Source organism: Cajanus cajan, chromosome 3, assembly GCF_000230855.2.
Source record: "Cajanus cajan strain Asha chromosome 3, NIPB_CcT2T_4, whole genome shotgun sequence".
Lineage (NCBI taxonomy): Eukaryota > Viridiplantae > Streptophyta > Magnoliopsida > Fabales > Fabaceae > Cajanus > Cajanus cajan.
In genome coordinates, this window is record NC_138519.1 from 25,087,611 (window position 1) to 25,231,789 (window position 144,179).

Here is a 144,179-nt window from a genome sequence, read left to right on the forward strand (position 1 = left end):
CTATAACGAACCTCCTGGTTTTTTATGTTCTACCTTAGCTTTTTGACACACAATGCAAGTTGCAACATACTCGGCCAACTCCTTTTTCATACCATTCCACCAAAACATTCTCTTCAAATCTTAATACATTTTTGTCATACCCGGATGTACACTCAACTTGCTTTTATGACCTTCTTCAAGTATCAACTTCTTCAACTCTTCATCCTGTGGAATACAAAGTCTGCCCTTGTACCTCAAAACTCCATCCACATCTTGTTCAAATCCTTCAGCTTTCTCAGAACCCAACAACTTTTTAACCTTATTCAAACCCGCATCCTAAACTTGTTTTTGTTTCACCATTTCCAAGAAATCACTAGTAATGGTAGTCATACCACAACTAATAAGGTCTGGAGCAACCAAAATGTTAAGATTCATATCCCTGAATTTCTCTACTAACTCCATCTCTTTAACCATCATGTAAGACATATGAAGAGATTTTTTGCTCAAAGCATCTGCTACCACATTCGCTTTACCTGGATGGTACATTAATTAAAAGTCATAATCTTTCAAAAACTCAATCCACCTCCTTTGCCTCATATTTAACTCTTTCTGATCAAACAAATATTTTAGACTCTTATGATCACTGAACACATCAAACTTTGCTCCATGGAGATAATTCCTCCAAATCTTCAAAGCAAAAAACACCGTAGCCAACTCTAGATCATGCGTAGGATAATTACGTTCATAGGTCTTTAATTGTCTAGATGCATAGGCCACAACTCGCCTATCTTGCATAAGAACACATCCTAAGCCTTGATGAGATGCATCACAATAAACTTCAAAAGATTTATTGGGATCAGGCAGAATCAACATAGGAGATGACGTCAACTTTTCCTTTAACTCTTGAAAACTCTTCTCACACTCCTCCGTCCATACAAAAGGATGATCCTTCCTGGTTAGTTGTGTCAAAGGTATAACTATTTTAGAAAACCCTTCTATGAATCTCCTATAATAGCTAGCTAATCCCACAAAACCTTTAACTTCAGTAACTGATTTCAAACGCTCCCACCTCAAAACTGCTTCCACCTTAGTAGGATCAACTGCAATTCCTTGTGTAGAAATCACATGACCTAAGGACTTAACTTCAAATAGCTAAAACTCACATTTTGGCAACTTTGCAAATAATTGTTTCTCCTTCAATACTTGCAAAACTATCCTCAAATGTTCTTCCATAGATTCAGAATAAACTAAAATGTCATCAACGAACACCACAACAAACTTATCCAAAAAGGGTCTGAAAATCCTGTTCATATAATCCATGAAAATAACTGGAGCATTCGTCACTCCAAAAGGCATAACGACATACTAATAATGGCCATACCGAGTCTTGAAAGCAGTCTTTGGTATGTCTTCCTCCTTTACCCAAATCTGGTGATATCCAGACCTCAAATCAATCTTAGAGAACACAGAAGCTCCCCTCAACTGATCCATCAAATCATCTATCCTTGGCAATGGATACTTATTCTTGATTGTCAACTTATTTAATTGCCTGTAATCCACACATAACCTCACGCCACCATCCTTCTTCTTTACCAATAACACGGGTGCTCCCCACAGAGACACACTAGGTCTGATCATCTACTTCTCCAAAAGTTCCTAAACCTGCTTCTTCAATTTAGATAACTCTGCTGGTGCCATTCTATAAGGAGAAATAGACACTGGTCTCGCCCCTGATATAAGATCAATACTAAACTCCAACTCTCGCTTTGGTGGTAACCCCGAAACATCATCCGGAAAAACCTTTGGGAAATCTCTAACAACATCAATACTATTCAACAACTTTTCATTCTCTAAACTGATAAAAGATAGGATCATAAACCCAAGAGCTCCACCCTTCAACAACCCATCTACCTGTCCGCTAGAAATAAATCTCTCTTGTTCAACAGTAGGAAGATTAATCTCTTCTATGAACAATCTATCAAAATCCTATTGGCAGAAAGCCAATCCATCCCTAAAATCACATCCAAACCAGATAAAGGTAAACAAAACAAATTCATTTAATAACAACGACCTTCCACCTCCACTAGACATCTCAAACAAACCTCAGAAGTCAAAAAAGACCCCGAAGCTGGGGTAGAAACGACTAGATCCACACGCAAGGAACTCACAACCAAACTTAACCTTGCCACACATTCATAAGAAATAAAAGAATGTGAAGCACCATAATCAAATAGAATAGAAATATCATTACCATCAGCTTTGCCTTTTCCATTTACCAATTCAGATGATGTTTTAGGTTCAGCACCTGTTAAAGCAAAAACACGACCTGCTGCAGTAGGCCGATCCACTTTCTGGTTTCCTCTAGCTTGATTATTTCTTACATTGCAATCCTTATCCATGTGACCCACCTTCCCACATTTAAAACACACGTAGTCCTTTGTAGGACAATATCTCATCATGTGTGGGCCTCCACATCTGTAACATCTGAAACTTTGAACAGTTCCTGTGGCAGTAGTCCCCATTGTTTTCTTATTAGCATTCCCCTTCTGAAACTAAGATGGTCTCTTTTGGGGATGTTTCCCCTTACCAAATCTAGATGACCCCTCTGGACCCTTTGTCACTTTATTTCCTCCTTCAAACCTCTCAACTGTTTTTGCCTTTTCAACTAGAACTGGGAACTCCACAATCCCCATAGGAACAATAGTCTTCTTCAGCTCATACCTTAAACCCTCACTAAACTTCTTACACCTCCAGGCTTCAGTGATAGCTTGAGAATAATATCTAGCCAAGTGTTCAAACTTGACAACATATTCTTGCACTGACATATTCCCTTGCTGCAGTCTCAAAAACTCAGCTTCCTTATCATACCTGGCTCTATATGGAAAATATTTCTCCAGGACACCCTTCTGAAGTTCTCCCAATTCACCACTTCCCCTCTAACTTCCATCATAGCTTGAGCACCTTTCCACTAGAAACTAGCCTCACCCACCAGTAAATAAACAGTATAAACTAGTTTTCTCTCCTCTGAACAATGCATCACCATGAAGATTTTCTCCATCTCCTCAATCCACTAGTCAACAACTACAGGCCTATCCACACCAGTAAATTGAAGAGGATTCCCTTTTCTAAACTTTGACAAACCCTTGTACTCGTCAGGTACATCAGCCCTAGCTACTTCAGCTGCAGCCCGGTTGGTCTCCATCTGAGCCAACAAAGAATTTAGTTGTCCAATAGCAACAGCAATCAGCTCCATAGCTTAAGCAATATGCCGCTCATCCACGTCTGAAGAAGGATTAGAATGGTTTCTCCTACCAACCATCCTAATCAAGATAAAAGATCAAGGAACCCGTGTGTTTACACTAAAACACATAAGAAATTCCTTTCCAAAAATCCATTTCCTCACAACAGAACATAACAAGACCATTTCCCACAAACCCCAATGAGACTTGACCAGCTCTGATACCAACAAGTGTAACGACCCGCCTTAGGCCGTCACATCAACAACCAATAAGACAACTAAAATAAAATAATATATATTAAAGAAAATATAGCAAAGGCCAACTACACTAGAGTGTAAATATACAATAATGTAGAAATTGTTTTCATCATATAAAACATAATTTTATAAAAGAGTCATCCTCAGCAAGGTTATACAGTAATCCAAAAAGATAATATAATTACAACATCATGAAAGTATCAAAATAAAACACCCTAGGTGCTGGTCAAGCTCTAAGTCTAGCCACTTCTCAAAGAAGTTACCCAAAAAGACTCCTAGCCATCCCAAAGCCTCACACCTGATCTGCTCCTCCACATAGTGAGATCATCACAGTTCACATCATGGAAATATAAGGGTTAGCACGTATAAAACCAATCATAGTACAATAAAATGAAATATCATTAAACTAGATATTCATCAACAATATGTATCCATACCAAGGGAATGACAACATTATAACAAGTCATTTTCATGCCAAATATAAACCAATCCAAAATCCAATGTATACACATCCATCCCAATGCATACATATTCTATGATAATAAAGAATTCATAACCAATGTATACAATCCATACCAAATGCATACATATTCCACATCCAAACCAAAGTCACACCACTGTATAATCCCATGAAGTAGCCAACACATCCAAACCAAATGTTGGCCTCAACACATCCAAACCAAGTGTTGAATTTGTGAACATGTCACATGCCCATGTCACACACCTCAACTCTCATGGAAAATATACAATTGGGTTACATCGTTACGTAACCCTGGTGATCATGGCCACTTCATCCATCGGTATGACTCGGCCTTACCCCCATTACCGGTAGCAAATAGAATACTTAGAGGAGTACTTCAGAATCCACCTAACATCTGAAGTGGTTTATTATATAATCTTCAAAATGGTTTATTATATAATCTTCGAAAAAGGTTCCATATTGGAATCCTCACCATGGAACTCCCAAAATCCATATTTTCCCAAAGATTATATCCTGATCTCACCAAGAGATCTCCCAATCCATACCATAACCTTACTCCTCTAAGTCCTATTAGCTTTCCAAACCAAACACACATAGCATATTCCATAATTACATACAAACTTTTCCATAACCATGCCAAATTACTCAATATAACAACATACATAATTAAACACCCAAAACAACTATCAACTTAACCAAATCACTATTTGTGAAATGACAATCTTCACATAAAACAATGTATCAAGAGTTATATTACTCCTATCATGCTCATCTTTATCTCATATGAAATATAAGAAGATTTCCTACAACTCTTATGAAGACATCAAGTCCTAATTCCATCATATACTTTGTTAAACATTCTAAAAACCGCAACAGCTATAACCAATGCTGGCAGCTTGACCCCTGTTCACTAAAACAGTCATATCTGGAGTTCTAGACCTCCTTTTTGGGTGATTCCAACGTCATTGGAAAGCTAACATCCAAGGCTACAACTTTTATGAATACTTCAAGACCAACATACTCATGCCCGGCGCACTAATATCCCTCTGGCGCAAAACTCAAACAGAGACCTGCAGAGGTCATTGCGCCCGGTGCAATATCAGTAACCAAAACACAAGGACCACGTCTGATAGTGCGCCTGGCATGGTTCTCCCCACGCCCGATGTGATTCACCCATAGATTCTCATTTCAAATTGGCAATGATGGGCTCTGATGAATTCACGCCCGGCGCCAAGAACTGCGCCCGGCGCATTTACAACGAGAAACCTTCGAAAACTTCGAAAATTCCTTCCAATCATGAATCCAATCCAAATTACATGAGTTCGAACCATTATAAAGCATAAACAATATCCAAAAACAACATTTTAAGCAATAAAATCAAGTGTTAACGATTAATCCATGGAAATCATGAAAAAACCCCAACCAAAACCCTTTCCCCTCAATTCATCCTTAATCAGGCATAAATCATGGAATTAATATGATATTTCAAACCCATACATACTAGATTAAGTCTTATAAGTACTACCCTTACCTTAGAAACCCTAGAAATGCAAGATTTGGACAAAACCCTCAAATCCTAACTTAAACTTTAATCTCACTTTTCAAGCTTCTAGAGGCTAAATCTCTTAATACTCTAGTTGTGAAGATCGATCCTGGCTTGATAAGCTTCCCAAATGTGTCCTCAGCTTCCCTTCGGACCAGAGCCCCTCTCTTTACTTCCACTCTCTAGAAACTGTCTCTGTTTGATAAATGAGATCCTCCGGTCCTAAGTCCTTATATATAGCCATTTTCCAAAATTTCAAAATTTCACCTTTAGCACTTATTCACCTCAAATATTCTATTCCTTGAAGTATTTCAACTCCCTAAGCTCTAAAACAACCTCAAATTCACTCAGAAAGACCAGATTTATCTTATGTTCCTATCCTTCAATCTCTTACCCATCCTATTCCTTTCCTTGCAATACTCACAACTCACCACCATATGAAATGAAACATGTATTAACACACAAACAAACATCACTTTCAGATACATATGCTTGGAATAATGAGTTGCATGCCATAATACTTCACTTAACCAAGATGAGAAAAAAGGTGATCAGTCTTCTTCCCTCTTAGTACCAATTCAGTATAATGGTGTACAATGCATCATTCACCAAATTCATGCACATATGCCTATATCACTACTACAAAATGAATGTTTAACATCGTCAATTTTACATCGGTTCATCTAGAAACGATGTAAAAAATGAATCCGGTGGCATAATTGTAAATAATAGTAGAATGTCAAGCATATCTACATCGGTTATAAATAAGACCGATGTAAATGATGAGCATTTTACATCATTTTTGGTGGGACCGATGTTGTTTTGAATGCGCGGTGGCATTTTTGTAAATAATAACAAACATATCTACATCGGTCACTCAGGAACTGATGTAGTATTCAGCCACATTTTCATCTCCCGTATTGGCGGCCCCAGCTTCTCCATCAAGAACATTGAGCTCATTTTCACCGAAACTGCGCATCTTCTTCAACACAGGAACTGCGCATGCCCTAGAATCGCCATTGTCGTGTAAGCTTAAGCACCATCAAGTTCCGTTTCTTTGGTGTAGTATTCAGCCCCATTTTCACCCTCTCGCGCGTTGGCGCCCCTTCTCTATCAAGAACATTAACCCCATCTTCTTCAACACAGAAACTGCACATGCCCCAGAAAGCCATTGTCGTATAAACTTAAGCACCTTCAAGTTCTGTTTGTTTGGTGACCAGCGCGAGCCATTTCCCCCCGAAGAAGTGTCTCTCGAAGCATCTCCTGCAAAAGCTTAAGCACCATTGTTTAAATTGTGCGCGCAAGGAACCCTAAATTGTTTAAGGTTTGGGTGGCTCTCATCTGCTCTATCCCCTTATTTTCAATTAGTTTAGGGTCTAATGATGTAAACCCTAAAACGATTATTCTTCCTTTTAGACTGAACCGATATTTATTTATGCATTCGTTAATGCTATTTATTTTGTTTGTAGTGTTAGCTTTGTGTTTTCGCATTTTGTTGAACTAGAATTGTAGAACTTTCTCTGTTGAACCTTAAGAAGAAAAAGTTAATTTTGTTATATCTTTTTGAATTGTCGGGGGAGAATGTCCTTGCTACTATTGGACTTAGATAGGAATAGGATAGGATTGTTGCTGAATTTCGCTCCATCAGTGGAGGGTTTTGCTGAAAATAATCATTAGTGGAAATTCAGACAATTGATTGTGTTATTTGGAAAAGTAAGCTTAATGAAGAAGGAAATTGTTAGCATTTTGTTTGCACTTTGGCGCAACAAGATTGATGCTAAAATCTTCATTTTTAACAGCCATGTAAGTTGAAACCTTACCCTAGTCAATTTTATTTGATCAATTACACCAATTGTATATGTCATTGACATTTGGACAGAAGAAAGGGAAACTAAGTGGACACTGTTGAATATTATTTGATCATTGGATCTTTCCTAAAAGATTCTTTAAGAAGATAAATTGATATCATGGTCTTCATACAAATATATGAAGGATGTGCAAGATAAGCTACTTGGTTTTTTGTTATTTACAATAACAATAATTATGGAATTACCAGTTGAAAATTATCAATAGCCAGCTAGCAGGTGAAATATAGGTAATTACCAATGTTGTGTTGTACTAGAAAAAGATTTGTGAGGCATTAGTTATAAGGTGGGGTTATAAGAGGTAGAACTAAATAGTATTGATTTGGTTTGGGATGCAAGTTCAATAGTTAGTTAAATCTTATTAGCTAACTTAGCAATCAGTTTGAGGAGTTTTGTAGCTGTAATTGGTTTGTGCTAGTACTAAATTTTTGTCTATTTTGTTTCTCTCTATCTCACGCACTCTTTCTTTCAAGTTTCTTAGGGTGCTTAATTGTTGAGTGTGTCATGCTTATGTATTTAGTTGTATTGTTAATAGTATTTTTGTTGATCTGCTGAAACTTGAAGTGCATATATAACCGGTGACTTCTTCACCCTTGTTCTTGCAGATCAAGATTTTGTTCGGCTACTTGCAGTTGAGGGTTGTGCAGCTCTTGGAAAACTGTTGGAACCTCAAGATTGTGTGGCACCAGGTAACTTTTTCTTACCTGCTAAATGATTGGTTGGTTATCATGATTTTCTGACACACTTTTTTTCCATTGGTGCTATTGGAAAATCTGTTTTTGTTGGTATTAATCACTACATTATTCTGTTGGTAAAAAAACTCATGCTTCATGATTGAATGTATAAAAGTTATGACTGCATATTAATTTCTTCAGCCTAAACAAAAAGCCTAAAACAGTCAACACTCAATTGACCACTAATTTTGAAACCTGTACAGCCTAAAAACCAAAAGAGGATAATTTATAGGGTAAACTTAAAAAATATTCAAACTGGAACTTGTGAACTTGCTTGTAATATCATCATGCATCATAAAAATATATAGTGTATGGTAGTTGACGTTGCTCTTATAGCAGTGTCACCTCACCTAAAAGAGCCTGGCTGCTAAGGTATGTCACCATGTAATGATTTTGTGAAGCAGCCCAATAGAAGCTTTCATTAAAATCAAATCAAAGCCACCAACCATCTATGATTGATGGACAGAAATCCCTGTTTTTCCCTGCTTTAGTTTGACTACCACTCTGATTTAAAAAAGCAAATTTTGAAATTCCATCCCTCTCCTTCCATGTATGAAAATAGGATTAAAAATCCCTTTCAAAGAACATCACTCCAGTGTTTGGCTACTGCTTTGTTCCTTTGAACTTCAGCATGACACCAATAAACATACAGACTTTGATCGTGCTCACGGGTCTCCTCTTAAACTTTTTTTAATGAACCATTCAGTTACAAATTAATTGATGTGTGGACATGTAATATTTGAACAGGTTTAATCTGGCCATAGTGATTTACGTTTGAGGTTTAATAGCTGTGGCTACTGTATTTCTCTTTTCTTTGCTGCAACCATTATACTTGCTAACCAGGGTTGACTAAGTTCCTATTATACAAGGAATGACTTTAAGTCTTTTAAATTTCTGTTATATAATTTTATTGATCGATACATTTATGATACAGCTCCAGTACTTGGAATATAGGACTAAAATTACACAGGATTCTATCTTTTCTTCTTTATCCTTAAACCTATGCTACATAGTATACAATTATATATTGTCAAGAGTAGGACTAAGGATGAATGTTGAGGCAAGTTGCATGGATTGAGGACAAGTTACTATTATATAAAAATTTTCATATTTTTGTATCCATATGGCATCACACCTATATTAGATTCATAAGTTCTTTAACTTTCACCATTAAATTGTTATAGAAAACAAGTCGTTATTAAAGCACAAGTTGTGTCCATGATATCAAAAAGTAAGGAAATACAAAGATAGAAAAGAAGAAAACAATGACAGGAAACCCACAGCTTTTATCACCATTTGTGTTACATGGATACTGGAAGGGTACATGATCATTGTGTTTCCATTACTAATCCAGTGTGCTTCTCTCATCAGTCATCAGACAAGATTGAACTACAAAAGATATAAACTCTAAACAAATGTAGGAAGAGTAACTGGTTTTTTTTTTTCTCTGAAGAATGACCTTTCCAAAGAGAAGTATCCTTATGTAATATTTTGTTTCAGGCAAGAGACCTATTAGTAAAAGTGCATTATACTTGAATATTTTCATGTCAAAGAAGTCCACATCTTCAAAAAAATTTAATTAATGGTTAATTGGCCATTTCTTCTACAATGTATTCTTTCAGGTATCATCACACATACCATTTGAAAATGAGATACTAAAATTGCTCTGATGCAGCATTAATACAACCAAAAATAGGTAAATATATCTTCAAAACATTAATATATATACCAAGCCATAGCAAAACAAAGAATTTGTCTTGCCCTTCCCCTATACAGAAATCTAATATGAATACTGCTCATTACCACTTCTAGGTGTAGGAAGATACCATCCACATTGTGGTTAACAAAACAAAAAATATGGAGTTAATATACAGTTGGCCTTTGAAAGTGGTAGGTTGTGTTGCTTTCTTTTTTACTTACTACAAAAGAAAACACGTTGCTATGTATTTCAAACATGTCTAACCATGTGGTTTTTTTGCGTATTCTTTCCTAATAAAAGCTAATTGTTATGTACTGTAACTACAGTTTCATTCTAGTGTATGATATAAATATAAATAAGCAAAGTGACGGCTTATCATACCTTGCCTTCCTTTGTGAGTTTTTCCCTCTCTTCTACAACTATAATATTTTCAGGTGAGCCTTATACCTCCTTGTCCACCTATCCCTCAGCTTTGGCTGTTGTTGTTGTTGGTTGTGGTTCATGTTTTGGTTGTTGCATGAAGTTCCCAATAACAAGTTTTGGCTGTTGTAGTTCTCTTTCCAATCTAAAAAAAATGATTAGAACAAAACAGAAATGAAAGTATCTAGTGTAAATGAGTAATGGTTTTAAAATCTTGTTTGATCATATCTATGCATTTTATATATTTTACAATCGTTATTTTGTTCATAGTATCTAGGAGGCATTTAAAAAAGATTAGTTGAGTGTTTTTTCAACCAGAAAATAAAAATAAAGACAGAGAAGACAGCTACTGAATTACAAATAGTAGTCCCGTATTGTCAAAGTGTAATTCACAAAATGAATATGATTCCTATTTTCCTAGAACCTTGAAAGTTTAATCTGCTTCTAATATGAGGGTGTAATTGATTTACAGTTGATGCAAGTTGAAGAATCTTAGTGCAGATCAGAATATATACAATCATAGTTACTAAAACTTTGAAAGGTAAACTTCATTCAATCAGTGCAGATGGATTACTTCTTTTGCTTTAATATGGTTTTGGAAAATCAAGTCATGGCTTATTTTTTTTCCTCTTATCATACAGGTTTTAATTTGATCAAGAACTCTAGAGATGAAAAAATGGGTTTAGCATAGGTTCTGCATTCAAGTGTTTAAAATACCTATTTTGTTCGCCTTGTCTTTGATTTCCTAAATGGTTTGATTTGTTTTTGATAAAGATGGAATGAATTTTAAGATGGTAGAAGAAAATATAGACTTCAATTCTTGTAAGGATTTAACCATTTTCAGTATGATATTGTGAGAAGGATAACTGTGAAATTTCTCTATCTTTGGAAATCTAACTAGGCTGCAATGAATTTAGAAAGTATTAAATCTGACATGAAGCATTTGCCATCGAGAATTCAAAATTCAGATTGATAATGAATGTTGTGCTTGTTGGCTGCTACAAAATTTAGGCAACACAAGTCTTATCTTACCAGGGAATGGGTACATGGGAAACATAAGGGTAAAAGCCCGTGTGATGAGTATAATATTGACCCTGAAGAATGGGAGAAATTCAAAGAAATTCGGAATGACCCTTCTTGGAAGGTAAATTGTGTATATTTTTTTTTGTAAAATGTATATTAAATTTTTAATTTTATTTCACTTTTAATTATTGTTTTATTAAATTATTGCAGCTTGTAAGAAAAAAAGCACAGGATATCCAGAAACTCAATAATGCACCCCACCTATTGTCTCGTGGGGGTTATGAGCTACTTGTGAGAAATTATATGAAAAGAGAACTTAAACGACTTAAGGAGGTAGCAATACAATCTGGTGCTAGTGAGGATGTAGCCATTGATCCTCCACCTCCTCCTCCACGCCATAGGTTGTGGAACATGGCTCGCACAAAAAGCTCTGGAGAGATGACTTCTGAGTCTGCTAATCAAATTGCACAAAAAATTGTAAGTATTTTCTTATAAAATTAATCTCTTTATGTATTTGAAGATTTATTGTAGAACTTTTTTATTTACGGATATATTATAAACAAAATTTGTTTATTGTAGAATGTGTTGGAGGAGAAAGAATCACAAGGTTCATTTATTCCTGAAGGCCGTCAGGATATATTAAATACTGCCCTTGGACGACCAGAGCATCCTGGTCGTGTTCGTACAGCTGGGGTTGGTGTTACTATTGGTAATTACTTTGGACGGTTATCACAGGGGTCATCCTTATCTAGATTGAGCCCACAGGATCTTGAAGCCCTCACACAACAAATATATGCACAGGTCACAAAAACTTTAATGGAAAAGTTCCCAAATTTGAGTACTGCACAGTCACAGGATGTTCCTCCAGTTGAGGTAGATCATGCTATCGTGGCCCGTGTTAGCACTAAAGGTAGTTGTCAAACTCCTTCAAGTGCTACTGTTCCTGGTAATCCCTTTGGAGATGAGGTTGATGCAAATATCTCCAATAAGTGTGAGTTATGCATTGAGGGGATTCCTCCGCTTGTAGTGGCCATTGGTAGAGTTTGTGAGGGGAGTTCAACTATACACAACGTGCCTTTGACAAATGATTTGGTCAAGGTGGTCATTGAGGAAGTTCGAGATTCTAATGCTCGAGTTCCCATACCTACTTCAGAGGTTCAACTGGTTGGGCAGGCCTTAAAAACTTTCATTGCGTGGCCGAGACATCTTGTCAGACCTATTTCAACCACGGTATATATTTTTTACTATTTTTTCATTATTACTAACTTTAATTACAAATACAAATTGTTTATTCATATTAATGTTTAATGTTTGATTTATTGTATAGGATATTCATCGAGCAAATAAACGAGTTCCATCTATTGATAGGTCAGAACCTAATGGTGATTCTATCACTGGGTTACGTGAGGCAACAAAGTCCTTACTTTTTGGACAACCATTTCAGGTGACTTGACTAACTAATATAAAGACTATTTAACATATTTATATTTTAAGTTTGCTACTTACCCAAGTTTCCAATTTCAGGTGATATGTCCTGCAAGTCTATTTGGGATCAGCGATAATGATTTTACGTTGTATATTTCATTTCAAGATATATATGAATTATTACAACTTCAAGCAATGCTTAACATCTCAATTATACAATTATGGATGTTGTAAGTACACAATTGTTAGTGTCATTATCTATTTAATTATGATTTCCTTCACTATTAACTTTTTATTTTGTATGTATTTTAGATATTTGAATCGTAAAATTGAAGAACTCAATCATGGTGACTTGTATGGATTTCTTGAGCCCCAATCAATTCAAAAATCTGGGAATAAAAAAGCGGAGTCTCAAAATTATATCATTGAAAGGTTACAAAATTCACCCAAGCAAATTTACTTTGCTCCTTACATTGATCAGTAAGTGCATCTTTGTCAACTTCATTTAATTTGTCTATTTATGTATCTATTGTATAACTAATTGTGCCTAAATGTAGAAATCATTGGCAGTTATTGGTTCTCTATCCGACAAAGAATGTTGCTGTTTGGTTTTGTTCTTTCCATCGTAAGCCAAATGTTCAAATAAAAAATTTAATTAAAAGGTAAAATTTAGTTTCTAACAGGTATTTATTTTATGTTCTCTGTTATAAATTTTAACCATCTAACGTACATTCATTTATTTTCTTAGTGTTATGGTTGTCTATAATGTCATGGGAGGTAGATCTACAGCACAACCAAAGAACTTAGATTGGATTTATCCCATGGTAATTGATTTGTAACCTCAATATGCCTAAAATATATTTTTATTAACTTAAATTAAAAATTACTTATACAACTCAATCTAATTTTCATTTTAGAGTAATCAACAACAAGGAGGTTACGAATGTGGATATTATGTGATGAATTGGATGTTAGACATAATTGAAGGGGAAGTAACAAATGATTGGATTGAGGTAATGTAATTTTTTTACTTTTACCATCATTAATTAATTTATTTACATGATTTTTATGTAACTAGTATATTATACTGTATGTTACAGCTTTTTGATGATGTTGCACCATTGCCGGAAACCAAATTGGAAGACATTCGGAATCAATGGGCAACCTTCTTTTTAGAAAAATTTAGAAATAGAGCATGATTTTTAGTTTAATTAGGATTGTTTACAGTATATCTCCAAAACAATTTTCTGCCTTTATTTTTTAGTTTATTTTCTTATGAAATAGTAGTTTACAGTATATCTTATGTATTTGATCCTTTTCTAGAAATATGAAAGCTGTATTTGTTATAATGTTCATTTATTAAATATTTATAACCATAGAACTAAGCTTTAGTAAGTTCAAAACCAGAAGCACTTGCCAGAACTAGAAAACATGGAGAAACCAGCCTTTTGTCTCTTATGGATACCTTGAAGAATACCCCTCCTACTGTATATGCTCAGTTGTTTCCTTCTGAATTTGTATTTGAAAGACTAACTTGTTTGCAAGTATTTGAAGAAGCTGACAACCTTGTAATTCAGAATTGATTGTTGAACTAGTAACTCAAATCTGATCGTTTTGATAAAAACAATTATAACAAAACAGGTGCTTTCTTGTCAACAGAATTCTTGTTGGTTGTAGCTTCAAGGGTCCTATTCCAGACAGCATAGGAAATCTGCAGGAGCTCCTCTTCTTGTAACGATTTTTTTACTAGATTATCTAGTGATGAAAATATTTTAGTTGGTCTAACTGAAAAGTCATGGTTTCATGTTCATTTTTATTTTCTACAAGAGGCTTCTGACATATAACTAATGTGTCTTTAGTTATCTTTAGCTTTTGTAACATAATGTTATATATGGCTTCCCTTCCCCTCTTCCCATCTTTCTTGTGAGTATTAACCCCTGTTCTGAGTGGTGTTTTTGGCCATATAACCTGATCATCTCCCGATTTTAGTAAAGAGTTTGGTTGATTGGTTGCTTGGCCTATTTGTGTAAATTTGTCCCTTTTTATATTTTGTTTGTCTTTGTCTTTGTATTTAGTAGTGTTTGGCTGATTGGTTAAAAGACAAAGTTAAATGACAGCAATACTAACTAATCATGGGCAATACTAGCTAAAAAAAATAGATCATGAGCTGGGCAAAGGCACCATATACAATTTATTATGGTAGAAAATTTATCATTTTTAATCAAATCTAAGGACCATGTTGTTGGTAAATGTATTGGGCAATGGAAATCGTTATCAGAGATGGGTCTTGCATTTGCATGTGTGATCGTGCTATTGTGAAAATGTCATCTTCGAACTTGGGATTGGAGTTGATATTTTTGGTTTTTTGAAATCTAATGGGTTGCCATTTATTATTGTATACCATGGACTTAGTGCCTTCTTATGAATACCCTGTTTTGTCTTTTTTTAAAATAGAATTCAAAGTTATAGCTTTATTATTAGAGTAGTTATTGTATCTGATAACCTCTAATTCAGGAAACTAACTGGAACTCAATAATTAGATTTTGAAATTATACTATGAATGAAATATGTTTATACAGGTAACCCAGAAAGAATCTAAAAATAATTGGTTATTATTTTTTTTTTTTAAATACAATCTACATCGGTTTAAAGTAAAACCGATGTAGATTTGAGAAAACATCTACATCGGTTTTTGGTATAACAGATGTAAATTTGCGTTCAAATCTACATCGGTTTTAATTACAACCGATGTAGATTTGGGTTCAAATCTACATCGGTTTTAATTACAACCGATGTAGATTTGAACCCAAATCTACATCGGTTTTCTGACAACCGATGTAGATTTGAACGCAAATTTACATCGGCTTGTTCTACATCGGTTTTATAACCGATGTAAATTACCTTCCAGAACCGATGTAGAACAGTGTTTTTGTAGTAGTGTATAAACCTCTCAAAACATCCACCTCTCATCTCATACTATAAAATCACTACCATGCTTAAACAACTAATCAAAATCACATCAACATACAACATGCACAGAGGTAAGTACATTTCAAATCCACATCTCCATAATCCAATCCAAATCCATATAAACAACATATAAATACATGCATACATACATATATATATATAGAGTATATCTACCAAATAGCTTGGTATTTCCATGACGTTACATAGTCTGTGATCTTTGACATGTCATTGACTCTTTACCCAATAGACATAGGATATTATCTCTTATCTACCATTTTATTAATTAAAAAAATACAAAAATCTCAAATTTAAATTCTATATTTCATTTATAATAATGCATAAAAAGGATGCACTTTTTTAGTATCCACTTTTTGAATGATATTTATACTTTTATTTCATATTCTAATTTTTCTCCACTAATATATTTCTTAAGAATGAAATAAGAAAAAAATTGTGTATATGAAAGATAATTCTTTGCTCCACTAATATACTTGATTTGCTTATTCAAATATGATTGCTTTTTATAAAAAAAAATATTTGTAATATTATATATATATATATATATATATATATATATATATATATATATATACTTTATCGTATTGTGCGAATATAGTTTAACATAATTGATATATTAATCAGTTCTTTATAAATATATTTGTAAGATAAACAAAATATATTTTGATAATTTCTACCTCTTTAAAGGAATTAATCATCAATTATTAATTAAGAATATTTATATATGATATTCTGCATTAAAAAATTAACGCATTATTTCTTAATGAAAGAAAACATTTTATAAAAAACAAAATAAAAATAAATGATATAATTTGATCATACCTAATATAATTCCTACTTATGATTTTTGAGTGGCACACGAAGGTTATAATTATTTGACCTTTTATAATGATCAATGTGATAGGACTGAGAAAAAGAAAGATTATAAAAGGAGTGACCAACTCCGCAGAGTGAATCATGAGAAGAGACAAAATGTGAGGAAGGTGCCTCAGATATTTCCTTTCATTTCATTTCATTGTCCTACTCATACCTTTCTGTACCTCTGTGATTGAGTGTGCATGCCCTACTAAATTAAAGCACATTAATTTGATTGCATAATTGCATTGATATGTTGTTCATCAAACCCTACGAAACAACTCTGTATGATCACATTTTTAGAACAAAGTGATATGCAAAAGATTTATTTCTGAGGTAGAAGTAGCAGCTTAACATTATATAGATAAGTTTCTTCAAAAAAAAATATATATAAAATATGAAAATTATAAAATAAACTCTTTTATAAACAAAAATTAACCTATACTAGGAATGTAAGTGAGTTGGGTCCGGCCAGGTTTGGATAGACCCGTTACCCGATCCAATCAAAATTTAACGGATTAAGTTGGGTTAGATTTGTGTAAATCTTTTTTAAAAATTCAATTTTATCCAACCCAATCACAACTGGGTTGAGTTGAGTTAAGTTAATCGGGCCAATATAATTGTATTTATTTATTTTTAAAAAAATTTAAATATATTAAAATAAATATAAATCATTTAGTTCATTGTTGTAAATTCAATGTTATCAATCTATAAAGTAAACAATAATACAAATTAAATTCTAAAATAAATTTATTAATTTATTACATTATTATCAACTCAAAACATTAATATTAATTAATACAAAATAAAATTTAAAATAAATAAATATGTTATATTGTTACAAGTTTATATTTTGTGATATTTTTTACTATTTTAATTGGTGTAAAGTATAATAGCCATGTAAAATAACTAATTATATGTCAAGTGTCTACTTACCCAAATTAATAGTTTTTAAATTCTTGAAAAATCTTATACGTGATGATGTAAAGAATAATGATCATTACTAACCAGTTTACACGTTCTACAACCAACCATTTTTTATTAATATTTTCGAAGCATAAATACCAAGTTTAATGATGGGTTACTTATTTGCGTTTGAAAGTAATTATAATATAATTATACAACATAGTATATCTTATTTCACATTTTGCATTAATTCTAACTACATAATAATAGGTTAAATTAAAATTAGCATTTACACATGGCAAACATTTTCAATATAATCATAGGAAAAAAATTTCAATCCCCAGAACAATACAAAAAATTAATCTGTTTTCAGAGTAAATTTTTAATTCGATATTTGACAATAATATTGAAAAATCTGCTTAACATTGTAAAAAAAAAAAGCTTTTAAAAAAACATACAAAACATTATTTTAATGAATAAGCTGTACCAAAAGTTGAAGACTTGCAAGAATTTTATGTCATTCATATAAGTTCATATATACTTCACATAAGCCCTCCCAAATACCTTATTTATATGTATATAATTGACAATACAACAGAAGCAAAAATGTTTTAGAACTTGATTTTTTTTTTTAATAAAGCTGCGTTTTGAAGGGCACATAGTTATAATTTATCAGGGCGGCATGATTGACTTTTTTTTTATATTAAAAAGTGTATTATATTATTATTTAACTGCATTGCATCTGGATCCTCATGAATGGCTCATAAGCAAAAAACATTAACACAATGAGCTAAAGCAAAACTAGTTTGGGATTTTAATTTATGAGGCTGTGAACATGTTTCAACAGAAATGACATAAATAGACTTTTAAAATACAAACCAAGGTACCAAACTATAACAAAAAGTCCAACAATGGCCATAGCAGAACATGTAGAGACTCGGTTCAACCTAAAGCCACTTCAACATCAACTGTGACATGATTTACTCATAGATCCAAGAGTGTTGGGAGCTTTGCCAGTTAGCAGCGCCCTCAGGGAACCACAATGCAATTTCCTTGCGAGCACTTTCAACAGCATCACTTCCATGGATAACATTCCTACACAATAAAATGTTAATTAAACAAGGTTCAAGGTTCCCTCCTCTAATTAAACTATGAAAGTAACAAAAGATTTGTTTATCTTTTCAGTCTATAATTTCATAAATTTTATCTTTTAATCTATGTAGTTAAAAATGTTTTCTTTTAGTCCTAGTATTATATTATTAAAAGGACTACAAGGTAAAATTACAAAATTATAAGGACTAGGAAACAAATACAATATGCATGAAGACATAGTAAAGTTCACGAAACTATGAGGACCAGAAAGCTAATTAAACCTTAATAGAATACAGACCTAGATCCACACGGTGATTAACATTGACTAAAATACCAACAATTTTAACACTTATGACTATAAATAGATGCAGAACATGGATTTGTGAAAATCAACTCCCTTAATTTAACATGTAATAAGCAAAGTACAATAATAACATCATAATGAAAAAAATAGGTTGATGATACACTTGTTTATAAAAATACAAGGCTTTGGAAACCAATGTTGTATTTGTAATAAGAAAAGCACACAAAATGTACAAATTGAAATCAAACAACAACAAAGCCAACCGAAGATCTATATAGCCAAAATTAGAAATAAGGGCAATGGAAACACATCCATATTCGTGCAGTCAAAACAAAAGATTTGGATACAATTTTCTTGAAGAACAAGATTATGATGAAAAATGAGTCTATACCTTCCAATGTCAATAGCAAAGTCACCACGGATTGTTCCGGGCTCTGACTGAGCTGGGTTGGTGGCTCCGATGATCTTACGGCCAGTTGTGACAACATTCTTACCCTCCCAAATCATGGCAACAACAGGGCCAGAGATAATGTAGTCCACCAATCCACTAAAGAAAGGCTTTGCAGACAAGTCAGCATAGTGCTTCTCGGCAAAAGGGCGATCCACAGTAACGAGTTTCAAACCTGAAACCAACCATAACAAACAATCATTAAAAACCATCCATACCTTGTCAAACAAAAGTTTGGGGGTTGAGAATCGTGTATTTTCAATAGAAGGCTTAAACTTCCAAGCATCAAATTAAGAACTCTTTATGCACCCAATGTATAGGCAAAAGTACCAATTCTAACATAGGAAATAAATAGTAATCAAGGTATTTTTACTTGGTCAAACGAAAAGACATGTTTTAAATTTGACTAGGATGCTGTTACAGACAAAATTTAGTATACTGTCATGTAATTAAAAAGATTACCTTTCAAGTAGAAACCCTTCTTCTCAAATCTGCTAATAATCTCACCAATCTGAAACAGAACCAATTTTTCAGAAAATTATTAGTAAACCTCAAATCACAAAAATGAACTTGTTCAAAGCATCTACACATACATCCAAAGCTAACATCAAATCATCAAAACAGCCATCGACCCATTTTCTGAAAAGCCATAAACAGCAAACCCATCCTCTCATAACTAGTAATTTTCCACAAACCCAAAAACTGATCACCAAAACAATCATCGACCCATTTTTAGCAAAGCCATAAATAGCAAACCCATCTTCTCAAAACACAAAATTTCCCAAAACCCAGTTCATAGATCAAACATTTACAAAAAAAGAAAAACTTCACTAAACCCAAAAGCACCCCATAAAGAATTGCTAGGAAATTTCCACACAGAAGCACCAGATGCCAAAATTCTTTACAAAATCCATGCACAAGTCCCAATTTTGCACAGACCCAGTTGAAATTTAACAAATAAAAGAGAACAAAAAATAGAGTTGTGAAGAAGAAAACGCACAAGGCCTCTTTGGACGCCATCAGGCTTGATCATGATGAAGGTTTGCTCGGCCATCTCTCTCTTTTGATGTTTGAATTGGGTGTGTGTGAGTGAGAGAGAGCGTAAGGTATACGGTAGAACGAGAGTGAGAGAAGAGGGTATTTATATACGGGCGCGGATGAAGAACGCTCTCAACCCTAACCCTAATTTTACAAACGAATATTCTGCCTTTGCCGTTGGAATCATTTCTTTTCGCACTTTTTTCATTTCTTTTCTTGTCTTTTCTTTTCTTTTCTTTTCTTTTCTTTTCCACTGACGGGGATGTATTTCTTACATTTGTATAATTTATTTATTTTAAAAAGTATACTAGTATATTTTCTTCTAATACCTATAAATTCGGATTCTATCTTTTATGTTGAAAGATTTTGTATATTTTATTTTAATACCTACATATTCGGATTCTCTCTTTACAATGAAAGATTAGTTGTAACAAAAGTTTAAAAAAAAAAAAAAAAAGAAGGATTTTTTTAAGACGGTTATATAATTAAAAAATTTATAATATAATATATTTAAATTTATATATAATTTTTGATCATATAACATATAATTTAATCATTTTTTATTTTTTTTTATTTTTTTATCATTTCTATAAAATTCAAACATTTCATTTTTTGGTTTTTTATAAAATTCATTATAAAAAATTAATCTAATGATGTCATCACATGTCATGATGACATTATTATAATGCTATCATGTGTTAAATCAGCATAATATCATATCATTTGTATTAAGTGAGCATAGTATCATGTTAACATGTCATGTTAATAACATAGTAAAATATTAAAATGAAACAATTACAAAATTAAAATAAAAGAAAGATTATATAGATAAAAAATGAAAAAAATTATTATACATGGACTTAAAGAAAATAAATAGTGTCATATAAGTTAAATATAATGTATAATTTTAATTTAAAATAACATACTTTAAAGATTAAATAAATAATAATAATTTTAAAAATTACTTATTTTTTTCATATTTTCCTTATTTAACATTACAAGGTATGACACTTATGAGAGAGAGATATATGAAAGAGAGTTTTAGAGAATTCAGTAAATTGTATTATTGATGAATGAAAAGATGTCTGCAAGGATTACAATAAGCGTATATATAGACATAACCAACTTCTAACTAACTATAACAGTTAACTAACTTCAATACACTTAATAAAGGTGTTTATTATTCTATTCTCTAATATACCCCCCACAAGCTCAAGGGGGATGAAAGATAGTGGACGAGTCAGTCACATTGAGCTTGGACCTAAGAAACAGGAATCTCTTGGGCGACAGAGCTTTAGTTAAAACATCTGCATATTGATGCTGAGCAGGTATGTGTGAGACAATAAGAGCTTTGCTTAACACCTTCTCTCGAACAAAAAAGATGTCTAGTTCCATATGTTTAGACCTTGAGTGTAGCACAGGATTGTGAGATAAAGAAACAGTGCTTTGATTGTCACAAAGTACTTTGGGAGTATTAAATTTGACTTACAATTCCTTTAGAAGGGATTGAAGCCATAATACTTCAGTAACAGCTTGAGCCAAGGCTCTGTATTCAGCTTCAGTGCTTGACCGTGCAACAAGTAGTTGCTTCTTTGACCACCAAGATACCAGATTAGGACCAAGATAAATGCACGCAGCAGAGGTAGATCTTCTATCATTAGGATCAGCTGCCCAGTCAGCATCAGTGAATGCAGTGAGATTAAAAGGATTAGTAGATGTAGCAGGTGTGAACAGTAGACCATGACCAAGAGTGCCTTTGAGATATCTAAGTATCCGTTTAACCACTTTCCAATGCTCCTCCATTGGTAAGCACATAAACTGACTTACTTTATTAACACTAAAGGCAATTTCTGGCCTTGTAATTGTGGCATGTTGCAGAGCACCAACAATGGATCTGTATAAGGTTGGATCATCAAATAATATGCCATCCTTAGTGAGTTGTTGACCACCAATCATAGGAGTAGATATTCCTTTACAATCTTCCATTTTAACTCGAGTGAGAAGATCAGTAATATACTTGTCTTGAGATAACAACAGTCCACCTTGAGGAGTAGCTTTAACTTCAATACCCAAAAAATAGTCCAAGGAGCCAATATCCTTGAGAGAAAAATTGGCATGAAGCTCATCAACCAATTTTTGCAACAAGACCGATGAAGTACCTGTAAGAATGATATCATCTACATAGACTAGCATGTAGACAGTGGCTGTGGACTGAGAGAGAATAAACAGACTTGGATCACATTTGCTTTTGGTAAAACCAAGTTGAAGTAAAACAGAGGTCAGTCTTTCAAACCAAGCATGAGGGGCTTGCTTTAGACCATAAAGGGCCTTTTTCAACTTACAAACAAGAGTTTTGTTTCCAGATTGAACAAAACCAGGAGGCTGAGACATATAAATGTCCTCCTCAAGCACTCCATTGAGGAATGCATTGTTAATGTCCAGTTGTCGAAGAGGCCATCGAAAGGAAATTGCCAGAGAGAGAATAGTCCTAATGGTGACTGGTTTCACAATTGGAGAAAAAGTTTCTGAAAAATCAATGTCAGGTTGTTGATGAAAACCTTTTGCAACAAGTCTGGCTTTATATTTGTTGATAGAACCATCAGGATTTTCCTTGATTCGAAAAACCCATTTGCAACCAATGGGTTTTCTTCCAGAGGGTAGATCAACTAAAGTCCATGTTTGATTGTCATGAAGAGCTTTAATTTCTTCTTTCATGGCATTTAACCAATTAGGGTCAGTGAGAGCAGCTTTCATTGTCTTTGGTTCTGTGTTAGACAGTAAAAGTGTGGGAGTGATTCGTGGTTGAACAATTCCATTCTTGGAGCGAGTAATCATTGGATGAACATTAAGTTGCCTGGCAGAAGATGAGTTTGAGGGAAGAACAGGAGCAGTAGATGATTGGTGCTGAGAAACTGAAGGTGAAGGAGAAATAACAGTATCAGCAATAGAATCAGAATGCAAAGTGTTGAATCTTGAGGAGTCGGAGTTGGTGTTGAATGTAGACTGAGTTGGTGTTGACAAAGGGGGATTGTGAGCACAGATTAAAGAAGGAATTGTTGACACCGAAGTTGCAGGGTTGGTAATTTTGGGCTTGGGAGAAAACAAATCATGATAGGGAAACCGCATTTCATTAAAAATAACATCCTTGCTGATGTAAATTCGGCCAGATTTACTTAAACACTTATAACCTTTGTGGCTAGGAGAATATCCCAAAAAGACACACTCCTCGGATCTAGGTTGAATTTTGTATTGATTATACGGTCTAAGTAGAGGAAAACAGGAGCAGCCAAAGATCTTGAGAAATTGGTAATCAGGATTCTTATGGTAAATCATTTGGTAGGGTGATTGAAAATCAATTGAGGAAGATGGTAACCTATTGATTACATAGGTAGCAGTCAAGAATGCATGATCCCAAAATTTTAATGGAAGTGAGGCATGATGAATCATAGCTAAACCAAGTTCAACAACATGTCTATGTCTCCTCTCAACCATGCCATTTTGGTGATGAGCATACGGACATGTAAGCCTATGAGCAATGCCTTGTTGTTGAAGATAGGAAACCATAGGACGAAATTCACCACCACCATCAGTTTGGACAGATTTCAAAGGATATTGAAACTGTTTTTCCGCAAGAGCCTTAAAATTCAGAAAAGGAGAGAATACATCTGATTTCTTGTGAAGAAGGTAAATCCACATATAACGTGTACACGCATCCACGCACGTTAAAAAATAAGAATAACCACAACTAGATTCTAATGATGCAGGTCCCCAAACATCAAGAAAAACAAGTTCAAGTGGTTTAGAATAGACAGTTGTTGAAGATTGAGATGGAAGTCTATGAGATTTTGCAACACAACATGAATCACAAAAATCAAAATTTTTATTGATGGGAGGAACATGAATATTACAAGATTTTAAAGCCTTAGTTAGTGCATCATGATGAGGATGCCCTAACCGCAAGTGCCATTGTTTGTAAACAGTAGGAATAACCATTTTACATGTTTCAGATAGAAAAATACAAGGTTTAGAAAAACTGGAAACAAAATTTTCTGGAATATCATCTTTTGGTGATTCACTCTTTGCTAAAGATGGATGAAACCAATAAAGCCCATCTTCACCAAGTTTTCTTTCAAGAAGAGTCTCGTTCAAATCCTGTGATTTGACAACACAATAGTGAGGATAAAATACAAAGTAGACATTATTGTCTTTGGCAAATTTGGAAACACTCATCAGATTTTTGGTTATATTGGGAACAAGGAGAAGATCTTTTAAGGACAAAAGAGTAGAGGAATGAATAGGGGACCGAAACACATTAGAACCAATTGAGGTAATGGATGTACCTTGGCCATTAGCCATAACAATGTGCTCAGCTCCAGTAAATTGAGCACTTTGAAGTAAATGCTGTGGATCGGGAGTAGCATGGTGTGATGCTCCTGAATCGGGAATCCAAGTTGTGGTCGTGTTCAGGACAGGAACAGTTCGCTGTGAAGAGGAGGCAGAGTTTGAATAAGCTTGCTGAGTGGCAGATGGAGTTGCTTGAAATGCAAAACTAGGTGCTGTGAGGCCAAAATTAGGAAAAGTCGACCCAAAAGAACCACTTGATGCATGTGTAGGCCACTGTGATGACCCTGAATGTCCAAAAACATTGGGAGATCCAGAAAAAGGTTGAATTCCAGTATTAGGAAGAAAGCCAAAGTTGTGAGAGCCATAGCCGGTTTGAGGTCCAAGACCAAAGCCAAAATTCTGAGGAGCATAACCATTTTGAGATTCAAATCCAAAGGAAGTGTAAGGAGAAAAATTGGGACCAAATCGTTGATAGCATGTTGAAGCTTCATGTCCTCTTTTATGACATATCTGACACTGAATTGATGATCCACGATTTCTGCCACCGCGCGAACCACCACGACCACGTCCTCCATCACGGTTCTGACCAGACAAACCTGCATTATAGCCAGATTTGCTTGGCATTTGGGACTGCTGAAATGCCAGATTCGCACTTGGAGTTCCATTGACAGCTGAGGTAGTTTGAGCCAGATTTATTGTCAAAGGTTCTTGAATTAAAGATGTTTTGGCTTGTTCCAACCGCGCTTCTTGAGCAAGAATCATAGTTTCAATTTCACCAAGGGAGAGGGCATCATCACGACTGACAAATGCTGTGATTGTGGAGATTAACGAATCATAGTCACTTGGAAGACCTCCAAGAATGCATTCAGCATGCTCTCTGGGAGAGACAACACTTCCAATTGAAGCAAGAATTTCAACTATAGTGCTAATTCGAAGGAGATACTCAGAACATGTCCTGGAACCTTTCTTGATGGTGCGAAGTTCAAGTCGGAGCTGTGTGGCTTTGATTTTGGTGAGAGAGTGAAAATGCTGAAACACCATATCCCAGACCTGATATGAATGACGAAAGAAGACCACTTGTGCTTGAATGGAGTCAGACAGTGTAGTTAAGAGCCAAGAGAACAGAAACGAGTCCTTGTGATCCCACGTGGTGTATTCAGGGTTAACATTGTTTGCATCACGATCTTCACTGGTGATGAATTTCATCGGAATTTTCAGATTAACAACAAACCGCTCAAGGTCATGAGCACGAATTACAGTCGTGACCTGTTGTTGCCAGGTCATGAAGTTTTTCTCATCAAGTTTACAGGTTACACTTTGAGAAAAAGTGTGCGAGACAGTTGAGGAAGCCTGAGTAGAAGCGGAAGCCATTGAACAAACGAAACAGAAGCAAAGACAAACGCGCAAGAATCTTCAAGAACAACAAAAAACAGAGACAACGAAGAGAGTAGAAGAGACGCTACGAACCAGAAAATATCGCAACAGAAGTTTGCGAAACGAAGCAAAACAGCGAACACCAAACCAGCCAAACGTGACACAATCAAGCAAGAACGGCGCAATCAGTGACAAAGAATCAGCCAAACACGACGGACGAGCGTCAGAGAAACGATTCCGAACTCAGAAGAGGAGACAACGCAAACGCCCAAAGGTTTGCAGTCGGAAACAATGAACGAACAAAAAATGCAATCAATCGCAGTTGTAGCGCAATGTAGAAGCAGGTACGAAGAACAACAAATCATCGTACGCTAAAAGACGATACAGAAGAGTCGAAGACGAAGAAGAAGAGAGAAAAAAATTCCCGGACCCTAGCTCACGATGATACCATATGAGAGAGAGAGATATGAAAGAAAGTTTTAGAGAATTCAGTAAATTATATTATTGATGAATGAAAAGATGTCTGCAAGGATTACAATAAGCGTATATATAGACATAACCAACTTCTAACTAACTATAACAATTAACTAACTTCAATACACTTAATAAAGGTGTTTATTATTCTATTCTCTAATATCACTCATTCTAACTCAGCATATAATACAATTAAATAAGGAAGAAATTCATTAACTTAAATAAAATAGGTTCACATGTAATATGTCTCATAACATCCAATAAGATTTAAATAATTATAAAATATAAGGTTTTTAACAGTATTTAAATATGAAAAGAAATGGTAATCAACATGAAAAGATAGAATCATATTCTAATCTCATTGTCTCGATGTCACATTATCATAGCAAACTCGTCACTTCAACTCTCGGCACCTTGAGTGCCACCTCATCACTTTCACCATTACTTAAAATAAACCACAATGTAAGGTGAGAAAAATAGTTATTTATATAAACGACATAAGAAAAGAATCCCACCCCAACTTATAATCAACCCACATACAACTCCAGTAACAACCAATCACAATAGTGTCATCATCGCATATATCCATCAATTAATATCACCACTATCACATCATCATACAATTCATGCATCGTACTTATGCTCACATCAATGCAAATGTTATGCACCTCCTAAGAAGCATCAACTTAGAACGTCACACAATGGATGAACTTCATTAATCTCCTCAGGCACCGCCACGCATGGCCACATTGTTTATATCACTTATGACCGGTATCGCACTGTTAATCACCACTTATGGCCAGTGTATAATAATAAAATTGTCACTCTTGGCATTCCCTATTAATGACCACTTATGGTCAGGGTAAATGTGTATGCAACATGCACAAATACTCATGTCATGTTACCTCATCCATTCATCATTTCTATCTATGCTAATGCACAATTAGATATAGAGCCACATCTTACAACCATTCCACACTCAATCATATTTTGCACATCAACTCATCCAAATACACACCATTCATACTTATTCATACAATAATCATTACTGGACATCATACAATTCACAACCATCATCAAAATTCATCGATATAATAACATATTTCTAGCATGCACTGGGCTTCATTAGGCCACGCCTGACTCTAAGCCAAAATAGAAGGTACATAATATTTTCATGCCCGACTTTATACAACCATGCCCGGCTCTAAGCCAAAACAGTAGGTACATAATATTTTCATGCCCAGCTTCATACAACCACGCCAAGCACTAAGAGCAAATAGAGAGCACCCTATCTCTCCCACGCCTAACGTTAGTGAGTCACGCCTGGTGTTAAGGCAACGTAAAGACTCACCAAATTTGTCATGCCTGGCGTGATACGTCCCACGTGTAACATCCCAAATTTTCTACTAGTATAATGATTAATCATTATTTATTTTTATATTTATGGAGATTATTTTCTTATAGCTATTTTAATGGGCTTTATAGAATGTTTTAAAGGTTTTAATAATTATTAGTATTTTAATAATAAATATTTATGAAAATTATTTTATAATATTTTGATTTTTAGTAGCCTAGAACGGGCCGTTCTCAAACTAGAACGGGTCGTTCCAGACTGCTAAAATGGCCTATAAAGACTAGATTGGAACGGGTCGTTCCAACACATGATTCTCTGAGTAAAATGTGAAGCTAGAACGGGCCATTCCGATTTGGGAATAGGTTGTTCCAATCATGGCTTTTGTAGGTAAAATGTGATTTCACAAGGGGCAGTTCTAGTTTTGGAACCGGCTGTTTTGAATATGAAATTTACGTATTACGCATGAGCTCAGAACGGGCCGTTCTAGCCACTCCTGAAATCTATAAATAGAGCACTCTAGTAGTGTTTCTGGACACACTCTCTGGAGACCAAGGAGAACTAAGAGAAAGAGATTGACCAGATTTTTATCTAGCTTCGTCTTCTACTCATCCAGGTAAGGGGGAGTGAGAAACCTCACTCGGGGGTGTGGGAATAATTGTTGGGTAGTAGGATTGAACCCAATCCCTTGCCTGATGCATGCTTCTAGGAACAGGCAAAATATGAATGTTTTCTATTTTGCTTTCTGATTATTTTGTTATGTTTTTTGTTGGCTGTGATGTATGAATATGTGATTGATTTTGAAAATAGATATGTTTTGATATGAATTAGAGTGCTCTGTGGGTTCTTGAGAGAACCCTATGAGAAACAAGTAAAATATGATTATTTTTTGTTTTGCTTTTTGAATGTTCTGTTGCGTTCCTTGTGTGATGTAGAGTATAAATATGCAATTGATTTCGAAATTAGATAAGTTTTGATATGAATTAAAGTGCTCTGTGGGTTCTTGTGCGAAACCCTATGAGAAATATTTATAAGTATCACTATGTGAAATATGAACAAATGACATGAGACATGATGTTAATGAAATGTGCTATTGTGAAACGTGATGAAATGAGATAAGCTATGACTATGAGAATGTGAAATGTGATGAGTGTGATAAGACCTGAAGTTTCATGACAAGTGAAATGTTGAGTCAATGAAATCGTGAATGTGTGACATGCATCATGTGCATATATGAGCTAACAAGGTGTATCTTAGGGTCACTGGTGATGTAACAAGCTAACAAGGTGTACCTTAGGGTCACTGGTGATGTAACAAGCTAACAAGGTGTACCTTAGGTTACCAATGATGAAATGATGAGATATGTGATGAGACACGTGACTGGCGCCACATGCATTTATGAGTCAAGTCTATGATATCATTGCATGATAAATTAGTGTACATGTAATATTGATTATGTATGTGTATTGTTTATATGTGATTGGTGTTTATGACTTGTAATATGTTTGTTGTGTGTTTGTGCTATCTAACCTTTATTTCTGCACCTGAACTTGAGTGAGATGTTTCTCACTCCCTTGTTATTTGTCTGTGTTTAAATTGTGTTGCAGGTGATCATCAACATGAGGATGTTGGTGATGAGACTTAGGCTTCAGTTGGGCATTCTCTGATAGGATATGTGACATCGGGACATAGCTAGGCTTAGTTTATGATGCTATTTCCATTAAACTATTTGAAAACTCAGTTTTATTTCTTTGTAATTTCTGTGTTTAAGATATTTTATGAGTTTATGAATGTGAATCCTCTACGTAAGATATTTGAGAATTTGGTTTTATTTATGAAAGATTTTAATTAACATTTTTTTTAAATGATTGTATATGTATGTTGGGGTAGAGGGTGTCACACCACGCCCGGTGTAACCTCATCTAGGTTTCATATTCATCAGTATGAATGCAAGCCTAGCGCCAAAAACTCAATCCCTGTGCCCAATGCGTTTTCTAGAAATGCAGCATGAATAGAACATCACCAAAATTCATAAATAATCATATAATCCTCCTTTTACCAATCCAACTGATTAGAAACACTTATTATTTTACCTGAAAACACATTATATAACTTTAATTCGTGAATTTGTATACCAATTAACAATAATCAAATTACTCAAGAACCCTAACCCATAGTTTCATCCCAATGAATTCAATCATCATCCAGATCATCAATTTTACCAAACAATACCATAAACGCTTTCATAAATCAATAAAAAAAACTTAATTGAATTGGTAATTGCAACATCAGAACAAAAAATGGGAAATCTTAGGAATTTAGAGATTTCTCCCACCCTAAACATATGAATGAGCTCATTTCCCTCCCGTACCTTATTATGATGATCTGAAGCAGTTTGATGTAGTTTTGAGACGATCTGAGCACTTTTCCTCAAAGCTTCTTCCTTCTCTTCCTTTTCTCTCTTAGTTCTTATGGAATGCAAAATAAGATAAATTAGGGTAAACTTTGCTTAACCCCTCTCTTAAAGCTCACTAAACTGGGTCAACCCGACCCGTTTCTTTTCTCTCATTAAATTAAAATAAATTAATTTAATTTAATAGAATTTCCTTATTATTTTATTTAATAAAATACTTCTCACATTTAATTCCAAATAATAATTATGAATATGATATAATACTATTTAATTACAAAATTACTCATTATTTAATAATATTTATTTTTAGAAAATTAGGATGTTACAATTCCCCCCACCTTTTAAGAAATTCGTCCCTAAATTACCTGAATGAAAAGGTCCGGATATGACTCCTTCATCTTCTCTTCTAGCTCCCATGTAGCACTCTCAGGTGTAGCTCTTCCACAAATTACCTTAACCAAAGGAATTTTCTTAACTTTGAGTTGTTTCACCATTCAATCCTCAACTCTCATCGGTATAGCTTCCATTATCAAGTTCTCCTTAACCTCGAGATGATCCAACTCAATCTCATGCGAAAGATCATAAATGTATTTATGGAGTTGAGAAACATGGAATACACTATGAAGATTTGAAAGATTTGGGGGTAAGGCAACTGCGTAGGTGTTGTCTATTGACTCTTTTGAGAATTTGGAAAAGACTAATGAATCAAGACGTAAGCTTCTTAAACTTCAATGCCCTACTAACCCCAGTCCATAGAGTGACTTTCAAGAATCATGGTCTTCCTCTTAAAATTATAAGTCCTTCCTCCTCTTATTAACATAACTCTTCTATCTACTCTAGGTTGTTCTCATTCTCTCCTGAATCACTCTAACCTTATATGTGGTCTGTTGTACTACATCGGGCCCTAAGGTAATATTGTCCCCCGACTCACACCAACATAAAGGAGTCCTACACCTCCTACAATACAAGGCTTCATAGGGTGTCATGCCTATACTAGAGTGATAACTATTGTTATAAGTAAACTCTATCAAAGGCAAAAAGCTATCCGAACTACCCCCTTGGTCCAACGCACAAGCTCTGAGCAAACCCTCTAAGTATTGGATAGTTCTATCAGTTTGACCATTGGTTTGTGGGTGATAAGCCAAACTAAGTATAAGCTAAGTTCCCATGGTTCACTATAAACTCTCCCAAAACCTAGAGGTAAATATAGTATCCCAATATGAAATATACTAGATTGAACCCCATGCAACCTCATTATCTCATTAAGATAAATCTTAGCAAGTCTCTCTAAGGAATTTTTAATGTTAATAGGTAGGAAATGAGCACTCTTGATCAATCTATCTACAATAACCCATATAGAGTCATGTCCTATAATAGTCCTAAGCAAAACAACTACAAAGTCTATAGAAATACTATCTCACTTCCACTCGGGTATACTTAAAGGTTGAAGTAACCCTAAAGGTCTCTGATGTTCTACTTTGGCCTTTTGACAAACTAGACAAGCACTAACAAATTCAACTATGTCCTTCTTCATCCTAGGCCTCCAAAACATCTTCTTAAGGTCCTCATAGATCTTAGTTGCTCCTAGATGAAAACTAAGCTTATTTTTATGGCCTTCTTCTAAAATCAAACGCCTAAGCATAGGCTCACTAGGTACACACACCTGATCTCTAAATCTCACTACTCCATCTACACCCAAGGTAAACTCTCCTTCGCTACCCTGCCCTATAGCCTCACTTCTAGCAACCAAGAAAAGGTCTACTAACTAAGGTTTCCTAATCTCTCTCAACAAGTCACTAGTTACTCGAGTCACACCTAGCCTTACACTACTAGGAGTAACCTCACAAGCTAAACTCAAGTCTCTGAACTAAGCTAGGAGATCCATCTACCTAATCATAAGGGAAGACACATGAAGAGATTTCCTACTCAAGGCATTACCACATTGGCTTTACCTAGATGGTAACTCAAGTTGAAGTCATAATCCTTAAGGAATTCTAACCACCTCCTTTGCCTCATGTTCAATTCCTTTTAATCAAATAAATGCTTAAGGCTCTTATGGTCACTAAAACCTCAAACTTTGAACCATATCGTAACCTAGATAATTTCGATCTTACGACCAATGATTTAGACTTCCAATTGAAAAATCTCATTAATTAAGGAGTGCTCGGATGCTAGACTAATCCTCGAATAATGGTTTTGAAAATAGGTTCATGGAGTCACCACCAATGTTTTACTTAAAACATTGGAAAAAGAAAATATTTTTGAAAGTCCAATATTGGCCTTAATAACCAAGATTGGGTTCGAGGGTCAGTAACGTGTAAGGAAGGTATTAAGAACCCTCCACAACGCCCTAAATTGGTACCTTATGATGAAGTTAGCATAATAATAAATAATATTTTAAATATTAATTCCCCTTTATTGATGGTTATTTACATACTTGAAATTTAAATTACTCAATTTATCCTAAAACGTCAACATGATTATTTTTATTCAGAAGCGCATTTATTAAAATAAGGAAATAAGATAAGGAGAAAGATATTGATTGGAATACCTCTTAGTCGAGCTTTATTGAATCTTTGAATGTAGGGATCCTTTAGGCGCATTTTGGCTACCTTACACACTACAACACGTCTCGCTAATCTCAAGAATTACAAGAAAAGGGAGAAAGAGGAATTTTTGAGCTATCTAAGACTTCGTAAGTGAATTTTTTTGGTCCTAGGAGCAGTGCCTGACTTTCCTATTTATAGACATCATATCTGACCAGAACGACTCGTTTCAGTTTCAGAACGGCCCATTTTGGGCTAATTTGTTAAGGCCAAAATTTGAATATGGAATGACTTGTTCTGGAATTACAACAGCCCGTTCCAGATTTGAATTTTGCTCCTAATAAACTATGTTGAAACGGCCTGTTCCAAATTTGGAACGACCCGTTTCCACATAGGATTTCTAAGCCTTTTAAGGGATTTGGAATGACCCGTTCTAGATTGGGAACGACCCATTTTGAACTACAAAATCACCCTTGTTGGGTTTTGGACCTTCTAATGTCATCGTATCATTTCTGGGCTTTTGGGAACTCCTTTTCTTCATGTTCAATGTCCATTTCTTTGTTTGTGTGCCCCAGACAAAATTAGGTATCTACAACTGCCCGTCTTTACTTGTCTTTTTGGATAACTATGTGTTGCTTTTCCAAAGGCAAGTAAAGACGTAGGCATTTCGTCCGGGTCTTCTCTTTATCTCTTCCTTTGGGCACTCCCATGTTGTTTTCTTCAGATAGATGGGTTTTCCTGCATCCTTGTTCTTTGGAGTAGCAGAGTGTTGGGTTGCGTACTCCGTCAGGTGACAAAGATGGCAAATTGTACCACTTGATCTTTTGTCTTCGTGTAGGTGCTCCATGTTTTTTCCTTTTGTTGCTTTTCTTGTGATGGTGAGGTGAAGATGCGGATCTTCACTTTCGCTTTGACAATAGCAGCCTCCACGTTGTTTCCCTAGAATAGATAATGTTTACTTGTATCCTTGCCCTTTGGAGAAACTGAGTGTTGAGTCGTATGCTCTGTTGGGTGTCAAGGATAGTAAACTGTACCATCTAAGCTTCGGGCTTCGTGTGAATGTTCCATGTCGCTTCTTCTATTGTTAGTTTGAATCTTCCCTCTTGCTTCAACAGCAAGATTATCAGTAAGGTTATACGGTGGATGGCGGCAAGGACCTTTAGGTGCCATATTACCATGGCGGTCTATGGCGGACCAATATATATATATATATATATATATAATATGATGCAAAAATAGAAAAATAATAAACACATATTAGAACCAACAATATAACAATCTAAAATTCATGGCATTCATAATCTAGTGAAAGTCATCATAAAAAAACATAAATTCCTAACCAACAAAAGGATTAAATAGCCATCAAAACAAAGCAACAATGTTAAAAAATAGCAAAACACAATGACAATTCCTAAAACTATTTTGTTTAATCCTTTTCATCCTCATCAATGTCTGCATAATTAATTTTCACATGATGATGTTGCTCATTTAAAAATCCTTCAGCTTTTTCTCCATCTGAATGTATGAAATTAGCATTTGGCACTAATTTCTCCTTCTCACTGCTAGAATCTTCTGATGCCTCAACATCTTCAACCTTTTTCCCCTTGTTCTTTGAAACTACTCTTTTGGCTCTTTTAGAAGGATTAGTAGATGTTCCTACTTGCCCCTCTCCTTTTGTGACGCCTAGTGTATTGTCTAGGCTCATCAAGTCCCTAAGCTTAATAAAATTGTCTCCATGTAAGGTCATCATCTCTTTCATGAACCCTCTCATCTTCACCTTTTTCCCCATCCATCTCTCTAATTAGCCACTCATTGCAATCATCAATCCCATTAAAACTAATGGGATTGATTTCATCCTTAAGGTTATACCTTTGATGGAGTGCTTGATTATACTTAACAAATACCAAGTCATGTAGTCTTTTATGCTCGAGTCTATTCCTTCTCTTAGTATGAACCTAAAATAATTAAATAAAAACTTATTACTTAAGGAATAATAAGCAAGACATTGATTGTTGACTTTAAATAGGAATTAAAAAATTAATTACTTGCTCAAAGATACTCCAATTACGTTCATATCTCGAAGCACTACATGTCAAACTAAGGATCCTTATTGCAAGTTGTTGCAAATATGGAGTATCTAAACCATACATCTGCCACCATTGAGCTATAAATGCTAACAAAATATGTTAAACATAGAAATTTGAGCAAATGACTTAAAGAATGAAAGTTCAAAAGTTGCAATGTTTTGTCTCTTACCCGGTGCAACTTTACCCCTCATTGCTATAGTAGTTGTGGACCCAAACATACCACTCGCAGCTTTATAGTGAGCCAACTCCTTATGAACAATCTTTTCCATCTCCAAATCTCCTAGCAATTTATTGATACAATCATACAAACCCCTAATAATCTCACCGTTAAACTCCATCTGTGGGTTGGCATAAAAGAACTCTAGGTTCAAAAAGTGACCAAAAGCATGTAAAGGGTGATGAAGTTGAATATCCCATCTTTTATCAATGATTGCAAACACATCCTTGTATTTGCTTTCATTTTTAAAAGATTTCATAATGGTTTCCTTTGCCTTGTCCATTGCCTCACATATGTAGCCCATGGCTGGTTTTTTCTCACTATCCACAAGCCTAAGCACTTTTACAAGAGGAGCCATCACTTTCATAATGAAAACAACATTCTTCCAGAAACTAGGCATCAAGACAGTTTTAGTGGCTTCTTTTCCCTTGGCCTCCTTTGCTAGCTTGTTTTCATTCCACTCTTCTGACATAAACATCTTTCGAAGATTAGTTTTCTCTTGATGAATCCTCTCTAAGGAAAGATAAGATGTTGCAAATCTAGTGATTGCATGCCTCACTAACTCCCTCACACCAGTAAAGAACCTCAACATGCTCAAAGTGCTTGAATGGCTATAAATGAAGCCAACAAGAGAGATAGCTTGCTGAATGGTCTTCTTTATATTGGGCAGCTTACCAATGTCCTCTAACATCAAATCTATACAATGTGCAGCACAAGGAGTCCAATAAATTTTCTTTTCTTTTCTCTTCTAGCAACCTACTAGCAAGAGCATAATTACTTCCGTTGTCCGTTATAACTTGGACAACCTTTTCCTCTCTAATCTCCTCCACAATAGAATAAATCAACTCAAATATCTTTTCACCGGTATTTACATAGTCAAATGCATCAACTGACCTTAAGAACATTGTCCCAGAAGAGGAGTTCACCAAAAAGTTGATTATGCTTCTTTGTTTACTATTAGTCCAACATCTGACATTAAGGAACACCCAAAACTTGCCCATTGATCCTTTAGTGGCTTCATTAATTCATTAATGTACTCCACCTTTTTTTTGAAGGAGTGGTACTCTAATGTCATGATAGGAAGGAGCTTTCAAATGCTTCCCAAAATGCCCAATTTCACGAAGCATATCCTGAAAACTTTCCAACTTTATCAAGTTGAAAGATATGCCAGCTTGGTACCAAAAATGTGCTATATATTTGTACACCTTTTCTATAGCTTTTTTTATTTTTATTTTTATTTTTATTTTTTTTTCACAAAGCTCTCTTATGTCTGCTTGCACCACCTTGTCTTTCCTATTTTTTGTAGTTGTAGATTGAGATTGATTATAAAGGTCCATAGGTCCTTTCCTAATATCCTTCAATCTAAAATCACCAATTGGAGGTGGCCGAGAATCAGAACCCCCAAATTCCATAAATCTTTCTTCACATTGTGCTTAAATTTCTTGCATTGCCTTCTTGAATGCTTCATTTTGCCTCTGCTTCTTACCATCCATAACTGCCCTTATCTCAACCTTGACAGCTTTAAGAGCCATCAAACAAGTTGTGACATTGCCCGCCTTTCCAATCAAATGTTGTTTCACCCTTGTGATACCTCCTTTCATAACCTTCCAATAATAGTTACAAAGAATCTCATTTGTATCATTCTCTCTCACTGGTGTAGAGTGCTTCCAAGCAACACCACTCCTCTTAGAATTAATGGAACTAGAAGATGACAGTGTTTGTGGTTGGGAGTTTACTTCTGCCTCCCCTGACATTATCGTAGATTATGGTGGTTGCGTTGGGTGTGGTGGCAATGACGATGGCCGAACTCAAAGGAGGAGGCATGCGGAGGGTGAATCTGTCATGCACGGAGGAGGAACTAGGAGGAAGAACTAGTCGCACAGAGGTGGAAGAGAAGACTCGTGCATGCAAAAGGAGAAGAAAGTCGCTTTGGAGGTGACAGTGGTGTGCACGGAGGTGATGGTGGCGCGCGCGGAGGTGATAGTGGTATGCACAGAGGGGGAAAAGAAAGTCATGCCAGAGGTGATGGTGACGGTCGTGTCGGAGGTGGCAGTGGTAGCTACGTTAGAGGCGACGGTGGCGGTGGGTCTTCTTGGAGCAACCGCGTGTTGCACGGAGGAGAGGATAATGTGCATTAGGGTTTCTGCAACCCTATTTTACAAAGTAAATTTGATGGGTCGCCCCAACCGGGAAAGAAACCTAGGCTCGAATCGGAAAAAATAAAGAAAAAAGCCCATAACGGTGCCATGATCGCCATGCACGCCTTGGATCCACACCATACATAGGCCAAATGGCCATAACGGATTGCGGCGGTAGCCACCATACCGTTATGGCACCGCCATAATGACCATTTAACAACATTGTTCAATAGTGTAGATGCCTCCACATCGTTTCCCTCGGGTAGATGGTGTTTACATGTGTCCTTGCCCTTTGGAGTAGTTAAGTGTTGGGTTACGTGCTTCGTTAGGTGACAAGAATGGTAAACTGTATCATCTACACTTTTGACTTGATGTAGATATCCCATGCTGCTTTTGCTGATTTTGTGATAGTGTGTCCCTTATTTGTAGCTCACTCAAGAGGGAGTATGTTCTAAGCTTAGCCTTTCCAGGTTGTACTAATATTGAGGCTTCAGTCAACCTACTCCAAATCGTGTATTAGTTTTGAGGATCCAGTGAACCTTTTCTGAGCTTGTACTGGTTTTGAGGGTCTAGCAACCTTTTATGAGCTTGTATTGGTTTTGAGGGTCCAGTAACCTTTTCCGAGCTTGTACTAGTTTTGAGGGTCCTGCAACCTTTTCTGAGCTTGTACTGGTTTTGAGTGTCCAACAACCTTTTTTGAGTTTGTACTGGTTTTGGGAGTCCAACAACCTTTTTCGAGCTTGTATTGGTTTTAAGGGTCCAACAACCTTTTCTGAGCTTGATGTTGAGTATTTCTACACGGCTTCTTCAGGCCTACAATGGTGAGTATTTATGCATGACCTCTCCAAGCCTACAAAGATGTTGTAGTTTGAGGAATCTGGTGACGCCCTCGTTTGTTTGCTTGACTTGTAATGACTTAAGAATGACAGACAGGAGGTGCTTGACGTGCCCTTGTGGATTGTTGTGGTGCCAACATGGATGTGCTTGACCTTGTTGAATTGTCTAATTTGATCATTGTTGTGAGAGGACCGTGCCCCTTGCTTGTAGATAGATCACCGGGCTGAGGATTTCCTGGCATTCTTTTATTATATTATATTATATATATATATATATATATATATATATATATATATATATTATTTAACCATGGAATCTTCCGTATTAACCTTCAGTTGTTAGGAGCTCATACAGGGCTATTTTCGTTTATTTATTTTCCTTTTTATCGGGACGGTTTGATTTTCATAATAAACCACATCATTTAAACATATGGGTCAAGAGAAATGAAAGAAAAGTGGTATCTTTATTATAAATAAAAAAAAGCTTCAAGAAAAGATTACAAATAGGTATTTAGTAAGAAGGGTTGGCTGGGGTAGGTCGGTGTTTTGGGCTTAAGCAAACATGTCTTTGAGAAACAAAGATAAACATCCTCCTAATTGTCTGACCAGTAGCACTTAGACCTTTGACCGGATTCACCAGAGGGTTGATAAGGCTCCTGAAGTTAGCAGAAATACACACAAAAGGGGGGTTGAATGTGTGTGTGTGTTCGAAGGAAGATTTCTGTTTTGTAAAGATACTCCTTTTTCTTTTAATACAGAATATTCAAGCACTATTGAAAACTTGTGTAGACTTGTCTGACTAGAAAGCTTTTTGCATTCAATAAAACTGATCGTCTGCTTCAAGGAACAAGTTGAATAAGTATGTTTTCCATTTGAAAGGATTTATCGTAAAAAAAAAATTGTTCCTTCAAAAATAGTGGACAAGTGTGTTTTCGTCTTATCAGTTTGTTGAAATGAAAGTAGATGAAAGACGGAGTTTTTAAACAAGTAGTGTTTGAGAAATAGAAAAAGGTATGCACAGATTTTTATACTGGTTCACTCAATCTGAGCTACGTCCAGTCTCCTTCAACTGAAGGGTTCCACTAATCACAGAGGATTATAAGTATTCTCAACCACTTCTGGCTCGTCAACCTCACTTGTCGACGCTAGTATTCTTAACCACTTCTGGTTCTCCAAGTATTCTTGACCACTTCTGTCCCGCTAGCTTCACTCACTAGCACTAGTATTCTCAAACCATTTCTGGTTCACAAGTATTCTTTCAACCAACCTCTTCAGGCTTTATAGAAAATAAAGGTGTTGAGTGTGTTTGCAACTCTCATAGAGAGGATAGGATGGTTTCTACACTCACTAAGGTGCGTAACCTTAGTTTTACAAGAATATGTGTCTAAGTGTTTTGTTTACTCTTGTAGATAGGATAGAATATTAGCAAAACTCACTAAGATAAGGTATCTTAGTTTTTACACATATATACTGGAAATGCTTTGAGAAGAAATGTAGCTTATGCCTTTTCTCTTTCTCTTTCTTGTTTCACGTTTTCTCTACATCTCAGTTTTCTACTTCTTCTTTTTTTATGCCTTGATACTTATAGCCTGTTGATAAATCTGTCTGTTGTTTGAATTCAAATTTTCCCATTGGAGCGGAGCTTCATGTCGTTGCAGATGGAGGCTTGTTCATGGCTATGTAAATCTTTTCATTTAATGCATTTAATCTTACATTAAATGTTTTCTTGTATACGTGAAGTCCTTTTATGTAGTTGATTATTTCAGTGTCTGACTTCAATCATGATTTAGGCATATTTGTACTTTTCTCATCAGTTTAGCTGCTGAGGTGTTGTCTTTTTGTGAAAAGTAGGTGTCCTTTTTCTGACGCACGCAACTTTGACTTGTGAATCCACGCTTGCCTATTTTTCTTCTTTATGTATTTAGGTTGGATGTCCTTTTGTGTTTCTTGTATGGTTTCACTCAAAGTGATTAGTAGACTTCAGACGCGCTTCATTATTTTTTGACTGCGTTTGGATACTCATTTTAGTTTTGATTTTTCATCTGGTCTTGACTACCATTTCTGTCTGGTACTGATGACTTTGTCTGCTTGTTTGTTAGGCTCTATCTAATGATTTTGCAAATCCATGTTGATGTTTAGCCAACTTTCGTCCCGTTCTTGACTTAGTCTCATATGATACATGTTTTGTTCTTACATCTGATCTCTCAGGCTTCAACTAATAGATTCGTCTTATCTTGTATTTGATTTAGGCCTGGATCAACCTTAGTCTTGATACTAGTTTTGCTATCGTCTAATGTCTTGTTCAATTCGATTATGCTTGATCATACTTTATCCTTCATTTTTGCCTGAACTTATTGTTATCCATTTGAAACACTAATGCACATGTTAGGAATAATAATATGTATTATATCTGTCATATTCAAAACCTCGGTGGGAATTGCGAATGCACTTCGTTTGACTTAACAATCTCCCCTTTTTTATGATGACAAATATAATCTATCAAGTCATTTTTAGATGTATCCTTCATACATGTTTATACATATCAAGCATCTTGTATCAGACATAGAGCAAAAAAATATCATGTACATGTAATGTAAGGGTTTCTATGTTTGTTCTCTAAAGTTCTAAGGTTCCTCCCCCTTAGACTATGCTCTCCCCCTTACATAGTCACCCTTTTCAGTTTTCAGAGTTGATAGATATTTTCTGTGTTCTTTCTCCCCCTTTGTAATCATCAAAAAGAAATAGAGGGCGAGTGCAATATACTATTGATCATCTATCAATTCCATTCCTAGCCTATCTCGCAGCCAGACATATCTATCTTCTTGAAGGGGTTTGGTGAAGATATCAGCTAGTTGTTCTTCAATTTTACCATAAATCAGTTCAAATGTTCCATTTTGCACATGATCTTGAATGAAATGATGTTTAATTTCTATATGCTTAGTCCTAGAATGCAAAACAAGATTTTTAGAAATGTTAATTGCAGTAGTGTAATCACAGAGTACAGGAATACTAATTTCATAAATGTCATAGTCTTCCAGCTGATGTTTGATCCAAAGCAGTTGCATAAGGCACTGTCCTACAGCAACATACTCAGTTCGCTAGTTGATAAGGCAATCGTGCTTTGCCTCTTGCTAGTCCATGAAACCAAGTAGCGACCAAGGAAATGACATCCTCCGCTAGTGCTTTTTTTCTCCCATTTGTCTCTTGCATCATCTGCATCACAATATCCTAGAAGGGAAAAATTATGGCTTCTATAGAAGTTGATGCCTAGGTTATCTGTTCCTTTAAGGTATCTTAGATTCTTTTAATAGCTTGTAAGTGTACCTAGTTAGGTCGTACTTGAAACCTAGCATAAACGCAGATGCTGAACATGATGTTTGGTCTTGACGCTGTTAGGTACAAGAGAGAACCAACCATTCCTCGGTACATCATGCTATCAACGTCTAGTGATTCTTCGTCCAGACCAAGAGTAGTTGAAGGATGCATCGGTGTCTTCATTGGTTTTGCATCTTCCATCTTAAACTTGTGCAGTAATTCTTTTGTATATTTCATCTGATGAATTTTGATTCCTTCTTCTGACTGGATGATTTGAAGTCCTAGAAAAAACTTCAGTTCTCCCATCATGCTCATTTCAAATTCATCCTTCATAAGCTTGGAAAACTCTTGGCAAAGATTTTCATTAGTAGCACCAAATATTATGTCATCTACATAGATTTGTACTATTATGAAATCATCCTTTATTTCTTTTCTAAATAAGGTGTTGTCAATTTGGCCCCTTATAAAATCATTATTTGTTAGAAAAAAGCTTAATTTTTCATACCACACACGTGGTGCCTGTTTTAATCCATACAAAGCTTTGTTTAGTTTGAAAACATGAGATGATAGTAGGTCATTTTCAAAACCAGGAGGTTGACTCACGTAAACCTCTTCCGAGATTGTTCCATTTAAAAATGCACTTTTAACATCCATCTGGTATAATTTCATGCCAGTACATGCGGCAAAAGCAAGTCAAATTCTAATGGCCTCTATTCTGGCAACAGGTGCAAAAGTTTTAGTAAAGTTTATACCTTTCTGTTGAAAGTATCCTTTTGCGACTAACCTTGCTTTGTTTCTTACCACGTTTCCTGATTCGTCTAATTTATTCTTGTATACCCATTTTGTACCTATGATTGATCTGTCTTCTGGCATTGGAACAAGTTTCCATACATCATTTTTCTGGAATTGGCGTAGTTTTTCCTACATGGTTTGAACCCAGCTTTCGTCTGACAAGGCTTCGTTCGTGGTTCTTGGTTCAACTTGGGATAGCAGTGCAATTTGTGCTTGTGTTTTGAACGAACTTCTAGTTCTTACTGCATCCTTTGCTTTTCCAATGATTTGTTCTTATGGGTGATGAGCTTTCATCTGCCAGTTACGATTGACTGGTTCTCTTTCCTCTTTTTCATCCTGTTGAGTCGTTGTTTCTTCAGACTCATGCTTCTTCATCTGATCATTGCTCACCTGCATGTTCTCGAAGAAATTGCCTAGCTCTGAATTTCTTTATCAGGCTTGTTTTCATCAAATTTAACATGAATGGCTTCTTCAATAGTTTTGGTTCTGTTGTTGAACACCCTATAGGCTCTTGACCTTTCAGAGTATCCAAGTAGAATACCCTCGTCAGTTTTTGAGTCAAATTTGCCTAAGTTTTCTTTGGTGTTTAGAATAAAGCATTTGCAACCAAACATATGAAAGTATGATATGTTGGGTGCTCGTCCCTTCCACAATTCATAAGGAGTCTTTTTCAGCAAAGGCCTAATATATATTTTGTTTTAAATATAGCAAGAAGTATTAACTGCTTCTGCCAAGAAATGTTTGGGGGTGAAGAAATCGTTTAGTAAAGTTCTTACCATTTCTTGTAAAAAAACGATTTTTTCTTTCTACAACCCCAATTTACTGTGGAGCTCTGGGTGTTGAGAAATTATGTTTAATTCTGTTTTCATTTTGAACTCTTTTACAGAATACATGAAATACCTAAAAGACTCATCCTTGTGAGTTATGAACAACACCCATGTCCATCTAGTGTAGTCATCCACAATGACTAGTCCATATTGTTTACCAATGACAGATGTTGTCCTAGTGGGTCCGAATAAGTCTATATGAAGCAGTTCATAAGCTCTAGAGGTGGAAACATGATTTTTACTTTGAAATGAGCTTTAGATTTGTTTCCCCTTTTGACATGCATCACATAAGCTGTTTGTCTGGTGTACAAGACTTGTTAGACCTCTTATGAGGTTATGCTTTTTAAGTTTCGAAATTAATCTTAAAATTGCATGACCAAGGTTCTTGTGCCAGAGCCACTGGTTTTCATATGAAACTAGACAATCAACATTTTGATTTTCTAGTTCGTTAAGCATTATTTTATACAAATTGTTGCATCTGTTAGCTATAAATAATATGGATGAACCAAATTGACTAACAATACATCTATTTTTGTTGAAGGATACCTCATAACCATTATCACACAATTGACTTATGCTAAGTAGATTATGTGTTAATCCTTTAACACACAGAACATTATCAATGGTGATAGAGGAGTTGATACCTATTTTACCTATCCCCATGATATGTCCTTTCTGTCCTCCTCCAAATGTGACTTGCCCTCCTTTCTTTGTCCTGAGGTCTAGGAACATAGACCTTTTGCCCGTCATGGGTCGCGAGCAGCCACTGTCCAGGTATCATGACAGGACATTTCTTGTTCTTGTTAAACAAATCTTAAATAGACACTATTTCAGTCTTTGGTACCCAAATGGATTTGGGTCCATGAGTGTTAGCTCTTGAGGTTTTGGAATACCTCTTTTTGTGCATGTGACTGCGTGTGGACGTAGAATGTCCATGATTCCTATGAGAAGAATATGCATGTGTGTTAATTTTCTGAGCAAGCACACCCAAGTCTCTGTAGTATAATTAAAAGGTTGACGATCCTTAGGGACTTGTGAAGTAAGCCTTGATTTCTATTATACTAATTGATACTTGTGAATTTAAAACTTGAGTAATTACACATGTTCAAATTTGATGTGAATGATTGATCAAACTTAAGTAACCAAAGGATAAATTAATTCTAAGGAAACAGATATGAGAAACAGTTGGGATTAGATTTCATCAATCTCCCCCCTATGCATTCCTATTGAGTCTTTCAAATGATTCCATTACGCATGGCCATTGAGTTCTCTAAATTCATTCAGACCCAATTCCTTGGCATAAGAAATTCTAAGATATTTAACTCAATGAATGATTCCTCACTTCATTAAGTTAAATATCCCGCATTAAGAGTCAGAACTTCTTACAACTATTAATCCCAAAGTCATTCCTGACCTTTGAAACTAATAGGTGATTTGTTCCAAGTCTAGATTCAGAAAACGTTTTCCAACCAAATTCTAAACCCAAAATCAGAGATAAATGATCAGTTCATCAAAGCATTAAGAACAGAAACAAATCACTGACATAGAGTAATAGATGAGATATATATATGAATCAAAGAGGAATACAAAGGAGTTCGACGATTACATCAATCCCAACCCTAGAGTTTGGCTCTCCATGGTACAAGAAATCACAAAACAAGATGAAAGGTAGAAGAAAGAGATCCTCTGAAGAATTGCGTCCCCACGAGCTCCAAAGTGCTCTATTTTCTCTCTTCTCTCTGTTCTCCTTTTCGTACAGCCAGATGATACCACTTTCTCTCTCTTCTGCCCTTTTATAAGTGATGGAATTAAAACAGAGTAAGCAGGAAAGAGAAGAATCCGCTCAGCGCCTTAAAACGGCTGAATGGTTTGAAGAATTCTTCACCATGAAGTAACCTGAAGGGCTGAGCCCCTAAGACCCGCTGAGCGCCTTAGAGATTCTTCACTATTAAGCAAGCACAAGGGGCTGGGCGCCTCAGATCCGCTAAGCGCCTAGGAGGCAGAGAGCACTCCTTCTTCTAGGGCCAAAATCGCTCAGTGCCTTGGAGTGGCTGAGCGCCTCCAGTTTGGTGCACTTTTGGAAGGCTCTCTGGCTTGAATCCGCTCAGCCCTTTTGAATGGCTGAGCCATTTTCCTCCAGATTTCAAAACCTACAAAATAAACACAAAATTGGATCAAAAGATTCATCGCTCCTGTCCTAACATACATCAAAAGTCCCTCTTTGATTCTAAGTATATAAAGACCAAAATTATATCAATATGTACAAAAATTGTGCTAGATAAGTGTCTCAAATTCATATTTCATCAGATTAATTAGACACTTATTTATGTGTTCTTTTTTTAATCTTTGATTCAGATTCAACATATCCTAGTCCAGATCTATTATTTCCACTTCTAGAATATTTCAAAAGATGTTTGAGATTTTTAGCTCCTAGAGTGAATTTTGACAAATATGATTTTAATAGGTCAATTTCTTTGTTAAGTTTGTTCACTTCTTCTGAAGTTGAAAAATATTTTTTGAATTCTCTTGATAGCTTTGCATTCTCATTTTTAAGAAGCAAATTTTCTTCAAGTAACTCAAAAATCTTTTTCTTTTGTTTCTTATAGGCTGTAGAGATTTTAGCAGAATCAGACAAAAGTTGATTATATGCATGCTCAAGAGTTTTAAAGTCAGATTTAGTTACCTCTTCATCATCAGATTCTGATGATGAGTCTGTGTCTGCCATAAGACAGATGTTTGCTTCTACATCATCCTTAGGTGACGTGGTATCATGGTCCTCCCAGGTGGCCATCATTGCCTTCTTTTTCTTATAGGAGATCGACTTCTTTTTCTCTTTTTCTTTTTCTTTTTCTAGTTCTGGACATTCTATTTTGTAGTGTCTAGGTTTCTTGCACTCAAAGCACAGTGGTTGTGCTTTCTCTTTGGGAGTTCTGCTGTATTTTCTCCATCGTATTCCTCCCTTCTTTTTCATCATTGAGAGGATATTCCTTGATAAGAAGGATATCTCATCGTCTGTATCGCAAGTACCTTCACTACAACTTTCATTAGATGTCTCTTCTGCCTTTAGGACTCTTGAGGATGTTGGAGTGGACTTTGTCTTTTGTACATTCAGTGCAATGGATTTCTGTTTTCTCCCAACATCGTCTTGTTGTAGCTCCAACTCATGGACTTTAAGTAGTCTAGTGAGTTCCTCCAGTGAGAGCTTTTCTAAGTTTTTGGACGCTCTCAAGGCTGTGACCTGTGGTCTCCACTTCCTGGGTAAACTTTGAAGTAATTTGTCAATATGATCAAAATTATCGTAAGTTCTTCCTAAAAATGATAGTTCATTTACAATTGTTTGAAATCTTCCAAACATGGTTTGGATAGATTCAATTTTTTCCATTTCGAAGAGTTCATACTTACACGCCAACAAGCTTAGCATCTTGCGTTTTACCTCTAGGGATCCCTCGTAGGTCAGGGCTATTGTATCCCACATCTGTTTTGCACTTCTGAAGCTGTGAACTTTAGTGTATTCCTCCTCAGACAGGGCACAATACGGGCTATGGAATCAATACGGCCGTATTGAAATTTTTGAACTTCAATACGGCCGTATTGAAATTCAGAAATTTCAATACGCCCGTATTGAGTTCACTGCGGCTGTATTGAAGCTTCAATACGGCCGTATTGATTTCAGTACGGCCGTATTGAAGTTTCAGAAACTTCAATACGCCGTATTGAGTTCACTGCGGCCGTATTGAAGCTTCAATACGGTCGTATTAAGTTTAGTACGGCCGTATTGGGCTTCATTCCCTCCACTTCCTTATTTTAAGCTACTCTAAGACCTCTAAACCTACAGATTGTCATCCTAGGGTCTTCCAGGGTCTTCCAGGAGTCCTTCCGGCTGACTTTCCTTTGATCTTCGAGAGTCTTCGAGTTTTATTTCCGACCCGGACAATTTTAGGGGTCTACACATAGAGGATGTCATATTTTGATAATAGTACTTTTCATCTGGAGACCCTCCCAGTGACTACGGGCTTCTCGAGTAGATACTTGATGGGATCCATTTTCGATACCGATTGGATGGTATGTCTCAACATATATTGTCTTAATCGTTGCGTAGCCTATACCAAAGCACAATAAGTCTTTTCCAAAGGTGAGTACCCGCGTTTCTTAGTCTATGAATTTCTTGCTTAGGTAATAGATAATCTGTTCTTGATTGTTAGTTTCACATTGTTGACCTAACATGAAGTTAGCAGAAAAACACATAGAAAGGCAGGGTTGAATATGTGTGTGTGTGAACAAAGGTGTTTTATAAACATTTTTGCAAGGGTGGTGTTCTCCGTCCACTGCACTTTTGAATATTAGACGATTGTGCATAGCTTGCTTATCATACAGTCAATGCGTCTGAAATTTTTATCGTCCACTAGGGATCCTTCAACTTGAAGGGTTCCATTAAATATGCAATGAAGTACATAAGTATTGTTGACCACTTCTGACCCGTTGACTTCACTCATCAATGCTAGTATCTTCTTCTCAGCCTCTTCAGGCTAGTAGTGACTATTATGAACCACCCAGGTTAGAACCACTCCTGGTCCAAGTATTCTCGACCACTCCTGGCCCGCTAGCTTCACTCACCAGCGCTAGTATTCTTAAATCATTTCTGGTTCTCCAAGTATTCTCAACCACTCCTGGCCCACCAACTTCACTCACCAGCACTATTATTCTTAAATCACTTCTAGTTCTCCAAGTATTCTCGACCACTCTTGGCCCGCCAGCTTCACTCACCAGCGCTAGTATTTTCTTCTCAGCCATTTCTAGCTAGCAGTGAGTATGCTTTGACAAGCCCCTCTAGGCTTTACAAGTATTATTTTCCTAGCCTCTTCAGGCTTTACAATGTTGACAAAAGTATAGTCGGGTTTTGAGTGTTTTGGGTTACTCTCACAGAGAGGATACATATATGATCTACACTCACTAAGGTTTTGCTCTCTAAGATGTGCGTATTTAGAGTTCCTTATTCTACAGAGAGAATTACACTACGGTACATTTGACTCTATTTGCTCTGTCTCTGATTTTGTCACTATATGGGCTGAATATAACTCTTCTTTGGGCTTTCACCATTTTCGGACAGCAACAGCCAAAATTTAAAGTTTGAAGTTGAGGCTTATATAGTCTTGTGATTTATGCCTGTTGCAACTTCCCGTTGACGCAAGTATAGTCGTTCACGACTAGTTTGATCTTCACATTTAATGCTCTAATTCTTGCATTAAATGTGGCTTCCTGTTCATAGACAATGCGTGAAGTTTTCTTGCTCAGTTGGTAGCTGTATCTGAATGTAGCAGAGTCCTAGGAAACTTCTGTCCTTTTTTGATCCTATAGCTGTGAAGCTTTTGTCCTTGTCTGAAAAGTGATGTACTTTTCCTGACATACGCATGATTTAACATTTGAGTATGCTCTTCTTCTTTCTTCTTCTCTTGTCATAATTCATCTGTCTTCATGTGTTCTTCTATGAGTGTAGACGATATTCAAACTATCTTTTGAACCATGATTTCTTAGGTGATTGTGTGTCATTATTCGTCTACGACTGGTAGTCGACATATAGTTCAATACTTTGACCTTTGTCTGATCATCAGTATTTTCATTTCGTCTTGGTCAACTCTGTATACAATTAGGCTTTCTATTTCTTCTTGGTCGTTGATCATCTTCTGCCTGAGTTTTTAAGTGCTACCTTAGACTGTATTTTGTATGGTCTTGTTTATGTTGGCCTTTTGTCTTGTACCGTCGAATGCTTATGCCACTTTGTCATTTTACTTGTTCTTACGTCTTTCTGAAACACTAACTCACTTGTTAGAGATAACAACATATATTATATTTGTCTTGTCGCCACCGGCCCAAACGGGCCTCGGCGGTCGCGAAGACGGTCGAGCTCGCTTTTATTTTAGTTTTGAAAATGTATTGGATTATTAGAACGACTTGTTCTCAAACTGAGACCTTGTCGATCTTATCCAATTTATTTATTAAATGTCTCACCAATCCATGTTAATCCCAAGCGGGACCCTCCATGGATTAGTGGTTTTCGTAGTAAAAGGGTTCATGGAGTCGCCACCAATGTTTTACTCAAAACATTGGAAAAAGAGGTTTAAGGCAATCGATTCAAAAATCGACTTCGGCCATTACAACCAGAGTCGGGTAAGGGAGTCGGTTACGCGTGGGGAAGGTGTTAGCACCCCACAGCGCCCCTTTCGGGTTCCCTATGACAGATTATTTCTAAAAATAATAGTGTGAAATTACTAAATTACCCCTATTTATTCTAAGCAATTACAAATTAACTATCTACATGATGACAGTTTAAATATGTACACACAGAAAGCGGTAAAAGAAAGGACTTTAAAGAGATAAACCTTTGAAGCGTGCTTTCTTATATATCTTGACAGAAATTGGGAAGCGTTTTGGCGTTCCCTCCCTCTACAAGACCGCTCGCTCCCTCCTATAAAATTTTTGACTTTGGAAATCCGATGGATTTCCCTTCGACTTAGTTCGAGACTCAAGCAAAATGCTCAGAACTCAAAAACTTCGTCGGATCAACTCTCCGAGTGATTTCCAGGCAGAGCACTGCTCAAAAAAACCCAGAATCCTCAAGAAGAGGGTTAAAACTCAGTGTAAAAGTGTCAAATGACGTCAAATTGATGTCATATTTATAGGAATGAGGCGCAGTACGGCCCCTGGGGTCAATACGGGCGTATTGAAGTTTTTGAACTTCAATACGGCCGTATTGAATTCAGTACGGCCGTATTGAAGTTCAAAGACTTCAATACGGGCGTACTGAGTTCGCCGCGGCCGTATTGCAGTTCAAAATACTCAATACGGCCGTAGTGATCCTCTGGGAGGCCGTATTGAGCTTCATTCCTCCCACTTTTCTTATTTTTGCTATCCTAAGACCTCTAGACCTACAGAGAACCCTCCTAGGGCCTTCCAGGAGTCCTTCTGGCTGATCTTCCTTCAGTCTTTGAGAGCCTTCTAGCTTTATTTCCGACCCGGACAATTTTAGGGGTCTACAGCTGCCCCCCCTTTACTTAGTCGGACGGCCTTTTGGTGTACCGGCTGACAAGTAAAGGAGTTGACCCAATTGTCCGGGTGATGTGCCGACCTTCTGACTTGTAATGTCTTCCGGTGGAAAATTGTTGAGTAGCCTCTCCAGGTGAGTGCATACCTCGGCGCTTCTGACATCCTCGGCAGCTGAGTTTACCCTCTCCAGGGTCAACTTCACTCGACGCCCGAGCCGGAAGTTGAACACCGACGTGCCTCTGGCGACGCTGGTGATTGAGTACCGTCTCTCCAGACCTAGCCTCACTCGACGCCCGAGCCGGAAGCTAGACACCAATGTGTTAACATCACACTGATGATTAAGTATTGCCTCTCCAGGCCCAACCTCACTCGCCGCCCGAGCCGGAAGTTGGACACCAACGCACCTCTGATGACGCTGATGGTTGAGTACCGTCTCTCCAGACCTAGCCTCACTCGACGCCCGAGCCGGAAGCTAGACACCAGTGTGTTAACATCACCCTGATGATTGAGTACCGCCTCTCCAGGCTCTGCCGCTTAACATTTGGCAGTTGAGTTTGCCCTCTCCAGGGTCTGCGTCTTAACATCGGCAGGTGAGTTTACCCTCTCCAGGGACTGCGTCTTAACATCGGCAGCTGAGTTTGCCCTCTCCAGGGACTGCGTCCATGTCTTCTGATCACTTCGGCAATGCGAGTTTACCCTCTCCAGGGATTTGAGATGATTTTTGTCTCCACAGTCCACTATGCTGCTTCGACAGTTTTTTCTGATTTTGTGCCGCTGAGGGCTGGATAACGCAGGGATCCGTCTAGGGGATGTGCAGTCATTCATAGGTTCCTGTGCCCCAACTTGCATTGCATTGTTGGTACCCATGGGGAATTTCTGAATCCTTGGGGTGTGGACACAGATGCTCTCTCTTTGAGTTGAGCGATGCCTTATGTTTGGCTGACGTCCTTTGACGTTGGTGGAGTATCCCGGTTGTCCTTATTCGGGTGACTCTTTTCAATTTTCTGATTTTGTAGCCTCTGTGTAGGCTGTTATCCACTAGGGAATTCTGTCATTCATTTCTTGACTGGCCTCTTTTGTTAGGCAGATAATCTTGATGTTCGGTGCTTGGCTGGATGCCGCATTCCGCTTGGGGAATATTTATTGAGATTTTTTTTATTTTTCTCCTTTTGTAGGGATGCCTCTTGAGTAGGCGATTGGGGATTTGGGGACCTTGTGTATCCCAGAGTATTATTTAGGAAGCCTCTGCAGGCTTAGTCTCACTCAACGCTTGAGTCGGAGAGTTATCTTCCACTGAAGAAGTTTTAAAGTCCTTTGACTTGAATATACTGCTTGGATGATCATACTTCCATTGGAGATTTTGACGATCTTGCTTGATAGCTCTTGCTGGGGATTTTGAATCCAAGAGCATGAGTTGAGGTTCCCTCTGGGGAGTATTATTTCTGCGAGCCTCTCCAGGCTCAATTATTCTGTTTACTGAGGAGTATTGTTTCGGCAAGCCTCTCCAGGCTCAGTTATTCTGTACAAACTGATGAGTATTGTTTCGGCAAGCCTCTCCAGGCTCGGTTATTCTGCGGGAGTATTATTTCGGCAAGCCTCTCCAGGCTCAGTTATTCTGTGCAATCTGTTTGTTGGATTTTCTATATCCTTGCCTTTTTTCATTTTCGGCTTTTTCTGTATTTTGCCTTTTCTTCTGATTTGGCTTTTTCTGTATTTTGCCTTTTTTATGTTTTTGGCTTTTGCTGTACAGAATTTAAATTGCTAGAGAATTTAAAATCAAACAGTGGAAATTTTCATTAAATAGAAAATAAGTTTGTACGAGAGAAATCAAAAGAAATCAAAAGATGGGACACAGCCCAAACAAACTAAATACATAAAAATTAAAGGAAGCAATTCGGTCTTCACTCATCGGCCGGCGGATCCTGAGGAGGAGTGGGGTAGTGGCTATGGAGCCAGACTGAGAGGTTGTCGAACCCCTGCACCAAGCTGTCTAGTCGAGTATCGGTACTCTGCTGCCATGTACCGACATTATGCTGAAAAGCATCGAATCGCGTGTCGATGCTCTGCTGAAAAGCATCGAATCGCGTGTCAATGCTTTGCTGCAGTGTGTCGAAGCGGGCGTCAAAGTATCCCCTGTCCGACCGTGATGTGCTAGCCTCTGGCTACGGGGCGTCGCCTCCCTCAAAGTCGAGGTTGTTGAGGAGGTCGTCGAAGGTCTCGAGGCCATCTACTCGCACAAACCCCCCTCCTGGCGATCTAGCGATGATCTTCATGTTAATCAGGGTGGAGACACCAATCAGCTTCGGCGCCAATGCCCCTGGCTCTGCACCATCGGGACATCCCCATGTCTCCGCCAGCTGTGAGAGGAGTGGGGCAACCAAGATGTACCCCTGTCTGGACTCTCCTCCCTCTCGTACCCCAAGCTTCTTCACGTGCTCGAGGAAGAAATATCCAGGATTGGCCTTCCGGCCGGTGGCCATGCAATATAAGGCCAGCAGATCCGGCCGTGTAATCGACTCCGGACTCTTGGACCTGCCATGAATAGTACTGGTGAGGATCTTGTGACAGATCCTAAGAGCAGTCGGGAGCCGGGAGCCCTTCACCCCTGAATGATAATCCCGTCGGCCAGTGAGCAAACTCCACATCTCAACCGGAGTCCACTGATCAGGCCACTCGCATATGGCATCTCGGAATGCCAGCTGATCAGTGCGGCTGAAAAACCCTGCCTGGACGTTGAACTCGTCCAACGTCAGCGAGCGGTATCCTTCATTCATCCAGAAATCCACCGCGCAAACATCCTCCCCATAGCTGTTAGTCGACTCCGTGACGCCGACTGTAGCCAAGAACTCCTTCGTGGCCGTCAAATATAGCTGGGATGGTGGATTAAGGAGAAATCCCCATCCTATGGCGTCGAAGTAGCTCCTGACATCATTCTCCAAGCCCACTGCTCGGAGAAGCTCAAAGTCGAGCACCCTTGACGGCTCGATGGTGAACGTCTCTATAAGCTGTAGCCGGTCCCGGTGTCGATCTGTCATTACACGTCTGGCCGGGGCTCTCTGCCTTTTGCGAGAAGATTCTGCCATTTCTGATAATCTTTGTAGGAATGCACTCACAAGCAAGGAATGTGGAGAATGAAGAAAGGTATGCAAAATGAGGGAGGGGAGGTCTTATTTATAGGCAAAATTCCGCCAATACGGCCCGTATTGGATTCAATACGGCCATATTGGCCTTTCCATTGATGTACAAAGTTTACAATCAATATGGACCGTATTGGATTCAATACGACCGTATTGGGGTTCAGTACGGGCGTACTGGATTTTAATACGCCCGTATTGGAGTTGAAACGTTGTACTTAACGTTAACTCCAGTACGACCGTATTAATACCAATACGGGCGTATTGGATTTTTCTGATTTTTGATTTTTGATTTTTTTTTTTTTTTTTTTTTTAAATATAAACAGAGAATAAGTGATCTTCTAGTACACCTATCATCTGTATGCATGTATGCAAATGAGATGCACCTAATTCTATTTGATTCAGTTTTTCAAAAGAATTAATCGATGCGTTCTTTGTTTGGATCTTGCCATTCCTCCAGACAGACTGTGCTTTGCCGATTTCTGTAACCGAGGAACGATGCGTATTTGATTTTTGGTGTTATCAACCAAATGATTCTCCCTTCCTTTAGAAGATGTATCAACCCTCCTATTGACCACTATATCTCCATGTTTCCACTTAGATTATTCAAAAATCTTTGGGACAAGGGAGAAGAGAAGGAAAGGATATATGTTTTCAAAAGTTTGTGTTTTAGAGGGGATTATTTTATTTTCGAAAAATGGATTTTGAAAGAATGGCTGGCCAATGGTAGGCTCAAGTGTTTAGGTTAGTTTGATTAAACACTTATGAAGTTAAGCACATCTTTGTTATTAATGATTGTGCTTTGACAACTTGGATAGCTTTTCTTGAGCCCCCCTTGTTGAATTCGATTGATGGTACCATCATGGATTTATTATTATTCTTTTTCTTTTTGATGGCCCTTACTTTTGCCTAAAACACCCATTTGTGGTGTCTTAGCGGGCTTTTTCTTTTTGTTTATTATTTTGTAACCCTAATTTTTGCCTAGGTCACCCTTTTGTGGGATTCCTAGCGGGTCTTTTGCTCTTATTTTGCGCAGCCCCCTTTTTGGGTTTCCTGCCGAGTTTTTTTTTATATTTTTTAGGATTTCTTTTTATCCATGATGGCACTTATTGAAGCCAAGAAAAGGTGCTCCAAGTTGTCGTGCACACTTCCACGCAAAATGATGTGGGTTTATTTTTTTAAGACGATTTTAACCTCATTCATGTTTATTCAAACAGGGTTAAATAACGCGGTCTAGAATTTTATTGCAAGCGAGAAAAGAAGCAATAAGAAATAATAATGAATGATTTTATTATAATCATAGTGGAAACATGTGCCCTATCGAGGCTCGGGGGTCGGGCTGTCCCCGAGGAGTGATCTCTAATAGTCATCAGGTTTATACATCCCTATTAGAAGGAAAAGAACACTTGATGACGACAGCTGGCCTTGACGTTTGTGAACCAGCCTTCTTAAAGATCTGGCTTAAAGAACGTCGAGAAGGATCTTGATTCCTCTTCGTCCTTTGATCTTTGCTAGGGTTGTATCCTAACCCTTGTTTCCCCGGATTGTCCTTGATAATAGGTAGCTCCGGGATCCCTTGGGAGTCCTTGCCTAATCCTTGTCCTGGCAAGTATCCGTTCTTTGTGAGCATATGAGCTACCTTCTTCATTTCTCGGGGAAATATCTCAACATTGGCGATTTCCAATGCTTGGAAGGCGGTTTCCAAAGCTTCCTCTGCTGCATCCACATAAGGTATGTTGGATGGCTTACTGATGAGTATGTCATCTTCAGCTTGCACGGTCACCAGTTTGTCACCCACGATGAACTTGACTTTCTGGTGGAGCGTAGAGGGTACAGCTTTCGCATCATGAATCCAAGGTCGGCCGAGGAGACAGCTGTATGCAGGAGTAATGTCCATTATTTGAAATTCGACGTTAAAGATAGTGGGTCCGATTTGGATTGGAAGACTGACTTCTCCCACCACTTCTCTTTTAAAGCCGTCGAAAGCTCGAACGATCATGTTGCTTGGGCGCATTTGGACTCCCTTGATTGCCATCTGATCGAACGTTCTTTTTGGCATCACGTTCAAGGAAGATCCATTATCCACCAAGACCTTCGCGATGTGATACTCCTTGCACTTTACAGAGATGTGCAAGGGCTTGTTATGGTGCGGTCCCTCGGTGGGGATCTCTTCATCTGTGAAGGTGAGGTGATCATTAGCCGTGATGTGACTAACAATCCCCTCAAATTTGTCTTGGGATATGGTGTGTGATACATACGCCTCGTTCAAGACTTTCAACAGAGCTTGCCGATGCGGTTCGGAGCTTAGGATCAACGACAACAAAGTGATCTTCGCTGGTGTCTTGTGAAGTTGATCCACAATGGAGTACTCGCTCTGTCTGATGAATTTTAACAGCTCATCAGTCTCCTCCTCGGATTCTTTTTTCTCGGTTTTATCTTTTCCTTTTTCTTTATTCTTGGGAGCTTTATCATGAAGATCTTCGGGAGTGTAGATCCTGCCACTCCTAGTCATGCCCCCAAGTCCAGCGATATTGGAGATATCACTGTCGGCAGAAGTATGGATGTCGTATATCCATGGCACAGCCTTATTCGATTCGTAAGGGAAAGGTCTTGGAGCGACAATCCTTAACGGCGTAGGACCTTCCCCTTTTTCTGTCTTGATTACCAACAACGGCGTCGTCGTGTGTTCGCTTTGCGCAGTTGTTGGTTTGCATTTTATCACAAATGGCGTGCGATCCATTCTGAACATACGCATCGATTAATTCTTTCTTTTTATTAATCTTTATTATTAATTACCAGGAGAGATAAATGCAAAATGAATGACTAATGAGATGCAAAGGCAATAAATCTCAAAAATACGATTTTATTCATTAAAGAAAGTGTTCAACTTTTATACAATGCTTTGAAGCAATTTTTTACAATAAGAGAAAAGCCGGTAAAAACCCACAGGCGGGTTCATATTTCTTTGCCATTCATCTTCGGCTTCCTCGACATGACGACTCATTGCTTCAATCTGCGTATGGACCGCTTGGCTCATATCGTCACTGATTTTCTGAGCCTCCTTCGCTTTCTGAGTATAGTAGTTGATCATGGCCTGTAGCTCATTAAGCTCGTCTTCGGCTCGATCCTTCTCCTCTTGGAGTTTGGCCATTTGTGCCAATCTTTCCCTTTCCTTTCTGCGGAAATCGGAAAGGTTTGCGGCTTGTCGTTGAGCGACTTCCCGCCATTGCTGTGCGTCGGATCGAGTCAGAAACAAATCATCTTGCATGTCCTTGATCAACTGTGCCTGCTTTGCATGCTCGGCTTCAAGGCGTGCTATCTTCACATTGACTTCTTGGAGTTGACTACTCGGTTCAACCTTTGGCATTTTGGATGCCCGAGTAGTCTCCTCGTTGAGGTTAGCACACTCATCCTTGAGCCGCTCTATCTCATGGTTCTTCTTCTTGCATTGCCTTTGAAGACCATCAATGGTGAAACTGGATTCTTCGTTTTTCTCTTCAAGAACTCTCATCTGAGCTCCCATGATTTCCAGTTTCTTGGTCAAGGCGTCGACCTGTTCTTGCAACACCCTCCTTGTAGTCGTGGTTGCACAAGAGGTGGATGGTTGTGACACCCCCCTCTCATTCCTCCATTTCTCGTAATCAATGGAAATGGACACCCGAGGCTTTTCAAGCTCGAGATCTCCCTCATAGGTTGGTCTCTCCCACGCTCTTATAACAGCGTGCATATCTCTCTGATGCTCGGGATCGAAAGAGAAACACAACCCTCCCAGCTCCTCTATGGTAGGAATGATTTGGGTCCTCATTAGTTGCCTCATAACCAATTTAGGTGAGTAGGTTATGCAACCTCTGAGGCCCATCAACAGTATGCTCGAATAACTGCCGCATCTTGTCAATACATGGCTCGGACGGAACCAAGGGCAAACCCACGTGAAGTGCTCGATACTCCACTGTTCCATCTCATCCTTCCACTCGGAAGCATATCGGCGGCAGACGGGGATCTTTGAGAAGCTTCTCAACGGATCGGGCAAAGTCCCCATGTGACTAGAGGCGTAGAAATGTGTGATGCCCCACACATATAACAAGGAGGTGCAGCATCGGATGATCTTCCCTTGCTTCTGTTGAGATAGATGAACAGATAGCAAGGTGTCGGCAAGAATAGCGGGCACGGGACTCTTCATATGCACGTCCCAAGCAAAGAAAGCGTCCATCGCAGCATGGTCCACTGTGTTAGCGTGAAAGGGGAATAGGATCGTCCCAAACACGGCTAACGCAAGAGTCTTGTTGAAAGCTAACCAATCTCCCTCACCAGCCAAGGAAGAAAGGTGGTCTTCGATCATAGCAAGCTTCCAACCCTTGATACTGCCGTTCCCTACTAAGGCAGCTGATCGTAGTGGTAGTTTGACCTGAGTGGCTACTCTCTCTACGGCCACATGGTTCCCCTGAAAAAGGTAGACCCCAGCTGATTTAGGCCACCGTAACATGAGCTCGTACTCCTCTAGAGTAGGAACCAGGTCAAACTGGGGGAACTCAAAACAGTGCAGATCGGGACTCCAGAAGTGAACCAATGCCCTCAGAAAAGCTGGATCCACACAAATCCTCATCAAATCGAGAACTCGCCCATAAGATTTCTCAAACTCGACGCGAGCCTCTCTTGACATCAAGGTACAGAGGTGATCCAACCTCTCAGCACGGTATAATAGGAAGTCCACTTTCTTTAATGGCCTTTGCACCTCCCTAGACCTCTCCATAATCTACAATACAATGCATGATATGAGATGATGGCGATGAATATGCATGCATAGTGTTTATTCAACTAAGCATTATCATGTTTTCGGGATATTCCTAAGATGATGCATGATATTGCTTGGTTTGGATAAATACGTATTTTTTCTTTTTGAGTATTTTGTATTTTTGTATATTTTGGGTGAAAAGGGAAACTACCTATATGAATGCAATGGAGGCAGATGTTAACACCATGTACTAGAAAATCTTTATTTCTATTTATTCTTATTTTTTATTGTAAACAAGAATGTTGTATGTTTAAAAGGTGCAAATATATGCTCATACAATGTCACATAAAAAATGCACACACAATTCACTCATCCACGAACAGTCACGAGCGAATCACGAGGTAGGGGTATCCTGCAGAAATGGTGCATATTCAAGGTGGTTCTAACTGTTCTCACCAGTCCAAGGCCCCCAAGGTGCCCCCATTATAGGGACCCAATTCCTCTCATCGTAGGTCGATGGAAAGCTCCAACGCACCGTCGGACTCAAGTTCATGGTTATCACCTTGAGTGATGTTTTCCGACAACGGTCTACGGGCACCTATAGACCCATTCGACAACCGGCCGTACTAACATCCACTCCCTATGGTTAATCACTCATGCCCCCAGGTATAGAGGGAACTGTTGTGTGCAAAGGTTTGTGTGCAGTTTTTATTTCAAACAATTGCGTAAATTTAAAAATACAACAGTTATTAAAGCCAAATAGATAAATATGTTATCATACAAGTGAGGGGTAATAAAGTAATTTTAACTATTATTTGTTAAAAATAATCTGTCACTAAATGGGACTGACTCTCGAGGCTTCCCCAGTGGAGTCGCCATCTGTCGCCACCGGCCCAAACGGGCCTCGGCGGTCGTGAAGACGGTCGAGCTCGCTTTTATTTTAGTTTTGAAAATGTATTGGATTATTAGAACGACTTGTTCTCAAACTGAGACCTTGTCGATCTTATCCAATTTATTTATTAAATGTCTCACCAATCCATGTTAATCCCAAGCGGGACCCTCCATGGATTAGTGGTTTTCGTAGTAAAAGGGTTCATGGAGTCGCCACCAATGTTTTACTCAAAACATTGGAAAAAGAGGTTTAAGGCAATCGATTCAAAAATCGACTTCGGCCATTACAACCAGAGTCGGGTAAGGGAGTCGGTTACGCATGGGGAAGGTGTTAGCACCCCACAGCGCCCCTTTCGGGTTCCCTATGACAGATTATTTCTAAAAATAATAGTGTGAAATTACTAAATTACCCCTATTTATTCTAAGCAATTACAAATTAACTATCTACATGATGACAGTTTAAATATGTACACACAGAAAGCGGTAAAAGAAGGGACTTTAAAGAGATAAACCTTTGAAGCGTGCTTTCTTATATATCTTGACAGAAATTGGGAAGCGTTTTGGCGTTCCCTCCCTCTACAAGACCGCTCGCTCCCTCCTATAAAATTTTTGACTTTGGAAATCCGATGGATTTCCCTTTGACTTAGTTCGAGACTCAAGCAAAATGCTCAGAACTCAAAAACTTCGTCGGATCAACTCTCCGAGTGATTTCCAGGCAGAGCACTGCTCAAAAAAACCCAGAATCCTCAAGAAGAGGGTTAAAACTCAGTGTAAAAGTGTCAAATGACGTCAAATTGACGTCATATTTATAGGAATGAGGCGCAGTACGGCCCCTGGGGTCAATACGGGCGTATTGAAGTTTTTGAACTTCAATACGGCCGTATTGAATTCAGTACGGCCGTATTGAAGTTCAAAGACTTCAATACGGGCGTACTGAGTTCGCCGCGGCCGTATTGCAGTTCAAAATACTCAATACGGCCGTAGTGATCCTCTGGGAGGCCGTATTGAGCTTCATTCCTCCCACTTTTCTTATTTTTGCTATCCTAAGACCTCTAGACCTACAGAGAACCCTCCTAGGGCCTTCCAGGAGTCCTTCTGGCTGATCTTCCTTCAGTCTTTGAGAGCCTTCTAGCTTTATTTCCGACCCGGACAATTTTAGGGGTCTACATGTCTCAGTCAAAATCTTTTTGGGAATGTCTTCATCTGACTTAACATAACATACATCCCATAGAGCCCTCTAAGATACAGAATCAGAGGTCTCCCTTCAATAAGGGCATCAATATCGGTGGATTTATTAAGCATTGCTTGATCCTATCAAAGTTGATTTGGAATTCCTCCTTCCACTCCATCGATTGATTCTTTTGGAGTAGTTTAAAGATGGGAGTACATGTATCGGTCACTTTAAGGGTTTAGGGTTTAGGGTTTATGGTTTAGGGTTGATTTGAAATCTCTATGATGGCTTTGGCCTTATCTAGATCTACTTCTATCCCATTTTCATTGACAATTAATCCAAGAAGTTTTCTTGATCGGACATTGAAACTACATTTAGCAGGGTTTAGCTTTAATTGGTACTTACGCATTCGATTGGATAATTTTCTCAGATGAGTGAGATGATCATTCTTGCTCTTTGACTTAGCGATCATGTCATCCACATACACCTCGATTTCCTTATGGATCATGTCATGAAACAAAGTTACCATAGCCCTTTGATAAGTTGCTCCAACATTTTTCAAATGAAATGGCATTACTTTGTACCAGAATGTGCCCCAAGGTGTGATAAAATAAGTCTTTTCGCGATCCTCGATAGCCATTTTGATTTGATTATATCCCGAGTACCCATCCATAAACAAGAAAATAGTATTTGTGGAGGTATTATCCACGAGTACATCGATGTGCGACAATGGGAAGTCATCTTTAGGACTAGCTTGATTTAGGTCTTGATAGTCCATGCAAACTCGTATCTTCCCGTTTTTCTTCAACACGGGCACTATATTCGAAAGCCATTGGGGATATTGAGATACAATCAATAATCCAACATCCAATTGCTTTTGAATCTCTTCCTTTATCTTGAGGGACCATTCGGGCTTCACTCTTCGGAGCTTTTTCTTTACGGGATGAATCCCACTTTTTATGGGTATTTTATGTTCGATGATTTTGGGGTCTAGTCTCGGCATGTCGTGGTAAGACCAAGAAAACATGTTGACGTATTACCTTAGAAGGCTGATCAATTGGTCCCTAACTTCATCTTTGATCCTTGTGTCGATCAATATTTCCTTTTTGTCTTCTCCTTGTCCCAAATTGATTTTCTCGATTTCCTCTTGGTGAGGTTGAATTATTCGAGTTTCTTAGTCCGCTAATCTTTGCATTTCGGAGGACAAATTTTCCTCGGCTTCAAGCAATGCATCGCACACGTTCAGATTTTGTTCAATTTTTTCACCTTTAGTCATGTTTTCTTTCTTTGGGTTCTGTATTTTGGTTTTAGAATTTTAGTGTATGCAAGAAAGGAAGAAAATAAATGAAAAGTAGACAAAATTTGTAAAAATGATGCGCTTTATTAAAGAAACAAAATCATTACATGTCTTTTTATTGTGGGAACCCACGACCTCAGGTAGTAGTCGTGGGTAAAAGAAATGACAAAAAAAAAATGAAACAGCCCTCTAGTAGTCCCTTACTTTATCAACCTTTCAACAACACCACCTCCAAGGTCACTGGTCCTCATGCTTAAGGAGTGGTTGCTTGTCAATATTAGGTGTGTTGGTGTCAAACTTCAACCACCCAGCATCTACAAGCCCTTGTACATGAAGTTGTAGGGCCTTGTAGTGATCCACTAAATGTCCTGGGGAATCCGAATGATAATCACATTGGTCCTTAGGCCTGTACCATGCGAGGAAAGGAGGGTCAAACCTCTTCAATGGTGGAAGTCGTACTAGCATTGAGGCTTCCAAAAGCTATGGTAATAGTTCGGTGTAGGTGGTGGGGATCCTATTGACCACCCTTTCCTTCTTTAGTTCGGCCTGTGGCGAGGCCTGCTTTCTGGCCTGGCTGGTCGCGATGGTGATGGCATTGACCCTTTCTTCCCTTTTCTTTCCAAAGGGCTTCTTGTGGTCATAGCTCGTCCAAGCCTTCCATATCCTCCCGCTCTTCAGTCCTTGTTCGACCCTCTCACCTATAGTGACTATGTCGGCAAAAAGGGTCGAAGTGTTCCCTATCATCTTCTCATAATAAGGCCCACTTAAGGAGTTGATTAACATTATCACCATTTCCTTATCAGATAGTGAGGGCTCTACTTGCACAACCAACTCCCTCCACCTTTGCGCATAAGCTTTGAAGGACTCATCATCCTTCTTGCTCAAGCTTTACTGGTCAAACCTATTAGGAATTAGGTCGATGTTGTACTTGTACCGCTAGAGAAAAGCATCGGCAAGCTGCTTCCACGTCTGGACCTTCCCTCCGTCCAGTTGCATGTACCAGTTGAGAGCGGCATCCAAAAGGCTCTCCTGAAAATAGTGAATCAGGAGCTTTTTGTTTCCTATGTCAGCAACCATTTTCCTATGGTACATCGTTAGATGTCCTTTTGGACAACTGGTTCTAGTGTACTTTTGTAAATCAGGAATTTTGAACTTGGTAGGGAATTAGATGTCTTGCACCAAGCACATACCCGCAGCCTCTTGAACATCAAAACTATGGCCCTCCACAACTCTCAATCTTTCCTCCAAGGTGTTTAGATGATCCTCGGAGACGTCCCTGGCGTTACTAGACTGTTATCATCATGTTGCAGCTTGTTCATGGTATTGCACATTTGTGCCATCTGTTCCTTAAGCTATTTGAGCTCTTCATTCAGAATGTGATTCCTTTCCTCTAACGATTCCATGGCTCTTATCTTTTGGGCCCTTGTGAGTACGGAGTGTTGAAAAGACACTTTCGAAGGACAACGATAGATTTCCATTAGGCTTATTGGGTACATAAGGAAATCTAGAGTTTAACTTGAAATGAACTCTAAACTAGAAAAGAACCTAAATTTATCAAAAGTAATGCAATAACACAATTTAAAGAAAATAGTGCAATTAAATGTATTTCCTTACTAAAATATAACTTATATGAACTTGAAAATCATGTTCATATGTTGGATATTAAAGGAGTAAAATGAAAAGTTAAAAGAGTTCTGGAATAAGGTAAAGCTTGGACAGAAATTAGAACAACTACTAAATAAATTTCAAAAAGGAATGAGCTTAAAAAGTTCAATTAGTTATGAGAATATATCAAGTTCAAGAAACACTAAATTTGATACCAAGAATATCAATGAAATTTGCTCATATGATAAAAAAAATGAACAAGTACATCTAACTATCAAAGAGGTGGATAAAGTGAAAGTTATAAAATAGAACGACTATCATCAACTATCAATCATCAACGAAGGTAACATAGGTTGAATTGGCACAACCATCTTGGTCTTCGGGGGGATAGACACCTTATTACTTTCTTATCAAGTCATAATTAAATAAGTAATAACAAATTATTCAATATATCTTTTTTATCTTACCTTTCTCAAATTTCTGAATCACTTCAATATCCTTTACAAAAAACAATGGTGAAGGTGATCCATTAAGCCAATCTTATGTACAAACAAGTTCTTCCATAGAAGTTGTTGTAAGGCAAATACAATATTGATCTTGCACTCATCCTCCGATACCAAAGGCACGTTCAGATGACACCATGGAGATAGGTATAACTAACACCTCTCTTACAATATTCCCAAGGATAGGAAATTTCACCTTCCACTAGCTTAAGATATCAAAGTCAAGGCATTGACCATCCTCTCTAATTCTTCCTCTAAATACTTAATCTGACACCACTTGATCACAAAAACTAAGTGAAAAATAGTTGGGGTCACTACCATGTCCAACAAATTGGGTTGGTTGAGAGTCACCTTGGGACCGCTTAAACACCTCATCTTTAAACTCTTCAAAATGACATTCAAACTTGTTTCTATTTTTCTAAACTCATTTTCCCAGATGAATTAAAGCAACATATTTAAGCTTTCAGGACTCCCCCAATATTTTTCACATTTCTTCTTCATCCTTTTGGCTTTGTTTCGCTTGCTTGAGTTTGCATTCATGGATTGACACATTTGTTTGATTGTTAACCTAATTACAAAAGACCTCTACCATATATATGTTACAAAGACCTAAGTACAAATTTTTTGAGATTTCACATGCATTCTTCCAATCTAATGAGGTAAGCACACCATTCCTATTTAAAGTTCTTCATGATACTTTGCTTCTGTAATCTTAAGTTCTTAAAATTCCTTTTCAAGTTTTAATGTAGTCTTCAACATAGCATAGGTTTGAATTTCTCTTGGTTTCAACATCAAACATAACACCTTTTTCTATTCAGTGTTACTACTTGCAATACATGAATTGAATTTAAGTTTCATAGAAGGAAAAGACTTAATATATTTCACTATTGCATGAATTTTAAGAATGGATCTATCAATTTATTTTAGACCATTTATCACAATCAAATTCAGATTATGTGCACAACACATTTGAAGGTGATCTCCATTCAAAACTAAATCACTCCTAAACCTTGTTTGTTTTTTAGATTTTTCAATCCCATGATTGTTTGATGAGGTGCTGCTAGTTGTCACTCTAAAAAAATGAGCTAGAACCCAATTACTCAAACATCGTGCAACCTTCTTAGCCATAACATCTCCTTAATGGCCCTTGAAATTAAGAAAATTAAGAATTTTCTTATGCATGGTCCAATTTGTTGAGTATATTGTTGAAGTTATGGTAATTGTTGAGTTAATTACTGAAGTCCCTCTTGAAGATCTTTATGAAGGCTGAAGAAGTTTTAGTTTCGATGATGTTAGCATTAGATTTGTATAGTTTTGTTTAGTTTGCTTCATTCATTTTTGTATTTCATGGCTTATGTTGAAAAGGATATTGTATTGCTTGTTATTAGACTTAGGCTTGGATGTGTTTGCTTATTCTGATGAATTAATTTCAAAATTACATCTTGTTTTAGAAAGCATAAAACTCATATTTCAACTTAATGTTTCTCATTTCATGTGAAAACATAATGTAAGAGATTACAATGCGTTTTGACATAAAATGGAACTTAGTTCATTCAAAAGAATTCATGATTAAGTTAGGTAATAGATTACCATATGAGGTAATATATTACTGAAACTTAGTTTTAAGGTGAAATTCAACATCCTCTCTATGATAATTAATTACCTATTCATGTAGTTGATTACCATGGTGACTTTTGAGTGAAACAAGTTGGAAAATCATCAAGATAATCATCGATTACCAACTTCGGTAATTGATTACCTTTGTTGAAAAAATGAGTTCTATGGTTCCTAGAACACGAGATAATCGATTACCAACATCAGTAATCAATTAACCCTGTTCTTGTTTCAACAGATTTCAATTTCATTAAAAACTGGTAATAGATTACTTGTTATTAGTAATAGATTACTATTGTTACGAGTTTTTAATGATGAAATCTTATTTGCTCTATAAATATAACTCTTTTTAAAAACTAAAAGATATATGAGAAAAAGGAAAAGTAAGATGATATTTTTTTATTAGAAAGATCAAAGGGTGGAATAAAAAAACATTTTCAAGAGCAAATAGGTTTTCTCAAGAAAGAGTGAAAGAGAAATCTTGAGATAGGTTTTCTCAAGTAGATTCTTGAGGTGCAAGAATTCTAGTGATTGTATAATCTTGTGAAATCAAGATTAGGTGATTGTGTTTTCTGATTATAATATTGCTTGTACATGGTGTTTGTAAAGAATATTATAGTAGAAAAACTGGATTTAGCGGGGAGCTAAGTCTGAAACTAGATGTAGGTCTTTATATGGCTAAACCAGTATAGACCACTTTGCAATTTTTCTCTTTACCTTCATATCTTGTTATAACTCATGTTGAATTGATAAAAAGAATTTCAAGAAAGTAAAAAAAAAATGGTTTCTTGAATATTATAGATTGCTAATTTGTGAAATCTGATATGATATATGCAATCTGGTAATAAAGTGAAAGAAGGTAATTACTAAAATGAATTTGGATTACAACTTCTATTTCGCTGTGTAATAAATATGATTTATTTTGTATCTTGTTTGGTTTGTAATTTGAATGTGATTAGTAAAAATTTGTATAAGAAAGAAAGAAACACTACTACAAGATGTATATTTTACATCGGTTCTGTAAAGGCATCTACATCGGTTCTAAAACCGATGTAGAATAGAGTGACGTAAAAAATGTATATATTTTTACATCGGTTCTGAAAAACCGAAGTAGATTTAAGCATAAATCTACATCGGTTCTCTGGAGAACCGAAGTAGATTTATGCTTAAATCTACATCGGTTTTCTTGAGAACCGATGTAGATTGTATTTTTTTTTTAAAAAAAAATCATGATTATTTTTGTCAGAATACTCTATTTATCAGGGATCTAGTATTTGATCTCACAAAAATCCTTCAGACCAGTAACAAGTAAATCAGTCCAAAGACATGAACAAAATGAGGGTAAGCAACATAGCAAGCAATTTGATACTAGAAAATAGACTTTGATAGAAACTACAAAAAAAGAGACAGACTGACAGACAGAAAAGTAGCTTATAGTTAAACGTTCAAAATAAATGCAAAGCAAAAGTCAAAATAAATTTTAAGAGTGTCCCGCAGAGATTGATCATAATAACAAAAGTGAATATCAAACAAGCATTAATCACAAGAAATATTTCTATTCGAAAGATTACCTTCCTACAAGTTAACATCGGATCATAATAATAAAAAGGTGGATATCCCACCAACATTTCGTACATAATAGCTCCGAGTGACCACCTGGGAATTTTGTAACAATCATTGCATTAAAAAGAAAATATGTAACCCTGATCTTAAATATTCACATACTCCACATAAATTAAGCAAAATCCAATATGTTTTCAGAACATTTGAAAGGGAAATAATAATAATAATAATAATAATAATAATAATAATAAAAATAAAGGAAAACACCCCAAATTGCATCCCAAGAATGGAAGTAAGAAATTTGAATGCCAAACTGTGTTGAAACTTGAAAATTATTGAAAGGATCACTATAAATGAATGAGTCCAATATTTTTAGGAAAAGTGAAAGTCCCAATGCTATTAGCTACGCTCTGTTGAAAATTTATATATTCTTTTAGCTGCAAAAACAATAATCCAATGGTAATTCTATTAGTTATTTATATTTCGTGGATTTATTTTTTTTAATGCTTCAAAATATATAGTTAAATGCAGCCATTTATGTTTTTTTATTTTTATTTTGGGTTGGGTGGGTGGAGAGGGGTTTGATATGTACAATTTATTATTATATGACTTTAAACACTTCACCACATATAAGGAAAACACCGCATCAAGTTTTACAATTGTGTGTACAATCATAACAAATAAAATTAAGTCAGAACATAATAGCACTATAGCAGTGAACTTACAAGTGTCCTCCTGTTCATTTGCCAATGTAGCAGTTGTTCTTGTTGTGAGCGTTTGGGAGCTGTGCGCTCTTCATTTTGTGTAGATCCATTCACATTCTGACCCACAGAAAAATCATTTTCTTCAAGTGTACTACAATCTAATGGTTTACAAAGTCCAAAATCTGACAATTTAAAGTGTCCATATCTATCGAGTAATAAGTTGTCTGGCTTGATATCCCTGTAACACAAAATATTGAATAGACAAACTTATACTATATAACTAATTAAGTTTTCTTTAGTTTAAATTATAAACACATACATATACATGTAACTTCATACATCAAACAGACAAAGTTATAACAAATAAGCTTCACAATTATAACATATATTCTGGAAATTAGCTTATAATAAGCTTCACAAATATAACAGATATTCTAGAAATTAGCTCCAAGTTATACCAGACTCAATTAGAAGCTAACCCTACAAAAAGAAGTTAAATGTATTGGGTATAACTAAGGAAATAAGACTACTCTGAAAGTAAATTGAACATGTAAATACCTATGTACTTTTTAGATGCACCTGTCCCTTATGTAGTGAGTATTCAGTTTTTTGCTTTAACTGATAAAAATATTACCTGCTTGAAGCAAAAGCCATGAGGTTGCTTTTGCATTTAAATTATGTTCTTTTAAATATTTGCAGTGCTTGCCCTTGCACATATCAACAGAAGTTTGATTTTAAAATACAAAATGTAATTATAGAAACGTGACAGAAGTGGATGAACAACAGAGTAGAAGAATTATAATTTTGTGCTGTAAATATATTGCAGTCATTTTAATTTAAGCAATTACATCAAGGTATACTTCTATGAAACATGCTTATTGGAAAAAGAAAAAAGCAAACAAAAAAATAAAAACACCTGAGCTTCAACGAGAACTTGCAATCTGCCGTGATAAAAATCCTTCAACTTCTTTAAATTAACATCTGGCCCATAGCAACCACTACAAGAAGAAATCAATATGAATGAATTACGCAAACATACTGAAAACATACAGTAGTTTCTCTGCAGGACAGATAAGAACCAAACTATTAAATTTTAAAGGGTGTTGAAGCACCTGTATTCTGAGCCATCAGCAAGGTAAGCTCCATAGCTTCCAATGGAGGCTGCAACCAAAGCTCTTCTATATCTATTCCCAGGATTTCTTTTGACTGAATTCCAGAAACTATCACAGGCTTCAACTGCCAATTTGACACTCCTTTCTAGTAGTGATTCCCCTTCTTCAATGGATAGCCCCTTGGATGAAAATCCAGGTAGTGTAGCCTATAATAATTATAGAATCTTAGGATATATTATATAAGAAAACAATAAATTTTCAAACTTTCATGTCAACAAAATGTATCAACACCCAAAGGTGCTGATCTTTTCTACTCCAACACTAAGATTTCACCCTTGGTATATAGAACTAAAATAACAAGCATTGAATGTTCAAAATTACACGCAAATGTTTCATGTTATATTAATTGAAACATTTTAAAAAATTTAGATACTTCAGTTCACTTCAACGTAATGCTAACATTGTATATTTATTTAGATAAAAAAGAAATGAGAAGGTAGCTAGGAGGACAAATGTAAGGTAAGTCATTTAAATTTAACATTTTTTTCCTTGTCACAGACCGGAGAAGAAAAGTTTATAAAAGAAGAAATATAACTATTATTTTCCCATCCTCTTATCCATCTCAAATTAGTTAATACTGCAAGAAAAATGAACCTTGGACTATGATGCGAATCAAACCATTTCACGGGCCACCTCAACACTAAAGTGATGTAGATGTTATATCCTGCTGCACTGTGTTGATTCAAAAAATTCTACTCAAACGAACCTGTTTAAAAAAAAGTTTCTTTAAATAAATACAACAACATCAAACAAGCTATAATTATTTACCAAAGACTAGAAGTACAGTATTATGGTATAAAATACTTTTAAAAAAAAAAGCAACTGACAGTTACAAGTCAAAAACGTACCCTGTTATGAAAGACAATCATTGTTTGTATCAAAAGACAAATTGAATCTAACTTGATTTAGTTACGGTAATTTAATAACTACAAAGCATAATAAGTGTATAGATATGGAAGGGAATAAATCTCGAGACTCACCAAATTATGAAAGTACAAATTTCATTTTCTTTTCTTCAATTCTTCAAGACTAATATCAGATATGTAGAGCTGTGATTAGATTGTGATAGCTTTGAGAGGAAATGATTCAATGCAAATGTTTTCTTCTGAAAATCTACCGCCTCCTCAGCAGATTAAATGATTCTTCCGCGTTCATTCTTAAGAACAAAGAGTCTTGCTTCATAATCCTAAGGAAAAAATAAACCATGAGACCATAAATAAATAAAATTAAACTTTTTCTATATATTCCGCTGGTGTCTATGGCTCAGTAAATATATACCACTGAGCCCGTAAATAGATTATCAATAAAAAAATCCACAGATTGAAAACGAAATGAAATTATACATTAAACCCTAAACATTCATTACAAAGTTACGATGAGACAAACATGCTATTCGAAAGCAAGACAATGAGGTTTCCGATGCTTCGAAAGACGCTTCTTCGAGGGAAAGGCCTTGCACGAAACAAAAGAATAACCAAACGAATGCTTCTCTGAGGGAAAGACGCTTCTAGATGATGCTTGCACGAAACAAAAGGATTCAGGGGAAAGGGCTTCTCTAAGGGAAAGACGCTTCTAGATGATGCTTGCACGAAACAAAAGGATTCAGGGGAAAGGGCTTCTCTGAGGGAAAGACGCTTCTAGATGATGCTTGCACGAACCAAAGGATTCAGGGGAAAGGGCTTATGCCCGCGCACGGGGTAGGAGGAATGCTTGTCAATATTACATCGGTCACTTAGTGTACCCACGTAGATTTCTTTATGTTTTAGGCTTATTTACAAAAATATCACCGTACTTTTAATACTACGTCGATTTTTCTTAAACTCGATAGAACATTTAATATTTACATCGATTCCACTCAAAATCGATGTAAATATGCTTTATATTATTCAATTAATTACAATAATGCCACCGTACCTTATTTTTACATCATTTTTTTGTTAACCAATATAGAAATAGTAATGTAGATTAATATTTTTGTAGTAGTGAAATAAGTAAGAGAGCAAGAAAGATCATTAGAAGTCATCTAAGCGAAGAATTTATTCAATTCACCCTTCTAGATTCGTGTTCTACCCGAGACCAACACAATTATTGTCTACAAAGTGAGTATTTATACACTTATAACTCACATTTTGACAAGAAGTCCATGAATCAGTGGTGAGGCACACACTTTTACAATGTTGAGAAAGAAAGTTATTTAATTTGTTTTTTTTTATATTGCATAGAAACAAAACGCGTGAGATAGGACTAAATTTTGGCTTTGCAATGCTTATAAATTCACGAAAGGCTTCATGTCCCATATGCATACAAGGAAGCTCTATGACCACAACCATTTTCACCAATCTAATCTGACATCTCTCTTGGTCAATTCAACTAACAAATGGGAATAACACCTTCTTGCTTTAAAACAAAATGTGGGTCCACCAATTGTAATACATAGAATGATGAAACTACCATATACTATACAACTATGGGACAATAACAAGTGTTTGCACGAGGTAGAAAAATATTCCTGCCATACACCTTTATTTCAAAAAATATTATTCCAAAATGAGAAAATCTAACAAAAGTTATCCTACTTTAGTTCTTAAAATGTTCCAAAAATTGCAGGAAAATGTTTTTATCTTCACAAACATGATAGTGCATAGTGAAGGTGTATATTTCAATTTTTGAGTTTTAAAAAATAAAATTTACAAGGACATAATTTATCCTGTACATTAAGAGTAACATACCAATCATGAAAGGTTATCCATTTCATACCAATTTCCTTAACTACACCTTAAAAATGAATAAAAGAACAGAACATATACCATTGTTACAAGTAAGTGGCTTAGGCATTGATTAAATTCAAGATGAAGACATAATGTATTTAGTTTTGATGACTACAAATAAAAGTCTCTGAATGATAAGGGTTCAAATTGCATCTTGTTATGTGTTTATACTTTGTTGCATGTGTGCTTTGTGCTTTATTGGTAACTTAGGTTTAAATCTCTATCTAGATGATGTTTAATGATGAAAAGAAGTTTTAAAAATGATTTGAAAAGAGGTTTGGCATGAAAAATAGAGATATTAAGTTTTTACTTAAAATAATCGATTATCTATAGTAATAGTCAATTATTTGTTCTATTTTTTGAGTAACCTGAGAAACATTGTTGTAATAATTGATTATTCAGTAAAGTAATTAATTATTTTAGAAACAACTTTTTGGAATAATCGATTATTGCTCAAAATAATCGATTAAATTGTTCTTGGTTGATTTTTAGATCTACGAAGAACAAAATAACCGATTATACACGGAAATAATCGATTATTTTTGTTAGAATACTCTATATATCATTTTTCACATTCAAAACTCAAAGAACTTGAATATTTGTGATATTACTTTTGAAAATACTCTCTGAAAAATGTTTCTCTTTGCAAAAAGAGGTTTTGTAACGCCCTGATTTTCACAAATTATATGAAGGCTCAAAGCCCAAACAAAGGTGATTTAGTAGCCCAGAATGGGCTACCAAATTACTAAAGAAGTTTATAAACTCTAGTTGGGAACGGACCGTTCTGGTTTAAGAACGGGCAGTTCCAAACATGGCCGTTATGAGTTAAACTCAACTCCAAAACGGGCCATTCTAGTTTAAGAACGGGCCGTTCCATATGCGAATTTAATACATGATGAAAAGATCCAAAATGGGCCATTCCGGATCTGAAATGGGCCGTTCTGGCCTCTTCTGACATCTATAAATAGCAGACTTTGACACTACTTCTGGATACACTCTCCGAAGACCAAGGAAAACCAAGAGAAGGAGATCAACCAAATTCTACTGTAGCTTCATCTTCTGCTTATCCAGGTAAGGGGGAGTGAGAAACCTCGCTCGGGAGTGTGGAAATAATTGTTGGGTAGCAGGATTGAGCCCAATCCCTTGCCTGGTGCATGCTTCTAGGAACAGGCAAAATATGAAAGTTTTCTGTTTTGCCCTCTGAATGTCCTGTTGCGTTTCTTGTGTGATATTAAGTGTAAATATGTGTTTGATTTCAAAATTAGATAAGTTTTGATATGAATTAGAGTGCTCTGTGGGTTTCCGTGGGAAACCCTATGAAGTAAAATTAGGAATATGATCTTTGGATGATTTTGAGGCATTATATGTAAAATTGATGATGGCTTCATGTTTTGGATAATTTCTTGGTATAATTTATGTACTATTTTGATGTATATGACTACGAGAAGTTCCTTGTATGAGACAATGTGAAAAGTGAATGAGACACGAGACATGATGATATGTGATAATGAGACATGATGATATGTGATAATGAGACATGATATATGAGAAACTATGACAAGTGAAATGATGAGTCAATGAAGTGTGAATGTGTGGCATGCATCATGTTCATAAATTTTTTAAGGGTACGATATGGAATACACCACCAGGGAAGGCCCCCTTGTGTAAAAGCTTGGGAATTAGTCCTTGGGAATAGCTCAGTTTGTAAGTCCTAGTCTCGTCCATTGTGTGCATGGGATGTATCTCGCGCAGCTTAGCTATCCCGACTAGACCCTGATAGTATGTCCTTCTAGTGAGAGTGCGCAGAGGGTGTGACCCAGCATGTACTCCTAGAATACTCTACGTGTATTGCTAGCGACAATGCACCATGTGATATATGACTGGCGCTACATGCATGCATTTGTGAGTTGAGTCCATGACATCATTGCATAATGAGTGACTATGTATGTGCTACTAATGTATGTATGACTTGATTTGTGCTTGATTAACGTGTATTTTGTGATGTGCTTTGTTATGATTTGTGTGTGTGCTGCCTGACCGTTATTTTTACACCTTAACTTGAGTGACATGTTTCTCACTCCCCTATTTGTTTTATGTGTGTCTTCTACTGTGTTGCAAATGACCATCAACATGAGGATGTTGGTGATGAAGATTAGGCTTCAATTGGGCATGCTCTGATAGGATATGTGACATTGGGACGTAGTTAGGATTAACTTAGGATGCTACTTTTGTTAAATTGATTAGAAGACCTTAATTTTATCCTTTTGTAATTTCCACATTAGACTATGATTTATGTTTTATGAATTTGAGCTCTTTACCCTTATGTGGTTAGAGACTCAGATTTTATTTATGAAGGTTTTTATTTATCTCTATTTATTGTATAATTATGTATGTGGGGTAGAGGGTGTCACAGGCTTGATACCCTTTGTGGGAATCTCAAGAAAGAATTTAAGAATTAAATTGATCATTGTCATCTTCATGAAGATATAGGCTAAGCTACAATTGTTTGATTCACCTACTTTAAAATATTCTGTACATCAAGTGAATTCATTTTTTAATCTTTGTAACTAGTTTTCTTAAGTAGGTTTCTTAGAAAAATGAAATCTTGTAGTGGGGTGCTACAATATAGTGCTTCTTGGGGGTACAAGTGATTTCTTTAATTATGTGGAAGTGTATTGTGTGATGTATTATGATTGTAAAACTTGTGACATTATAGATTAGTGAAAAATCTCAATCGAATTGATTAAGGACTAGATGTAGGTCACAAGTGGATGTGGTTGAACCAATATAAATATGCAGTGTATTTTTCTCTATCCATATATTTGTCTTTACATTCTTGCAAATCTGATTATATGCTTAATGATGTATGACATGATACATGAACACCGCATATAGGATTAATTGAATTTGATATTGCATGTATAAGATAATCTCAACACCATGTCATATATACAACTATATGTCAATATACTTCATTGGGAGCTCCTAGAAAAGTTTTTAATCCAAGATGTTTTTAAAAGAATTTTTAATATCTAGTTCACCCCGTCTTGGATAAGCCATAATTTCTAAAAATGCGGTATTTAGAACAAGGTCCTTGAAAATTAATTAAGTTTCTTTAAAATGGCTAAGAATAATTTACCATATAGTGAAGGAGTTTCAATACCCAGACCTCATGCTTTCAATAATGAAAATTATGTGTATTAAAAAATAAGAATGAAAATTTTTATTGAAATAATTGATATAGTCACATGGAATGCTATTGAGAATGGACTATATATCCCCATGAATGAAGGAAAAGGTGAGAAGAGAGAAAGTTAGATGATTTTAGATACACCAACACTTATTCTAGTTTGGATTTTCCTTCACCTAATCCAAATACTTTGGAGGAAGTAGATTTGCTTCCACCTCCAACTGTAGGCTTCAAGGAAAACCCAAAAAAAAAAAAATGGATGAATGGAAAAGGATGAAGATGCACCATCAAATACAAGAAGACTTCTCTCAACAATCAAATATTCTAACTATGAAATTTATGACATAATAGAAAAATTTCAAATGGCTCCATTTAAAGCTAAAAAAAATTATGTATTTATATATTAATATTGATATATACTTTTACTCTTTTTTTTTTAATAATAATCAGCAACATGCACATATATCTTGATATTGATTATACTCTTTTTCTTTTACAAGAAGGTTTATTAAATTCATCTCAATCTTTAATTAAAAAAGAAACTTGACATAATTCAACACAAGTAAAGGTAACGTCACAATTGCAAGTTAAGCAATTAAATAGGATAAATATATATTATTTAATCTCATAGTGTTTTGGTTTTGATTTTTCAAAAATTACTTGGTAAAATATTTTTTTATATTGAAGAATATTAAGGAACATAGAATTTCAAGGGATCTTTCTTTAAACTTAACAACTCAAGATCCAAATTTTGGATAGTTCCTTGAGTATTTTGAATGTCTTTGGGATGCCAATATTGATGGACCTTCTTCTCTTGACAAGACTACACTTATAGATTATTGGGTCACCTTAATATTTTTTTAACAAGTTTAGATTATTTTAATTAAATTTTTATTTTTAATATATTCAATATTTTTTCCTAGCATACAAGTTGTTCCATTTTGCGTAGTAACATAATTTGGTTTCAATATTTTGTGTTAGGATTTCGAATCAGACTGGACTATAATTTGTATGCTTGGACATCATGATTAAAATTTTAGAGTTAAAATTTCTTTGGTTTTGCTCCATGCACAATTTGTACCTAATTTAAATATATGAAAAAACTACTGTATCAAAAAAGATATATGAAAATTTAATAAACATAACTTGAAAACTAAGGTATGCTCAACGTCTATTTTATTTTTATGAGTTACTCAACGTCTATTTAAATTAATTGTTAATACTATATAAAAAATATAATGACGTTTAAAATTAGAAATAATTTATGATAAAAATTAAATAATTTACTGAAATTTAATTTGTAAAAAATGTCAAATATATTAATAAATGTCTTTTTTTGTCAAAATATAATTTTTTTAGTGGAAATTATTAGCTTTTTAATAGAAATTTTATATTTTAAAATAAAATATTTGTTTCAAAAACTCACAATGGGAGAATGTAAAATACATTTCAATCGTAATTTTGTTTTGAAAAAAATTTTAAAAATAGGATAAAGTGATATATCTTTGCATTAATATTTCTCAAGAGAGGAGAGTATATATTTTAATTCAAGAGGGGATGACACTGTAATATTCACATCTCTTAGGGGCTATTAATGTAAAGGATATTTTGGTAATAAATTTTGTTAACAAAAACTAACAGAAGATTTTAAAAAAAGAGTAAAGTGTCATATACAAATATTAGTTGTTTTATTCATGGGATGTATGATATATTTAATAAGCATTTGTAAATTTAAATAAAATAAATAAATTTTCCCTCATCTCACCTTAGATCTATACAATTATTTTCTATTGATAGTTTTAGATAAGAAAGTTATATGATTTTAGATAAGAAAGTTAAATATTGAAATCAAAATAATATCAACTTAAATAATAATATTTAATAAGTTCAAAATATTACATATTAAATACAAAAAAGGTCATATGAACAAACAAGATAGTAAAGTTTAAAAAGGTGAGAAGCAAAATGAATTAAGAGGTTGAATAACAATTGTTTGCTAGTTTTGTTAGAAAAAAATACCTCAATATACATGAATTTATAATATTTACAGTTAAATAGTTTGAATTTATCATTAGTTATGATTACTTAACATGTATCTTAATTTTTGTGCCTAAGTTTAATATGTCAATTATGAACTGTAAAATTTATAATATTTACAACTAAATTAGTCTTAATGAATAATTTTCATCATGAATTTATATTGTTTAAAGCTAAATGATTTGAATTTAAAATTAGTTGTAATTACTTAGTGCATGTCTTATTTTTTTGTTTGAAAGATCACTACAAGAAAAATGCTAAATAGCGACCGAAATTAGCGACCGAAATTTTTCGGTCGCTATTTTGCGATCGAATTAGCGACTGATTAAAATAGCGACCGATTTAGCGACCGAAAATTTTCGGTCGCTATTTTGCGACTGAATTAGCGACGGATTTGGGTGGTAGCGAGAAAATCGGTCGCTAAATCGGTCGCTATTTAATTGTGTTTTATGAAAGCATGATCTGCGACGGAATTAGCGACCGATTTTGAATAAATTTCAAAAAAAATTGCGACCGATTTTATTTCGGTCGCTAATCCTAAACTTTTGAATATTTTAGCGACCGAATTAAAATCAGTAGCTAAAACTTTTTTTTTTTTTTTTATCATTCAAATGTCAATTGATGTGGCAATTTTTATTAAAATGTCAAAGCTAGGATTCGAACTATGGACATGGAGATTATGGGTCACGCATGGTACCGCTGTGCCACTTTAATTTCTTTGTAAAATATTAAAAGTAATATATATACATAATATAATATCTTTTCTAAACTTTGAAAAATCCTCAACATTATATTAGATATCTTTTAATTTAATATTAAATATCTTTTAATTATAAAATATAATAAATGAAATCTAAAATCTGTAATAATTTATTTGATACAAATATTTAATATGAAATTAGTTATTATAAATTTAGTTATGATTTTTATAATCTTTTAATTTAATACTGGATTTCTTTTGATTATAATATTTTAATATATTTTTTATTTGAAATATCAATTAAAATATTTTATTACCTTTTCATTTTAATTTATTGTAAAAGAATAAGAATATTTAATTTAGCAGTAATAAAAAATAACTATTATAAGATTTAATTTGTTTAATTTTATTATTTATTATAATATTTTTAGTCGCTATATTGATAAAAAAAATATTTTTAATTAAAATATATTTTAAAATTTTAATTAATTTATTTCATTCACTCTCTTTATTAAAAAGTGATAAAATATAATTTATATTCAATTAATTTAATAAAATTAAAAATTAAAAATATGTATTTAAAATCTATAACAATTTCTTAAATACAAATATTTAAAATTTTAAAATAAATGTTTATTTATTTATTTATTTTAAATAAATTAAGCACAAATTAAATGTTGTGATTTTTTTAGAGTATTCATCCTTAAAGTTGCAAGCTCAGTTACTTGCTGTAGAGAAGGAGAAACATAAATATTGAATAATTCATCTTTTGAGAACCATGAAGGATCTCATATCAAAGTTAGAGTAAGTGAGTATAGCTGATTTGTTTTTAAATTTTTATTGAAATAAATGATCAAAATATATTGCCTCTTTTAATGTGTTGCTTCAAGTCAAAATTAGCCAATCTGATTACAAAATAAATTAAAGGCAAAAAAATCATGTATCAATTCATATCATAATCAAATTTGATTATAAAAGAAAAATGAAAGATCATATCTGGTTCCGTGAAACATCAGTGTTTTAGCGACCGAAATAGCGACCGATTTTATTCGTAGCTACATCAGTGTTTTAGGAGTATTTTTTTTTCAACAGGGAAAAATTTATAAGAAATCTTTTAACTTCCTATTTAATTTGATTTCTACTTGTCATAATTATTTATGAACTAGATTTTAATATTTTAAAATAAATTATCATCAAATGAAAATAATTTTATACCAACTTGATTTCTTTGGGAAAGTAATATATATATATATATATATATATATATATATATATATATATATATATATAAAATACAGAAGCTTATAATTTTTATTATCTTATAATTTAATATTGGATTTCTTTTGATTATAAAACATAGTAAATAAAATCTAAAATCTGTATTAGTTTCTTTGATAAAAATATTTAATTAATTTTAATATATAATAAATTTAATATCAAAATATTTATCTGGATTTGAGTTATAATTATTATAATCTTTTGATTTAATATTAGATATCTTTTGATTATAAAATATAATAAATAAAATCTAAAATCTGTAGCAATATCTTTATACAAATATTTAATATCAAAATATTTATTATAATTTTAATTATGATTTTTATAATCTTTGGATTTAATACTGGATTTCTTTTGATTATAATATTTTAATGTGTTTTATTTGAAATACCAGTTAAAATATTTTATTATCTTTTTATTTTAATTTATTATAAAATAATTAGAATATTTAATTTAGTATTATTAAAAAATAATCATTATAAGATTTAATTTATTTAATTTCATTATTTATTATAATACTTTTAGTCATTGTATTGATAAAAAAATATTTTTAATTAAAATATATTTAAAAATTTTAGTTAATTTATTATCATTCACTTACTTTATTAAAAAGTGATAAAATATAATTTATTTTCAATTAATTTAATAAAATAAAAACTTTAAAATATATATTTAAAATCTGTAACAATTTCTTAAATATAGATATTGAATTAATTTTAATATATACTAAATTTAATATTAGAAAATTTATTATGATTTTAGTTATATTTTTTTATTATCTTTTAATTTAATATTGAATTTCTTTTGATTATAAAATATAGTAAATAAAATATAAAATCTGTATCAGTTTCTTTGATAAAAATATTTAATTAATTTTAATATATAATAAATTTAATATCAAATTATTTATTATGATTTGAGTTATAATTATTATAATCTTTTGAATTAATATTAGATATCTTTTGATTATAAAACATAATAAATAAAATTTAAAATCTGTAATAATTTCTTTAATACAAATATTTAATATCAGAATATTTATTATTATTTTAGTTATGATTTTTATACTCTTTTGATTTAATACTAGATTTCTTTTAATTATAATATTTTAATGTATTTAATACTTTTCATTTCTTTTGATTTGAATTATAATTTTTATAATATTTTAATTTATTATAATTAATTAATTTCCATTTTCTTATTTTTTAGGTTACTAGTAAGTAGTTTTGCCAGGAGAAAAGCAAAAAAGAAGGGGGAAAGAGTGAGTGAGTGAGCTAGTATTCCTTTTCCCTCCAATTCTAGGGTTTTTCTCACCGCTAGGGTTCCCAATTCTCTGGTCCCCCTCCCCCATCCATGGCCACCGAAATCCTAGAAGACTCCAAGCCTCCGCTCCACGAAGCCAAATCGCCACCGGCCTCCAAGATTCCGGAGAAGGATGCTTCCGCGGAGGCCGCTAAATCCGAGGACAATCAAGCGCCCTGTTCCGCCGTCGCCCTGTTTCGTCGTCGCCCCCATCAAGCGCCGCTCCCCCTCTTCCGCCGCCCAGCCCAGCGCCAAGAAGCTCTTCTGCGACCAAGAGGACCTCTCCCTCCACGGCTTCTCCGCCGTCCACGTCCCCCTCAACCTCCACTCCCTCCTCACCAAGGGCCGTTCCTCCCCCGTCCTCCGCCGCTGCGTCTCCGACCCCTGCTGCCCGCCCAGACCCTCCGCCCTCCCGCCCCTCCCGCCCACCTTCCGGAGGAGCGTGTCCGACCTCTCTCCCTTGCCTCTGCCTTGTATCAACTGCGAAGAAAATACTGCACCCGACTCCCTGGTATGGACGGTTCTTGAAAAAGTTTTGATCTTTCTTGGATTTGGAATCGTGGGTTTTGTTTCTTTTTTGATGGGTGTGTGTGTGCAGAGGCTGAGAAGGATGAAAGATTTGCTTATTGGTCAAAGGTTTGCTTATTATGAAAAGTGGTTCACTACTTCTACATGGATACTGCTAAAGATCCTACTTATTGGTCAAAGGTTTGCTTGTATAATATGGCCAAATTGGCAAAGGAAGCTTCAACTGTGTGGCGTGTCCTTGAACCACTTTTCATAATTTTGATATTGATAACCACTGGTCTTCTGAAAAGGGAGTTGCTTCTTGTGTTTTGATTTATTTGCAATCCCTTCTAGCAGAATCAGGTAGCCTTGTAAAAAATTCACTATTATAAATTTTCTTTAAGTATGCAGTTTTATCTAATTTTCTATATAATTAATTGATTATCACTTTTTGAACACCAGGAGATAACTCCCATCTTCTACTATCCATTTTGGTCAAGCACTTGGATCACAAGAATGTTGCCAAGCAGCCTATCCGTCAGATTGATATTATTAACACCACCACGCAGCTTGCACAAAATGTGAAGCAGCATACTTCAGTTGCAATCGTTGGTGCAATATCTGACCTCATTAAGCATTTAAGGAGATGCCTCCAAAATTTAACTGAAGCATCCAGCATTGGAAATGATGTAGATAGGTTGAATTCTGAACTTCAGTCTGCCTTAGAAATGTGTATATTACAACTTTAAAGCAAGGTATTTGTGCTAACATCATGTCTCACTTTTTTGTTTGGCTTTCAAACTTTATATTATGCGACACTTGATATCATTCTGAGGCCTCAGCTTTGATTTTTGAATAAAGTTTCTTGGATTCATCATAATTTATAGATCCAATTTGTTATCTATTATGTTTTTTTACCAGATGTTAGCTAGTGTTTATAATAATACTCAGGAAACCAATACACAACCATAGAGCATAACTACCAAAACAGAGGAAGGCAATGCAGACAAAATGCTTAAGGTACTTTTGCTTCAATTTTGATGAAAAATATGTACTTTTAAATTTGGTTCCTTTGACTGATCATATACTTTTTACTATACATCGGTAAATGTTGATAATAAAGTTCTGGAAACCAATATAAAACCGCAGTCCGTGGCTACTGTAAAGGAAGATGAAGCTGACAAAATGCAGAAGGTACTTTTGCTTCAATTTTGATTATAAATATGCACTTTTATGAATTTGGTTAGTTTGACTGATTATTATATATTATTTTACTAGGTGTCAGCAATTGTTGATGATAAAGTTTTGGAAACCAATATAAAACCAATATAAAGTTTTGCACTTAAAACCTTTTGTTTTAAATATAAATCGGATTTTCTTTTTATAGCTGAATCGTTAATTTCAATTTCTAAAATTAATGAGCTTGAAAAGGTAATCCACAAAACATACATTTGTCCTTTTTTATTCTTTTTTACCTTAGTTGTGAGCCTTTTTTTTGCCAATAATTAGTATAGTATAGTATAACACTATGGCTTTTGTTTACTGGTTGTTTTGGTTTAAGTACTCCACAAGTAAAAACTTGTAAAAATGGTTAATTTTATTTTATATAATTAATTATTAATATAAACCTTTCCTTGCAGGTGGTAGCCATCAGTTTGTAACCATTAAAAACTTTCCACGGAAAGAAAATAACTTACAAGAAAAGGTGAAATAACTTTTGTTTTCATTTTATTGTTAAGTCACCTTTATCCAACTCTTTTGTTTTTTAAAAAATTTCAGAAACACCTAAACCATACTATACAACCATATCAATGAAATTATTTTTGACTACCTTTCTTCATTTTTCATTTAGTTAATAATCCATTAATAATAAATTAAAAATTTTGTTTAGCAATGTTTTTGTTGATGTGAACAGGTGGGTATAAATAAATTCCTTTTACTATTTATTTACCCTTGCACTGCCATCATGAACAGGTACAGAGCAACTTGTAAGAATGTCACATGAGTTCTCAAGTTAAGCAAAAAAACCAGCAGAGCATAGAATATGTGCCCTCTTGCATCTTGAATTTCACCCTTAATTTCATTGTTATGCTTTCTTGAGGATATAAATTGAAGAATATAATTCAATTCCTTGATTTCTTAGTTATAAGTGAGATTTATTTTTGTTGTTGTTTTTGTTAAATTCTTGGTCTAATTTTATGGACAAACATTGGTATGTGTTAAGAGTTGTGTGATTGATACCTTTACTACTATGTTTTTTGTAACATCCTAAAATTTTATTTTTATGTATTGGGATTGTTAAAAGGATTATCATATTTTTTTTATATGTATTTTACTATTTATGTATACGTATTTTACTATTCACGTATACGTATTTTTGAATAGTAATATATGTATTTTTGAACAGTAAATTCGTGGACGAACAGTAATCTCGTGAATGCACAGTATTTTACTATTAATATTATTTTAATGAATAGTGCATAGTAAATATAATATTATTTTAATCTGCATAGTAATTCCAGAATTTCTATAAATAGAGGCTAGGGGTTGAAGGAAATTCATAACTTGAGATAAGGAAATTCTGGAGGAAGAAAGAGAGAGAGAGAGAAGAATCTAGAAAGAGAGGAGGTTCTACTCTAGTTCCGGTCCTAGTTAATAAAAAAGAAGAGGAAGTTCTACTCAAATTTATATTTAATCAGGTACGGGGGAAAAGAGGGTTATTTATATGTAAAATACATGAGGGTATTGGGTAGAATTTCTTAGAATAACGTTTGATTTATGTGAATGGACGGCCAAGCCTCCTATTGATTTAAAATTTGGAATTTATGTGAATGGACGGCCAAGCCTCCTATTAATTTCTAATTTGGAATAATTAGGAATTTCACTGTTATTCTATTAACTTTTATGTTAAGGAAAGTTAATTGCTATATTACTTGTAAGAATGAAGAATATTGATATAATATGCTTGAGGGGTATGTAGATCTTACTTTGTAAGTTTATTTGTTATATGGAATTATACATGTGTTATAAATTTGATGAGATGTTGTATGGTTGTGATATGATTGTGATTGTGATGTCTCACATCGATGGCTAGTATGGCACGGCTCTGTATAAGTGGTGTTACAGGGAAGGCGTGACCCTAGCATGGTGTGAGATGAGAAAAACAGTTAACACCACCACTTATGTCAGTTATGGCAGCCCTGACATAGGGTTAATTGCAAGAGATTGTATTGATTGTAATGTGATTGTTGTTACTCACACTAAAGAATTAAGGATGATACGAACCCTGTGTGGTGGATACTTCAGGGACGAGCGTACTCCTCGTAAATCAGGGATGATACGAACCTTGGGTAGGTGATGCTTCAGGGACGAGCGTACCCCTGGTATGGTGTGAGTAAGGGAGGCAATTAACCTGTATCACTTGTGTCAGATGTGGCGAGGTCTTGGCATAGTGTTAATTGTGATATTGATGGACATGAAAATGATTTTATGATTGTGAAAGTGACATGTATAATGGTTTGTGAAATGGTTGAATATTTGATAATTAAATCTATATACATTTATATGAAATAAACAAGTTGTTATAATAAATTATACTGTGATGTGTTTGTATGTGTTTTGCATATAGATAATTTTTCTTTTCTCACCGTATAAATTGTGGATATTTTTAGGTGGAGAGGATCCAGCTGCAATTGGTATATAGTATGTCAGCAGTTTTATTTGGGAAAATGCTCTGATAGTGTGACATCGGGGCAGAGGATTTCTAGTTTAAGATATTTATGAAAATTCTGTAATATTATTTTGAAAACAATTTTAGAAACTCTTGTATTTTAGGTTTGATATTTCTATTAATGTGGTGTATTGAATTTTTGTTATGTGAACCCTTTTACCAATTTCAAAAGTTTATTTTCTTTAATTTTGTTACACTATTTCGATATATGTTTTGGGGGTAGTAAGGGTGTCACATTTAGTGGTATCAGAGCAGGTCGATTCAATCGGCCGTGAGTTATGAGTCTATTGTGCTTGTTTGATAAATGAATGTTGTAGTAAATTGATTGTTGAACATATTGATTTGTTAAAACGACAATTGATTAAAATTGTTGTTTTTAAAGCATAATTGTTAATTTTTCTGGGAGGACAGAAAAACAATGGCAGGAGGTAGAAATGATCTTGCAATCGCCGACGCTCTGCAAGCAATGGCTCAGGCTCTTGGTAATTTGAACCAACGACCAGAAGTTGATTGGCTAGAAAGATTCCAGCGAAATAATCCACCAAGTTTTCGTGGAGGCTATAATCCTGACGGAGCTGCTGACTGGATATTTGAAATTGAAAAGATATTCCAAGTCATGGGATGTCCTGTGACGCAGAAGGTGACTTTGGCTACCTTCATGCTCTCTGGAGAAGCTGGTATCTGGTGGCAAAGTACTTGGCAAAGAATAATAGCCATAGGAACCCAAGTAAGTTGGGATTCTTTCAAGCGGTTATTCTTGGAGAAATATTTTCCCCGAGATGTAAGACACAAGAAACAGGTAGAATTTCTTGAGTTAAAACAAGGAGAAGATTCGGTGGCCGAGTACGTGACTAAGTTTGAAGATTTGGTGAGATTCTGCCCTATGTACGACGGTGTGGGCAATGAGGAGGACAAATGCGTAAAGTTTGTGAGCGGTCTTCGCCCAGAGATTAAACAAGTGTTCAATTATCAAGGGATCACGCACTACCATGAATTGGTAAACAAGTGTAGAGTTTATGATGAGGACAACCAAGCTAGGGTAACTCATTATAAAAGTGGAGGACCAATGAGAAATAATAAGTTTGGTTCATCCAATAAAGGTAAACCTTATAACAAGCCTGCTGGAAATGCGAATACTAAAGTGAATAATCAGGACTTTGTGCAAGGAAACCAAGCTAGCCAACTTTCTGGAGGTGGAAATCGGAGTATTGTTCCACACAAAAACTGCTATAACTGTGGAAAGCCAGGTCATAGAGCAGCTGAGTGTCGGATGCAAAAGGTACTGATATGCTTCAAATGCAAAGCAGAAGGACACAAGGCTAATGAATGTCCTCAGAATAGGAAAGAAACAACAGAGATTGAAGGGAACGCTAACAAACCTCGAACCACAGGAAGAGTATTTGCTTTGAGTGGTGCTGAAGCTACTCAATCCGAGGACTTAATTCAGGGTATGTGTTTCATTAATGGAACTCCTTTAACCGTTTTATATGATTCTGGTGCAACTCACTCTTTTATATCACACGCATGTGTGTCTAAGTTAAAATTACCTGTCTCTTCCTTATCTTTTGAGTTAATTGTCGAAACACCCACTAATAGTTCTGTAATTACTTCTGATGTCTGTCCAAAATGTCCTCTAACTATTGAAGGTAGAGATTTCCTGGTTGACTTAATTTGTTTACCTCTAAGTCAACTAGATGTTATTCTGGGTATGGACTGGTTATCTTCCAATCATGTCCTTTTGAACTGTGCTTGTAAATCTATTGTTTTTGGTGAACCTGTTGAAAAAGTGAGTAAGGATTATTTGACTGCCAACCAAGTTAAGGTGTCTATGCAAGCGGATGCCCAAGTGTACATGTTGTTAGCTTCTTTAAATTCTGAGAAAAATGTTTCAGTAAATGAACTGCCTGTTGTATGTGACTTTTCGGATGTCTTCTCTGAGGTGTCTAGCTTACCACCTAGAAGAGAAGTAGAATTTTCCATAGATTTAGTTCCAGGAGCAGGACCTATTTCTATTGCACCTTATAGGATGTCACCCATAGAGTTAGTGGAACTGAAAAAGCAAATAGAAGAATTGTTGGAGAAGGGGTTTGTGAGACCTAGTGTATCACCTTGGGGAGCACCCGTACTCTTAGTCAAAAAGAAAGACGGTAGCATGAGATTGTGTGTGGATTATCGCCAGTTGAACAAAGTGACCATTAAGAGCAAATATCCATTGCCTAGGATAGATGATCTTATGGATCAGTTGGCAGGTGCTTGTGTGTTTAGTAAGATTGATCTTAGATCAGGATACCACCAGATTAGGGTTAAGGAAGAAGATGTACCTAAGACAGCCTTTAGAACTCGCTATGGACACTATGAGTATCTAGTAATGCCTTTCGGTGTGACAAATGCTCCTGCAATTTTTATGGACTACATGAACCGGATTCTTCATCCATACTTGGATAAATTTGTAGTTGTCTTTATAGATGACATACTAGTTTATTCCAAGACTAAAGAGGAGCATGAGGAACACTTAAGGGTAGTACTACAAACTCTTAGGGAGAAACAACTTTATGCTAAGTTGTCCAAGTGTGATTTTTGGCTAGAGGAGGTGAGTTTCTTAGGACATGTAATTTCAAGTGGGGGAATAGCAGTGGATCAATCTAAGGTTGAGGCTGTGCTTAATTGGGAGACACCTAAGTCAGTTAGTGAGATTAGGAGTTTCCTTGGATTAGCTGGATATTATAGGAGATTCATAGAGGGATTCTCTAAGTTAGCATTACCTTTGACAAATTTGACTAGGAAAGGGGTTGTGTTTGTTTGGGATAGTAAATGTGAAGATAGTTTCCGAACCCTTAAGGAAAAATTGACTAGTGCACCTGTTTTAGTATTGCCTGATCTTAGTAAGACTTTTGTGGTTTACTGTGACGCTTCTAAGATGGGTTTGGGTGGTGTATTAATGCAAGAGGGTAGGGTTGTATCTTATGCATCCAGACAATTGAAGGTACATGAGAGGAATTACCCCACCCATGATCTTGAATTAGCAGCTGTGGTATTCACACTTAAGATTTGGAGACATTATTTGTATGGTTCAAAATTTGAGGTGTTTAGTGATCATAAGAGTCTTAGGTATTTATTTGACCAAAAAGAATTAAATATGAGGCAAAGGAGATGGTTGGAATTCCTTAAAGACTATGATTTTGATCTTAATTATCATCCAGGAAAAGCTAATGTGGTAGCTGATGCCTTGAGTAGAAAATCTTTGCATTTGTCTTCTCTTATGATTAGAGAGATGGATCTTTTGACACAATTTAGAGACTTGAGTCTGACTTGTGAAGTGAACCATAATAGTGTAAGACTAGGTATGACTCGGGTGACTAGTGAGTTGTTGGGGGAAATTAGAGAAGCACAGTTAATGGATTCATTTCTAGAGGCTAGACGAAAGGATATAGGACAAGGGATTGGAGAAGAATTTACCTTGGGTGCAGATGGAGTGGTAAGATTTAAAGATCGAGTATGTGTGCCTAGTAACCCTACACTTAAACGACTGATACTAGAGGAAGGTCATAAGAGCAAGCTTAGTTTTCATCCAGGAGCAACTAAGATGTATCAAGACCTAAGGAAGATATTCTGGTGGCCTAGGATGAAGAAAGATATAGCTGAATTTGTGAGTGCCTGTCTAGTATGTCAGAAGGCTAAGATAGAGCATCAAAAACCTTCAGGACTACTTCAGCCTTTGAGTATACCCGAGTGGAAGTGGGATAGCATTTCTATGGACTTTGTAGTTGCTTTGCCTAGGACTAGGAAAGGGCATGATTCCATTTGGGTTATAGTTGATAGGTTGACCAAGAGTGCACATTTTCTACCTATTAACATTAGGCATTCTCTAGAGAAATTGGCTAGATTGTACATTGATGAAATTGTGAGATTGCATGGGATACCATCTAGCATAATTTCAGACAGAGACCCTAGATTCACCTCTAGATTTTGGGAGAGCCTACAACAAGCCTTGGGAACCCAACTGAGACTTAGTTCAGCATATCATCCTCAAACTGATGGTCAGACTGAGAGGACTATTCAGTCTTTAGAGGATTTGCTTAGAGCCTGTGTTTTGGACCAAGGAGGAAGTTGGGATAGCCTTTTACCTTTGATAGAGTTTACCTATAATAATAGTTACCACTCTAGCATAGGTATGGCACCCTATGAAGCCTTGTATGGTAGGAGGTGTAGAACTCCTTTGTGTTGGAGTGAGCCTGGAGACAATGTCATCTTAGGACCTGAGATTGTGCAACAAACTACTGAAAAAGTTAAATTGATACAGGATAGGATGAGGACAGCTCAGAGTAGACAGAAAAGTTATGCTGACAGAAGAAGAAAGGATTTAGAATTTCAAGAAGGTGACCATGTATTCTTGAAAGTCACTCCGTGGACTGGGGTTGGCAGAGCATTAAAATCCAGAAAACTTACTCCTCGATTTATTGGTCCTTTTCAAATTCTTAAAAGAGTCGGCAATGTTGCCTACCAAATTGCTTTGCCTCCTAATTTGTCAAATCTTCATGATGTCTTTCACATTTCTCAACTTCGAAAATATATCCACGATCCTTCGCATGTGATTGAGTCGGATCATATTGAGGTTAAGGAGAACTTGACGGTGGAAGCTACCCCGATAAGAGTCGAGGATCGAATGGTAAAGCAACTTAGGGGTAAAGAAATTCCTTTGGTAAAGGTTATTTGGGGAGGAGCTATACCTGAAAGTGCTACTTGGGAATTAGAGGAAAAGATGAAAGCTTCATATCCATTTTTATTTGCATCAGGTAATTTCGGGGACGAAATTTCTAAAAGGAGGGGAGTAATGTAACATCCTAAAATTTTATTTTTATGTATTGGGATTGTTAAAAGGATTATCATATTTTTTTTATATGTATTTTACTATTTATGTATACGTATTTTACTATTCACGTATACGTATTTTTGAATAGTAATATATGTATTTTTGAACAGTAAATTCGTGGACGAACAGTAATCTCGTGAATGCACAGTATTTTACTATTAATATTATTTTAATGAATAGTGCATAGTAAATATAATATTATTTTAATCTGCATAGTAATTCCAGAATTTCTATAAATAGAGGCTAGGGGTTGAAGGAAATTCATAACTTGAGATAAGGAAATTCTGGAGGAAGAAAGAGAGAGAGAGAGAAGAATCTAGAAAGAGAGGAGGTTCTACTCTAGTTCCGGTCCTAGTTAATAAAAAAGAAGAGGAAGTTCTACTCAAATTTCTATTTAATCAGGTACGGGGGAAAAGAGGGTTATTTATATGTAAAATACATGAGGGTATTGGGTAGAATTTCTTAGAATAACGTTTGATTTATGTGAATGGACGGCCAAGCCTCCTATTGATTTAAAATTTGGAATTTATGTGAATGGACGGCCAAGCCTCCTATTAATTTCTAATTTGGAATAATTAGGAATTTCACTGTTATTCTATTAACTTTTATGTTAAGGAAAGTTAATTGCTATATTACTTGTAAGAATGAAGAATATTGATATAATATGCTTGAGGGGTATGTAGATCTTACTTTGTAAGTTTATTTGTTATATGGAATTATACATGTGTTATAAATTTGATGAGATGTTGTATGGTTGTGATATGATTGTGATTGTGATGTCTCACATCGATGGCTAGTATGGCACGGCTCTGTATAAGTGGTGTTACAGGGAAGGCGTGACCCTAGCATGGTGTGAGATGAGAAAAACAGTTAACACCACCACTTATGTCAGTTATGGCAGCCCTGACATAGGGTTAATTGCAAGAGATTGTATTGATTGTAATGTGATTGTTGTTACTCACACTAAAGGATTAAGGATGATACGAACCCTGTGTGGTGGATACTTCAGGGACGAGCGTACTCCTCGTAAATCAGGGATGATACGAACCTTGGGTAGGTGATGCTTCAGGGACGAGCGTACCCCTGGTATGGTGTGAGTAAGGGAGGCAATTAACCTGTATCACTTGTGTCAGATGTGGCGAGGTCTTGGCATAGTGTTAATTGTGATATTGATGGACATGAAAATGATTTTATGATTGTGAAAGTGACATGTATAATGGTTTGTGAAATGGTTGAATATTTGATAATTAAATCTATATACATTTATATGAAATAAACAAGTTGTTATAATAAATTATACTGTGATGTGTTTGTATGTGTTTTGCATATAGATAATTTTTATTTTCTCACCGTATAAATTGTGGATATTTTTAGGTGGAGAGGATCCAGCTGCAATTGGTATATAGTATGTCAGCAGTTTTATTTGGGAAAATGCTCTGATAGTGTGACATCGGGGCAGAGGATTTCTAGTTTAAGATATTTATGAAAATTCTGTAATATTATTTTGAAAACAATTTTAGAAACTCTTGTATTTTAGGTTTGATATTTCTATTAATGTGGTGTATTGAATTTTTGTTATGTGAACCCTTTTACCAATTTCAAAAGTTTATTTTCTTTAATTTTGTTACACTATTTCGATATATGTTTTGGGGTAGTAAGGGTGTCACATTTTTGGGTTACAGATAACACTTTATATGGAGGTGCATATTATGGCTCTCACGTGATGCAGTACGGTGATGTAGGGTTCCACAATGATATTCTTTTCCTATATATGGCTACATCTTATTTTGTATTGTTATTGAAACTTGAGAGGTTGCTAGTAAACCTTTTTTCCCCTTGAATGTTTGGCCCTGAATGTTAAAACTATAAGAAAATAAAGCTTGTAATTTGATGGCGCATTTTATTTTGATTGACAATATTTGTCCATTATATATACAAAAAAAAATCCAAAAACAAGCATATTTTTTTTATAAAAAAAATGCAATCTACATCGGTTCTCAGGAGAACCGATGTAGATTTATGCTTCAATTTACATCGGTTCTCAGGAGAACCGATGTAGATTTAAACATAAATCTACATCGGCTTTCAAGAACCGATGTAAAAATATATACACTTTTTACGTCGCTCTATTCTACATCAGTTTTAGAACCAATGTAAATGACTTTAAAGAACCGATGTAAAATATGCTTCTTGTAGTAGTGTCATATTCGTTAACAGGTATAAATTTATAATTAAAAAAGAATTTAAAAATGCTGGTATATTTTAGTGACTGAATTAGCGACCGAAATTATTTGTAGCTAATTCAAGTTATTAGCGACGGAAATAGTGACCAAAATAATTGGTTTTCAAATTTTTAGCGACCGAAATAGCGACCGATTTTATCCGAATCTATTTTAGATTTTTAGCGACCGAAATAGCGACCGATTTTATTCGTATCTATTTCAGTTTTTTTAGCGACCGAAATAGCGACCGATTTTATCCGTACCTATTTTAGTTTTTTAGCGACCGATTTAGCGACTGATTTATAAAATGTTTTTATTAAATAAATATAAAAATTAGCGACGGAAATTGCTACCAAAAAATTCGGTCGCAAAATTGGTCTCAGAAGTTAGGAGACCAAAATTTTAGCGACGGATTTTTATTGGCTAGCGACTGATTTTTCGGTCGCTAAATTGCGACGGAAAAAATTTCGGTCGCTATTTCAAATAGCGACCAGGGTTTTAGCGACGGATTTTTTCGGTCGCTATTTCGGTCGCTGAATGAAATAGCGACTGAATTTACCTAAATAGCGACCGATTTTGGTGGTCGCTAAAACTTGATTTTTTTGTAGTGGATATGTCTAAGATTGGACAAGAAAACAAGATGAGAGGCTATCCTAGATTTAAGTTCGATTTGGATAAACAACTTAATTAAGATCTTATTTAATAAACTCTTATCTAATAAATCCTAAACCCTAAACTCTTATGTTAGGGGAAGGGACAATATATTTTAACATAAAAGGAAGAGAGTAATGTAATATTCACATCTATAAGGAGAAAAAAAGTGTAATTTAGTCTTTTAAGTAAAACATAACTTTAATTTAAAAAAACAACTTAAAATTTATCTCAACTTTTTTTTTTTACGATCTCTCTTTATTGTAATTATATATAATCATATTATTCTTATTTTGTAACATGTATTTTATGAAATTTTATATTTGATTGTGGTAATTTTTTTTTATAATTTGTTATTTAATTATAAAAGTTATTTAGTTTTTTAAATTATTATAATTTTGTTTTTTAATTTATAGTATTTTTATCATAACTAATCTTTAAATTATTATAAGCTTGCTACACATGACTATATTCAAAGATAATTAATAAATAATAAAGTTAGTTTCTAAATGTGTAAAAGATTGAGTGTGTTTAGATAAGGAATTTAAATGGGATAATTCATTTTTTTAAGAATTTCAAATACCTTGGTGTGAAATGCTTTATTTAGATGAGTTTACAAAAAATTTGAAATCCAAAAATTTATAAAATTCCTTAAAATAGTATAATTTTATATTTTCCTAAAAAAGTAAGAATTAAATTTCTTCTTTCCCTTTTGTTTTTCAACCTCTATTTTCTCTCTTTCAAAGTCAACATAAAAAATATCAATAATTTTTTTAATTATTGAATATTTAAAATTATTTTTAAAATTTTGAAACACTATCTAATATTATTTTTTAAAAATTATTAAATATTTAAAAATTTGCTAATATTTATTTTTTATAAAATTAAATCTTAAAATTTCATTATATATATATATATATATATATTTTAAAAATTTTGAAATTGAGTTATCCAAACAAAATATTTGAAGAATGATAGAAATTGAAATCAAAGTAATTCAAAAATACCAAGAATTTTAAATTCCTAATTCAAACACATGATAAAATTTTAAATTTTTCATCCAAACATGTAACATCCTAGATTTTATAAAAATATTAAAAAGATATTTTAATTACTTAAATAGATCTTATAATTATATTAAAGGTAGGGGTTGATCCATGCTTAAGCAAGGTCAGGGGTTCGAATTCTGCCTTGTTTATGCAACCGAGTTAAATCTTGGGACCAGTTATCCCACCCTTTGAGGTCCTCCAACGTAGCGAGGAGATTAGTCACTACTATCGACGGTGGATACTCTAGGGACGAACCAAAAAAAAAATTACATTAAAAGTTTTTTAAAATAATTATGAGTGTTTTTATTATTTAAAGAATGATTTGTAAAATTATTTGTTATACTAATTATTAGAGATATAAATATATTTTATTTTTTTGACATATTTTGATTAAATATTATGACTTTGGTTATACTATTTAAATATATATTATATTATGTATTTGAAGAAAAATAAAGATTTTGAAATTATTTTATTCAAAATATATTATCTTATATTATATGTAAAATATTTTTTAAAATAATTAATTAGGGTAATGATATTTTCCAAGAGATATTTTAAGATAATAGTTTATTTATCTATTATTTTTAAAGAATTCTTGATTTAATTGTTTTGATAATTATGTATTTATCTTTTAAAATATTTTATAATTAATTACTTAAAGGATAATATATTGTGAGTAATTAGATGAAATATTAATAGTTAATTATCTTTAAAAATTGAAATTTGAATTAGGAGAAAATTAGATTAGGATTTTATCAATAAGTTACGCAAAAGATAGGGTTAACATATTATTTAAATGCTTTAGTAGGATAGGGTTACCTCAATTTAAAAAAAAATCTAACCATGCATCTCATGATCTAAAGAAGGAAGACAGCTAGAGGCTATTAGAGAGGAGTTAGAAAAATCCAAACCCAAACTAGTGTCAAATAAGGTAACGGAGTGAGAATATCACTCCGGGATGTGGGTTGTGACACCCTCTACCCCAACATACATATACAATAATTATAAAAATAAAATTCTTCATTATTAAAAACCAAATCTCCAACCACATAAGGGTAAAGAGTTCACATTCATAAACTTAATCCAAATAACATGTTAGTGAAATTACAAAGAAATAGAACTGAGTTTTCAAATAGTTTAATAGAAATAGCATCCTAAACTAAGCCTAGTTATGCCCCAATGTCACATATCCTATCAGAGCATGCCCAACTGAAGCCTAAGCCCCATTACCAACATCCTCATGCTGATGATCACCTGCAACACAATTTAACCACAAACAAAGAACAACAAGGGAGTGAGAAACATCTCACTTAGGTTCAGGTGTAGAAATAAATGTTAGATAACACACACAAAACAAACATAACTCACAAGCACAAATCACATGTAAACAATACACATACACAATCAATATCACATGCACACTCATTTATCATGCAATGATGCAATGACTCATAAATGCATGCATGTGGCGTCATACGGAAGTTTCACATTTCTCATCATTTCATCACTAGTGACCCAAGGTACACCTAGAATAGCTTGTTACATCACTAGTATGTGTAACAGCCCGATTTTCACAGATTATACGAAGGCTCAAAGCCCAATAAGGGTGATTTAGTAGCCCAGAACGGGTCTTTCCCAAACTGGAATGGGCCATTCCAAACTACTAAAATTGCCTACAAATCTTAGTTGAGAACGGTTGTTCCCTACTAGAACGGGGCATTCCAAATTACCAAAAAGGCTTCTAACCCTAGTTGGGAACGGGCCGTTCTAGTTTAAGAACAGGCATTTCCAAACATAGTCGTTATGGATTAAAATGTAACCCCAGAACGGGTTGTTCTAGTTTTAGAACGGGCCAATCTAGATGTGAAATTTTACACATGACGAAGAGTCCAGAACGGGTCGTTCTAAATTTGAAACGGGTCATTCCGGCCACTCTTGATGCCTATAAATAGAGCGCTCTAGCACTCCCAAAAGGCACACTTTTTATTTCTGACTTCTTTTCTTCTACATTCTCTTCTTTTCTTCTTCACTCTTTGAAGACCGAGGGGAACCTAACGGAGGAGACCAACCAGATCCTGCTTAGTTTCAACTACTACTTATCGAGGTATGGGGGAAAAAGGGAGATTTATGTGTAGAGTCACATGAGGGAATGGGTGGAGAAGAGTTCCTGTGGAAATTTTAATAATTTTATAATTATTTCTGTTTGAAGAATTATTGGTATTATTAGATTCTGTATGTGTTAAGGATTATGAATATATAATTAATTTGTAAAAATGATGATCTGGGAGAGAGAATGAAATTGTATAAAAGTGCATGTGAGTTAGGTTTTGGGAAAAAATTGGGGGTTTTACTATTTGAGTTAAGATTCGATTAAATTGGTGATTCTATTGAGTGTTATATTAATTTATAAATGTTATTGTTATATTATTTGGTAAAATTGGTGATCTAGATATGAAATGTGGTGTGATGCCTTCGTACAAATGTATACATTATATCTACTGTTTTAATATTGAATTGATAACATGATGTGAGTATGTTGACATGAAATGAGATGTTGATGTGTTATGATTGTGGTTCCTCACACATATGACCAGGGATGAGACGACCCTGGGTAAGTGATGCTACAGGAATGGCGTGCCCCTGGCATGGTGTGGGCTAAGTGAGGCAATTAGCACGTATCACTTATGTCTAGAGTGGCACGACCTTAAGGTGGCGTGACCGTTGGCATAGTGTTAATTGTAATATTTGTGATGATTGTGTTTGTGATGTGATTGTGGTTCCTCACACATATGACCAGGGGTGAGACGACCCTGGGTAAGTGATGTTACAGGGATGGCGTGCCCCTGGCATAGTGTGGGATGAGTGAGGCAATTAATACGTATCACTTATGTCTAGAGTGGCACGACCTTGAGGTGGCGTGACCATTAGCATAGTGTTAATTGCAAGATTTGTGATAGATTGGTGTGATTGTGAAATTGTGATGTGAATATGATGCATGATTGATAGAATTAGAATGTATGGATATGCTTGTAAAGACTTCATTAATTGATGAGTTATGATAAGATTATGTTGTGTTTTTCCTTGTGTTCTTTACGTATAGATGTTTTTCTTTTCTCACCGTACAATTTGTGGATGTTTTAGGTGAGGAAGATCCGGCTATGAGTGGCATCTAGAATGCCAACAGTTGAGTTGTGGGTGTGCTTTGATAGTGTGACATCGGGGTAGAGAATCCTAGGATATAAATATTTAGTTGGAGTTGTATCTTTCTTTTAAAAACAAATTGTAAACTATTATGTTTTATTTTTCAAATTTATTTTAAATATTGAGGAACAATTATGAAGGTTTTATGTGAACCCTTTTAACAATGTTGGAAATTTTGTTCTTTAATTTAATTACATTATTACGATATATGTGTTGGGGTAGTAAGGGTGTCACATTTAGTGGTATTAGAGCAGGTTGATCCAATTGGTCGTGAGTTATGTACTTATCATGATTTTTTTGTGTACTCTGACAGTGTTTTGTTTGTTGTGTACTTTGATGATGCTTTGCTTTGATAATGATGATGATGATGATGATGTTTCCCTTGTGTTGTTAGTGCTGTTCTTACTTGTGTATTGATTTCTCAGAATTTGGCTGACAGACATGATATAGCTTAGTTGATGCTATTCATGATTACTTTTTTGTTTTGATACTTCTTGCTTACGTAAGAAGTAGTGGTTGAGTAATATCGCTCGTGTTGCGAGCATATGTGCCAGTAGTAGTGGACGAAGCCTTGTGCTAACCAACTAGAACTATTAGAACCTTGGATGTGGGTGAGACATTGATTTGTCGAGTGTATTAAGAGTTTACGATTGGTGGAGTTTCTGAAATCTATAGTTTTAACGATTGAATCCAATGAGGTTGTATGTTGAGAATTGGAGTTTTGGTATTCTTGATGAGAGATTGGAACGTTGGTAATTTCCTTGAGTGTTGGTGCTTACATGTTAACCTTGTATGGTTTAGGTAGCATGTGAGTTTTATTTTCTAAGTCTTTTGTGATGAATATGTGAATTGCTTTGGTTTAGGATTGTAGTGGGAAGCTTGGATATGAATTTGAGGTGGAAGGGAGTGAGGTTGGAAGGATTTAGGTATTTTCGTGGGCTTAGATGTTGATACACTATTGTTATCTGGTGTAGGGGATGTTTGCACTGCAGTTTTGTTGTGCCAGTACAAGTGCTATATTGATAGAATTAGGTTTTGTGCTATTCATGAAAGTTGTATTCTTGGACGTTATCCTTCCAATGGAACTGGAATCAAGTAAAACGAAGGTCTAGAACTCCAATTATAGCTGCTTTGGTGATCAGAGGTCTCGCTATAAGCACTGAATATATCTGTTGTGGTTTTGAATTTTTTTAGCTAAGAAGATTATCTTTTTAGAATCTCATGTCTTCATAAGAGTTATAGCTTATTCTATTAGCTTTCTTTTGAGATAGGTTTGAGATCATTTGGATGAGTATAACTATCTATGTGTCATTTGCTTTGAAAGTTGTTAAAGAAAAGTGTATGTTGTCATGATGTTTTGAGTTGTTAGGCATAGCAAGGATAAAAATTGATTTGGATATGATGTTCTAAGGTGTTGTCATTGAGAGGTTAAGATGGTATGATGCTATGTGGTAAGGTTGGTTCATGTACATGCTATATGGTGTAAACGGTAATTGATTCGTACATGCTTAGGGATGCTTAGGTATTCTAATGTGATTTGATATGCATGTATGTTGATATGAGGATAGATGACCTTATGGATCAATTAGTGAGTGTTTATGTGTTTAGTAAGATTGACCTAAGTGTGATTTTTGATTGTATGAGATGAGTTTTCTAGGCCTTGTAATTTTTAGCGGAGGTATAATGTAGATCTACCTATGGTAGAAGTTGTGCTTAAGTGGGAGATACTTAAGTCAATTAGTGGGGTTAAGAGTTTTCTTAGATTAGCTTATTATTATGGGAGGTTATTGAGGAAATTTCTAAGATAACATTACCTTTGACTAGATTGACTAGGAAGAGTGTTGTCTTTGTGTGGGATAGTACGTGTGAGAGTAGTTTCCAAACTTTTAAGGAAAGATTGACTAGTGTGTCAATGTTAATATTAATGGAATTTGGTAAGTCTTTTGTGATGCTTCTAAGTTGGACTTGAGAGGAAATACCTTACCCATGACCTTAAGTTAGCGGTTGTAATATTTACACTAAGATTTGGAGACACTACCTATATGATTCTAAGCTTGAGGTATTTAGTGATCATAAGAGCCTTAAATATCTTTTGACCAAAGGAGTTGAATATGAGATAAAAGAAATAGTTGGAATTTCTTAAGGAATAAGATTTTTTATCTTATTTGTTATTCGGCAAAAGCCATTGTGGTGACCGATGTTTTGAGTAGGAAACCTTTATATTTATCTTCCCGTATGATTAGAAAGATGGATCTTTAGGCTCAAATTAGGGATTTAAGTTTGACTTGTGAGATTACTCCTAGTAGTGTAAAACTAGGTATGACTCGAGTAACAAGTGGATCGTTGAAAGAAATTGGAGAAGCATAATTAGTTGATTCATTTTGGTGAAAAGATATGAGGCTATAAGATAAGGTGATGGATAAGATTTTGACTTAGGTGTAGATGGAGTGGTGAAATTAGAGATCTGGTATGTATACCTAGTGAACTTACGCTTAGGTGCTTGATCTTTCGAGAGGATCATAGAAGTAAAAATAATATTGTGACAGATGCCTTGAGTAGGATGACCATTCACCTATTATCTTTGATGATTTAAAGGTTGGATTTGATTGAAAAATTAGAGACTTAAGCTTGGTGTGTGAGCTTACCCTTAGGAGCATTAAATTGAGTATGTTGAAAGTGATTAGTGAACTAATGGATGAGATTAGAGAAGCCCAGGAGTCAGAGCCTTTCTTAGTGAACCAAGTGGAGAAGATTGGTAGGAGTATAGATAACCTTTTATGAGTAGGAATCGACGTTGTTTTGAGGCGCAAGAACAAAACTTAGGTGCTTAGTAATCTTGAATTAAGGAAGATGATCTTAGAGGAGGGACATAAGAGTACTCTTAGCATTCATTTAGGAGCTACTAAGCTGTATCCGAGTGACATAGTAGAAGCGTGGAGGTCTAAGGTGAAGAGAGGAGTAGAGAAATTTGTGTACTCGTGTTTAGTATGCTAGAAGTCTTTAGGAATTTTGCAGCCTTTAGATGTCCCATTTTGGAAGTGAGACTCTTTATCTATGAACTTAGTTGTAGTTTTGCCTTAAGATGCTTAAGAAATTTCATTCTTTTTGGGTTATAGTGGATAAACTCACCAAGGTGGCTCACCTTACCCTTATTAATATTAGATATTCTTTAGAGAGATTGATAGAGATGTACATCAGTGAGGTAGTGAGGTTATATGAATTTTCTTACTAGTAGAGTTTTCGAAAGGGGACTGGAGAGACTATGACTTACGAATTAGCAAGCAAGATGCGAGGAGCCTACCTATTTGTGTTTTTAGGTGAATTTCGAGGACGAAATTTCTAAAAGGAAGGGAGAATTGTAACAGCCTGATTTTCACAGATTGTACAAAGGCTCAAAGCCCAATAAGGGTGATTTAGTAGCCCAGAACGGGCCTTTCCCAAATCGGAACGGGCCGTTCCAAACTACTAAAATTACCTACAAATCTTAGTTGAGAACGAGGCGTTCCCACTGGAATGAGGCATTCCAAATTACCAAAAAGGCTTGTAACCCTAGTTGAGAACGGGTCGTTCTGGTTTAAGAACGGGCCGTTCCAAACATGGTCGTTATGGGTTAAAATGTAACCCCAGAATGGGCCGTTTTGGTTTTAGAACGGGCCGTTCTGGATGTGAAATTTTACACATGACGAAGAGTCCAGAACGGGCCGTTCCGGATTTGAAACGGGCCGTTCTGCCCACTCTTGATACCTATAAATAAAGCGCTCTAGCACTCCCAAAAGGCACACTTTTCATTTCTGACTTTTTTTCTTCTACACTCTCTAAAGACCAAAGGGGAACCCAGCGGAGGAGACCAACCAGATCCTGCTTAGTTTCAACTACTGCTTATCGAGGTACGGGTGAAAAAGGGAGATTTATGTTTAGAGTCACATGAGGGAATGGGTGAAGAAGAGTTCCTGTGGAAATTTTAATAATTTTATAATTATTTATGTTTGAAGAATTATTGGTATTATTAGATTCTGTATGTGTTAAGGATTATGAATATATAATTAATTTGTAAAAATGATGATCTGGGAGAGAGAACGAAATTGTAGTAAAGTGCCTGTGAGTTAGGTTTTGGGAAAAAATTGGGGGTTTTACTATTTGAGTTAAGATTCGATTAAATTGGTGATTCAATTGAGTGTTATATTAATTTATAAATGTTATTGTTATATTATTTGGTAAAATTGGTGATCCAGATATGGAATGTGGTATGATGCCTTCGTACAAATGTATACATTATATCTACTGTTTTAATATTGAATTGATAACATGATATGAGTATGTTGACAAGAAATGAGATGTTGATGTGATATGATTGTGGTTCCTCAGACATATGACCAGGGATGAGACGACCCTAGGTAAGTGATGCTACAAGGATGGCGTGCCGTGGTTCCTCAGACATATGACCAGGGATGAGACGACCCTAGGTAAGTGATGCTACAAGGATGGCGTGCCCCTGGCATAGTGTGGGATGAGTGAGGCAATTAATACGTATCACTTATGTCTAGAGTGGCACGACCTTGAGGTGGCGTGACCATTGGCTTAGTGTTAATTGCAAGATTTGTGATAGATTGGTGTGATTGTGAAATTATGATGTGAATATGATGCACGATTGATATTAGAATGTATGGATATGCTTGTAAAGACTTCATTAATTGATGAGTTATGATAAGATTATGTTTTGTTTTTCCTTGTGTTCTTTACATATATATGTTTTTCTTTTCTCACTGTACAATTTGTGGATGTTTTAGGTGAGGAAGATCCGGCTATGAGTGGCATCTAGAATGCCAATAGTTGAGTTGTGGGTGTGTTTTGATAGTGTGACATCGGGGCAGAGAATCGTAGGATATAAATATTTAGTTGGAGTTGTATCTTTCTTTTAAAAACAAATTGTAAACTATTATGTTTTATTTTTCAACTTTATTTTCAATATTGAGGAACAATTATGAAGGTTTTATGTGAACCCTTTTACCAATGTTGGAAATTTTATTCTTTAATTCAATTACATTACTACGATATATGTGTTGGGGTAGTAAGGGTGTCACGGTATGAGGCCTAAGCGGCACACCTGGAATAAATCATTTCATCACATAGCTTGTTACATCACTGGTATGCGGCCTTAGCGGCACACCTGGAATAAGTCTTTTCATCACATAGCTTGTTACATCACTGGTATGCGGCCCAAGCGGCACACCTAGAATAAATCATTTCATCACATAGCTTGTTACATCACTGGTACGCAGCCTAAGTGGCACACCTGGAATAAGTCATTACATCACATAGCTTGTTACATCACTAGTATGCGGCCTAAGCGGCATACCTAGAATAAATCATATATGCACATGATACATGTCACACATTCACTATTTCATTGACTCAACATTTCACTTGTCATGGAATTTCATGTCTTATCTCATTTCATCACATTTCACATTCTCATAGTCATAGCTTATCTCATTGCATCACATTTCACATTCTCATAGTCACAGCTTATCTCATTTCATCACATTTCACATTCTCATAGTCATAGTGTTCACATTAGTACATTCTCATTGACATCATGTCTCATGTCATTTGTTCATATTCCAAATAGTCATACTCATAATTGTTCCTCATAGGGTTTTGCACATGAACCCACAGAGCACTCTAATTCATATCAAAACTTGTTTATTTTCAAAATTAATCACAAATCCATACATCACACCCAACAAGGACCACAACAAAACAATTAGAAGGCAAAACAGAAAATATTCATATTTTGCCTATTCCTAGAAGCTTGCTTTAGGCAAGGGATTGGGGGTCAATCCTACTACCCAACAATTATTCTCACACCCTTGAGCGAGGTTTCTCATTCCCTCCTTACCTGGATAAGCAGAAGACGGAGCTAGAGCAGAATCTGGTTGATCTCCTTCTCTTGGTTCTCCTTGGTCTTCAGAGAGTGCGTTTAGAAGTAGTGCCAGAGTCTGCTATTTATAGATGTTAGGAGTGACCAGAACGACCCATTTCGGATCCAGAACGGCCCGTTCTAGACTCATTCATCATGTGTAAAATTCACATTTAGAACGACCCTTTCTCAAACCAGAATGGCCCGTTCTAGGGTTGCGTTTTAACATATAACGACCATGTTTGGAATGGCCCGTTCTTAAACCAGAACGACCCGTTCCCAACTAGGGTTATAGGCCATTTTAGTAGTTTGGAACGGCCCGTTCCAGTTTGGGAACGGCCCATTCTGGGCTACTAAATCACCCTTATTGGGCTTTGAGCCTCGTATAATCTGTGAAAATTGGGGTGTTACATGGGTTAATTATTGAGTAGCGAGATTGATTTCAAATCCCTAAGTTGTATGTATATGTATATGAGAAGGATTAAAACTAGAATTAGAAAATTTTCTTTTATCACTTGCATGTCTTAAGTGGTTGAGATGTTATTCTCATTGTATTATTATCGTAAATTAACTTGTTTGGAATTTTCGTGGCTTCTTCTTGGTGAAGTGAGATCATAATCATCTGTAATCATGTATATGAAATCATTGGAAAAAGTTTCAAAAACAAATTATCATATTTACTATTTTTAATGGCCATATTTATTTATTTATTTTTTTGAATCTACCCTAATGCTATTTCTATTCAATTAAAACTATTTAAATATGATATTAGTAAAATATGATGTAATAGAAACCTTCTACATTTCGTTCATGATGTCTTTGAATTTTCTTATGAATTTACAAACTCTATAAGTATTTAATTTTGATTTTTTTATTGAAATTTCAAAAATATGTTCTGTTAAGTTTTTATTGAATGAAAAATCGTTTATGTGTGATATAAATGCTAGAAAATATATGATGCATGTGAATGTACGAGGAATACCCTATAATTTTCTTAGAATATTGTAAATTGATTTGATATTGATTTATAAATTTATGGTGTAAGTTCTATTTTATACTAATGGTGATAAATAATTATAAAATTGGTATTTGTGGTTTCATCATAAATTTTGAAAAATTTATGTGTACATAATGATGATAGATATGATATCTATGAAATATTTCAAAATTTAAATAAGGTTTAATATTTTTTTAAAAAATATCAATTCCTATTTTATAGAGATAGTTAATTAAAGATATTTAATTCAAAAATAATACTTAACATTTTAATTTTTGGGATCTAAATTTATATGATTCAATATATGTTATTTGAAGTATCCCTAAAAAGTTTTATGTGTTTTAAAGTTGATTTAGTATGTCTAATAATTTTTATGCATATAATTTGATATATGTAAAATTATGAAATTTGATTAGATTAATTATCTTTGGAGCATTATTTAATTATTTGCAACTCATGATTGATATATTATACCCTAGATGGAGATCTATGGATAGTATTATGAAATTTTCAATTTTAATGATTTAATTTCATTTAATTAGAAAGTTTGAAACTTGATTTATTGTTGATTGAATTGGAGTTTTAGAAAATATGTGATATTATGGTGCACCTGTGATATTGGGGAATAAGTGAATTGTGATAAGTGATTGAAAAGTCTAAGTGAAACTTAGATGTGATAAAAATTGTGAAATATGAAATGTGAATCCATGTGATATGTGAAAGTGATTGTGTAAATAAGTCTAAGTATAACCTAGCGGTGAAGTGAAATGTGAAATATGGTGTGATGTGAACATGATTTGTTGGTTGTGCATAAAATTCTATGTGTGACATTCGTCATTTACATAAAAGTGTTTTTCATGTGATGGGTATGATATGAAATATGCTTCCAAGAAAGGTCCTTTTGTGTAAAACTTTAGGGATTCAATGATCTTGAGGATAACTAGGTTTGGGAGTCTCAATCCTGCCACTTTGTGTGCATGGGATAAAACTTGACTAACATAACTATCTCGACATGCCACTGGTGTATTTTCTTCAAGTGAGAGTGTTGTGATGACTTAACCTAACATGTACTCCTAGATAATTCAAACCTCAGGTGATGATAAAGTGATTTACTGGCACCACATGTGTGCATGTAGTTAGGAAAGTCTTGTCCTTACATAAGCATAACATGTTTTGTACATTGAACTTTGAAGTGATGATGTGTGGAGTGTTAAAATGCTAATAAATGCTTATTAATTTTACTACTATTTGTGACACCCTTACTACCCCAACACATATATAAATATTAATCATATAAATAAACTAAAGAATAAAATTTTTAACGTTGGTAAAAGGGTTCACATAAAACCTTCATATTCATTTATCAATAACCAACATAATAATTGAAAATAAAACTTGAAAGTTTACAAATTGTTTTCAAAATCATATTTACAATTCCAAATCCATATAAAATTTATGTCCTAAAAATCCTCTGCCCTGATGTCACAATATCAGAGTATACCCACAATTCAACTGTTAGCATTCTACTCGTAGCCGAATCTTCCTCACCTAAAACATCCACAATTTATACGGTGAGAAAAGAAAATATCTATATGCAAAGTACATACAATCACACCATAATGAAATCTCATCATAATTCATATATATAAGCATGTATCATAATTTATCAATCCATCACCATCCACACCAATCATACGATTAACAATATCATTTCCACATCCATAATTCAAGCCAATCTTACAATTAACACTATACCAAGACCTCGCCAAATCTGACACAAGTGATACGGGTTATCAGTACAAGAATTCAAACTCGCATCTTATTCACATTCCACATATCTCATTTCACATCCATATCTCAATCCATCACAATCCACACCAATCATACAATTAACACTATGCCAAGGCCATGCCACAACTGACACAAGTGATACGGGTTAATTGCCTCACTCATCCCACACCATGTCAGGGTCACGCCCTCCCTGTAGCATCACTTACCCAGGGGCCGTGCCATCCCTAGTCATTGATGTGAGGCACCACAATCACATCGCAATCCACACAATCTCTTGCAATTAACCCTATGTCAGGACTACCATAATCGACATAAGTGGTGTGTGTTAATTGTCTTACTCATCCCACACCATGCTAGGGTCACGCCCTCCCTGTAGCACCCATCTCATATCACGATAACATATCACATACACAATTCCATATCACATACACAACAGATAAGTCTAACAAAATAAGGATTTACACATCCCTCAAGCAATTCACATTTAAATCATCAATTCTTATTAAATAATATAATAACATTCATAAATTAATATAATAAACAATAGAATTATCAATTTAATATAATTTTAACATAAACAGTAAAATCCCCAATTGTTCCAAAACCTAGCTCACAGGCACTTTTCTACAATTTCGTTCTCTCTCCCAGATCATCATTCTTACAAATTATTAGCATATTTATAATCCTCAACATATACAAAATCTAATGGGATCATCAATTTCTCAAACAGAAATCATCCAATTTTTCACAACCTAACTTACAGGCACTTTCCTATAATTTCGTTCTCTCTTCCAGAGCATCATTTTTACAAATAAATCATATATTCGTAGTCTTAAAGATATACAGAATCACATAAGACAATTAATTCTCCAAATAGAAATAATTATAAATTACTCATAACCCTAAGGACTCTTCCTCTACCCAATTCCCTCATGTAACTCTACATATAAATAATCCCTTTTTCCCCCGTACCTGGATAAATAGGAACTAGGGCAGAACCTCCTCCTCTTTTTCCTTAAACAGGGACCGGAACTAAAACTAGGGTAGAACCTCCTCCTCTAGATTCCTCTTGGTCTTCAGAAAGAAGGAAAGGGAAAGAAGAGAGAACAGAAGAGAAGAAAGAATGAGAATGAGAGGTGTGTGAAAAATGAGAAGTGAAGCCCCCTATTTATAGGAATTCTGGCTCACCTACCACTACGACCCGTTCTAAAAGCGGAACGACCCGTTCTGGGCCCTTCAAACCTACGTAAATTTCTCAACTGGAATGGCCCGTTCTAAAATCAGAACGGCCCGTTCTCAATCCCAGCAGAACGGCCCGTTCCAGTTTCAGAACGGCCCGTTCTCCAAACAGAACGGCCCGTTCTCCAACCGGAACGGCCCGTTCTCAACTACGTTTTTAGGAAAATTCTTTATTCCGGAACGGCCCGTTTCACTTTTGAAACGGCCCGTTCCGGGCAACGAATTGGGCCCAAGGCCTAGTGAAAATTGGGCTGTTACACTATTAATTATTGATACATGAATTATATGATGTGTGTGTGTGGCTAGCTGACTTTTTCTACATAGGTAGTCAGTGTAAGATATGTTATCACTTCTCTTTTCTTTGTTATTTTGTTTTGGATTTATGTATCTAGATGATTTTGAATTTGGAGGAGTTTAATTGCGGGACAACTTTGATAGAATGTGATATCGAGATTTTTAACAAGATTATTTCTATTATTTTAATTAGACATTTTAGTTTATTTCTTTTTATAAACATTTTTGCAAAGTGTTTGAACTTATAATAACAATTTATTTGATCTTAGATTTTGAAGTTTGAATTTGAATGTGATCCTTTTTACCCATGGTTTTGATTAATAAATGAGAAATATTTCAGATATATTATTTTACATTGTTGAACATATACATGTGGAGTAGAAAGTGTTACAAAACACACCTTAGGGAAAGATAAAGTAATGTGAACCCACACTTTCTCATTATGTTTATAAAGGATGGCCAATGTGGAATTCGATAAACCTTCACTCATAATTATTCTTATCTTGTATTTCTATATAGTGATTCCATTACTAAGAAAATAAAGAAACATATTTGTAAAATGGAAATGGAAAGTTGTTGTTGCTATTTTGAAATTAGGGAAATGATGATTAAGGTTTTAAAGCATAAGGGATTTGAGCTAATAGTGGCAAATGATGCAAACCCTCCCCCTTCACTCCAACAATTTCATTCAAGGTTTCGTAAACAACCCAACTCACATTCATGGGTTTCAAATCCTCAAAACAAGGTAAGTAATCATATATAATGCATATCACAAACAAAACTTCAAGATTGAGGAGCAACTTTCTTGAATAATCTTTCTCTTCATGCTTTTCTTTTTGCATGTTTCTTTCGGTTTCTTGAACTACAATTTTGGTCAGGTGCAAGTCATATTTTCATGAAATAAAGAAAGAATTAAAGAAATCATAAATGAAATTCATAATCAAATACAAAATTAGATTTTGTTAAAAATTCAAATTCAAATATTTTGGTACTATCAATATAAACATTTTTCTATATTGGTCGTATTGAAACATATGAATTTTAAATTTTAAACAAAACTCAATTTTGAATTTGATTACGAATTTCATTAATGGTTTCTTTAGTAGTTTCTTTATTTCCTACAAATATGACCTGCACCTACTGGTCAAAACTATAGTTCAAGAAATTGAAAGAAACATGCAAAAAGAAAAGAAAGAAAAGAAATATTGTTCAAGAAAGTTACACCTCAATCTTGAAGTTTTGTTTGTAATACGCATTATATATGATTACTCACCTTGTTTTAAGGATTTTAAATCTAGCAAATGTGGGTTAGGTTATTTACCAAACATTGATGCAACTTTCTTGAACAATCTTTCTCTTCATGCTTTTCTTTTTGCATATTTCTTTCGGTTTCTTGAACTACAATTTCGGTCAGGTGTAGGTCATATTTGCATGAAATAAAGAAAGAATTAAAGAAACCATCAATGAAATTCATAATCAAATTCAAAATTGGATTTTGTTAATAATTAAAATTCAAATATTTTGGTACGATCAATATAAACATTTTTTTATATTGGTCGTATCGAAACATTTGAATTTTAAATTTTAAACAAAACGCAATTTTCAATTTGATTACGAATTTCATTAATGGTTTCTTTAGTAGTTTCTTTATTTCCTACAAATATGACCTACACCTACTGGTCAAAACTATAGTTCAAGAAATTGAAAGAAACATGCAAAAAGAAAAGCAAGAAAAGAAATATTGTTCAAGAAAGTTACACCTCAATCTTAGAGTTTTGTTTGTAATACGCATTATATATGATTACTCACCTTGTTTTAAGGATTTTAAATCTAGCAAATGTGGGTTAGGTTATTTACCAAACATTGATGCAACTTTCTTGAACAATCTTTCTCTTCATGCTTTTCTTTTTGCATGTTTCTTTCGGTTTCTTGAACTACAATTTTGGTCAGGTGCAGGTCATATTTGCATGAAATAAAGAAAGAATTAATGAAACCATCAATGAAATTCATAATCAAATTCAAAATTGGATTTTGTTAAAAATTAAAATTCAAATATTTTGGTACGATCAATATAAACATTTTTTTTATATTGGTCGTATCGAAACATTTGATTTTTAAATTTTAAACAAAACTCAATTTTGAATTTGATTACGAATTTCATTAATAGTTTCTTTATTTCCTACAAATCTGACCTGCACCTACAGGTCAAAACTATAGTTCAAGAAATTGAAGGAAACATGCAAGAAGAAAAGCTAGAAAAGAAATATTGTTCAAGAAAGTTACACCTCAATCTTGAAGTTTTGTTTGTAATACGCATTATATATGAATACTCACCTTGTTTTAAGGATTTTAAATCTAGCAAATGTGGGTTAGGTTATTCACCAAACTATGATGCAACTTTCTTGAACAATCTTTCTCTTCATGCTTTTCTTTTTGCATGTTTATTTTGATTTCTTGAACTACAATTTTGGTCAGGTGCAGGTCATATTTGCATGAAATAAAGAAAGAATTAAAGAAACCATCAATGAAATTCATAATCAAATTCAAAATTAGATTTTGTTAAAAATTAAAATTCAAATATTTTGGTATGATCAATATAAACATTTTTTTATATTGGTCGTATCGAAACATTTGAATTTTAAATTTTAAACAAAACCCAATTTTGAATTTGATTACGAATTTCATTAATGGTTTCTTTAGCAGTTTCTTTATTTCCTACAAATATGACCTACACCTACTGGTCAAAACTATAGTTCAAGAAATTGAAAGAAACATGCAAAAAGAAAAGCAAGTAAAGAAATATTGTTCAAGAAAGTTACACCTCAATCTTAGAGTTTTGTTTGTAATACGCATTAAATATGATTACTCACCTTGTTTTAAGGATTTTAAATCTAGCAAATGTGGGTTAGGTTATTTACCAAACCTTGATGCAACTTTCTTGAACAATATTTCTCTTCATGTTTTTCTTTTTGCATGTTTATTTCGGTTTCTTGAACTACAATTTTGGTCATGTGCAGGTCATATTTGCATGAAATGAAGAAAGAATTAAAGAAACCATCAATGAAATTCATAATCAAATTCAAATTTAGATTTTGTTAAAAATTAAAATTCAAATATTTTGGTATGATCAATATAAACATTTTTTTATATTGGTCGTATCTAAACGTTTGAATTTTAAATTTTAAACAAAACTTAATTTTGAATTTGATTACGAATTTCATTAATAGTTTCTTTATTTCCTACAAGTATGACCTGCACCTACAGGTCAAAACTATAGTTCAAGAAATTGAAAGAAACATGCAAAAAGAAAAGCTAGAAAAGAAATGATTTTCAACAATGTTACACCTCAATCTTGAAGTTTAGTTTGTAATACGCATTATATATGATTACTCACCTTGTTTGAAGGATTTTAAATCTACCAAATGTGGGTTAGGTTATTCTCCAAATTATGATGCAACTTTCTTGAACAATCTTTCTCTTCATGCTTTTCTTTTTACATGTTTCTTTCGGTTTCTTGAACTACAATTTTGGTCAGGTTCAGGTCATATTTGCATGAAATAAAGAAAGAATTAAAGAAACCATCAATGAAATTCATAATCAAATTCAAAATTAGATTTTGTTAAAAATTAAAATTCAAATATTTTGGTATGATCAATATAAACATTTTTTTATATTGGTCGTATCGAAACATTTGCATTTTAAATTTTAAACAAAACTTAATTTTGAATTTGATTACGAATTTCATTAATAATTTCTTTATTTCCTACAAATATGACCTGCACCTACAGGTCAAAACTATAGTTCAAGAAATTGAAAAAAACATGCAAAAAGAAAAGTAAGAAAATAAATATTGTTCAACAAAGTTACACCTCAATCTTGAAGTTTTGTTTGTTATACGCATTATATATGATTACTCACCTTGTTTTAAGGATTTTAAATCTAGCAAATATGGGTTATAAGGTTATTTACCAAACCTTGATGCAACTTTCTTGAACAATCTTTCTCTTCATGCTTTTCTTTTTGCATGTTTCTTTCGGTTTCTTGAACTACAATTTTGGTCAGGTGCAGGTCATATTTGCATGAAATAAAGAAAGAATTAAAGAAACCATCTATGAAATTCATAATCTAATTCAAAATTAGATTTTGTTAAAAATTAAAATTCAAATATTTTGGTACGATCAATATAAACATTTTTTTATATTGGTCGTATCGAAACATTTGAATTTTAAATTTTAAACAAAACCCAATTTTGAATTTGATTACGAATTTCATTAATGGTTTCTTTAGTAGTTTCTTTATTTCCTACAAATATAACATGTACCTACAGGTCAAAACTATAGTTCAAGAAATTGAATGAAACATGCAAAAAGAAAAGCAAGTAAAGAAATATTGTTCAAGAAAGTTACACCTCAATCTTGAAGTTTAGTTTGTAATACGCATTATATATGATTACTAACCTTGTTTTAAGGATTTTAAATCTAGCAAATGTGGGTTAGGTTATTTACGAAACCTTGATGCAACTTTCTTGAACAATCTTTCTCTTCATGCTTTTCTTTTTGCATGTTTCTTTCGGTTCCTTGAACTACAATTTTGGCCAACTGTAGGTCATATTTGCACAAAATAAAGAAAGTATTAAAGAAACCAAAAATGAAATTTAGAATCAAATTCAAAATTGGATATTTTAATAATTAAAATTCAAATATTTTGGTACGATCAATATAAACATTTTTTATATTGGTCGTATCAAAATATTTGAATTTAAAATTTTAAACAAAATCCAACTTTGAATTTGATTACGAATTTCGTTAATGGTTTCTTTAGTAGTTTCTTTATTTCCTGCAAATATAACCCGCACCTATAGGTCAAAACTATAGTTCAAGAAATTGAAAGAAACACACAAAAAGAAAAGCATGAAAATAAATATTGTTCAAGAAAGTTGCACCTCAATCTTGAAGTTTTGTTTGTAATACACATTATATATGATTACTCACCTTGTTTTGAGGATTTTAAATCTAGCAAATGTGGTTTAGGTTATGTACCAAACCTTGAACGCAACTTTCTTGAACAATCTTTCTCTTTATGCTTTTCTTTTTGCATTTTTCTTTTGGTTTCTTAACTAGAGTTTTGGCCAGGTGCAAGTCATATTTGCACGAAATAAAGAAAGTATTAAAGTAACCATCAATGAAATTCATAATCAAATTCAAAACTGGATTTTGTTAAAAATTTAAATTCAATTATTCTGGTGCGATCAATATAAACATTTTTTTATAGTGGTTATGTCGAAACATTTGAATTTTAAATTTTAAACGAAGTCCAATTTTGAATTTGATTAAGAATTTCATTAATGATTTTTTTAGTAGTTTCTTTATTTCCTACAAATATGACCTGCACCTACAGGTCAAAACTATTGTTCAAGAAATTGAAAGAAACATGCAAAAAGAAAAGCATGAAAAGAAATATTGTTCAAGAAAGTTGCACCTCAATCTTGTAGTTTTGTTTGTAATATGCATTATATGTGATTATTCACCTTGTTTTGAGGATTTTAAATCTAGTAAATGTGGATTAGGTTATTTACCAAACCTTGAATGAAATTGTTGGAGTGAAGAGGGAGGACTTGCCTCATTTGCCGTTACCAACTCAAATCCTTTTTGCTTTAAAATCTTAATAAGCATTTCCCTACTTTCAAAATAGCGACAACAACCTTCCATTTCCAATATGCTACGAGGGGGATGTACACGTCCATTTATAGCCAAATTTCTTAAGCCTTTTGACTCTTAAGCTTCTACATTTATTATGAATTAACATATGTTCTATGATAACTCTTTGATTTATTTAATTATTTTTAAATTTTAGATTCTATGTGTAGAAAATTCCTTTTACATAAGGAACCATTTCATGGTAGCAAAAGAACAAGAATACAAGATACAATGAAGTCAACTTTAATGTTTATTAAGTTGAAATTCAAAACTTTGATAAGGTGAATAGGAGGTCCTTTGTGATAGTTTGGCAAAGCCGCATGAGTTTTGGTATTGTTAACAATTGGATGAAAAATAATAACCTAATTGTTTCAAACTATGATGAGAGTTTCATTTAATTAGAATATTTTGATCCCTAATTCCTGCTTCTGGTTTCGATTTATACTAACTTCAAATTTAGGGAGAGAATAAGTATTACTAAGGCAAGAGAATATGTGATTATTGAATAATGAGGAGTGACCGATGTTTTTTTTTTTTTTTTTTAATTTATGCAGGTTGATGTGTTTTGGTGCAGTAAGATTAGGAATCAACAATGATCTTTGTAGGGTGTAATTTTGTTAATGTAGTCTTGACAACTATGTTGTATGGTTGATGCAATTAAAGTCATGAATAGTCAATTAGAGTTATACATTTTCTTCTAACTCTAGGTTTTTGCATTTTGTGCTTATAATATGATTTATTCATTGACTTTTGAAATATAAGGTCTTTAATAATGAAGGATGATATGAAAAGACATAATATAATAAGGTATGAAATATATTGGCTCTGTTTTGGATAAGTGAATTTGCATATTTTTATATTTATATTTATTCTTGTATACGTGAAACTAATATTTAAAAAGCCAAATTCCCTTTACAATTTTATTTTATTAAATATGTATTCAATGATAGATAAAAGTCCAAACTTGAGATTAAAAATGAAATGTAATATATTCCAGCTTAAGATGTTATCAAATATTACACTTTGGTATACTAGTGTTGTTAAAATTATAGTGGTCACGATGATAAGTAATGAAAGTTAGGCAGATGTAAATGTTAGGAAAATGATTGTTGCTACATATATATGAGTTGAGGCCATTATTGTGCAAACCTTTTGGCTTATGTTTTTAAGGGCAATTTACAATAGAAAACTCTTTTGTTGAAAACTTTATGTTTATTTTTCTCTAATAAAATGAAATTAATTATGGTGTAGGGAAGTAAGTTCTTTAAGCTAGAGGTAGTAGCATTTTCCTTTAATTTATTGACATTGTCTCTTGAATGATATTTGTTCTAATTAATTTAATTTGGAAATGGCTTGATATTATAGTTGTAAGTGATCAATGTAGATCTTTGTGTAATTGTCTTCTTCTTTATATCTTTTTACTTCATGACATTGCTTGTTGTAGCTTGAATTCTTGTTACTATTGTTTCTGTGTTGAAACTTGTTGATTGATCTTTTTGTTCATCAAAATGACTTAATCATTTCCAAAAGATCAAGTAAACTTTTCTTAAAAACAATTTTCAAGGGAAGGGTTTCTTAAGAAATATAAAAAGAGAGTTAATTTACTTTTATTGTGAAAAAAAAAACATTTTCAAGATTTAAATTTGACGAATGTATTTTCCAATATCTAAGAAAATGGAAAAGGATTCAACTGTGCATAAAAATTTTAAACATAATTTCAACCCCCTTTCTTGGTGAGCCTCAAGACTTAATGATTAGTATTAGAGTTGATCGTGTAAATCATTCAAGCTTGATTTTAAAAAATGACTCATAACCAAGAAAGTTTTAAATGTCAAGATAATAATGAGGATAAGAATCTCTCAAGAAATGATTTGTGATTTGATGAATTTATCTTGTGTTTCTTTATGTAAAAAGATTAAAGAATCAAGGTGTCAAGAGAAAGCTTAGGATCAAGGTGACACTTTGTACTAGAATCTCCACCTAACCAACTCGACAACCCTAACAACTACTCCAGTATTTCACAATTGGTGTGAGTATGTCTCAAATTTAGATAGAGAAGTATCTTTGATTTATTGAGATTATTCATAAGGTTAACAAAGTGTTTAAAGGTAAGTGTTCTTACATTCATGGTTAACAGAGTTGGTGTCAAGTAAGTATAACTAGTTAGAAATAATACTAGTTTTCCCCATAGAGTCTTATGTGTCTAAGGGTAAGTATTCTTATCCTCAATATGTAAATAAGTCGAGATCATAAAATCCTGACTCCTTTGTTTCTCCTTCCATTCATGTATTTGATGGATATACATGAAGATAACATTCAAGAACAATGATCAAATTTATTCACCACTATGAATGTCAAGATTGTGAAGACCAACAAGGAGGTACAATGCTTAAAAACTATTTTCACTTATACTTGTGTCTCGAGTAAGGTAGAATTTATGAATTATTGTGATTAGGTTTTATGGTGTATGGTTGGGAATAATTAATACATATTTTTGCTAAATATGTTGTAATAAGAATTCGCATTCATATTTAAAAAGATCATGGTCCTTTATATATATATTATAATAATATCATTCTAATAAACACAAATTTTATTCTCATTTTTGTAACAACAAATAAATAATTAGTTACTAAAGATTGTGTTTGATGTAATAGGATATTATTGATTAGTTTAATTGATTTAATAAATAACTTGTTGATTTGATCCCTATATCATCAAACTACTATCTAGACCAATACAATCTTTATAGCGTTGCTTTGTATGCACTTTATATAATTTACACATCAATACAAATATATTTTTATTATAAAATTTTTTTTTTGTAAATATATAATAAATTTTTTTAATGTTTTTTGAAATAGTTAAACTAAATATAGTTTTAATTTTTCATTTTCTGAAAATAGAAATTAAGTTCTCAAAACGAACATATTTTTAAATCTTATAAACTCTAACCCCAAGCGTGTGGTTCAGCGGTAGGGGTTCATCCATGCTTAAGCAAGGTTAGGGGTTCGAATCCTGCCTTGTGTATGCAGCCGCGTTAAATCTTGGGGCTAGCTATCCCACCCTTTGAGGTGCCTCCAACGTAGCGAGGAGATTAGTCACTGCTGTCGGCGGTGGATACTCCAGGAACGAACCTAAAAAAATCTTATAAACTCTAAAAATAAAAAATATTTTCTTAAACCAAACAAACCTTATCTTATTTCACCTTTATCATATTCACGGCTTCACAAATCACAACACCCCCATATGGTCCTTTGAATTTGTAACACCACTTTTTGATACTCTACCAATATGGGCTGTGTCACAAAGCCCACTTTGTGCACCAAACACAAGATTAATCGGGCTTCAAGAGTAATTATATATTGACTCATGATATATACACTTCCTTTTTTTTTTTTTATAAGTACACTTCCTATATATTTTTTAAATTATAAAATATGTTTTTTTTTAATTTTATATCTCTAATTTTTAATTTATTAGTTTCTTCTTTTTTTCACACATCTTTTTTTTTCTTTTCCAGTTTTCACATGTACCATTTCGTCTTTCTCTAATTTTTTACCTATTGTCGAAAAAGCCACACACACCTATAATATTATTGAAAACTAATTCCACGTTTTACATGTGTGAAAACTAAAAGCGGGAAGAGAGGAGATAAGAGTAAGAAAATTGAAAGAGGAGGAAGGAAGAGTAATGTAAGACTAAAAGAATTAACATTACTTACTAAAATAAGTGAGGTGAAAGAAATGTAAGGGAGCGTATGTGAAATTTGAAAAAATGAGAAAAGATGTGTAAAAAAAAGTATTAAATTAAATATTATGAATATAAAATTAAAAAATAAAAAATTAAGAATATTTTAAAATTTTAATTGTTTTTAAAAAGAGGTGTACTTATAAAAAAAAAGAGGTGTATATATCATGAACCTTATATATTATATAAACTATATATTTCAACTAAATAGGCCCAACTCATTGCATGGGTAATTATGTATGGTATCATATCATATGTACTATACATTATTTATTTATTGAGTTCAATTATCATATAATAATAGTGTAAAATAAATTTACCCAATCAATCAATCAAAAATCATTATTAATATATATTTTAAGAAATTTATCATAAAAGTCAACAAATTACTACATATAATGAATTGTGATTAGATAATTTACATTGTTAATATATAACCTTTTTCACTTATTTATTTATATGGAATCATTACGAATTATACAAAAATTCCAAGGTTAACCGTCAAATGTCCTTGAATGGGTAATATCAAAGTGATGATGGTATATGTGGAAGAAAATATGCACAAAGTTTTGATGATGCCAAAGCATTGAAGAAAATAAAGGTCAAGTTAAAGCAAGCTGATCAAGAAGCAAGATCTCAAGTAATAAGTAGATAAGTCTTGACTGCTTAGCTTAGTATGTAAAATGAACTTTTAGAATTTGCAAATTTCACTTGGCCATTAAAATAAGAATTTCAAGAAAACCTAAACTTAATACTTTTGAATATAAGAATAAGTTGTTTGAAAAGAAAGCAAAAAGAGTATTCAAAAGATTAAACAAAAAAAAATTAACTGGAAAATAGAAGCTCTTTATATCTTAAGTTTTCATAAGCCAAAACAAGTGACATGTTTATGGTAATCGATTACTAATTGCTGTAATCGATTACCAGAGAAAGAAAACCTTTAAAATGTTAAAATGCTCTCTGGTAATCAATTACCAGTGATTGTAATCGATTACCAGAAGAGAAATTTTCAAATTTTGAATTTGAATTATACAACGTTTCAAACATTTTGAACTTAAACCGTTGTAATTGATTACCAAGTCTTGTAATTGATTACCAGAGCCTATTTTCTGAAAAATTATAGAGAGTTACAACTCTTCATGAAAAGACATAACTCAAGAAACAATTGTCTATAAATACCTATAATTTTTCAGAGAAAAGAGACGAACTCTATTGTGAAAATAATCTTTACAAATCACTTGGCCAAAATCATTTACAAAATCTCTAAAGAGTTCATCAAAGATCATGAAAGTGTAATATCCACTCTTCAAGAGAGTCATTCTGTAATACTTAATAGATCATTGGATCTGTAAAGGAGAAAGGGTTTTTCTCCTTGTTGGTGTTTGAATCTCAACACAAGGAAAGGGAGTTCCGAGGTGTTGGAGGATTCATTTTCTTGTAAGGTTTACAAAAGTAGTGGAAATCTCAAGTGGGAGACTTGAGGACTGGATGTAGGCAGGATTGGCCGAACCAGTATAAAATCAAGTTTGCAATTCTTCTTTCCCTACACTTTTAATTTCTTGCTATTAATTATAATTGTGTAGTTTGTATCATCATTCATTCTTTACATACAAATTTGTCTAAGGAAATAAATTGATAAAGAAGTAATTGGAAAAGTTTTTATAAGAGGAAATTTAGTAAACTTAATTCACCCCCCCTCTTAAGTTAATTGAGGCTAAGGGACTAACAAGTGGTATCAAGAGCAGGTTTCTTGTATAAGGCTTAAAAGCTTCAAGAATTGAAATGGCCTAATCAAATTTTTTATTTCCCGAAGGAAACTCTATTAATAGACCTCCTATATTCAATGGTGAAGGGTATCATTATTGGAAATCTAGGATGCAAATTTTTATAGAAGCCATAGACTTAAACATATGGGATGCTATTGAAAATTGTCCTTTCATTCCCATTATTGTAGTAGGTCATGAAATAAAAGATTTACCCAAAGATCAATGGAGTGATGATGATAGAAGAAAAGTTCAATACAATTTGAAAGCCAAAAATATAATTACTTCTGCTTTAGGAGTTGATGAATATTTTAGAATTTCAAATTGTAAAAATGCTAAAGAAATGTGGGATACACTTAAAGTAACACATGAAGGCACTAATGATGTGAAAAGATCTAGGATAAACACTCTCATTCATGAATATGAATTATTTAGAATGAATCAAAATGAAAGCATACAAGACATGAAAAAGAGATTTACACATATAATTAATCATCTTGCATCTCTAGGAAAAGTGTTTCCTAACGAAGATCTTATTAACAAAGTTTTGAGATGTTTGAGTAGGGAATGGAAACCGAAAGTGACTGCAATTGCTGAATCAAAAGTTCTAACAACCATGTCTCTTGCATCTCTATTTGGAAAACTTCAAGAGCATGAAATAGAATTGATGAGACTAAGTCAAAATGAAAATAGTGACAAAAAGAAGAAAAGTATAGCACTTAAAGCATCTTCATCCTCTCATGAAGAAAATGAAAAAGATGACAACATTGAGGAAGATGATGATGATGATGATGAAGATTTCAATCTCTTTGTAAAAAGATTCCACAAATTCCTAAGGAATAGAGGAAATAGAAGAAAATTCAATTTCAACATAAAGAAGAAAGGAGAAGAATCTTCTTCAACCCCGAGATGCTATGAATGCAATCAACCGGGACATTTGAGATTAGAATGTCCGATCCTTAAAAGAAAAATGGAAAAGTCCATCAAGAAAAGCTTCAAAGAAATGAAAGGAAAGAAATCTTATATCACTTGGGAAGAAAATGACATGGATTCTTCAAGTGACTCTGAAAATGAAGTTGTAAATTTGGGACTCATGGCCAAAGATTACGAAAGCGAAGAAGAGGTAACATCGTCTAACAATGATATCTCTATTACCTTTGATGAATTGCAAGATGCATTTAATGATTTACACAAGGAATCTTTTAAACTTGCAAAACTAGTATCATCCTATAAGAAAACAATTTCAAATATGGAAAAAGAAATTACTAAATTAAATGAAGTATTTTATAGTCTTAAATCAGAAGTTAAAATGCTAAATTCCAAGAATGGAAATCATAGCTCTACAAGTAACTCGGAAATTACAAACATTACACATCCGTGTACATCATGTCATGAATTTAAAGAAGAAGTTAACAACTTAAGGAGTACTCTTTCAAAATTTACCATTGGTAGAAATAATTTAGATATACTGTTAGGAAAACAAAGATGTGGTTTTGATAAAGTGGGATTAGGATACAATCCACAAAAACAACAAAAGAAATACAAAAATTTCTTTGTTCCCACACAAGTTACTAGTTCTCCATTAACAACATTCTTTTATTGTGGAAAGAAAGGTCATAATTCTTCAACTTGCTATATTAGAAAGAATTTTAACAATCTCAAGAATATGGTTTGGATTCCTAAAGGTTCTTATGTTATTACTAACATTAAGGACCCAAAGAAAACTTGGGTACCAAAATCAATCCATTCTTTGTCTTGAAGGATTCCAAAGACCAAACTTGGTACATTGATAGTGGATGTTCCAAGCATATGATAGGAGATAATTGAAATTACTCCTAAGAAAAGTGGACATGTAACCTATGGAGACAACAACAAATAAAAATACTTGACATTGAAAAATAGGTACAAATTTCTCAACCTCCATAGAAAATGTCTTGTGGATGTTCTTAAACATAGTTTATCAAGTGAGTCAATTATGTGATAAAGGTTTTTCTGTATCTTTTGATTCACAAAAATGTCTTATTGAACAAAAATTATGAACATGATAAAATAATAGGATTTAGAGTAAACAATGAATACAAGATTAAATTTGAGAAAAATAAACTTGGTAATGCATGACAATAGAGGAATCAATTCATGTTATAATTGATGAAACTAACCTTGGTTGTCCAAGAAAAGATATTATTGATGATATTGTAGAAAGCTTTGAAGACACTCATATTAATGAGCGAACTCATAAGGACAAAGAAGATGAAGGAATGGAGGATTCTATAATTCAAGAGAATCAAACAAACATGATTCCTCAAAGAGAGTAGAGAATCTCAAGAAATCATCCTCTTGAAAAATATCATTGGAGACATATCAAAAGAGGTAACTACTAGATACTCTCTCAAAGAAGCATGCAATAATTTAGTTTTTGTTTCTAAAATAGAATTTAAAAATCATTGATGAAGCCTTAAATGATGAACATTGGATAAATGCTATGCAAGAAGAGTTAAATCAACTTGAGAGAAATCAAGTATGAAAACTAGTCCTTAGACCATATAATCATCTAATTATTGGAACCAAATGGGTATTTAGAAATAAATTAAATGAACATGGTATAATTATAAGAAACAAAGCTAGACTAGTTGCTAAAGGATATAATCAAGAAGAAGGTATAGATTGTGAAGAAACATATGCACTTGTAGCAAGACTAGAAACCATTAAAATGTTAATAGCCTATGCATCAACAATGAATTTCAAACTATATTAAATGGATGTCAAAAGTGCATTTCTAAATGATTTTATTCAAGAAGAAGTATATGTTGAACAACCTTCTAGATTTGAAAACTCATAATTTCCAAACCATGTCTTTAAGTTGAAAAAAGTTGTATATGGATTAAAACAAGCTCCTAGGGCATGGTATGAAAGACTAAGTAAATTTCTTTTGGAAAAAGAATTTACAAGAGGAAAGGTTGATACAACATTAATTTATCAAAAGAAAAATGAATGATATTCTTATAGTGCAAATTTATGTTGATGATTTATTTTTGGAGTACTAATGATCACTTGTGCAAAGAGTTTTCTAATGATATGCAAAGTGACTTTGAAATGTCCATGATGGGCGAGTTAAATTTTTCCTTGAACTTCACTTTGGCTTGATATTTAATTTTGGATTATTTTGTTATTATATTATTTTTGATGTTGCTAAAGGGGGAGAGTAAGGATAAGGATCACAAAAGGAAAAATACAACACTTATCTCAATCCTCTACTTGCTTTTTGATGTTGCCAAAGGGGGAGAGATAAGACCGCAAAGGAAAAGAAAATGTTTATTTTCTTTCTAACAATACTGTGGGCTAAGTTTGTCTAAAATATTTTGACAAAAATATTCTTGATGCCCAACTTGACACTTATGTTTTAAAATATATATATATATAAAAACATTGATCTCTACAATCTTTTTCAAAACATAAGTACAAGGAACTTCAATCAATGCTTTACTAAGGGGGAGTTTAAGGGGGAGTGATCGAAATATATTGTTTTATTTTCTTTCCCTTTACAGTGAATTGTCATCATCAAAAAAGGGGAGAATGTGGAAGAAAATATGCACACAGTTTTGATGATGCCAAAGCATTGAAGAAAATAAAGGTCAAGTTAAAGCAAGCTGATCAAGAAGCAAGATCTCAAGTAATAACTAGATAAGTCTTGACTGTTTAGCATTGTATGTAAAATGAACTTTTAGAATTTGCAAATTTCACTTGGCCATTAAAATAAGAATTTCAAGAAAACCTAAACTTAATACTTTTGAATATAAGAATAAGTTGTTTGAAAAGAAAGCAAAAAGAGTATTCAAAAGATTAAACAAAAATATTTTTAACTGGAAAATAGAAGCTCTTTATATCTTAAGTTTTCATAAGCCAAAACAAGTGACATGTTTCTGGTAATCGATTACCACTTGCTGTAATCGATTACCAGAGAAAGAAAACCTTTCAAATGTTAAAATGCTCTCTGGTAATCGATTACCAGTGATTGTAATTGATTACCAGAAGAAAAATTTTCAAAATTCGAATTTGAATTATACAACGTTTCAAACATTTTGAACTTAAACCATTGTAATCGATTACCAAGTCTTGTAATTGATTACCAGAGCCTATTTTCTGAAAAATTATAGAGAGTTACAACTCTTCATGAAAAGACATAACTCAAGAAACAATTGTCTATAAATACCTATAATTTTTCAGAGAAAAGAGACGAACTCTATTGTGAAAATAATCTTTACAAATCACTTGGCCAAAATCATTTGCAAAATCTCTAAAAAGTTCATCAAAGATCATGAAAGTGTAATATCCACTCTTCAAGAGAGTCATTCTGTAATACTTAATAGATCATTGGATTTGTAAAGGAGAAATGGTTTTTCTCCTTGTTGGTGTTTGAATCTCAACACAAGGAAAGGGAGTTCCGAGGTGTTAAAGGATTCATTTTCTTGTAAGGTTTACAAAAGTAGTGAAAATCTCAAGTGGGAGACTTGAGGACTGGATGTAGGCAGGATTGGCCGAACCAGTATAAAATCAAGTTTGCAATTCTTCTTTCCCTACACTTTTAATTTCTTGTTATTAATTATAATTGTGTAGTTTGCATCATCATTCATTTTTTACATACAAATTTGTCTAAGGAAATAAATTGATAAAGAAGTAATTGAAAAAAATTTTATAAGAGGAAATTTAGTAAACTTAATTCACCCTCCCCCTCTTAAGTTAATTGAGGCTAAGGGACTAACAGTATACCTTTACTAAGTCAAATGTTCCAAACTCTTCTTGCATATTTGGGCTTCCAATTAGTAGAGGCCCAGCTTTATGTTCTTTTCTTTTGGTCCAATGGCCCACCATTCTCGAACTTCATATATTGAAGCCCACAAATACCGGATCCTTTAAGTAACACCAATGCATGATGGATAGTAGGATGAATTCCTTCACAAAGTAAAATCACTTAAGTTGGTTTCCATACTCAACGTATTATTAGATTTAAAGTAAATTTTAAAGTGAGATTTTTAAAAAATATTAATAATAATATCTTATAATATAAAATAAAATATCTTAGAAATGAATATTACAAAAACAATTATATTTGTATATTTTTTCTGACATCTATATTATCTTTTAGAAATGAAATTTTTATAGTGAGTTTTTAAAAATGTAAAAAGTAACTTTTTGGAACTTTGAAAAAAATTATAATTATTAATATAAAATAGTTTTTTCAAAGAGACATGAAATAATGACTTTGTTGGTTTTGAAGTTGGGTTGACCTAATTTTTAGTAGAACCATTCATAAAAGACAATAGATTAAAAAATTGTATAAAATTAACTATCACCAACTTTACCTATTTCAACTTATCACTAACTTATCTATTTACACTTTAATACTAAAGTTTCAACTTACCACTAACTCATCTATTTACACTTTAATACCAAAATTTCAACTTATCACTAATTTATCTATTTACACTTTGATACCAGAGATAGTGATAAGTTGATACAACGTATATATTTACCTATATAACTAAATTTATATAATATTATATTTATGGTTATCTCTTTCTATTATAAATAAATATTTCTTAATAATAAAATAAATAAATATAAAAATACTATTGTTGCAAAAATTATTATATAATTTTTATTTTATTATATAAACTAATAGAGTAATAGTAAATAGAAACGATCTCTTGCCAAGTTCTATTGATACCATATTAAGTGTGAATAGATAAGTTGTAATGTAATGATTAGTTAATGCCATGTCAAAAGGTTGTTAGAAACTTAACAATTGGTTAACATGGTATGTATTTCTTGCAGTGACGGTTTTAAGATTTTTTTTTTTTGTCCCTGGAGTATCCACCGTCGACAGTGATTAATCTTCTCGCTATGTTGGAGACACCTCAAAGGGTGGGATAACTGGTCCCAAGATTTAATTGTGGCAAAGCTATAGCTTTCCTTTGTTTTATTGTCAAAATTTCTTATTTATTTTATTCTTTTAACTTTTAAATTTGAGTTAGATTGCATTTGAGTGAAAAATTTTAAGTTTCAAGAAATTTGAACTTTTTAAAATTTAAATTACTCTGATTAAATTTTTTTAGTTAAATATTTTGGTTATATAACTCATTTTAGATAAAAACCAAAAATATATCTTAATAAAAAGAATTTGTGGATGACAATAATTACTGTCATCATAATAATATGATCATGATAATTCCAAAGATATTAAATTATGATCAAAGTTAATGTTACACTCACATGTATTCTCCTTTTACTGTTATTTTTTTAATAAAAAATATTGTAACATATTAAAATTTAATGTGTGTTAACGTGCTTAAGTTAAATGATATTTTATGCGTGAAATTAATTAAAATGTCCTTGTGTAAATTAGGGTGACAAAATAATTTATATATCTATCATCTCTTCATAAATAAATTCATTTAATTTATTTATTATAATAAAAGTAAATAATGGACTAAATCTAATCTATTTGTTTAATTTTATGAATATATGATTAGTAAAACATTCACTATTTTTTTAAAATTCATTGAATTTAATTAAATTGATGAGATTTTAAGAGACTATTTTGATATAAATAAAATCTTGCAAATTTTAAAATACTGTATAAGAATGTATTGACTTATAAAGAAAGAAAATAAAAATAAAATATTTTTAAAATAAAAATCATTTAATTCAGAAGTGGATGATTTTTTTTTCTCATTAAATGAGTTGGATTTTTTTTCACTTAATTAAATTTTTAAATAAATCTAAATTAATAATAAATTATTTTTTCTAATCCATTATGATCCTAAAAAAAATACGATAGATCTATTTCCCCTTCTAATCTAAATATGCTTTTGACAATTTAGACTTTAGGGTTTTACTTAGTAACTCATTTCTGACCTATCAAAATGAAATCTATTCTCCCATAGCTTCTCCTCCAAGTCTAACTATCTCGTTCAATCCTGACTTAAACTTCAATCAGAAGTCTTAGCTTATATCCAAGTTTGAGTTTCATAATTCATATTTTCCTTTTATTTATTACTTATATGAGTGTGCTCCTTTATCTGAGTTTTAGAGATCCTAGGTGATCTGTTTAATTGTTTCCATTTTCATTTTTTTAAGATTTTTTCCCTTATTTTGAGCATTTTTTCTCTCTCTAATTTTATTTTAGGTTCCAGCCTCTTTTCGATAGATTTGTCTAAGAATAATGAAAAATGTGTATAACTGGATTTATCTCAAGTGACGTATTTATTTAAAAAATACTTTAACTCTTTACACGAACTCATCTATTGGTATATCTTTTAATTTATTTCTAATCTGTGTGTTCGAGACTTATTCTTCCACCCAATGAGTACAGTGGTTCAGTGAGACCTAAGCAGTGTAGTGAAGCTAAGATTGAGTGAGACCAGATCAACTGCAGATAGAAAAAGCCAAAGTAAAACCGCATTATTAGAATAAGCAAAAAATGTTAGTGCATCTGTGCAACACAATTAAAAAAGTGAAGCCGGTTACTAGTTTTCGTTGACTTTTTGTTTGATTCAAACAGTAGATAGATTTTACTTTCTTAATATTATATTTTCATCATTATTTATTTTATAATTTAAAAGTTTAATTACCTTTTTAATTTCTATACTTACCCAAACATTCTTTTAGTTTCTATTGTTAAAAATAATATGTTTTAGTGTTCATACATGATGGGGAAACAGTAACACAATAATAACACAGAACAAACTCAAACAGTTATCGCAACAGAAATAAATTTCCTCAAACTTGCATGAATATGTGAGGAGCAACAATCAATGAACAACAATAATAAATCACCAAAATCACACACAAAGACACCAAGATTTTTAACGTGGAAGACCCCTCAAAGCAAGGGTAAAAATCACGAGCCGTCCAGACCAAAGAAATAGCTCCATTATGATCAACAAAGAGTACAAAAGAGTCTCAATCAACTGTACAAAATAGTGCTAACACCCAGCCAAAAAACAAAGCAATAAAGCTTACAAATAGAGAACAAAGAAGATGAAAAATCCCAAATACACAGCTACAGTGCGAACTGAATATCTCTCTACTCAGACCTCGTTTCAACGATCCAACTGGTCAGAATGAAGAACCGGATGTCACGAACCTGTTGTCCAATTTTCAGCCCGATCCAACAGTGAACGAATCTGCAATATCGATTTTACAATCGTAGCTCTATGTAAAAATGAAAATGATTTTCTCTCTTCCTCTCTCTTAAAGTGTTAGTGTTCTAAGTGACTTTTGACTTTCCCTCTTTTTCACTCTTGTACTTCATACCCTTTCTCCACTTAGTTAAGTGAGACATTAAATGGGCTTATCAATTTTGGGCTTTTTCTCCATATAAGAAGGGAGCTCAATACCCAACAAATTTCCCCCTCACAACTATGTGGAGATAACTGCCAAACCGGCAATCTCACAACAAACTTCAAATTTTCCTCTTGGCAATGCTTTAGTCATCATATCAGCACCATTATCATCAGTATGAATTTTAGCCAACTCCAACAGTTTAGCATCCAAAGCATCACGTATCCAATGATACCTTACATCAATATGTTTGGACCTAAAATGAAAAGTTGGATTCTTGCCAAGATGGATAGCACTCTAACTATCAACAAATAAAGGATATTTTTCTTACACAAAACCAAGCTCTTGCAAGAATTTCTTCAACCATAGCAACTCCTTGCATGCTTCAGTAATAGCAATGAACTCTGCCTGTGTAGTAGATAATGCTACACACCTTTGCAGCCTTGATTGCCAAGCCACAACTCCCCCTGCAAACTTAATCAAATAGCCCGAAGTGGACTTTCTGGGATCAACATCTCTAGTCATATCTGAGTCTGAGTAACCCACCAAAATAGGCTTATCCCCTCCAAAACAAAGCTTCATATCAATAGTACCATGAAGATACCTTAGAATCCATTTCACAACATTCCAATGCTCTCTACCTGGGTTTGACAAAAATCTATTGACTGTACCAACAACATGCGCAATATCTAGTTTAGTACACACCATTGCATACATCAAATTACCCACTACAAATGCATAAGAAACTCTCTCCATGTCTAATTTCTCAGCTTTATTTGAAGGACTCTGTTTAGCACTTAGTTTAAAATGAGTAGCAAGAGGAGTGCTCACAGCCTTAGCATTTTCCATCTGGGATCTCTGCAACACCCTTTTAATATATTATTCCTGTGATAGCCAAAGTTTCTATTTCTCTCTATCACGCATGATTCTTATACTAAGAATATGTTTAGCAATTTCCATGTCTTTCATGGCAAATGACTCGCCCAATTGTTTCTTCAACCTGTCAATCCTGGAAACATCTTTCCCAATAATAAGCATGTCGTCAACATACAATAACAGGATAATAAAGTCATCATCAGAAAACTTTTTAACAAAGACACAATGATCAGAAGTAGTATTTTTGTAGCCTTGCTCACACATAAAAGACTCAAACTTCTTATACCACTGTCTTCGAGTCTGCTTAAGACCGTATAGACTTTTTCTCAGCCTACATACACAATCTTCCTTGCCTTTTACCTGAAAGCCATTAGGTTGTTTAATATAAATCTCTTCCTCCAAATAATCATGAAGGAAAACAGTTTTTACATCCATTTGCTCTACCTCTAAATCAAGAGTAACTGCCAAACTCAAAACTTCTCTAATGGATGACATCTTCACCATAGGTGATAAAATCTCATTGAAATCAACACCCTTTGTTTTCCTGAAGCCTTTCACCACTAATCTGGCTTTGTACCTTGGAGATGTAGAATTAATTTCTTGCTTCACCCTGAAAATCCACCTATTTTCTAAGGCCCTTTTGCCCTTAGGCAATTTCACCAAGTCATAAGTGTGATTATCATGCAAGGATTTCGTCTCATCTTGCATTGCATCCAACCACTATTGCTTTTCTTCACTTTCCAAAGCCTCTTCAAAACATTCAGGTTCTCCGCCATCATTCAAGGTCACATACTCATCAGAAGAATACCTTGTTGAAGGTTGTCTCTGTCTATTAGACCTCCTGAGTTGAACTTGATGTGGTTCGGGTGCATCATCAATATTCTCATTATGTGACATCTCATGCTCCTCCTGATCATCATCAATAGGAACATCTCCACCTCCAAGCTGTTGATTATCAACATCATCATGTTTTTCACCGGGTTGAACACTACCATTAGCATTATCCAGATTGTGAATAAGCAATCGCATAGGATCAACATCAGTCAGATTTCTATCTTTCTCGGGTGTAGTCTTTTCTACCTTATCAATGTCTTCAATGGTTTGGTCTTCCATGAACTGTACATCACGACTTCTAACAAGCTTCTTCTCAATAGGATCATAAAACTTGTAACCAAATTTATCCTCACCATAACCAATAAAGATGCACTGCCTTGTCTTCGCATCTAACTTGGATCTTTCATCCCTTGGAATATGGACAAATGCCTTGCAACCGAAGACACGCAAATGATCATAGCTTGCATTATTGCCAAACCAAATTTTTTCTGGCACCTCACTGTTAAGAATAACAGTAGAAGTGAGATTAATAACATGCACCACCGTGTATAGTGCCTCACCCCAAAAATGTTTGGGTAATTTAGCATCTGAGAGCTTACATCTCACCCTCTCAAGCAATGTCATGTTCATCCTCTCTGCTAAACCATTCAATTGAGGAGTTTTAGGAGGATTCTTCTCATGTGTAATACCATGTTGCTTGCAATAAACATCAAATAGTCCACAATACTCACCACCATTGTCAGTACGAATGCATTTCAGCTTCTTCCTTGATTGTCTTTCAACCAAGGCATAAAATTGTTTGAACCTCTCCAACACCTAGTCTTTTCTCTGCAAAGCATAGACCCATAGTTTCCTGGAACAATCATCAATAAAGGTAACAAAGTAAAGTGCACCACTAAAGGATTTCACCTTCAATGGACCACAAACATCAAAATGTACCAATTGCAACAACTCTAACTTCCTTGAGGGAGGATGCTTCTTGAAGGATACTCTGGTTTTCTTGCCAACCATGCAATGAGAACATTTCTCTAATTCTGCACTCCTTAACCCTTGAAGAACATCCTTTTTAGCTAAGCAATTAACTCCCTTTTCACTGATATAACTAAGCCTTCGGTGCCACAAAGATGCCTCCATATTCATGGCATTCACACTATCTTTAGCAACCAAAGCTTTTGTCCAATATAGTTTAGATGATTTCTCCCCTCTAGCCACAACCAAGTTACCTTTGGTGAGTTTCCACTTTCCAAAACCAAAGTTGTTATCATAACCATCATCATCAATCATCTGCACAAAGATCAAATTAAAACGGACATCAGGAGCATGTTTGACTCCTCTAAGCAACAACTGCATTCCCATGTTGGTTTGCAGGCAAACATCACCAACACCAATTACTTTAGACACACAATCATTACCCATCTTCAACACTCCAAAATCACCAGAAGTGTAAGATGTGAAGAACTCCTTCCTTGGTGTAACATGCAGTGTAGCACCATTATCAACAATCCACATGCTCTCATCTGATACAAGATTAACTGACCCATGGTCACTGAGAATAACAAGATCACCACAAGTAGCAGTAGCAACACGATCATCATCATCATGATCCTTTTCTTTCTACTTACCTTTATTTCCTTTATTCTCCTTTTTTCACAGAAAACAATTCCTCTGTATATGCCCTATTTTGTGACAATAATGACACTCCACATTCTTGTATCTGGACCTGGACTTACTCTTGCTCTTTTCTCTACCACCCTTTGGTTCTTTTTTCTGACTTTCCCCTTGTTTTCAGTGACAAGAACCTCAGACTAAGATGAAGAACCTTGTGCCTTCCTTCTCATCTCTTCATTAAGAGCACCACTTTTTGCCGCTTGCAAAGAAACAACACCATTAGGGCCGAGTTGGTAATAGAAACCCGAAATGTCTCCCAAGACTCAAGTAAAGTATTTAGTAGCCATAGTCCCAAAACTTCATCATCGAATTTGATACCCATTCCAGATAACTGATCTAGGATCCCTTGAAATTCATTCAAGTGATCTAAAATGGAAGAACTTTTCTTGTACCTCAAATTCATCAGACAATTCAACAAATACAATTTATTATTCCCTGATTTAGAAGCATACAAGGACTCAATCTTCTCCCATAAATTTCTAGCATGTGTCTCATTTGCAATATGATTATAAACATTTTCTTCTACAAATTGCCGAATAAAACCACACACCTGTTGTTGTTCAAAGTCCTAATCTTCTTTAGACATAAAATCCAGCTTTTGAGTAGTAAAGATAGAAAGATGCATTTTCTTCACAAATAGAAAATCTTTCATCTTGCCCTTCCACAAGTGATAATTAGTACCATTCAAAGCAATCATTTTAGTATTTACCTCCATCATTCAAGCAAGTCAAATGGCCCCAAACTAAAGCCAACAAGAGCTCTGATTCCACTCTAATGGGGAAATAGTAACACAATAACAACACAGAGTAAACTCAAATAGTTATCGCAATAGAAATAAATTTCCTCAAACTTGTAAGAATTTGTGAGGAGCAACAATCAATGAACAACAATAATAAATCACCAAATCACACACAAAGACACCAAGATTTTTAACGTCGAAAACCCCTCAAAGCTAGGGTAAAAACCACGAGTCATCCAGACCAAAGAAATAGTTCCACTATGATCAACAAAGAGTACAAAAGAGTCTCAACCAACTGCACAAAATAGTGCTATCACCCAACAAAAGAACAAAGCAATAAAGCTTACAAATAGAGAACAAGATGAAAAACCCCAAATACACAGCTACAGTGCGAACTAAATATCCCCCTACTCAGACCTCGTTTCAACGATCCAACCGGTCAGAATGAAGAACCGGATGTCACGAACCTGCTGTCTAATTTTCAGCCCGACCCAACGGTGAACGAATCTACAGTATCGATTTTACAGTCGCAGCTCTATGTAAAAAAAAATGACTTTCTCTCTTCCTCTCTCTCAAAGTGCTGGTGTTCTAAGTAACTTCTAACTTTCCCTCTTTTTCACTCTTGTACTTCAGACCCTCTCTCCACTTAGTTAAGTGAGACATTAAATGGACTTCTCAATTTTGGGCCTTTTCTCCACATAAGAAGGGAGCCTAATACCCAACAATACAAACACTTTTTTTTTCTTCAAATTTGTTTCTCCCGTTAATTTATGTCTAAGGTCATTTATGTGTTATTAACGTGGTTATGAAAATGTTGACCAAACTCCATTTGTCCATTGAAGGGTTGAGGAATAGGTTATGACATGATATTTGTTGGTTAACATAACACTTAAATCTTTAAAAATGGTTGTGACAAACTAAAAGAGAAAGTTTGTGCAAGTATATGGACTTAAAATGTAATTAAACTTACTTTTTATTAACATATGTATTACTAGAAAATATTTCACAAATTACATTGATATTTTTAAATCGAAAGTAAAGTTAAAAGGCTTAAATGTGTGTTTGGTCTCTTAATTATAAGAGTTGTATAATTTTAGTTCTTTAAATTTTAATTGAATAATTTTAATCACTCAAGTATGAGAGTTGTGTGATTTTGGTCTCTCAATTTTTAATTAAGTAATTTTACTCTCTCAAGTACTATAATTATATGATTTTAGTCTTTCAAGTATCGTAATTATACAAATTTTTACATATATTAGTACTTTAGTAATAATAAATATATATCATTGAAGACATGAATGAAAATTATAATACATGTAACTTAAATAGGTCAAAAAGTTATATAATTATGATGCTTGAGAGACTAAAATTGTACAATTTTAATACATGAGGGACTAAAATTGCTTAACTAAAATTTAGTGGACCAAAATTACACAATTACAATACTTGAGGGACTAAAACTACTCAATTAGAAATTTAGGGATCAAAATCACATAATTGTAATATTATAAAGATCAAAAGCGCAATTAAGCTAAAAAATTAAGTAAAAGGAATATTAAAGTGATTAAAATTATAAAATGTATAATTAATTTATTTGGATATTAAAAAATATTTAAGATTATAAAAATAACAAACATAATTATTAATGATTAAAATCACTACACAAATCCTCATAGTCTAGTGCGAACTTAAGAGCTCTAGTCAGTTTCAACTACATTCAACTTGGTGTGAAAAAACATGATTATATTTACTTAAATTATGAGAAATGTTAACAATACTATCTAATATCTTCTTGGTAATTAATTTACTCTCTACTATAAGTTAAAAATCATAAATTTTAGTAGATTATACTACTAAATTCGAAGAGAGACTCGTTAGACGAAGTATGAATCTTATAAAATTTGTAATTTCTAACAAATTCTAATCAGTAATAAAGAGAAAATTAAAAAGAATGTTGCTAGTATTCCTTTTAAATTAAATCCCTTGCCTTTAATTATTTTCTGCCTTTTTAATTAGTTAGATGAGAGTTAATTTGTTTGGTGGGTGCTTATAACCATTATGTTGAACCTAAGGAAGAAAGACCCACAAGTTATTTGTTGTGGTATGACACCTTTCTTAGTAGACTTGATCATCGGTTAGCCTTGGGCAAGTTTAGGCCTAAATTGGTGACACCAGACAAAATTGATCAAGAAAATTTAATGCCCAATTCTAACTGATTGTGGCTTCAATTTTCAATGGGTTCAATTTGTACGAGTTTAGGGTCAATCAACTGGTTATTTAGATCGGGTTATATTAGGCTGACCAACTTTTAACTTGAAATAACAATTTTTTTGTCCATTTTTAATGTTTAATATGTTACTTTTTCAAAGCTTTAAATTCATCCTTTTGTGATTGTATTTTTTTACAATGGATTAAATATTAAATATTAAATATTAAAAATAATATAATACACTATATAATTAATTTTTACCCTTTTCTCGTTGCAATTATAATAATGACCTAAGACTTAAAATTAATTTATAATCACACAACTAAATTTCAATGGAAATAACTAATTTAAGAAAAAATATTACTTGATCAATATTTACTACATATTATCAAAAGCTCTCTTCATTGTTGGATTATATTTATAATTGTACACTTCCTTGATAAATAAAAAAGTTGTACACTTTAACACCATAATTTACCAAAAAAAAATTAATTTAGATATATAACACTCTGGTCTATATGCCAACTTTATATTTTATTGGTTGTGAGAAAGCTTTCTCCAAGAACTATATCCATGTCAATATTTTCCAAAAGCATACCATAGAATTGTACATTATAACTTGCTCATAAATACCTTTATATTTTATTTTTCAGCAGAAATTAATCCTTCATTTTCCAAAAACTAATTTGAACCTTATTTTTTCTAACACTCGCATTCTTTCATTTCAGGCACTCCCTTCCATCTAAAATATGCCCTCACTTTGCCAACACCCTGACTTTTTATTTTTCTTTTTCTTTTCTTAACAATGAACATATTTATCAAAATAACATTACTCTCTGCAATATACTTTGACATTCTCCTTTCCCCTGTCCATATAAAACACAAGAGAATATAACATTTCTTAACCATGTAACTATTTTTAAAAGAAGAATACAATGTTCCGAGTACTTTATGAGATATTATATATTATACTATTTCAAAAAGTAATTTTTAGAAGAATATTAGAAAACATAATTTTGAAAAATACTTTTTAAAATTATGTTTTAAAACATAGTTCTAGAAAATAATTTCCTAAACTATGTTTTAACAAGTATAAAGAATGGTTTTGAAAATTACTTTTTGGTATAATCAGTCGTACCATAGAAAATTAATGATATGTATTTATAAAATTTACAAGCTTGTTTATAATAGAATAACGAAGATGAAGTTAAAAAATTAAAGAATCATGAAGTTGAGAGGGTAAATATAGGATTTAAAGATAAAAATGAGATGGGAGTGTCTTGATTATTATAGAAAGAAACAAATGAAAAAAAAAACACAAGAAAGATTAATCAACGAAAAGAGACTTGAGAGAGATAAAGCGGTATAAAAAGAGGAGTGAACCAAAATAATAGGTTTTAGTAATAAAATATATTCTAAAAAAAGATATAATTAAATCAAATTAGTATTTAAGAAATTTTAGAGGAACGTATTTATTAAAATTGAGAGGTATATATATAGCCTTGATTTTATTGACGTGATCTAATTATCGATCAACCTGTTTATTTATCTTTAAGATTAAAGATTATGTTTTTTTTTGGTATAGTATTCTTGCTACGGAGATCACAATGAATTTCAACTAATTTAAGTCAATTTGATGGATCATCTAAGGGTACAAAAATATTCTATAGGCACTTAATTCTTAACTCACAATAATTAGCATTCAGAATTACTTTATTTGGGATATAATTATTAACATAAAAGAAAGAATAGCTTACTCATTGAAATTGTAAAATAATTTTATGATGTCTTTCGATTACAAATTGATATACGTTGTGATTTGTAAGTTAATTAACTTTAACAATAATCACTGGAAAATGTCATATTTAATATGTTTTTTTTAATCGGTTGATCATGCAAATATTGTTTACACCAGTAATAATGTATACACATCAAAAGTGATTTTTAGAGAAATTAAAATAACCAATTCATTTTTTAAAGAAATTAAAAGTGTTTTTTTAACAGATTTTTTTTAAAAAAATCTAGAAACCAAGTATCATTTTTAACAATATAAGATATTTGTATGAAGTATTAATTGTTAAAAATAATAATTAATCTCTAACAGAAATTATAAATATATACAAAATCAATATTTTTTTTATCTAATATAATATATTTTATATTTAAAGATCATATTTAAATTTTGAGTAACTAAAAAATATAAGTCTTTATTGTAATAGCCCACATACATTAGAATGAAAGGAGACTAGATATTATACAAGTAAGAGAATGAGATTATATAGTTGAAAATGGCTAGGAATAAATTTGTACTACCTATCAACACAATACATTTACTATTCGGTAACTTATTCCATAAAAACTCTACAGTTAAGTGTGTTTGACCTATAGTAATTTAGGGATGAGTGACTTTTTAAAAAAGTTTATAAAAAATATGTGAATAAAGACAAAATACACTAAAAAGTCTTGTATTAATTTATAGAATTAGTCGTTGATTCTAAAAATGAACGAACATCTCATATAAACATCTTAAAAAAGATTATCTATTCTGACTAAATTATATAAAATGTCACCATGTTAAGTACCGTGACCTCAAATCATGTAGACGCTACATTTATCACTTATATCAACAAACATTAAAAAAAATGTGGTTTATAATGATTAGAAACACGCATAACTAATTAATGACAAAAGTTAAATAAATAGTGTACGTACTTATATTTAAATATATTCTATTTTATTTCAATATTTTCGTTATAAATCAATTATCAAGTTAAAAGGAGTTGGATTATTTTTCGAATAGCCAAAACTATATGTTTATCTCATCATTAATAATTTCTTTTTAAAAATTCTCTGAACATATGATGAAAATAAACACTGTTACGCTTGTTACGTGGTTTTGGGTATTAATTAAAGTGTCGCTGCTTTGATATACTCCATACACTTAAAAAGTCCTCACGGCAATTAATTGAAAACATAAAAAGGGGTTTAGGTCTCAAAATTGTGAACACAAGAACTATAGTTAATAAATTAATAATAATTATCCATCATCTAGAGCCACTAGTGCAAATTAGTTTGGTAAAGATTGCAATGTTACACCTGCATCAGCAAGAACATTCCTTTGAAAGTTTTCAAGACCCACCGTCGTAGTGAAACATATATATCTAAATAGAACATTTTTCTTTTAAAAAAAAGAAAAGTTTTTATGAGACAAGGGACCCATGAAATATCTGATTATTCACTCCATCATCATGAGATTTTGGAAGACTAAGGAAATTGATTGGGGAGCCATAATTGCTGCATGGAATTCAGCACTTACATATACTCCTTTGCTTCCTTCTTTCTTTCACACTACCATATTGCTTCACATCGTATCCCTGTTTACAGAGAATTTTTATTGCAATTTTGAACTTTGCATTTTACAAATCACCAAGATGTCGGGTCCCTAGGTGTCCTTTTTTCTTATTTAATATTTTCCTCCTTCAAGTAAATATATTTTGGTTTTGATATGTAAACACATCATAAAAGTATTGTTTTTCTTCCTTTCCTTTTACTACATTGCTAGATATTGTCTAGGTTTTATAGATATTGTAAATGACCTTTTAGCTCAATTAGCAACTTTTTATGATTCTAATGTGTCAATTATGTCGCATATGTTTGATCCTTGCTCTATCAAATTTCTAGGGCTTAGGGGTGGATCCACGTCTAAAGAATGGAGTCAATTTTCAATTTTCTTTTAAAGTATATTCTATGAGAAATAATCATATTCAAGTTGATAGAATTACTATGAGCAGTAAACTCTCTTTCTAAATATGTAACAATTAGATACTTAAAATTTGAAATTGATGACATCACTATGAATTTTCAATATTCTTCAATCTCTACTAACATTATAATATTATAGCTCCCACCTTTCAGAGATACTCAACGAATTCCTTCTCTTGATCTCCTCCATCCCCAATGACACAAATTGAAGAGAAGGGTGAATTGAATTTGAAATTTTCCGCACAAAACTTTTAAAAACTATGTAGTGAAAAGTTAGTCATGGGACGAAAGAATATCCTTTTAGGAATGAGGATATTATCTTAGGACTAAAATGAAGTAATAATAATCACATTTAAAAAAAAAAAATCTCCTTTTTTCTAGACTGAATAGTATATAAAGAAATTCTATGAAGTTAAACTAAGGATAGATGTAAGGAAGATGCATTACTAATTTACTATCTAAATAGTTCCATTATACATATATATATATATATATATATATATATATATATATATATATATATATATGAGGTTTTAATTAAATTATATGATTTTAATTAATTGTTTTATTTTTTTAATTGAGAGAAGGAAAAAGGAATCATAGTTAAATATTTTTACTTAAGAGTTAAATGAGGGTTTTTTTTTTTTTTAAAAAGAGAGGTTACAATTGTTTTCTCTTTTATGCTTCTTGTTTTTGTTTTGCTATGCATATGCTTTGAAGAATGGGAAGAAAAAAATGAGTTCGTGGGAGATTACTCCCAAGATCCACATCCTTCATCTAGTGTTCATCAAGATAAGGGAGAAGTGAATAATCTTGTTTTGGATGTGGGATAATTTTTGGGTAATGAGATTGACCCTCAATCTCCTTAATGTGGTATACGTTGTATAAAGGGAAAACCCAATTTGTATCTGTTCTTTGATTTCTATTTGTATATGACTCTTCATCATTTTTTAATTGGTATTATTAACGTATATCTATGGTTAATTTTGTATATTGAATTGATCTTGTGCATCTTAAATTGTCTGTGGGTTGGGAACCCTAAGCAAATGCATTATGGTAAATTGTATAAAAAGTTAGTATGAGTGTTCAATTATGTGTAATTCATGTCTTTTGAATATATAACATGACTTTTGGTAACTTTTTTTTTTCAATTGGAATTGTAAATTTGAGTTTTGTATATGCTAGTAAAATTTGCATTTGTGTAGAATGATGATTTTTGATACAATGTCGGGTGCCAGTTGGGTTTCACTAGGCACTGTTGTGGCCAAGAGCAAATTTGTTCTTTGTGCCACTCACGTCGACTGTGGGTTGGTCTTCACCGGGCATGAGAGCTACAGGGGCTCCTTGTGGTTATCTTGTCGGGTGTGAGGTGGATCACATTAGGTGTGAGTTGTCTTGAGAGTTACAAGTTCTCTTTGCGTGCACCTTGTCGGCTGCAAGTTGGTTATTGTTGGTTGTTATTCCGTCCCTAGTACTTTGTTCTTTGTTGTAGTTAATGGTGAATGATGTAAACATTTCTTGTGATCATTGATGAATATGAATTGAATGTGAATTGTGAAGTTGTGATGAATGAATGTTGGAAATGGAATGTGATTGACAAATTGTTGTAAATGGCAAATTGTTTTGAGTATGCTTAATGATAACATGATATTGCATCGAGTCTTGTGTGAACAAGCGTCATGTACACATTGACAAATCAATGTGTGTGGATCCTGTGAAGTTCATGCAAATCGATAAAATCGATACATTAATGTTTATACATATATTTGACTATGCCGCATGCATATGCAAATCGTAGTCCACGTTCATTGCATTACGCATGAGAATGTGATTTGTGTGATGAATTATATAGTTAATTATAAATGATTCAATTGTACCATGTTATTGATTTGACTATATGTATATGTGTGAGTATATATATATATACACACACCTATGACACACATATGACATATATATATATATATATATATATATATATATATATATATATATATATATATATATATAGACACACACACATATATACATATGACATATTATGAGAATGTCATTCACTACAAAAAAAAGTCAATTTAGCGATCGAATTTAGCAACCGATTTTTTTTCCGTCGCTCATAGTGACATAATTAGTTGCAATTTTTATTTAGCGACCAAATATTTTCAGTAGCAATTTTCGGTCGCTAATTCTATCGCTATTCTGTTTGTAAATTACATTATATAAATTTGCGACCGAATTAGCAACCGAATATTTTTAGTAGCAATTTTCGATCGCTAATTCCGTCGCTATTCAGTTTGTTAATTACATATTCTTTAGTGACCGAATTGTATGTAAATTTGCAACCGAATTAGCGACCAAATTAGCGACTGAATATTTTTAGTAGCAATTTTCGGTTGCTACTTTCATCGCTATTCAGTTTGTAAATTACATATCCTTTAGCAACCGAATTGTATGTAAATTTGCGACCGAATTGGTTTTGGTGGCTAAATTAGCGGCGAAAAAATTTTGGTCGTTAAAAACAATACAAAAATATTATTTATAATAATGGTAGCGACCAAATAAAAATCGGTTGCTAAATGTAAATTTTTTAAAAAATTTAAGAATGTATTTTTTTAAAAAAGAAAGCAAATATAAAAATATATAATATTATTTTTATAATGATAAAAAAATTAATGATAATAAATAAAAATCATAACCCTTCCAATAAAATTATTTTATTTTTTAAAATAATACATATTATATAATTTAAAATAGATAATATATCATAATGTATTAAAAATAAGAAACATAATGCTATAAAAGAAATTTAAATAATATTTTTTTTAATTGAATCTTTTAAAAAATTTGGACTAATTTGAATAATAATTTTTGTATCAAATTTATTTATTTTTCTCTTGAAAAATTTATTTCTCTTTTATCATACTTAATATTTTATTTTATTAAATAATATGAAAATACACAATTTATTGTGCTTTCCAATTTTGTTAAGGTAAAAAAACTTCCTTTTAATTTGTAAATCTTATTTTATTTTAATTATTATTTTAAAAATTAGACTTAAGCATCTAGTTCAGTTGATATAAACGTGTTAGTTCCATCAACTTAAAAATAACTGGTTGGTTTATATAAGGATTAATAAGAACTTATCAAACAAATCAAAAATCGATAAAAAAAATTTAGATATTTTTGAAAAATAATATTGTGTTAACTTAACAATAGCCATCATAAAATTTTAAAATGTATTTTTCATTTAATTATTCATAAAAAATACTTTTAAATTAAGCATTCACCAAAAAAGATACTTTTAATTAAAATATTTTTTTAAAATTTTATTAATTCATTGTCATCCTCTCAATTGATTAAAAAGTGATAAAATATAATTAATGTTTAATTAGTTTAATAAATAAATTATAAAATAAACTATATATATAAATATACACACCAATAACATGTGAGTTATATTACTGATGAAATATTTCTGACAAATTTATATTTTTCGAAAATGTAAGACTTTCATCGATCTAATTATTAAATTAAAATTTATTAAATTTTACTAATAATTAATATAGAAAATATTGATTAGCTTTGGAATAAATTATTTGTAAACAATATAGTTGAAAAATTAATTATTTTAAATTATTTAACTAGAATCTTATTAATAATTTACTATATGATTTTGATATTTTTGTATAACTAATATTTGGTTTTAAACTTGATATGAAAATATTATGATATAACTTGATAAGATTTTAAATTAGTATTTTATTAATAGTTGATAATTAGAAAATAAAACAAAGATAAATACATTTTTTGAATTTTATATCTTAGATTTAAGATGAATAAATATATTAAGTTAATTAATAATTTATTTAAAATATTAAAATTTAATTTATAAAAATAATATTTTAAAAGAGAAGGGTTATAATAACATTGGTGTAACTTTTACTAAGTATTACATCGTCAACAACTTTATATTAAATGTGAATTTTATAAATTCAACTGTTAGATTGAAAAGTTTTTACTCTTAGATCATACATATAAAATTTTATATGAATTCAACATGATTTGATACTTCATTCTTGTAAAAAAAAAATTGGTATAATATATACATTTCAAAATATACTAAAATATGAGCACTTTGATTACTTTCAAGTTGTTCAATTTTAACAAAACTTGATATAAACATATAAAGTGATATGAACTTTCAATCTAACGGTTGTATTTACAAAATTCACATTTAATATAAAGTTATTGAGCGGTGTAATACTTAGTAAAAGTTATACCAATGTTATTATAACCTTTCTCATTTTAAAATATATAATTTATTATTTAAACTTTTGAATTTATAATAAATAATTTAAATTGTATCATAATATTAATTTTAAATAGAAATAAGTAGATTGTTAATTATAAAAATAAGTATATATAAATAAAGATTAATTACGTATAATATAATAATAATAATAATAATTAGTAATATAATTATTATATATTTATAACGGTCCGGACACACCGAGATGAGAAGGATCTAAAGATAGTATAAATATGAGATTGTATAGTTGAGGATGACTTAAATGAATCAATTTGCACTACTTATACTAACAACATGCATCTGTTTTTCTGTAGCTTATCTCATCAGAACTCCATAATTGAGCATGCTTGACTTGGAGTTGTAACACCCTAGTTTTCATACTTTTTATGGAGGGTAATTTGGTAATTTTCATAAGATTTATTGAGGGTGATTTAGTAGCCTAGAACGGGCGGTTCCAAACTACTAAAAAGACATATTTTTGGTAGCCTAGAATGGGCCTTTTCCAAACTGGAACGGGCCGTTCCAAACCACCAAAATGGCCTATAACCCTAGTTGGGAATGGGCTGTTCCAAAGTTGGGAATGGGTCGTTCTAGATATGGCCGTTGTGTGTTAAAACACAAACTCAGAACGAGCCGTTCCAGATGCCAAGTTTACACATGCTGAAAGGATCTAGAACGGGCCGTTCTGGATTCGAAATGAGTCATTCTGGTCACTCCTGAAATCTATAAATAGAGCACTCTAACACTATTTTTGGACACACTCTCTGGAAACCAAGGAGAACCAAGAGAAGGATATCAGCTAGATTCTGCTCTAGGAACTGACAAAATATGAATATTTTCTGTTTTGCTTTCTGAATGTCTCGTTATGTTCCTTGTGTGATGTTGAGTGTAAAGATGTGTTTAATTTCAAAAATAGATAAGTTTTAATATGAATTAGAGTGTTCTGTGGGTTCTTGAGAGAACCCTATGAGAAACAGGAAAAATGTAAATGTTTTCTGTTTTGCTTTTTGATTCTTCTGTTGTGTTCCTTGTTGAATGAGATGTATGAATATGTGAGTAATTTTGAAAATAGACAAGTTTTAATATGAATTAGAGTGCTTTGTGAGTTCTTGTGGGAAACCCTATGAATTAAAATTAGGAATATGATCTTTGGATGGTTTTGAGGCAATATATGTAAAATTGATATGGCTTCATGTTTTGGATAATTATTTGGTATGATTTTTGTATATGACTACGAGAAGCTTCTTGCATGAGACTATGTGAACATGATGTGAGAATGTGAAAGGTGAACGTAGGATGTGTGATATGCTATTATGAAATAATGTGACATGAGATATGATGAGACGTGATAAGTGAAATGTTGAGTCAATGAAATAGTGGATGTGTGACATGCACCATGTGCATCTATGATCTATTCTAGGTGTGCCGCTTAGGCCGCATACCGGTGATGTAACAAGCTAACAAGGTGTACCTTAGGGTCACCGGTGATGTAACAAGCTAACAAGGTGTACCTTGGGTCACCAGTGATGAAATGATGAGAAATGTGATTATGAGACACGTGATTGGCGCCACATGCATTTAGGAGTTGAGTCCATGAAATCATTGCATGATAAATGAGTGTATATGTGATATTGATTATGTATGTGTATTGTTTATGTATGATTGGTGCTTGTAACTTGTAATATGTTTGTTGTATGTGTGTGTTCTATCTAACTTTATTTCTACACCTGAACCTGAGTGAGATGTTTTTCATTCCCTTGTTATTTGTATGTGTTTAAATTGTGTTGCAAGTGATTATCAACGTGAGGATGTTGGTCATGAGACTTAGGCTTCAGTTGGGCATGCTCTGATAGGATATGTGACATCGGGGCATAGCTAGGCTTAATTTAGGATGTTATTTCCATTAACTATTTGAAAACTCAGTTTTATTTCTTGTAATTTCACTAACATGTTATTTGGATTAAGTTTATGAATGTGAACTCTTTACCCTTATGTGGCTGGAGATTTGGTTTTTAATGATGAAGAATTTTATTTTTATAATTATTGTATATGTATGTTGGGGTAGAGGGTGTCACAAGAGTAATATGGGGATGGGTGACCTTCTAGGAAGTTTCTCAGAAACTGTGTAATTAAGGACAAAACATATTGAAAAGTGAAGTATTGTGAAATAGAATCCTTGAGAGGCCAAATATGAGTGGTTCGTAGCAACCAAATTTGCAAAGTCTATAAAATTTAATAAAATAAAAAAAATAAATATTTAGCAACCAATTTATTCGGTCACTAATTTGGTCCCCATACACATCAGTGACCAAAATCATTGCAACCATTTTGCGACCGAATTTCGAAAAATTCTCCATCGCTATACAGCTTTGCAACCAGGGTTTTAGCGACTACTTGAATTTGGTCACTAAGGTAAATAGTGACCGATTTTAGTAATTTAGCGATCGATTTTGGTAGTCGCTAAATGACATATTTTTTTTAGTGATTTGTTATATGAAAATGAGAATATTCAATTTCAACCATTAAATTGAAATAAATAACTTATATTAAAAAGTTATAAATAAATTTACCACATATCATCACAATCATAGTTTCTTATATCATTATCATTGTCACTTCTATCGCTATCATCACCACCACCATTGTTGCTGCCAAAGACGGTGGTGGTGATGATGGTGGGGAGGGGGTGAGTAATAGGAATTTGGAAGATTAATCTTATAAGTGAAAAATCACAATATATTTTTAATAAATTTTTTAATCATATCCTTTTATTTTAATTTGATGGTAAGAATGACAATTCTCATTCTCATATAAAATGTCTAATATTTTATTTTAAGCAAATGAGTTTTCAAGCGATGAGTGTTTTTAAATGGTGTGACTTGCATATTGCATTAAAATATTAGACATTATATATTACAATTTCTATAACTCTCTTTGATGTGTTTGAATATAACATTGTATGTATTTATTATGTTATGGTTGCCTGACCTTATTTCACGTCGGAGCATGAGTTATCTCACTCCCTTTTTATTTTTTTGATATGTTTGTGTTTGGGCTGAATGTGATTTGTTAAAAGATATAATATTTGGAGTATCTATATTTTCATTGCAATATTCTTTATTAGGAAAGGCTCATGGCAAGATTTTAGTGTTGTATAGTTATGTTCTTGAGACTTACATGAAACATGACATTTCCATGTTTAGTGTGATGGGGCATTAAGTATAAAAAGGATAAATATTTCTTTCCCTTTTGATTTGAATATTTCTTGGTTTGTTCATGATTCTAATTGGATTGGTTTAACTTTGGGATAATAACATTTTTTACTAGAGCTTCCAAGATTTAAGTTGGGAAATACTTTCATGTTTGTGTTAATCGATTATTTCCTTATGCTTTTATTTGATTCGAAGGTTAGATGTACAAATACATGTATAATAAGAGATTTTCCCTTTCAAGCCTCCATAAAAGTCAGAATTTAATCTCTTATTCAATTGAAAACTAATAATTGTTTTTTTCTCTATGTAGGAATGAAAAAACTAAATTTAAGGATGAAACTTCTCTGAAAAAGGAAGGTATGACAAAGTACTAGGATGACTAATCAAGGAGGGACATAAAGATCTTTTTAGGGTGCCTTTGAAGACCTTGGAGGGCTAAAGACATTGAGAAAAAAACTCAATAAGCAAAGGTTCATCCATTGGAGTTTATTAATTAATTTGTTTTAGAGTAGGATTACTTTTTATAATAATTTTGATAAGCAAAATTCAAGTTGTCAATCTAATTATGAGTGAAAAACAAGGCAAACATTTCCAATTTTTCCCAACAACTTCCTAATTTGCATTTCCAAACTTTTCCTAAACTTTTCCTAAAGTTTTGTTATAGATTTGTTAGCCAATTGTTTAATATATACACCAATTCGACCACTAAAGCATTTGGCTATGGAGAATAAAACCTGCCATGAAAACAATGTTTTGTGTAAGGCTTATTAGTTATAGAATTGGGTGAAAAACTGAAATATCTTGTGAAAGCAATACATGTTAAAGACAAAGG

At 33.6% G+C, this 144,179-nt stretch overlaps 5 protein-coding genes and 1 long non-coding RNA gene across 9 annotated transcripts; 3 read left to right on the forward strand and 3 right to left on the reverse strand.

Moving 5' to 3' along the window:
- The first annotated feature begins 7,221 nt into the window (after window positions 1-7,221).
- LOC145956166 (uncharacterized) lies at window positions 7,222-12,717 on the forward strand. The gene is made up of 7 exons (XM_083071732.1): window positions 7,222-7,302; window positions 7,556-7,583; window positions 7,970-8,053; window positions 10,992-11,070; window positions 11,229-11,361; window positions 11,451-11,717; window positions 11,820-12,717. The coding sequence occupies exons 1-7, from the start codon at window positions 7,222-7,224 to the stop codon at window positions 12,546-12,548; spliced, it is 1,401 nt and encodes a 466-aa protein (XP_082927858.1). The 3' UTR covers window positions 12,549-12,717.
- A 563-nt stretch (window positions 12,718-13,280) lies between these two features.
- Window positions 13,281-15,404, forward strand: LOC114915723 (uncharacterized). The gene is made up of 3 exons (XR_014432347.1): window positions 13,281-13,489; window positions 13,583-13,678; window positions 13,766-15,404. It is a non-coding gene; the product is annotated as an uncharacterized LOC114915723 (long non-coding RNA).
- Window positions 15,405-18,205: 2,801 nt separating this feature from the next.
- NDPK1 (nucleoside diphosphate kinase) lies at window positions 18,206-20,417 on the reverse strand. Its single transcript, XM_020383814.3, has 4 exons — window positions 20,259-20,417; window positions 19,721-19,769; window positions 19,202-19,433; window positions 18,206-18,509 (listed from the first exon to the last, which is right to left on the reverse strand). The coding sequence occupies exons 1-4, from the start codon at window positions 20,310-20,312 to the stop codon at window positions 18,395-18,397; spliced, it is 450 nt and encodes a 149-aa protein (XP_020239403.1). The 5' UTR covers window positions 20,313-20,417; the 3' UTR covers window positions 18,206-18,394.
- Window positions 20,418-34,516: 14,099 nt separating this feature from the next.
- LOC109818364 (uncharacterized) lies at window positions 34,517-36,103 on the reverse strand. Its single transcript, XM_083071733.1, has 4 exons — window positions 35,881-36,103; window positions 35,055-35,798; window positions 34,844-34,971; window positions 34,517-34,753 (listed from the first exon to the last, which is right to left on the reverse strand). The coding sequence occupies exons 1-4, from the start codon at window positions 36,101-36,103 to the stop codon at window positions 34,517-34,519; spliced, it is 1,332 nt and encodes a 443-aa protein (XP_082927859.1).
- Window positions 36,104-44,549: 8,446 nt separating this feature from the next.
- On the reverse strand, window positions 44,550-70,200 carry LOC109818958 (uncharacterized). Of its 4 annotated transcripts, none has more exons than XR_014432349.1 (8): window positions 69,804-70,194; window positions 69,418-69,623; window positions 69,032-69,143; window positions 68,378-68,583; window positions 68,182-68,263; window positions 67,287-67,503; window positions 66,570-66,654; window positions 44,550-45,160 (listed from the first exon to the last, which is right to left on the reverse strand). XR_014432349.1 is itself a non-coding variant. In XM_083070716.1 (2 exons), the coding sequence occupies exon 1, from the start codon at window positions 57,933-57,935 to the stop codon at window positions 56,076-56,078; it is 1,860 nt and encodes a 619-aa protein (XP_082926842.1). In that variant the 5' UTR covers window positions 57,936-66,591; the 3' UTR covers window positions 44,550-45,160; window positions 49,388-56,075. The 4 variants fall into 4 exon arrangements, 1 of the variants encoding a protein (XP_082926842.1); XR_014432348.1 differs by having other exon boundaries at window positions 69,824-70,193; XR_014432350.1 differs by lacking the exon at window positions 69,032-69,143 and having other exon boundaries at window positions 69,824-70,200.
- Window positions 70,201-78,430: 8,230 nt separating this feature from the next.
- On the forward strand, window positions 78,431-82,877 carry LOC145956536 (uncharacterized). Its single transcript, XM_083072126.1, has 4 exons — window positions 78,431-80,582; window positions 80,682-81,239; window positions 81,343-81,413; window positions 81,860-82,877. The coding sequence occupies exon 1, from the start codon at window positions 79,846-79,848 to the stop codon at window positions 80,494-80,496; it is 651 nt and encodes a 216-aa protein (XP_082928252.1). The 5' UTR covers window positions 78,431-79,845; the 3' UTR covers window positions 80,497-80,582; window positions 80,682-81,239; window positions 81,343-81,413; window positions 81,860-82,877.
- Window positions 82,878-144,179: the final 61,302 nt, after the last annotated feature.

What these genes read in the sequence shown, in the direction of transcription:
- LOC145956536 (XM_083072126.1), top strand. Translation starts at nt 79,846, where the DNA reads ATGCTTCCGCGGAGGCCGCTAAATCCGAGGACAATCAAGCGCCCTGTT.
- NDPK1 (XM_020383814.3), bottom strand. Translation starts at nt 20,312, where the DNA reads ATGGCCGAGCAAACCTTCATCATGATCAAGCCTGATGGCGTCCAAAGA. An exon ending in ATGGCGTCCAAAGAGGCCTT is followed by an intron (nt 19,770 to 20,258) that starts GTGCGTTTTCTT and finishes GTTCTGTTTCAG; the next exon opens with ATTGGTGAGATTATTAGCAG. An exon ending in GAAGGGTTTCTACTTGAAAG is followed by an intron (nt 19,434 to 19,720) that starts GTAATCTTTTTA and finishes GGTTGGTTTCAG; the next exon opens with GTTTGAAACTCGTTACTGTG.
- LOC109818958 (XM_083070716.1), bottom strand. Translation starts at nt 57,935, where the DNA reads ATGGAGAGGTCTAGGGAGGTGCAAAGGCCATTAAAGAAAGTGGACTTC.
- LOC145956166 (XM_083071732.1), top strand. Translation starts at nt 7,222, where the DNA reads ATGAAGAAGGAAATTGTTAGCATTTTGTTTGCACTTTGGCGCAACAAG. An exon ending in TCTTCATTTTTAACAGCCAT is followed by an intron (nt 7,303 to 7,555) that starts GTAAGTTGAAAC and finishes TGGAATTACCAG; the next exon opens with TTGAAAATTATCAATAGCCA. An exon ending in GGAATGACCCTTCTTGGAAG is followed by an intron (nt 11,362 to 11,450) that starts GTAAATTGTGTA and finishes AAATTATTGCAG; the next exon opens with CTTGTAAGAAAAAAAGCACA.
- LOC109818364 (XM_083071733.1), bottom strand. Translation starts at nt 36,103, where the DNA reads ATGGGCAAGTTTTGGGTGTTCCTTAATGTCAGATGTTGGACTAATAGT. An exon ending in AGTTATAACGGACAACGGAA is followed by an intron (nt 35,799 to 35,880) that starts GTAATTATGCTC and finishes CACATTGTATAG; the next exon opens with ATTTGATGTTAGAGGACATT. An exon ending in ATTGGAGTATCTTTGAGCAA is followed by an intron (nt 34,754 to 34,843) that starts GTAATTAATTTT and finishes TAATTATTTTAG; the next exon opens with GTTCATACTAAGAGAAGGAA.